The sequence below is a fragment of the Phyllostomus hastatus genome, unplaced genomic scaffold, assembly GCF_019186645.2.
Source record: "Phyllostomus hastatus isolate PE091 unplaced genomic scaffold, TTU_PhHast_1.1 phas_contig_150, whole genome shotgun sequence".
Lineage (NCBI taxonomy): Eukaryota > Metazoa > Chordata > Mammalia > Chiroptera > Phyllostomidae > Phyllostomus > Phyllostomus hastatus.
Genome location: NW_025333611.1, coordinates 27,729,941 through 27,848,543, shown reverse-complemented (window position 1 = coordinate 27,848,543; position 118,603 = coordinate 27,729,941). Strand labels below are relative to the sequence as shown.

At 45.0% G+C, this 118,603-nt stretch overlaps 1 protein-coding gene and 1 long non-coding RNA gene across 2 annotated transcripts; one reads left to right on the top strand and one right to left on the bottom strand.

Annotated features, from left to right (window-relative positions):
• The first annotated feature begins 1,779 nt into the window (after nucleotides 1–1,779).
• LOC123807220 lies at nucleotides 1,780–45,655 on the top strand. The gene is made up of 3 exons (XR_006783601.1): nucleotides 1,780–1,935; nucleotides 16,551–16,772; nucleotides 44,585–45,655. It is a non-coding gene; the product is annotated as an uncharacterized LOC123807220 (long non-coding RNA).
• A 14,288-nt stretch (nucleotides 45,656–59,943) lies between these two features.
• Nucleotides 59,944–113,692, bottom strand: PFDN1 (prefoldin subunit 1). Its single transcript, XM_045820867.1, has 4 exons — nucleotides 113,609–113,692; nucleotides 110,245–110,411; nucleotides 91,292–91,376; nucleotides 59,944–60,378 (listed from the first exon to the last, which is right to left on the bottom strand). The coding sequence occupies exons 1-4, from the start codon at nucleotides 113,639–113,641 to the stop codon at nucleotides 60,295–60,297; spliced, it is 369 nt and encodes a 122-aa protein (XP_045676823.1). The 5' UTR covers nucleotides 113,642–113,692; the 3' UTR covers nucleotides 59,944–60,294.
• Nucleotides 113,693–118,603: the final 4,911 nt, after the last annotated feature.

Sequence of the window (118,603 nt, the reverse complement as noted above, 5' to 3'; positions counted from 1 at the left end):
TGACTTTCCTTCCTCAGATGCTCATAGACAATGCTGCGCTCCCCTGCCAGCCTCTGAAGGACACTGCCTATTTCTTGGTCCGGAGGAGACAGAAATGTTAGCCTACAGCAGATTCTCCCCACCCGTTCCTCCTTCTCCACAGTCCTCACTTCTGTAAGCTCACAGCCCCCTTCCTTTATGGCTGTCAGCCACGCTTCCTAGGTCTCTCTGTACCGCACCATGCTCCCTTTCAGCAGCTCTTCCCCAAATTTCCAACTGCTTCTCCTTTCTCCCCATCCCTTCTCCCCTCTGCTCCCAGCACTTTTCCCTCAATTCTGACCCGCCTCTGCTCTCTGCCCTCCCTGATCTCCATTCAGAGTTCCCCTCCTCAGGGGTCTGGGTGCCCCTGCCCTGCTCCCACCATGTTCTTGACTGCTGATCTCTGCCCCGTGGGCCCTGGACTCATATTTTCAATCTCTTCTTCCCATTAGTACAACCCTTTTTGGCTACAGCCACGATTCTCTTGCACCTTTTACAACTCTCCCCCCTTTGTTTTCTTTAAAAAATATATAAAAGTAAAAAAGTGTTACTAAAACTATTAAGTAAATAATAAACAGGACAGTTGGTACTTGGATATGAGACACTACCCATAAACTCGTGATCTTCAAGGACAGTGTGTCAGTCATCCTGGCATTGCCCATTACCAGGCACCAAAAGGTTCTTACTAGAAGTTGATTATAAACAGCTTTTTGGTTTACAGTCCCATAGTCTGAGAGGGAAGGACAACATATATGACACCTCCATGGCGGTGCAGGGTGTAGAAGAGTCAAATATAAATGAAACTCAGGAAAAAGGGAAGAGATAAGCAGTGGTTTTCAAACTGGGACTTCTATGGGGTGTTCAATTTTTACTTAGAAGCTGATGGTTTATGTTCAGAAACCGGAAAGTCAGAGTCATATTCCATTGTCTGTATGTCCCACTTCATGGCACTTAGGTTGTTTCCGTATCTTGGCTATTGTAAATAATGCTGCAATGAACATGATGGTGCACATATCTTTTCAAATTCGTGGAGAGGCATAGACATACGTTTATAGCAAGCAAGGGGAGGAATTCGAATGAAAAATCAATTTCTAAAATGAAAAATAAAAAATCTTTTCACGAGGACTTGCAGGCTTGTCCTAGGCTTTGCTCTGGGAGTGTTTCAGTGATTTCTCTTTCTTTTGGAATCCGGGAAGGAGGAGGCCTTCAGAACTGGAGGGCTGGGCCAGGGCTCCAACCCCTCCTCTCCCCTCTCCTGAATGAATGAAGTATGATTACATTCTCCAGCAGAAGCTGCCTTATTTGCTGTGAGGTTTTATGAAGGAAAAGTTACAGAGAACAATGCAGGTACCAGCCTCAGCCCTAGTCCTCCCAGGTACAGCTCAGGAAGTAAACACCTGGCGCCTAGACAGTGCGAGGAGGAGCAACCCACAGTTAACCCTGTGTGCCACGCAGCCAGCCGGGAACCAGGGGAACACATGCCCTGCCTTCCGGGCACTTGCTCTAGCGGAGACGGTGTATCGTCTGGAGTCTTGGAGAACTGATACAATTTAAGGGGAGAGCCCTGTAGGCGCATCTGGCATCTAGCTCAGCTCAGAGGCTGGAACAGACAGGCCAGAGTCACATCTCCAGTCCCGGAGGCGCTGGTGACTGCGTTACATGGCCCTAGGCGACTGAAGGCCCGAGGCTAGGGGCGGAGCCCGAGCTGTGACACCGCCCTCTGCCTTGCCACGCCCCGCGCACGTTGCCAGGGTGATCAGGTGACTCGCAGCTCGCGGCTGTTGGGACTGCCGTGACGTCAGCCGCGCTGCGGCTTCTCACTCACTCAGAGGCAAGTGCTGAGCTATTTGTGCTGTCTTACCTAGTCCCGTCCGCTCCCGACTCAACCGGTGCCCAGCCCGTTGCTGGAGAGGTGAGGTGAGGCGGCCCCGGGCCCAGCTAACCTGAGATCACGGAGGGGTCGAGGCGCGGGCAGGGCCCTTCCAGGGTTGTTCGCGTCCCCGAGCTCCCCAGAGGGCTCCCCAAGAGCAGTGGGCACCGGGCGGGATGGGACGGCTCCCGCGGGGGCGCTCGCAGCCCCGGGAGAGGGGTGGGGATCCCGGAGAGCGGCAGCAGCCTGCCCGATGCCCATCTAGGTGTCTCCCTCACACACACACACCCTCACCCCGCTGGCAGTTCCTCCGGCTCCTGGCCGCTGGGCAGCTGGCGGAGGCTGGCTGGCGGGTGCGGGGAGCGCGGATCTGGCGCAGCCCGCCCGGCCTCTGGGCGGCGGACTAAGGGGCTCCTTGTTTTAGTGGTCTCGCGGTTCGAGGAGGCGACGGGCTAGGAGCGGCACTTGCCACACCCCGTCTCGGGGGACGTCTGCGAGATGCTTCTGCATCTCTTTGCCTTGGGCCGCGATTTCTGAGGCGCCGCGATTTCTGAGGCGACGCCAGGGACCTACTCGGTGCTTTAAGCTGGGCCTGCGGGGGGTGGGGGCGAGAGGCCGCTCCGAAGCCCGGCGGGTGGGAGCCGGGCCGATGGTGTCCCGACTGGGTGCTGCGGTGGAAAGGAATCCTGGCCGTTGAGACTGAGTAGACCTGTTGGGGGAGGTGAAATCTGAGCGGAGTCGGGTGGAGCGGGGACTGTTCTCCCAGCCGCCGTGGGGAATTGGAAGAGTAGAGCCGGGGAGAGAAGGAGACCTCCGCTGGAGACCGGAGTCCTGGCGCTGGAGGGAAAAGAGGCTTCTGTGACTGACAGTACTAGGGCTGTGGGGGGGGGAACAAGTTCGCAGAATTCGGTTAGGGCGGGTTAGGAAAACTCTGGAGTGCGCAGCTGAAGGTTTGCGTGCTGTGGGAGTCGTGGAGGCGTCGGCTGAATTGGGGTAGCAGGAGTCCCCGGGATGCGGAGACACTGAGGAGGCTGTTGTGACAGGGTGGGAAAGAGGTGACAACACCTGGAACTCCGGTGTGATGGGATTCTGCGAACCTTGTTTATGAAATACCTGTAACAGACGGATGGCGTGCAGGCAGCCAGGGGCTGCACACCCCAGTCATTGTTAGCTGATTAAAACAAAAATGCCTTCTTAGAAAGGAAGCACTAACTGCAGCTCATTTTCTTATCTCGTTTGGCCAGATTTAACAACTGCCTGCGAGCTTTGCACCCTTCTACAGGGTGGGGCAAAAGTAGGTTTCCAGTTGTTCGTATGGAAAATAGTACAATAAATAATAACCAAAGAGTAAATTGTGTTTCATGTACTCACAACTGGAAACCTACTTTTGCTCCAGCCTATATATGTCGGTAATTGGCTTGCCCTTCATCAGAGGTTCAAACTGTCTTACAAACACCTCTTGTCCCCTGGGTGAAACCCAAACCCCAAGTGACCGGTAGATTTAATGGGAGTGAGTTATTAAAGGATAACCAGTGCCCAAAACATGAATGTGGGCACCGGGGAAGCAGAAAGGAGTCCCCTGGTCTTTGTTCATTGTAGAACGAAGAGTTCCCCCTTTCTACCTTTTCCCTTCAGCTTGGGGGCTTCCCAGTCTCAGAATGCTTAAGTGTTAATTCTCCATTTTGTCCTACCTTCCCAAAACAGAAAATATTTTCATTACGAAAGAGGAATGATTTGGTGATTTATGGTTTTTCCCAGCTCTGGAACTTACTGGTTCTGTGACTCCAAAAAATGCACTGATGTCCATTTTATACTGAACCTTAGGAACTTCTGTTTCCTGGGAGGAAGTAAAATGGCTGAACTTTCCCACCTACTTGTTTTGTATTTGTTGGACTCCAGTAAACAGAGTTGAACCTCCAGGGATCTCTTACAGTAAAAGGCAGTTTAGGGAATTGCCGAGAACTTGGGAAGTGGCCGCAGCTGGTCTGTGTATAAATGTAGAGGCCTGCCCAGCGCTCGAGGGAGGGCACATCAGAGTGGTGGTGGCATTCGGGGAAAGCGGACTCCCAGTGAGCTTCCAGTCAGATCAGTGAAGTCATTCTCCGGAAAAGAAGTCTTCAGATAGGTCACCCGAACAATGTGTCTACCGTACATTACTACTTACCCAATGAGTCCCTGTCCCTGTCCACCCCTTGTTATAATAGTGATTTTTAAGGGGCTTTGCAGAATCGCTGGATATTAAATTTCTTGGCCATATATATGTTTTTTAAAATTGTTAACCATTTTCTAAATCTCTTCAGAAATATTTGAACCAGCCAACTAATCATGCTTCCTTTGGAAACAAACAGCCTGCCCTCCTCTTCCCAAAACACTGTGAAACTGTGTTTTCAGGGTGGTTAAGTAGGCCAAGAGTTTTAGGGAATTTTCCGTTTTCCTTCACTCCTGCCGCGGCTACAAGTTTTCCCAGTGATAGAGTTTAAGACTTTATTGTCAGGGAAAAAAATGTTAGTGTGTTTCCGTAAACAGGGCTCACTGGGGCTGGGGTTCTGTTGAGATACTGAAATGCCCTCCCTTAAGGGGAACTGGGTCCAGGGGAGAGGCAGGCCTGCACCTCTGCCACCCAAGGCCTTGGGCAGGGCCCTCCTTTCTTGGCACTGAAACACTCCTCGACCTTGAAATGGGATAATTAATGGTCAGTACTCCCTTCACAGAGGTACCGAGGAGAATTAATGAGAAGCTTATATAAAGTTTGAACTCATCCAAAGCAAATATTTTCATTCTGGATGAACGGTAAATCTTGGGTTGCAGTGAAATGGAAAGGAGCTGGGCATTCTAAATTTTTGTAAAAGCCTCCTTCAGACCCTAAGGCTTTTGTGTGTGTTGGGGGGGCGGGGTTTCCTGAGTACTTGGTCTTGGTTACCAATATGCCCAAGATCTGCAGGCCCGAGGGTAAGTGCGTGTTTGTATTTGACATGCAAATCAGTTCAGACTGTTCCCCACTCTATTTTAGAGTGCCTGGAGTAAATCAGTAACCTAGCAGGTGTCGGGGGCTTTAGACCCAACACCCTCTCAGCCCTAAAGGAATTTACTATTAAGCTCATCAAAGACAAGTTGGTAATAAAGCTCAATAAATTGGATGAGTGAAATGGTCATTTTTTAAAATTCCCCTGTCCTATGCCAGTCTGCCAGGCCTACTGCCAGCCACAGGAAATGCACGCACTGGCTGACGTTCCCAGGGACTGTACAGAACTGGTAATGTTCATCTCTTAGACTTTTGACATTTGTTGGCTAGGCATAATTCTCATTCGAGCAAACTTCTGACAGGAGAAGAAGTTTCCTATGTTTCTCAGACTGCTGTGTTCCAGGCTTTCAGGCTCCCCGTGCGTGGCCTGCACTGCTAATTGGCTTGGCTATAAAATGGGAGGCAGCAATTAAAACCCAGCAGTAGACAGAAGTGAGGGGATTGGGCAGGAGTTGACCCTTCAGCCAAAAAGGTTTACACCGCTTTGGGCACTTATAGTACAGAGGGCTCTTCAAAAGGAAGTGAGCTTGGAACTACTTCTTTTTTGAAGTTTGTAGGAGACATATGGAATATTCACACTGATTTAGGCTTCAAGTAAGGGGGGCAAATGGTTTGAATAGTTTTTGTGGTCAGCAAGCCAGTGTGGTATGACTTTGCTGAAAACAAGGGGTGCTATATATTTTTCTGAACCCTTTCAATTAAATAGTTGAAGGGAGCGTTGGCGGTCACGGTGGGAGGAGGGTTTAATTTACGGGCATTTACTCATTGAGGAGTAAGGCCTTATTCACAGGTGCCTATCATTAATTCTCTAACAATTGGTGCTAAAGAAGCATTAGTTAGTCCCAAGAGAATTAGTCTAGCAAATACCCCATTACTGAAAATTATCTGACCATGGGGTCAGTGTTCAAAGAAAGGCAGGGATGGGGAACAATTGAACTGCAAAGGTTTGGGGGGAGAAAAATCCCTTGGAGACTTCTGCCAAGTTAAATTTCTAATGCTGCCCTCACTACTTTACCAGTCAGCTTTCAGTGTCTTGGGCAGGGTCACTGGGGAGAGTAAGTGTGAAGAGGGGGACTTTTCCAGCAATGTGCCTAGCTCATGAGTCCCTTTCATTAGTCCTGCTACTTCCTGCTTTCCTGCTGCCTCGAACTTCCCGAGACCCTGCACTTCCCCCTCTGCCTCCATCCTCAGCCTTTCCTCCTCAACAACACTCTCTATAAGGCCAATGTGATTCTTCTGTCTCTGATCCAGTTTCTACATCCTTCTCGCTCTGCCGACTTTGAACTACATCTTGCTGATCTTTGGTATCTGGTGGCTGTGAAAGAAACTCCAGTGAGGGATGGTTGCACTCTGAAGCAAGGGGCTTGGGAATGGATGCTTTATCTGTTTTTATCTCACCTTATTTGTGTTCCCCCTGCGTGTTTTCTGTCTTTTCTCTGTGTGCCATCTGTCTTATATTTAACATTTTTCTTTAAATTGACTCACTTTTAAACATTTAAAAATTTATTTAAAAGGGAAAAAGTAGCATTGCCTTAAATCGAAACTACTCTCACCTTCCACAAATAGAAGGTATCATTATTAAAATTAAGTTGTTTGTCCTTGGTTCCCAAATCATGCCCCATGCACTACTTGGGAAAATACTGCCTTCAGCCAAAGATAGGACTCACTCAGTGACTTTTTTCAGAGGACAGGAGGCAGGTGGTAGGGAAGGTTTGGGGGTAGGCAGGACATTAGAGGGAGGCCCCTTAAGTCCCATCTTCTGAAACTCCATGTGGCTCTGTGAAGCTAGGAACACAGCAGAATGAAGAATCTGGGAGCTAAAAAGAAGTAAGTGCAGTCAGTGTGAAACCACTGCTGTTTTTACATGAAATCTGCCAAACGGAGGCCTGAGTGGCGGCGAGGCTGTGTGCTGTGTTACATTCTAGGCCCTTCACCAGGGTCTCGACTTCACTGGTGCTGCCGTATGTTGTTCCTTCTGTGTACAAATGCTCTTGGAAAACCCAGGTTTTAGTTCAGGGTGGATGCAGTTTTGTTTTTTTTTAACTCATCAATACCCCATACTTTGAGCCCCTTGCCTTCCACATACATAGTAGCTTTTTGGAGGTAGCACTAATGACAGAAACCTGAACATATCATCTGGTATTTGTGTTTTCTAATTTTCATTGTCCGTAATGCCTGTTTCTTTAAAAATCCTATGAAAATGAAGAGAAGGAAGGGCAGAGTGAGCTGCCCAGGGGTTGTCCATAGTCTCTTAGGATGCTGCACTTGGTAGACGCGGGTGGCACTTGCTGGTGTGAAGTGAATTTCACTCTTGACCATTAAGAGCCACCCTGCAGGGCCGGCTGAGCCGGCTGCTTCCTCCAAGGGTCAGGAGGGCACCCTTTAATGGCGGAGCAAAGCCGGGGCTGGCGTGGTATGCGACAAGAACCAGGAGTGCTTAGTTAAATTACCAGCACATTAAGCTGTAGGGGCCTCTTTCTGAGCCATCGAGATTTCAACTTCCCTACAAGGCCTAATCTAATGCTTTGGTGGGGGATGGGTGGGTTGGGGGGTGGGGTAGTCAGGCAGAGCCAGCCTTTCAGGGGCTGTGCTGGTGGGGGACCTGGACTGGGAAGTGGCCTTGTCAGGCTTGTTGGGAGAGATGCACCAGTCTCCTCTCTAATGTGTCCTCTCAACTTGGCAGGGGGCAGAGTTCATCCCTTTTCTCTCCCTCCGTGCTCTAACCTGTCCTTTCATTTCCCCAACCCACTCACTGTGTTAACAGCTTTCTTCCCTTTTCCCTGCCATTCTGTTCACCGATGCTTCCTCTATTGACCCTCCCTCTTGCTGGGCCTCATTTTCTTTCCATTGTCACTTTGAGGGCTAGCTATTTGAAGTTCCAGAGTTACAAGGCTGTCCTCTATGTCCCAGTGACTAGATGCAATTCAGATGTTCCCATCCAACCTTCGCCTGCCTGGACTGGCTTTCAGATAGCCTAGGTGGGGTTCTGACCAGAGTCCCTGACCTGAATCATTGGATGAAGTTGGAAGTGCCTCTCCCCCAGTGGGGCTCCCAGCAGTGTGGGAAGGGGGCTGTGGTCAGGATTTGCTGGCATTGTCAGCTGTCAGACTAGAGGCTGAGGTCCGCCCTCGGGGAGTCCTTCCAGAAACTGAAGGCAGAATCAGAATGGGGAGTCCTACCTGCAGGCAGGCCTCTGGTTTCTGCAGAGGACCAGACGTGACCAATAAAGGCTGCCAAAGGGGCCCTTGCTCCGGGTGGCCTAGAACCCCTGCGACTGTGTACAGCTGTGGATCCCGCCCTGCAGCTAGTCTCTTCAGGTGGCAACGGGAATGAACTGTGGTCTCCGTGACAGTTGGATGGTTGTTGGAAGCCTCTATAAGCATGGCTTTTCTGCTCGATGAGTTAAGAAATGGATTTTTTTTCTCCAAAAAGCCATGTGGCAGACTTTACCCAAAAATGATTAGTAAGGGTTTTATCATTTTCATTGTTAAATATGTATAGAAAATATAATGGGTTGACCAAGTCTGGTATGTTTTTCCATACGATGGCTCTAGTAGTGTGTAGTTGCCTTTAACTTCATTTGAAACAATTTTGTTAGTTTGTGTTGTGACACCTGTCAGTCATATCAGTGTGCATTTTTTTAAAAACTTATCAAAATTGGTGAATTTTTGTGCAGCCATTTTAATATTGAAGATGGAAAAAGATATGCAACATTTTCACGTTTATGCTTTATTATTTCAAGAAAGGTATAAACACAACTGAAATGCAAAAAAAGATTCATGCAGTGTATGGAGAAGGTGCTATGACTGATTAAATGTATCAAAAGTGATTTGTGAACTTTCTTGGTACTATTGACATTTGGCCAAATAATTCTTTCCTGTGGGGCTGTCTTATGCATTCCACCCACTAGAAGCCAATAACAGGAGATAGCCAACACATTCAAAATACCCAAATCAATAAAGCCATTGGTGAAGATGAAAAATGTGTCTTTTACTTGACAGAAAAAACCATACAGACTTTTTGGCCACCCCAGTCATTGTAGTTCATTCTTCTTAAGGGTCAAATACCAGCAGTTCCATGGTTTGGGAATTCCATGGCTCATTTAATCAGTCCTGTATTGATGGACCTCTGGGATGTTGTATAGTATATAAAAATATGTGTGTACATGTATGTTTTATATGTTATATGTAAGCAATATAGCTGCTATAAACAAATGCTACAATATGTGTGTGTGTGTGGTATTCAATTATATATATAAAATTAATTTTGTTTGTTTGTTTGCATCTCAGCAGTAGTATATCTCTGTAAGATAAACTCCTAAAGGTGAAATTGCTGGTTCAGAGACTAGAGTGTCTTTATTCATTTATTTGAGGTTTCACTTAAAAATGTGTCTTCGTTGAAGAACTTGTAAGAAAAAAAGGATGGACCCTCTATAAAAAGACCATAAATAGTGAAGTAACACTGCAGGCTATCTCTTTCCAGTATGTCCCCAAAAGAAAAACAACTTAGGAAACGGTAACAGCAAAATGTGTTAGAAATTGGCGAGCAAGTCATAAAAACAAAGGTCTTGTCCATGTTATGACAACTGTGAGGTCTCCTGGTGTTGCTCTGGTGTTGGGGCCATCGCCACCACATTATATGTAAGGAAATCCCGGCTGTTGCTCCAGAGCCCCCATGTAACATGGTCTGTGCCAGGGGCAGGTTCTTCCTGGGTGAAGGCCTGTGGTTCCGGAATGCCTGTTCTTGTGGCTTTGGGGTTCGGATTTGAAGCCGTTGCTTCTTATCTCTGCTCACCGTATGCTCGTGTGTGGGGGGTACAGCTTTCCCCGTTGGTGGCTTCATTCGGGCTCTGCTTGTACCTGAGTCTCAGTAAACTTGCATAACCCTCTGGACCGCCCCCACCCAAAGTGAATTTAGTTAGTCTATATAGGCAAACTGTCCTCACCCCTGAAGTTTGGAGAACTTCCATCTGCTACAACAGACAAATGGAAAAGACAATTTTATTCTTATTGGCAGTGCTGAAGGGGAAGAGCAAGCCAGCTAGAATTCTTTCTCTCATAGTCCCAGTACTTGGCCTGTCATGTAGTAGGTACTTATATTGACAAAAAAACAGTGTTAGGTCTGCCAGTAGTATCCACAAAGTAAACATAAATTACATGAATCTTTTTAAAAGATATAAAACTATAGAAAAGGAAGCCGCAGAGATCCTGAAATGATCCTATTCTTAGCAAGGCTGTGAGCTGACTCTTTGGCCTCTTTCCATACAATCTACTTCAGCCGCAATGAATTTGCTGTTCCTCAAACACATTCGGCGCTTTCTCACAGAGTGTCACCTCTGACCAGTGAGTGCGTGGTTAAGTTGCCATTGCTCATCACTTCCTCTCAGAAGCATTCTCTGACTTCCTTGACGTGTGGTCTCTCCTCTGAGCTCACAGTACCAAATGTTCCCACACTCTTGGCTTGGTTTCGTAATTGTTGACGTTAATGTCTCTCTCACTAGTCCGAGAAGAAACTGTGTCTTGCTTACCATTATCTTGGTGGTGCTGGGAACCGCTAGTGCTGGGTCCGCAGGTTTACAAAGACTGCAACCAGGAGACACAGAGCAGCACAAAACCAGTAATTCCAAAGCTTTTTTTAGCCCAACAAACCATACCCAAAATTACGGACATGAGAATCAAGGAAAATTGAGGGACCTCATATATAAAATAACCTATTTCAAAGATCCTGTTAAAAGACTAGCTAATCAGGGAGCTAAGAAATAAGACACAGAAGAGGTCTTTAGAATAAGATCTGTACTCTCATGTTTTTAAATTTTAACAACAATTTATAATCCTTCCCAAGAAGGATATATTAGGAGGGGAGGATAAGCACAACTTCTGGCTTTCACCATAAGATCATTTGCAAAGAGGGAGAGTCTACATGTAATCAAGAGAATTTTGGTTTTTGACCCCATGTGTGGTACTTAGCAAAGTGACTTCTCGGTTTGAAGCAGAAAGAAAACATTTAAATAACTTAGGGAGCTGAAGTGTCTTATGGAAAAGAATCATGATTACAAAAATCACTGTAAAAAGCAGTTAAACGCAGATAAAAAATAGGTTACCAACAAGGGGAAGATTAGTAATAGGAAGAGAATCAGGGTAGTATAGAAAGTCTACAGAGGCACTGTAGCCATTAAAAACAAAAGGTGGGGCAACATGAAAAGCACTAAGTAAACTTAATTTTTTTCTGACTACATATATATAGTAGGTTGCCTTAGTCAAACTTTCAGAAATACAAAAGAATATGAGTATAAATAAATAACAAATACCTATTATTCCAGCTAGATTTTTCCTTCTATCCAAATTTTGTCTGCTGTTACTGTACAACTTAGTGTGAAAATCTTAATGTACAACTCAGTGAGTTGGTAGCATTTACGTAAACGTGACTCAGCTCAAGACGTAGAACGTTTCCATGATCCCAGAAGGCTCTCCCTGTGCCTCTTCCAGTCAGTATTCATAGACTCATTTTGGCTGTTTTTGAACCTCATGTAAATGGAATCATACAGTGTGAAGTCTGTTGAGTCTGGCTTCTTTTGCTCATCTTTGTAGCATTCATCTACATTGTTGCATATGGTATTGTTTAGTTTAGTTTTGTTTTTTCACTACTGGGACATTTTCTGTTATAGAACTATACCCTAATCTATTGGTTCTGCCCTTGATGAACATATGGAGTTTTTAGTTTGGGGTTATTATAAATGAAACTGCTTTGAACATTGTCACACATATCTTTGGTGGATTTATGTACTCATTTTGGCTCATAAGGTAAATACTGGGTCATAAGGTAAATACTGCCAAAGTCATGAGTACCTTATCTACTTTCAAAAGCTTGATTGTTTTAGCTTTTATGTGTAGGTCTCTAATACAGTGTGGAGTATCAAGGTTCACTCTCCCACTCCCACAAGAATACTGTGTAGAGAGTTCAGAAAGAGTCTGGAGACTTTACTAGAAATAAATACTGAAGATTTATTCAAAGGTCAGGGTTTACAAGCTGGAGTCTCAGCTAGGCAGTACCCAGAGTGTTTTGAAGAAGAAAGAAGAGCTAAGCATTCTTTTTTTTTTAACAATTTTTAAAAAAGATTTTTTATTTATTTATTTTTAGAGAGGGAAGGAAGGGAGATAGAGAGAGAGAGAGAGAGAGAGAGAGAAACATCAATGTGTGGTTGCTGGGGGTCATGGCCTGCAACCCAGGCATGTACCCTGACTGGGAGTCGAACCTGTGACACTTTGGTTCACAGCCTGCGCTCAATCCATTGAGCTACGCCAGCCAGGGCTTGAGCTAAGCATTCTTATAGTAAAAAATAACATTCTTAAGAAGAATCAGTCCTGCCTTCTTAGCCTCTGGATGTGTCCAGGATGGTCATCGTCTCAAGGACTGTTGATCCAGATGATGGATGTCAGGTGGGCTGGGTGTGTGAACCTTCCTTCTGCAGCCCTTCAGTGCTTATCAGGGTTATCTGGAGGTTTGAGATACACACACACACACACAGACACACACATACATATGTGTGTATGTGTTTTAAAATTGGGATCATGCTGAATATGTAGCTTTGAAATTGTCTTACACTTAATATTATATAATGCTTCAAAACCAAATTTAAATGGCTGCAGATGAACTACTGTGTAGACGTACTATAGTTTATTTAACTCCTTCCTCTTGTTGGATATTAGGTTGTCATTTTTTCTCTTTCCTGTTTTGTTTTGCTCTATTTTGTATGTTGCAGGCTCTCCCCAAATGTCTAATGATCTTCTTTGTCCATTCATTTATATATGAGGTAATAAAAAGTCATTTAGAAGTTATGTGTGTATGGGCTTTGCTGTGGGGTGACTGGGTGTCATTTCTTGAAATCTCCTCAACTGTTAGATACATCAGTAATTTTTTTCCAGGGGAGAACTCTCCAGTGTGCTTGCTGCCTGCATGTTCAATACCAGGCTACCAGCTATCTTGTAATTTAAACATAATAACTTTGAAAATAGTGTTCTTTCCTACATTTCTACTTGGATGAGTTGTTTTATAGTGGTCTTATCTCCATGGACCACTTTCCAGAAGAACAGATTCTGCATTTCTCCTTGTGCTGTTGGGTATCTGCTGAGCCTGTGACTCTGAGCATGTCTTGAATGGGATGCTGGGATAGCAGTGGTCATTCAACATAATCTATTAATGGGTCTTGGCTGCTGCTCGACTTGAGCGTCCCTTCTGGAGCTCTGATTTGTCTTTAGTGCCACAATTTTCACTGTTTACATTTTGTTTGATCCTCATAGTAGGACTTTCATTTCTCCTGACAAATTTATAAGGGAAAACATTCATGTTACAAAGCTTAGTATCAAACCTTAAATTTAAAGCTCTTTGTGTTTTGGTTATGCTAAGTGGTTTGAGGACCGTGTTTTACATTGCTTTGCTCCTAACTCAAGCTTGGGAACAACGGATTCCTGCTGAGGGAAGTTCTGCTTTTCGAAAGGACTTTGATCTCAGCGCAGATGCTGTTTCTGTGACTTTGGCAGTTCTCTTTCTCTTACTGGCTTTGTTTGTTTGTCTGTTTGTTTGTTTAGAGGAAACCAAAAACAGATCCAGACTTTTATTCCTTTAACATGACTGTCTCTTAGAAACACAAGAACAGAATGCGGGTGGGGGTGCTGGGAAGCGGGAGAGTCATGGCTGCTGGAGCAGCTGCTTGGCTTCCATTCCCTAAAGTGCCTCTGTGAGTGGTGCATGGCGTGCCCCCACCACCCCAGACACGAAGGGATTCCTTGGGCAGAGAGAGAAAAGCACACACCAGAAACAAGGGGGAACATGACAGAGACGCAGGGAGGACACATACCTTGGGGAGTTCGGAGGGTGCCAGGGAGAGAACGACCTGGGATAATGCAGAATAGATGCAAATAGATGGACCAAGGAAAGCCATGAAATGTTGAGGTCTGAGGTTGTAATAGTTCTAGATGCTTTGTTTTTTCGCATTTTCACTGCTCATTGTTCTTAGAAAAACAGTGCCTTCCAAGAAATATAGTCCCAGTCTTTGCTAGAGTGAGGATAAATCATTACTACAGGGTCTTGTTGGACTAATCAAATTAAACTACGGTTTTGGAGAAATTAGGTCAGTCTGAAGGACCCCTTCCCCAGTACACACACTAATTTCAGGAAAGAGTAAGCTATGGCAACTGTGTTCTACTTCTGTGACTTAAAACACAGATAGTGAATGACCAGAGAGGGGTTAATGAAACTGATTTCTGTGTTAACCAGAGCTCACTTGGTTTTCTACAGGTTTACCAAAGCTTCTCGGAGGAGAGAGGAAATACAGAATAGGACAGCCATTATGTATGCCCAAATTCATGTGACAATTCCAGGATTAGTCACAGCGAGCCTCTGCATTAGGGCAAAGAGAAAAGCCATTGCAGGTCAGAGTGTGATGCCATGTCAGCACAGACCAAACCTTGAAGGGAAAGAATCCTAGTTCTTTTCTGAGTCCCCTTCAGACCCCTAGGAAAGTTAGGAGTCTCCAAAACGGGGTGCAGACTTCAGTTGGGGTCAGAATAGAGACTCTCAAGCCATTCTGATTCTATATTAAAAGTTTCAATTTATGATCACCTCCCTCAAATGGCATGCTCTCCACTCCCTCCTTCTACTGGATGTAATAAGCCCCTACTCCTAACCCAGCAGTCTGGTTACCACCTTTTCTAAAAATCACTGTCCTTGTTGTGTGTTTGTTTAGCCAGTTAGCCAAGAGGAGAGTATGAGCTGCGTTCATCTCTATACCCCCGCTGCTTAGCACAGGGTCGGGCCCAGCCAGTCCTGGGTGATGCATGCCTGGTTGAATGTCACTCAGAAGGGTGCATTAGCTTACCGTACTGGTTCCTAGGACTAGAAATTCTGCAGAGACAGCTTGATTCAGGGTGGGTTTCAGTCTGATTTCTGAGCTGTTATAAAGTCATCTGGAATCCCATTCCTTCCCTTCTTTCTGCTCTGCCTCCCTCAAGTGCCTACTTCATCTCAAGACTGGCTCCCTCGAGGGCGTGCGTTAGCCATCAGCGGGTTTTGTAGGGTGTGTCCTCGCTAAGCGTTGTGTGTGCCGGTTTTAAGGGGAAAGGAAAGTGGGAGTGTATTAGGGGAAGCCCCCATGCTTTAGCTAACCAGACCACTTCAGAACCAATCCCAGTGTCGTAATCCTGGATTCCTTTGACTCAATCTTGAAACAAAAGGGCAGCATGGATTGACTTAGGTTAGGTTGCACTCTCCCTGGAGTGGGTACAGAAGGAGCTCCCCTGAAGTTCTTGAACTGCAGGACGAACAGGCAGATACCTAACTGGAAATCTGACGACTGTTACAAAGGGGAATGGATATGGTGGTCGTGTGGGCAACCAGCAAAGTCTGCTGTCATTCTCATTCAGATTTTTCTGGGAACCCTTACTTAATGGCTATTCTGTTCTTCATATAGAGTCACTTATTAATTTATTGATTGCATGTTATGAAAAAGAATTAAGTAAAATTTAGTAAATACTAAGTATTTAGTAATAGTCAAAATAGTATATTTGGGGTATGAGACTCTTCCCTCTATTAACTTACTATTTCATTGCGGGTAGAAGACACAAAATTGGTAAAAGTTAAATAGCAATACAAGAAACGAGTAACAGTGCAAGGCGGCAAGATGACTGGTGTTGCACTGTTCGTCCAGCACATGGACTTTGCATCGCCCACTCATGCTTTTACTCTGGAAGGCATATGTCAGGCACTGTGCAGGTTACAGAGATGGTGGAAAAGAGATGCTGGCTCTTTAGACTTTTAAAGCCCAATCAAGAGAAAGCTTAATGGGCTTAGAGACTGGGATGCAATGGCCTTGCTCATAGATGCAAGCCACTAAGAACTGGAATCTGTAAACACAAACATGGGTTCCCCGTGAGCCCTCCAGACTCCTGAGAGCCGGTCAGGGGAGCCCCCCGGTCAGGGGAAGCATCAGCATCCTCTCTAGACAGCTCTGCCCTCTGTCCAGTGACAACTGAGCATGCTGCTCAGCTGCTCAGAGCTCTGGGTCTGCGGGAGCAGCTGGAGCACCCCAGTGCCCAGGGCAGTGGCAGCCCTTGCACTCTTTGGTCGGTCACTGCCAGCAGTGCTGCTTGTAGAAGACCTCATGTGGCCCAACCCGGTTTATTAGAGGATTGCTAGTGCTGGGTCAGCACCGCTGATCTGACTTGTAATTAGTGCTCTTAGACCTGGTGCCTTCTCCTAAGAACTATCCAGTCACATTTATGGACATTTCAGAGAATTCAGAAACAAAATAATATCCTATTCTTCATTCAAGACCATTATTGAGGGGCCTGCCTTGTGCCAGGCGCTATGCTAAGCTGTAGGGTCATAGTGATGATTCAGAATTGACTTGCTCCCTGCTGTCGCAGCCAGCAGTCTAGGGGGGAGGCAGACAAAGGCAAATAAACAGATACATAGGATATTTGCCTGCTGGAATGGTGAGAAGGAAACAGAGCAGGCAGAGCTGAAGATTTGCAAGAGGGTTGAAATACCTTTAAGGCATTTTGTAAATGATCTATTGGGTTGAAATTTTTTTCCCAATGACTTCTGCCAATTAAATGCAAATAACTTTTTTTGTTTGTCTCTTAGGTACATTCTGCAGATCCCTGATGAACCAAGGGAACCCACCACCGTACCCGGGCCCAGGCCCGACAGCCCCGTACCCACCTTATCCACAGCCACCAATGGGGCCTGAGGCCTATCCCCCAGGACCTATGGGAGGACCTTACCCACCTCCTCAGGGGTACCCCTACCAAGGGTACCCACAGTATGGCTGGCAAGGTGGACCTCAGGAGCCTCCTAAAACCACAGGTACTGTGGCGGGGTGTGTGTAGGTGCATATTTGGGTGCAAGAGCTCAGTCCCATGTCACCAAAGGAAATGTTTACCTGTTTTCTTTGGCAGAGAAGAAACTCTGGCCTTTGCGTGCCATGGTTGACGTTCTCAAAGCTTGGTGACTGCATAGGGTGGCTACTTATTCCTGAGAAGGACTTCTTTCTCAGGAAACCTGAGTCAGTTCTGCCTGCTTCCTTCTTTCTCTTGTTGCCTCTGGGGCTGATGACTTCCTGGCCGACACCTTTGCCGAGGGCACTTCCCGGAGCCCTGGTGGGGGAAAGTACCAGTTGGAGTCTTACTCTGGCCGTCCATTTTTTGTTTATCGATTTAGCCCATTGGGGTTATTTTATCAGCTTGTTGACCCTCAAGTCATCCTCTTGCCCCTGCTCTTGGGGGTTGGTTTCTTTTACTGATGTTTTCATAATTCTTTCTAACCTGCTGGCTGAGTATTCAGCTGGCGCATGAGTCCTTGTGTGCTGGAACAGTGCTACTCAAAGTTGGCTCTGCAGACTAGTGCCAGTCCGCGAACAGCTACTGGGCGATACGAAGATAAGTTCAGAAAGTGAGAGTAAACATTGAAAAACCTTTAGAACAATTTGATGGATATTTCTTTGACGTTCAAGCATTTTATCAAAAGCATCAGTCTGTGAAGGGTTGGAAAGGAAACATCTTGAGAAGCACTGTCCTAGGTGTCTCAGTGACTGCTGCAACTGTCGTAGCCTTTGGTTTGCGGAATAGTTGCTCTCTTAATTAGTTCTTTCAGAGTGCTTAATTCTTACTGAGTGCTTATTAGGTGCCACGTGGTCTCCTAAGAGCTTTATGTACATTAACATTTAATCCTTGCAACAATCCAATGAGGTTATTCCCATTTTACAGTGAAATAATTGATGCACAGAGCGGAGCATGATTTGCCCAAGGTCACCCGGCCAGAAGTGGCAGATCCCAGAATTGAATTCTGATAGCTTGGCTTAAAAATCTGTACCTGTAACTTCTTGTTGTGCTCTCGTCCCTCTCCTGTCCTTTCTGACACACACTCGTCTGAATTTAGGGCCTTAGGCTGTCTCAGAGATGTTCCAATAGCTTAACCCCTTACTAAACAAAAGTAGTAACAGAATCGATGGCTCATTTGATTCCAGCATTTGAGGATTCTCTAGAACGGGTGGGTGCCATGGAGGAAGAAGATGTTTAAGAGGGATTTCAATATGGAAAAGACAGTACTTGTGTAGTGTCGAATCAGAGGCTGTGTTAAGCTTGAATAGATTTGAATACCTTTTAAAGATTTGGTTTATCTTGAAGGAACACTTTTATAGCCCAAAATTCTGTTTCGCTATAAGTTTCAATGACACACGCTCGGGAGAGTGTGGGAAGTATAACCAGTGTGATCAGAGTAGCTACCATCCAGGTCTCTGACATCACAGGGAGGTTTCCTGAAAGTAAATATCAGTTTCTGGGTTTTCTGCTTCAAGACAAGGTAACCCTGGGATGAATGAAGGAAAGCAGACCAGAAAGACCACATAATGTGTGATTCCATTAATGTGAAATTCAGAAACAAGCCAAACTCATCAGCGGTAATGAAGATCAGAATAGTGTTTACCCCCGGCTACTGAGCAGGGGCTAGCGGTGGGGGGAGGTTGGTTATTGATTGGGAAGGGGCACAAGGAAACCTTCTGCGTATTAGGAATATACTTTCATCTGGGTGTAAACATTCTTCAAGCTGTACACTTACTATGCGTGCACTTTCCTGTATGTTATATGTCAATAAAAAAGTCATTCCAGCATTTGGGTTACCCAATAGACTCAGCCCAGCACCTGCCTGGGGTTATGTCTTTCTCCTGTAGCCCTCGGTCTATGGCGTGTAGGCCGTTTCCAGACCCGCACTGTTCGTACCGACTGAACTCACGTTTGGGATTCAGAACTTTATAGAGCTTGTCTAGAAACAGTGCTTCCTGGGCCTGGTGGACTTTGTCCCCTCGTGCGGAATACACAAACTTCATCTTTCTTTACCTTTGGTGTAATGTAAGTGTTATGTCAACCTTTTTGAGGAAATATTTTAATTCTTCTTAGGATTAAAAGGCAGTTTATCATTATTTTATAAATGCAGTTCAAAGCTGTTTAATGTCCATTCCTATCAGATTTTCTTTCTCTGTTATCAGCTTGTGAGTAGTTGACTGCCCTGACCCATTCTGCACCCAGACATGGCAGGTGATGCCAGATGGTCAAGTTCTTCTCTCACCTGGTGTCCAGGTTCTGTGAATGGGACCCTGTTGTCCCCTCACTAAGGGATGTACCATTTAGAGACCCATTTCATTCCTTGCTCTTTTATTGATTCTGGGATCCCCAGTCAAATTCATTCTTGGGGCTTGTATTCTGTGCCATGTCTCTGAGCTTTCTATAGAAATTTAAGGTGTTTTCTCCAACTGGATGATTTAGATTTATTTACTACTGCACATACCCTACCTCAAGCTGAAGTTCAAGTGTGTAGTCCATTCTGTTAACAGCTACCTAGGTGGAAGCAACTTCTTTGTCAAAGGAGGGAGGGTCTTCTTAGCTGTTCTAATTGGTGTCTGGTAATTAGTAAGGACTTACTTAATAAAGATGTGTTGAATAGATGGGTGGGTAAATGGGTAGATGGGTAGATGGCTAACCGAAGCAGAACCTTCTTTGGTAGTCTGTTTATCATTCAAAGTTCATTGTCCAGAAATTGTAGCTAAGGAAAACCTTTATCTTTCCTCAGTAAAACAGCTTTTTGGAAACTGTATAGTTGGAAGCATCAGGTGACTGTGGGAATAAGACTTTCCAGAGAGCAGTACGTCATGAGTTTTAATGATGACAACAGTAACAACTGTAACAACTAGGATTTCTTGAGCATGGTGTCTGGTATTAGCCTTATGTAATCTTCACAGCCACCCAGTAGCACCATCCCATGTTACACAGATGGAGTCTGAGGCTCAGGAGGTTGTAGTTCAGTTAGCTGTACTATGGGATATCACCCCAAAGCTCAGTGGCTTAAAACAACCATGATTTCTTATTTCTCATGATTCTGTGAGTTGGCTTCACGTGCTCTCTCCTGTGGTCACTTGTGTGACTTAATTCAGCTGTCAACTTGGCCGGGGTTGGAGCGTCCGAGATGTCCTCACCCACCGGACTGGGTCTTAGTTGGCTTCCCTGAGGCCTCCCTCTCCACATGGTCTCTCCGCTAGCTGGAGCTTCCTTACAGGACAGCCAGCTCCCACAGGGGTGAGAGTGGAAGCTGCCAGGCTTTTAATAGCTAGGCCCTGATCTGGCACAGCTCTCGTTACCCAGTACTCTGTTGTTCAAAGCAAGTCACAGGCTGGCCAGATTCAGTGGGAGGGGAAACAGGTCCCCTCCTATTCATCCCCTCACCCTTTTTAAAAATAACAACTGTATTGAGATATATAATTTATACGTCACATAAATTACCCGCCGACGTGTGTAATCCAGGGGTTTTTAGTATACTCACAGAGTTGTACAGCTGTCATCACTGTCTAGTTCTAGAACAGCTTCATAACAAACCCTTCGCAGTTACTCCCCATTCCCTTAACCCTCCCCCTTCATTAATCTACTCCTATGTAGATTTACCTGTTCTAGACATTTCTTATCAACGGGATCACATAATATATGTTTTTTTGACTAGCATCTTTCACTTAGTGTAATGCTTTTAAGGCTCACCCATGTTGTGGCACATGTCAGTACTTCATGCTTTTGTGCTGCCAAGTAATAGTTGACTGTATGGATGTACCACAGTTCCATTTATCCATTTATCAGCTGATGGATCTTTGAGTTTCTGCTCTTTTGTTATTATGAATAATGAATAATGGCCATTAAAAACAATCGTGTAAAATAACTCCCATCTAAGAGGATTGGCATGTGAACACCGGGAAAGGGGGATTGTTGATGACCATCTTGGCAGACAGTCCACAGCATTCCACTCTCTGCTCTCAACAGTTCACATCTCCTCCGTGTGCAAAATCTGTCTACTCCCCTCCAGTACCCCCAGATGTCTCATCCAATAACTACTTTGGCTTGAAATCTAGGATGGCATCATTTGAGTAGCCTGTGTGCCGATCAAGCCTCTGGCCCACCATGCGGCCCCCTTCACTCCCAACCCTCATTCCCACTCTGCCCCAACCCACACAGTCCCGGAGATCAGAAGAATATCACTTCCTCCACGAGGCTTTCCCTTGCGTGCTCCACATCTCCACTAGAAGTTACCACCCCTGTGTGCTTCAGCTGCACCCTATACAGCCTTCTTCCAAAGCACCTCCTCTCTCCGTTTTCAGTGAGTTTTTGTGTTCTGTCCAGTTCACCTCCTTAATGTCTGAATTCAGTCATCCTTGCTCTTGCTGTCTGAGTTTAAGTTTTCACCATTAGTTTTAGTCAAGACTTAAGGCTGCAACTGACAGAACCTCAGCCTTAAATATCAACCAACAACAGAGGATCCCACAGAGGCCTGAGAAAAGCCTCCAAAATGACAGACAGTAACAAAAACAGAGGAAAAGAGGGACTCCGAGGGAACAGAGATCATGCAAGGAGTGAAAACTCTGCTGCAAAAAAGAAAAAAAAAAAGCCCTCTAACATGCTTTGGCATAATATTTCTATTGAAATAAGAGTAGGGGTACTGTCTAAAAAGGAACTCAGGTAACAAAAGGACTTAGCCAAGAAGAATGTGAAACTGACCTCGGCCCAAGGATAGGTCCAGAAGACCCATCCAGACAATCACATCTTGCCCAACCAGAACTTAAGGCTTTCTGCCGCAGGTAGAACTTGACGTATGCTTTGGTTATCTACTGCTACATAAGAAACCACCTCAAGTCGTAGAGATTCTGTAATTTGGGTGGGGTTTGGCGGGAAAGCTTCATCCCTGCTCCCCAAGGCACATACGGGGGCTGGAACATAGACGATAACCAGCGTGCTGGGTTGAGTATGTGTACTTTCTACCCTCCAGTGAGGTGGGTTGGCTTTATAATTATATCATGTCCAACGCAACACAGAGGAAGATGCCGTGACGCTTCCGAAGGGAGGGGGAGGGAGCATGGCCGCAGTGTTACCGCTGTGAGGGGTCAGAAGAGACCCGGTCAGAGACGCTGTTAATCCTTTTTGTTCCAAACCAGTCTTGGGCTTCTCCCCTTGTACTGGCTTTGTCTGAGCCTCTTACTTCCCCTGGAGGTTTAATTTAAGTTCAACATATTCTGTCAATGGTTTCAGTGTTGGTGAAATCTTGTACTTTTTGGTTCATATAACAAGAAACTGTCCTTTCAAATCAAAAAGAGATGTCTGGCATCTCTTTCGCACCCACTGCGAATGGCCCTTTGGTGTGGCCAGCCAGGGCCTCCCCACAGCGCTACAGCCGTGGGTGGCTGGGCCCCTTCCATGTTAGAGTGCAACCATGGAAGCTGCCAGGCCTTTCTTTAAAAAATAATAAAAGAAACAAAAAACTTTTTGTTGAACTTCTAAGTTGGAAACGATTTCAGGCTTACAAAAGCATGGCAGAAATAGTACAAAGGACTCTGCATACCTTTCACCCAGATTTCCCCGAACCTTACATAACCACAATGTAATGATCTCCGGGCTTTCTCCCTGCCTGGTCTCAGAAGTCTTCGAACATCACCGCCACCACTCTGTTGTTGGCAAAGCAACTACAGGTTGACCTAACATGTATTCTAGGAGAGGGGAAATAGACATCACTCCTTGATGGGTCGGTGGCAAAGCCACATTACCAAATGGCATATGGGTTGGGAGATTTGGGGGAACACTACCACAAGTTCCTGTGGCGATAAGTGAAGTCCTGTTTGGTGAGGTAGAGATTTTTTAATTCTGTCGCCAAAATTAAAATGACTCCCACTCATGCCTTAAATCATCAGAAGTGGGAGAGTCCTCGGATGAGACCCAGGTTAATCACATGCCAAGCTCCTGGCAGACATCACTAATCAATCATGGCTCTTTCTGCTCAGCCCAAATGTGGCTCCAGCCACTATGAATAGGCATGAATTGTTAGGTAAGAGGAAACCATTTACTAGTCCTGCTAGGGTACCTCTTCTTTTTAGATATATTCAAAGTAAAGTCCAGAGAGGGTTAGTGACTTTTGGCATAAGTCCTGATTCCAAGCTAAATGCATTTTCCCTCACGATGCCTCCTGCTGTCATCCAGGACAGATCCCACAGCCATTATCAAACACCCACCAAAGGAAAATACCTTCTTTTCAGCCCATTCCCTCACCTGTCTCCCCCTTACCTCCCAACCCCCACAGAGCCCTGGTAATTACAGCAGGGCACCAGTTTCCTGATAAACAGGTAAGTGGAGTGCCGTTAATCTGCATGCAAACCCCCTTAACACTGGGGCCTGCCAGTCACTTAATCTCCCTGGTTTCTGAGTGCGCCTGCCTCCTCTTGCCTGCTTCGTGGAGTCAGTTCCTTCTCTCTTTTGTCTCTGCTTCCAGAGCACCCAAACCAGCACCGACACATGTACATGCTCAGTAACTACGTTGCAGGTGAAGGGAAACAGCACCATTGCAAAAGGTGGTTGTGACTGCACATTAGTTATCTGTCCCCTTTCCCTCTGAGACCCTTCCCTTACTATATGATTTCTTTGAGTCCAGATATTGGGGTCTTATAATATTCTTTGGGGTATTGATTTAAAATAAAATAAATTCTACTTCAACAGAGTCCTTGGGATGCCCACATGGAGATCAAAAACCCAATTGGCCTTCACTGGGGTTTCTATGCTTGTAGATTGGGAACTGAAAGTGACCCTACTATGGTTCTCTGTAATTTGAAGAAGCAAAAACAGAGCCTGCTCCAGGAGGTGCCCTGCCAGGTCGCTGGCCAACCAGTGAGCAGTTAGAAGTGGCCTCTCCTTTAGTCCACAGTCACAGATGGGAGAGCGGGGGCGGTAGGATGGCATGTGTCTTCCTCTGCACACTTCCTGGGAAGTGCACTGCTCTCACCAGTCAGCGCGAGCGTAGAAGGGGAAGGGATCTAACAGTCCGGTATCTCTGGCTAACTAGCTCGAGGTATGGAATTACAGCTTAGCTTGTTTGAACCTTTTATTCCTTTCTTCATCAGAAACTCTGATCAGGCATTTTTATTGCCCTGGGAAGCCTTTCTGGCATAAAGTCCAGCTCAGTACCTTCTCTCTTTGCCAGGTATCAGATGACAGAATGTCCCAGCAAGGACGCTGTGTGGTGCCACCAAAAGCCACATTGGCTTAGGAACCTAGGTATAGTTTCTCCAGTTCCCTGGGCTTCTGTTCCCTTATCTGTGAAACTGGGATTACAGGAATGTGGTGAAGAATAAAGGAATATGCTTGTATAGTTTGTGGCACCTTGAAGGACATTGAGGAAGTTAGTGCCCTCTCTCAGCCCACAAAAATTTTCTGAACTTTTGCTTGTGGGTGGGTGGAGGTGGAGAAGGCAGTGACTGAGGGTCATTCCTGACCCACCTTGAGAACTCCCACTGGGCTAAGGTGGCCCCAGAGTAATCTATCTCATCTGCAGTCAGAGCCACATGACTGGTCTCCCTCCTCTCACTCTTGCCCCCTGCTGTTTTCTACCCAGACCTGCTGACGGCTTCCCATGTCACTCTGAAAGCCAGAATTTTTACAGTAACTAGCATGGCCCTATATGGGGAGGCTGTCCCTGCATTACAGAACCCAAGTTCATGTGCCTGAGGCTTCAAAAGGCCAAGACTCAAAACGTCAGAGTTTGGAGTAAGAAAAAGCTTATTGATGGAGAAAGCACCAACTGAGAAGATGGGCGACTTAATTGTGCCTCAGATCCATCTTGCTTGCTGAACTAGATAAGGGTTTTTAAGGGATCGGGGGTCCACTATGCAGAAGTGTTTGGTGGGGCAAGTTTTCATTGGAGGACTCTGGCCCTTGGCCACCTGTGGTAAGGACATTAGTGCTGGGTCTTCCTGCACAGTGACCCTTCACTTCTAAAAGTGTTCCCGTGCTCAGATTTCATTTATGTTCTGGTCCTTCAGTTCCATGTATATATGTGGACAGGGCAGGCGGGGGGGCAGGGAATGGCGAGACTTTGGTTCCAGGTGCAACTGGAGGTCAAAGTTCTCTTCTCCACTTATGCTTCCGCTGCTTGACATGCTCTCTTGTGTCTGGAAAACAACTCAGTATCTTGTTAAACAGAGTAAGACCATTTTGAGCTATTTCTGCAGTTACCCTGCATGCTCTGCTCCATCTTCACGGGCCGCGCTGTTCGCTTCACCCGCCCCACTCCCACTGCTGCACCTTTGTATCTGCCATTCCCCTTCCCTCTGCCTTCCACGTGCCTCAGAAGTCTATGCAGCTTCTGTCCTCTCTTGGTTCTTGCTCAGCTGTCACCTGGTCAGAGAGGCCTTCCATGCACTTCCCCACTCCCCCCGCCCCATTTCATGGAACACCCCGACGTGGCTCTCTCTGGCCCTGTTCTTCCCACCTCTTTTCCCTTCCTAATCTATGGTTTGTGTGTCCCTCGGCTGCCTTTTTCCTTCCCCTGGAATATAAGCTTCTTGAAGGCAGGGACTTTTGTATGTTACTCCATTACTCAATTCCAAGTAGTCGTTGCATGGTTGAGGGTCCTCCTCCCCAGCACCCTCTGCCCGCACAGGTATCTTGGGAGGCATTCTCCTTCAGGCCTTACCCTTGGTTCCTTTTCCACCCCATCTCCCCTGCCAGAATCCTGGGAGTGGCTGAGAGGAGCTGCTGCTAACTGAGGTTTTGCTGAGTGTTCGGCCTGGTGCTGACCACCGTACATCCTTCCTCCTGTAACTGGCGTGGCAGCCTCTGGAGTGGGGCTTATCAAGAAGGGAGTTTGCCCAACGCCAGACAGTGGCAGATGGGCCTGGGCCACCATCTTTAAGACTTCAACCAGGCCTGTCAGAATTGAAAAACTTGTGTTTCGGACCCAGCAAGTGAGTCTGGACACAAACACTCCTTGCTGTGAGAAAAGAGAGACAGGTCCAGTGGCCACAAGGAAAGAAGTCTCCCGAGAGGGGGAACAGGAGATGAACGAGGAAGGAGAGTGAGATGGAGACAGTATGGTTCCCAGACCTAGCACAGCGGCTCGCAGGTAGTAGGGCTTCCAGGAAGATCTACCGAAAGAATAAACACCCAGGGCCTGTGCAGATAAATAAAGCACAGAACCTGGGGACACGTGGAAGAGGTAGTCTGCTCTAGCCTGAACTTGGCCCTTCAACTAGGAGAAGATGGGCTGCTTATGGGGTCCCCCCCCCCCCCGGGATTTGTGACTCTTAACAAGGGCTCTGACATCAGCTATTTCTCTCAGCCTTTCCCTACCCCAGAGAGACCTTCATGACTCAGTGAGCTTAGAGCTTGCAGATCCTTGCTGTGGAGGGGAAACTGTCCCTTCGTACTTTCTGCAGTGTTTCGTGGACCTCCATTTCATTGGAGGCTTTGCTACTGGCCTGGGTTCCTCTGTTACATGTCGGAGGTTTTGGTGGGAGCAATTTCTCACCTAACCCTTGGGCATGGCAGAGTAAAAACTGCATGTTAAGGCTTTAAACATTTCTTTTGCCTGCCATAATGGTTTTTTATTATTAGAATAAAGACCAACATTTCAGAAGGCTTTGAGGCCCTTCATGGTTTGCTCTGCTGCCAGATCCCATTTAGTTCCTCAGCCTCATCCAGCCTCTCCCCCTTTTGCAAATGGTATTTTCTCTGCACGGCTTGAAAATTTTTTTTTGCACTTCTCTTGGCTCAGTAGTAGTACCCCCTATTAATTCTTTCTATCTCACTCAGGTGTCACTTAAGTGACATCGAGTGGTACTTCCACACTGCAATCTGAGTCAGCGCTCCTGTCCTTCAGAGTGCTCTCTTGGTTTGTCATTTTACAGTCTTGGCTCTCACACAGAATTAAGGTCTTCCCTGCTATCTGAAAGCTCCTTGACAGCAAAGACCTGGTCTAATTTGACTGACCACTTGATTCTCTGGTAACTACTTGTTGAGTAATTAAAGATGAAGAGTTTAGAGATGTGCAAGGGAGAGAGAGGACAGGGTAAGATTCTGGAATAAGCTTTTTCAAGTTGTTAAACTCTGCTTAAATTTGCAGAAAACCCTGCACTATTTCTTCCCGCTCTTTCGTGTTACTCATTTGAGGAGGGAGGCGTCTGGGCTGGCGCACTGTCACAGTGCTGGCAGCCACAGATGCGTGAGTCACCAGGACCCATGTTACCAAACCACAGGGGTCTGTTTGCCCGTGCACGTCAAAGCCCAATGAGATGCAAACCTGAGTTCGCAGCAAAGTAGAGGTTTATTAGTTAAGGAAATGGTGCCAAGTCTGAAGACACAGATAAGCTAGTTAGTGCTCTAAAATCTGACTCCTGCACAGGGACAGATTATATGTGGGAGAAATGATTAATCATGGCGAATAAGGGAGTTGTGGTCGTGGGCTCTACTGATGGCCGGACTAGGGCAGGGGTAGGTGACCATTACACCAGGTCCTGATGCCAGCCCTGGTAGGAGTTCTGTCTAGTTTCATGAGGGTGTGGCCTCATTTCATGGGCAAGGGGCTTACACACAACTGAGGTCAAAATGTTATCTTTAGTTTGATGGAAATTCCATGTCTGGGGTCTATAGTAGATCTGAGTCTTTGTTTTTTTTTAAAGATTTTATTTATTTATTTTTAGAGAGAGAAGGGAGGGACAAAGAGAGAAACATCAATGTGCAGTTGCTGGGGGCCGTGGCCTGCAACCCAAGCATGTGCCCTGACTGGGAATCGAACCTGCGATACTTTGGTTTGAAGCCTGCGCTCAGTCCACTGAGCTACGCCAGCCAGGGCAAGTCTTTGTTTTTAAGACAGTTTGATGCCGACCAGAATCTAACGTCCCAGGGGCCTAATGATTAAAGAAGGGAGTAGATGGACAGAAATGAGACAGGGTCATGTTAGAGAGAGGGAGTTTCTGTGTGGTTACACCAAGAGATAAAGCTTCAGGTCACTCTTTCCTTCACTGACTGCTAGTCCTTACTTTCTCTGGTCCTGAAACATAGTAATAACGCTCATTGAAAAGAAAATTTAATTCCCTTCATAGTCCAAATACCCCATCATCTCAGATCATTTTTGTGTTCTTATTTCCATGCCCTTGTCAGAGGGGCCTGGCTGCAGTCGTGGTGTGGACACTATCACCTGTTCTGCCCCCCCGCCCCCCCCCACACTTTGCCATAAACAACTTCCCTAGACAATGGGTTCTCACCTGAAACACTAATGACATTTGGGCTAGCTAAATCTTTTTTGTTGGGGGAGGGGCTGTCCTGCGCACTCTGGGATGTTTTAGCAGCATCCCTAGCCTCTATCCACTAAATGCCAGTAGTATCTGGTCATGTGTGACTATCAAAAATGTCTCCAGCCCTGACTGGTGTGGCTCAGTTGGTTGGGCATCGTCCCATGAGGCGAAAGGCCGCTGGTTCGATTCCTGGTTACGGAGGCGCGTGTCTGGGTCACGCGCCTGGTTCGCAGTCCAGGAGCATGCCAGAGGCCACTGATCAGTGTTTCTCTCTCCCTCTTTCTCCTTCCCTTCCCCTCTCTCTAAGAATAAATAAATAAAATCTTTAAAAAAATGTTCCCAGACATGACCAGATGTCCCCTGGGGGCCCGAATCACCTTCCTTTGAGAACCACTGCTGTAGAGTCTTCATAATGAAAAATTTAAGCTGGCCATTGCTGTTGAGTCCAGGGGAGGGGAAGGTCTTCCTAATCGCCTTCATCAGCAGTTGAAAAATACATGACTCCTTCTGGTGGCCTGCCCAGGAAGCAGGCTCCGGGAACTTGGAACTATAAAGAGCCCCGTCTTAGCTCTCTGACTGGACAGGCTTTGTCTCTGAGCCTCTTTGCTGGGACTGTTGAATCTGGGTGTTTGATACCAATTCCTGGGTTAAAACCAGCAGAATAAGAAGAGTTTGAGGCCAGTGGTCCAAGTTTTGAACGTTTAATATTAACTTTTAACCACTAAATAGTTAATAAATACTAATGAAATCATTCTTATCAAGTAGGCACTGTGTGTTACGTGCTTTTATATCTTATCCACCCTCTGAGGTAGCTCTTTCCTTATCCTGGTCCTAGAGATAAAGAAACCAAAGCCGAGAAAGGCGAACTGGTTCGCATCCCACAGCCAGGAAGGGGCGGGGCTGAGACTCAGGCCCTCCAGTCCCACCCCAGAGCCTGTGCTTCCCAGCAGCTATCACTTACTGAGCTCCTATTCAGGGTGTGGCTTCAATTCTTGCAATAGTCCTTCAGGGTAAGTGGGATTATCCCAGATTTTATAGACGTGGGACCAGAGTCTTTGAGAAGCTACAATGTCTTGCCCATGTCCGCCCCCCCCCACCCCCCAGTGTCTGACGCAGGGCCCAACCCGCTTTTATGGGTCATGGGACCTCCCATGAATGAGCAAAAATATTCTATAGCTTCACCTTCCTTTTTCCCTTGGAATCACCACTCACTCATTGACAACTTGTTAAGTGCTGGTGAAGTGCCTTCTGCAATTTAGTGCCAGGCACTAAAGACATTGCCTTTTCTAATTAGACCTTATTCAGGTGCTCTGTGTACATGATCTCACGTAGTCTACACAGCAGTCCTGGCGGTTTCCCACCTTAGAGATGAGGAGACCGAGCTTCAGAGAGATGAATGAATTTGCTTAAAGTCAAGTAGTAGCTTGCTGAGCCATGAATTGAACCCAGGTCTGTCTGATCTCAAATCGTGTTCTTTTATGCTCTTTTGTATTCCACTAGGGAATAGCCTTAAAATACTTCAAAATTAGCAATGACGAGCATTGTTCACAGCAGTAAAGGAGGTGGCCTCTGTGAGCAAGACGAGTTCCCTCGGGACACTCGGCTGCAGCGCCCTTGCTTTTCACAAAAGCAGATGAGGCTGGTCTTCAGGGAGGGCACTGGGCCCTTAGCACCAGCTCTGACTCTCAGTCTGCACGCTTGTGACTTCAGGCTTTAATCTGACAGGTCTGCTCGAGCAAGCCCAGTGCTTTGATGGAGTCCCCCTGGAGACTGCACTGGGTCTCATGGCCCTGAGGGTCACAAGGACACTGGGGGACCGTGGGCTCCTAAAGACGGACTCCAGTTTTTCCATCTTCTCAGATAGAGACATGATCTGTTTTAGTCAAATACTTTATGCAAAACACTCTCTTTTGCTTTTCAAAAGCCTTGGCCTGCCCAGCACTCCGAGGTAATGGAGTATGAAAAAGCAACCACTCTCTGTGGATCCAGTTTACTCAGCTGGCCTGTGGGATTGGGCTGCGCAGTGCCTGCTGCTGCCTGCTGGCGGGGAGCAGGCTGGGCCGGCCAGACCCGGCCCGCCTGGGGAAACAGAAGGCATTCTAGGTCTTGCCCTACTCCCAGGCGAGTTGGCTTCATTGTTCTTAGGTTTTCTGATCTAATACTACCTTTACTCAGTCTCAAAACATGACAAACACATTCCCTGCACTTCTCATATAAGCTTTTAAAAGTGAGGTTGAAGTAAACAATGAGGAAATTGGTTTGGTGGACCAGAAAGAGAAGATTGCGTTGGGGAAAAGGCAGCTAGGGAAACTGGGGGTGCAGCTGGGCTAGAGCAGGTCAGTCTCCAGGACCGGAGCCAAGGCTGTGGTTTGGCCCCTCCCTGGGAGCGTGGGGTCACCTGGGGTGGCAGGGATCTTTCCTAGCGCTTACTTCAAGGAGGTGTTAGCTGTGCCGGAGGCCCAGCTCCGGGATCTGTGCACAGGTAGTGTGGCCCAGTGCCCACAGGCACCTGGCTCCTGCCTCCCAGTGGTCAGTGTGGTTAGCCACAGGGGGGATGGTCTTTATCCTGCTTACATCGTGGCTGCCAGAGCTGCAATGCTCTAAAAAGTGGGACATGCGAGACACAGGATGGCTGTAACTCAAATGCTAACAGTGAAGATGAGGAGGATTGGTGTCCATGTCACCAATGAGGGCTTAGCCCGGCAGGCGTAACCTGGGTGTGGTGACCAAGTCCAGCACGACTGGGGGCCAGGAGAGCGGCGTCTCCAAACCGCAACTTAGTGCCACTCTGTCTACCCCAACCTGCAACTCCTGGGTTACACCCGGGTTATCGCACACAGAAAACGGGGGGGCGGGAAGGCTCACTTTTCAAAGAACTTTTTAAATTACAGAAATATGTCTTCCTTATAGAAAGTAAATAAAACCCATAATTTTGCTACCAGAGATGGTTGTCAACATTTTGGTATAAATCTTTTGGCGTATGTTTAGTCTGTTTATGGTGCGTCCCCTTTCTGAAATTCAGCTAGTATGTGGATCTTTGTCAAGGGGACATATTTGCAGCTAATATCATGCTACATAAAAGTGTTGTCGAGTACTTTTTGTTTTATTCTTCATTTTAAATTCATCGTGCCTGGGTATCCTCAGCAGCATCTTGGCCGCAGAGAATTCACAATTCCTTACTAAGGAGCAGCACTCAGTATTCGCTGAGGTCTCCGTTTCAAATGCCAGTCTCAACACTGCAGGTCACGTGGGGTTCCCCTCCCGCCTCCGAGTCTAAATTATTCTTGTTTTTAAAAATCTCAGTACAGTGGGGAGCTCTACAATGCAGATTGCTTTTCCATTTAGCCCTTTATCTACTTTATAGAATAACAGCAACAGTAATAGCTATAAGTTATTGTGTTTACTTTGTGCCTGGCACTAAGCTAGTTGCTTTTTGAGGAGTTAATCCTGTAACAATCCCAAGCTGTAGACGAGTTAATCTTTTAATCTTTAAACAATTGCAAGAGGTCAGTGCCTTATTGTCTCCATTTTCCAGTGAGGAAGCAGAGCCAAGGGAAGCCGAGAGGTGAAGGAAATTGCATTTTACTCACTGTAAATGGACTGCGCCAGGTATAGCAGGGGTAACCCCTGAGCCCAGCAGCCCTGCGTCGGCAGGAGCTGGCCTGTGGGGGATACAGAGATGAAAGGGACCTGGCTTCCACCGGTTGAACTGAGCCAGGTGGGTGGGGTGGAAAGACCCTCAGGGACAGACCAGCAAGTGGATCGTGGCAGAGTCTGTGGCCTGCCCTGGTTTTTTCCTATTCCAGACTTGCCTCGGCTCCTCGAGGGAATGGCTCCTGCCTCCAGGGAATACTGACTTCCCTGTGGACTCTTGCTTGGGAAAGCCTTATCAGTGCGCAGCCAGGGAGGGAGCTTGCTGCTGTCAGTGCTGCAACCCTTGTAGTTTTGAGAGGTCAGTACTGCTCCCCTCCGCTTCCCACTGCTGGGCTCGCAGCGACCTCGTCCTCATTTGATCAAAGGTGTGTTAGGGGCCCAGGCTGATTGGAAAAGGTGGCACATTCCCCAGGGATGCCCTTACCCATCCTCAGTCTTTTAGACTTCAGAGGTTTCTGAAGCTGGAGAAGAGATTAGAGCCCTACGCTCACCCTCCACACACATGCACGCCCAAGTTCTTTTGCTAGGATTGTACCTGGGGTGTGTGCGGTGATGTCAGGAGCTTTCTCCTTGGGGTCCAGGGAACAGACCCTTTTCCCAGGGACACACCTGCTTGAAGACCATAAATTGGTAACAGCCTAGGAAGATTCTGATGCCTTTTCCTTAAGGGAAAAAATTTCCACTAGATTTTTTTGGTAGTGTCTTGGTTCCCTCTGAGCTTTTCCATTTACCCTTGAAATGAGTTCATCTGGTAGCCTGGGAGACCTTGTCAGCTGGAGCGTTTGAAGGAGACTGTACAAGATTATATTTGAGTTATTCTTAATAGGGTAAAAATGGGTTTTTGCTTTTGGGGGTATGTGTAGCATGGACAGTTTATGAAGGGTCAATATTCTCCCTCCCCCCCACCCCACAAAAAACCCTATCATTGTACCCATGGGCAGCTGCGGGTAACCACGAACTCCTGAAGTCTCCCAAGGGGCCCTTCTAGAGAAGGCACCTTTGACAGTGGGGCCTGCTCTCCCTGGCACAGCCAGGCTTGGGACCCTGGGCTCACTTTGTTCACTCAACGCTCTCCTAAGACCTCCTCCTAGTCAGATGGATCCCTTCTGGGATGAAGCCATGGCTCCAACACCTGGGACGGCCCTCAGCCTTTTCAGGAAGGTTCAGAATGAGCCAGGATCGCTTGAAGGGTTTCAACTGACAGAAGTAGGAGTGACTCCTTCCTTAAGAATTTAAGGTAGAACTTAGAGTCAAGATGGTGGCATAAGCAAACATGGCTCACCTCCTTGCACAACCACATCAAAATTACAACTAAAATATAGAGCAACCATCACTTAGAACAATCAGAAATCGAGTTGAATGGAAGTCTGACAACTATGGAAGTAAAGAAACAACATCCATCCAGATAGGTAGGAGAGGTACAGATGCAGAACAGGCTGGTCCCTCACCCATGTGTGGTGGATAAAAATTCAGGAGGGATATCTTTGTATTGAGGAGTCCCAGCCCCACACCAGGCCCCTCAGTGCAGGGTTTCAGAGTCAGGAAGATAAGTCCCCACAACTTCTGGCTACAAAACCTAGCAGGTATTGAGTCGGTAGAGGAAACTTCTGGAGCCCCAGGCAGTTCCTCTTAAAGAACCCACACATAGACTCACCTAATCATACTCACTCCCTCTGAGCTCCAGCACTGGGGTGACCGTTTGAAGGACACCAGTGGCATACTGGAAGAGGCTGAGGTGTCTGGCATCAGGGCAAGCACAGGCCAATGTCCCTTTTCTGAGTCCTCCCCCCATAGAGCCACAGAGCCAGTGGGCTGGTGCCGTATCTGAGACCCCGTCAACCTGGCAAACACTGTTTGACTCACCTTGGAAATCTCCAGAAACTCCGCCACACTCAACTCTGGTCTCAGCTCATGCTGCACAACTTCCTAAATCCTATCAAATAAGTAACAGCTGGCCTCAGTGAGCCCCAGGCCCGCACTAGCAGCAGCCAGCCTAGATTCACAGTTTGGCTTTGCCTGGGAAGCTCCAAGCCCAACATGAGTAGCAGCCACCTCAGATTACTTTATAGCTCAGGTAGGGTGCCCCAGGCAAAATACAGGTGGGGGCTGAGCTTAGCCTGCACCACCAGGCCAAACCCCTGGGCCAACACACCCAGGGGAGAGGTACAGATCACCTTGGAGCATCACCACCCTGCCCTGCACAGCTGATCCTCCATGGAGCATGGAGATTGGTGGTCAGTCATCATAGCCAATCCTTGCCCCTGACTGGCCTTGGTAAAATCCCTGCCATTAATCTGCCAACAGCAACCAAGGCTCAATGACAAGAGGAGGGTATATTCAGCCCACAGAAAGGGCACACCTCGAGTACCCAGCTTGGGTCATAGGGCAGGCTGTGCCACTGGACCCTCAAGGACACCTACTACATTAGACCACACTACCAAGACAGGGAGTTACAGCAGCTCTACCTAATATGTGGAAACAAACACAGGGAGGCTGCCAAGATGAGGAGACAAAGAAACATGGCCCAAATGAAAGAATAGAACAAAACTCCAGACAAAGAACTAAACAAAATGGAAATAAGCAATCTATCAGATTCAGAGTTCAAAACCCTGGTTATAAGGATGCTCAAGGAACTCAGTGAGGACCTCAGCAGCATAAAAAAGATCCAGTCAGAAACAAAGGACACATTAATTGAAATAAAGAACATTTTACAGGAAAACAACAGTAGAGTAGATGAAACTGAGAATCAAATCAACGATTTGGAACATAAGGAAGCAAAAAACAACCAAGCAGAACAAGAAGAAAAAATCCCAAAAGATGAGGGTAGTACAAGCAGCCTCTGGGACAACTTCAAGTGTTCCAACATTTGCATCATAGGAGTGCCAGAAGGAGAAGAGAAAGAGCAAGAAATTGGAAATCTATTTGAAAAAATAATGAAAGAAAGCTTCCCTAATTTGGTGAAGGAAATAGACATGCAAGTCCAGGAAGCACAGAGAGTCCCAAACAAGGTGGATGCAAAGAAGCCCACTCCAAGACACATCATAATGAAAATGCCAAAGGTTAAAGATAAAGAGAGAATCTTAAAAGCATGTTTTTTGGACTATAAGATGCACCCCCTTCCCATTTGGGAGGAGTAGGGTGGTTAATGCTGCTATTGAGTTCTGTTTACATTTACATTGGTGAAATATTATGTTATTTATGTTATTAAATATTTAACCACATCTTTTTGCTTCAAAATTTTTCCCTATTTTTCTCCTCTAAAACCTAGGTGTGTCTTATGGTCCGAAAAATACGGTACCTACAGGGGAATTCCCATAAGACTGTCAGCTGATTTCTCAAAAGAAGCTTTGCAGGCTAGAAGAGATTGACAAGGAACATTCAAGTCATGAAAAGCTGGGACCTACAGCCAAGATTGCTCTACCCAGCAAAGCTATCATTTAGAATCGAAGGGCAGAGCTTCCCAGACAAGGAAAAAACTAAAGAAGTTCATCATCACCAAACCATTATTATATGAAATGTTAAAGGGACTTATTTGAGAAAAAGAAGATCAAGACTCTAAACAATAAAATGGCAAAAATATATATCAACAATTGAATCTAAAAACAAACTAAGCAAACAAGAACAGAGACTGAATTGTGGACACAGAGTGTTTTGATGGTTGCCAGATGTGAGGGGCGTGTGGGGGAGTAGGTGAAGAGGTGAGGGGATTAAGAAGCACAAATAGGTAGTTACAGAATAGCCATGGGGATGTAAAGTACAGTAGAGGAAATGGAGTAGCCAAAGAACTTATATGCATGACCCATGGACATGAAGAATGGTGTGGGGATTGCCTGAGGTAGTGGGGGTGCTGGGTGGAGGGGGGCAAAAGGGGAAAAATCAGGACAATTATAATAGCATAGTCAATAAAATGTAATTAAAATTTTTTTAATTAACAAAGATACATAAGAACTTAAAGCTGACTGGGTCTTCATATTTTCAATTAGTAATGCTTCAGAAAATAGTCAGCTAAGACCATATCTGCAGCCTACTTTCAAGACAGACTAGAAACAGCTTTTTCAACTGAAGTAAAAGTTCAAGAGAGATTATTCATTCACTTGCCACTCATTCATTCATTGTTAATTCATTCACTAATGTCTCCTATGCGCCAGGCCTACTAAGTGTGCCCTGTGTGAGGCTGGGGCATAGAGTGGTGAGTGACATTGGGGTCTTCAGCAGTTTCATCCAGGTAGAATCAGGAACTAAGGGTCACCAGTGTCCATCTCAGGTCCAAAGGAACTCCTGAACAGGACCATTGCCCTGTTCAAGCGTGGGAGAAGGGTGATGAGGAGGGGGGTTGGCGGAAAGATTCTGGTGGTGGCCAGCTGCAGTCTGCTGATGCGGAGGGCGTGGGCGGTTAGGGTGGCTGCGTGGCTGTGAACTTTGTTCGGCGGCAGTGCCTCTGCTTCCGGGGTTATTGCCCGGCAGCCTGGCGTCCACACGGAGTTGGGCTCAGGCAGCACTTAGGGGAAATAGATACCTCTTTTACCCCATTTCTGTGGCTCTTGTTCAGTCTTTAAAAAGACCTCAATTCAGTGTGCGAAATGAAAAACTGTCTGTACTTCTACCAGCTTTAAGTAATACCCATGTTGCTTCCAGGTGTTCCAGCAATTAGGGAGGCCTGCCTTTTGTGCTTTAGGTCTCTGTCTGGGGAGTAACAGGAGCAGCTAGAATATACCGAGTACCTGCTGTCTAGTAGTCGCAGGCCTTTGTGGGCTAGCTCATTAAGTCCCTGAAGAACCCAACGAGGGAATAGATGCTATTATCGTCTCCATTTGACAGGTGAGGCAAGTGAAGCCAGCAGAGGGGTGCCTATCCAACCCCAGAGCCACCTTTCCCCATCTCTACAGTCTTCCGTGGTGAGCTGCGAAACCCAAGAGGTTGGGGTCTGCTTGTGCTGCAGTCCGGGGAGGGGCACTTCACTACCGATGACAGCTGAGCTGCAAGAGCGTGCCCTAGCTTGCGCATGCCTGGTGTCCAGAGTTTGCCGAGAGTCCCTCTGTTCTCCAAACTTGTGCTATAAATAAACCACCACTCTGCAGCTGAACCCTGCACAGTGCATGGGACGCAATGAGATGCCTTCCATTATTTCTGGCTTACCGGAGGCTCCCTGCGTACCCACTGCACCCACACAGCTACCACCCCGTAGTGTCCTGCCATAGGGTTTTCATCGCAGGGATTAGCCCATCTCTTCCTGCTTCGGGTGGTTGGCTGCTCATGACGTTGGAGACCTTCTTTCATCGATCTTCAGTGACAAACTGGCTATAACTGGCAGAGTTGACTGTGAAAGGAGCTGCTTCCCTGAACTTGGCTCTGCCTACCAGACTAGCAGAGTTCTAGTCACAGCCCTACAGAACAGGGCAGCCCTCTGTCTCCCTTTCTCCACTGGGGACATCTCTGGCCTCACGTTTGCCAAATGACACATCCCAATGGATGAGGTGGTGATTTTCAGGACCCTTTGTTACTGACTTTCAGGTGGCCGTCTGCTTGAAGCACTCAGCAGGGCCGAGGCCGCCCCATTCTTCCCACAACTGTAAGGACAACCTTTGTTGCTCTGAAGTGGGGGGCATTGTGCCTCGGGGAGTCGAGGGTAGTAGGGGTGGAGACAGGCCTTCGGTACTGAGAGTGGTCGCCCTGCCCCAGGCCTGATGTAGAACATACGTGTAACAGGTCTGCAAACCGAGGTGCATTCAGATGAACACACAACTATTTTTACCATTGCAAAATTGAGCCTGACAGTGGAAGAAGAAAACAACTGGGGTGTTTTGCATGAATATATCTGCTAGAACTGTTAATCAGTAACGCAGGAATCTGGTACTTGTTGAAGCCAGTTGTGGTCTGTATACCTAAGATAACAACACGGTCTGTGTTCAGTAAAAACAATATGGCAATATTTGCCTTGTTAAAAAGCGCAGTGAGCGCTGTTTGAACGAGCCTCCCGCGCCCGGCACTCAGTGTGAGTCAGACTCATGTTGCCGATAACCGGGCAGCTGTGCCCGTCTGCACCTGGGTCCTGAGTGGCAGAACCCAGCAGCTTCCTCCTTGGTGATCTCTGCCCATTTGGGCAGGTTCCAAAGCGCCAGCTCCCCTCAAAGTGACCTCTTCATTTTTCCCCCTGTAATTTCGTATCTGAAAACCAAGAAAATAATAGTTTTTCTCATTTCTACTTAGCCCCCACAATCATGGCAGTTGTCTTCTATTCACGGGCCACTGACGTTAGAAATTTGTGGTTTCTGAGTCTGTGTCTGCTCTACTCTTGCCGTTTATCTCTTTACTGTGTTTCTGTGATTCCAAGAATCTTTCTTGCTGCTCAGCAGGGTATGAAATAACAGATCACGCGTTAATCACCATCACCGCTGTTCACTCCTTGGGGCAAGGGAGTCAGGCCGTGAGGACTCTGTCCGTCAGGAATAGCCAGGGCCACTCTCAAATGATGTCCACTCCCTGGTGAGCCACTCACTAGCCGTCTTCTCCTCACATTTTCTTGTATTTGCACAGGGGAGAGAAAGGAGGGCGGGGTGGTAATATGACATCCCTCTCTCCTTAGCTCCTTGAAAGGATCTTCCCGATTGTTAATACAGTTCTCTTTACTATCGGTCCCATCCAGTGCGGCACGTCACTGTGCACTTCCTCGGCAGGTCTTTGGCTGCTCTTTCCGAGTGGTCCGTGGGCTGCCTGAGTCCAGGAAGACGCCTCTTATTCCTGCAATCGCCTGCAGGGTTGGCTGTGTCAGGAAAACGAGAAGCGAGCACAGGAAGGGGGAGAGAGGCTGAGCGAGGTGTCAGCGACAACAGCTGCTTTCTCATTCTGTACATCCTCTGCTTGTGAGAGGCGGTCTGGAAGGGTCTTCAGGCAGGAGTGCAGGTGGGCACACAGGCAGGCAGAGTGGATTTTTGGACGACTAGGATGTACCTCGAGCTGGCTGAGCTCAGCCTGGCCCCAGGAGAGTGCAGGATCAGTTCACGCGACCAAACCGCGGAGATCTGAAACTGCTGCCCAACAGAACATCCCCGAGCCACCAGCAACCAGGGTTTTGCCTGCTGTGAGGTTCAGCTCTGGGGTCTCCCTCATCCCCCATCCCCCACCAAGGGTGCTGAGGCCCCTGGAATCCTCAGGAGTAAGCAGAGGAAACAATGTGGGGTTTTGAGTGTGTGGTACAATATTGTTAACACAAAAGTTGTCATTGTAACAATTTTTAAATATACAGTTAAGTGGCATTAAGCACATTCATATTGTCATGCACCTATCACATTAATCTTCCCAATTAAAACTCCATACCCATTAAAGATAACGCCCCTTCAAACTCCTGGCCAGCCGTACTTTCTGTCTCCGAATCAGACTGCCCGGGGCACCTCACGTAAGTGGAGTCATACAGCACTTGTCCTCCTGCGTCTGGCTGAGTTCACTCAGCATTGTCTCCTGAAGGTTTACCCACACTGGAGCTTGGGGCAGAATTTACAAGGCTGAATACTGTCCCATTGTATGGACAGACCACATTTTGTCTATCCATCCATTGGGGGACACCAGGTTGTCACCCCCTCTTGGCCATTGTGAATATGCCATGAATGTGGAGGCTATGATCAAATACCCATTCGAGTCCCTGCTTTCAATTTCTGTGGGTGTTTTAAACCCAGGAGCAAGGTGTCTTTGAAGGTCAGTTTCTGATGAATCACTCTTCCTCACTGAGGGTAGAATTGCACATCAAAAGTCAGCCTTACTTACCATCTAATTTTAGACTCCAGCGTAACTACCGCCGGTCACTGGTAACATCATGTTGCATTTTGATACTTGATAGGCTTCCACGTTAGAATTCCAGTTGTAAATACTAGCTGTTATTGACAACACGCGGTTGTGATTGTGGGGAGACCCTTGTCACTCGGAGGTGGGCACGGCATCAGGCAGTGCAGCTTGCTATAACTGGCTTACTCTGGGGGGTGCAGGCCCTTGCTGACTTTGTCCTCCTGACCCAATTGGGTTGACCTTTTGGCCTTGTCCCCAGACCAGGCTCCATCTTGGGACCTGAAACCCTGAGCCCACTGACAACCGAGGCCACTTGTCTTGAGCTCACAGCAGCTTTGTGCCGGCACGGAAATATCCTCCACGTCTGCTGTTCCTTATAATCTGTTTCCATCCATCTGGTTCTTACACGACATTTGGCATGATTAGAATTATATGTGACTTTTTTTTTCCTACAGAAAGTAAGATCTTTATCTGAAGTACCTTGGTGTTTGGAGCCATCACAAGGTCTGGTTTTCCCTGCATCAGCTCAGAGCCAGCCTTGGGCCCTCAGGAGCTGGTGAGGTGCACACACCTGGGGAACACTGGGCTTTTGATGGATTCAGCTGTCCCGCCAGGGGTCTCTCTACCTCCAGAAAAGACCTCCTTGGGCCGGTGCCCCTCTGTATTTGCCTGGCCAGTCAGGAAGTGGAGATGGCTGGTTGTGAAATTCTTGAGGGTTACGTGGTTATTCTTTGTGTTAATTTCTTATTAGAAATTCTCCAAACCCCCAGAGGAGCCAACTCCAGTCTCTTCTGCGTAGCCAAGGCCACTAAGAACAGTCACCAGTGCCCCAGTAGAATCTGAGCTTCTGATATGCTGAGGACCCAGACTGTGGGCCCCACAACCCTTGTGAGTGGGCCAGAGACCCTGTCACTGTCCGCTGTAGCTACCTCTCCCTGGCTGGAGGCTTTTGGTGCTGCGTGTTGACTGCCACCGTATGTGTGTTCCTAGTTCCTGTCCCCCTCGCACTGTCCTCCCTGTGCCTTGGACCTTGAGGGGCAGCTCATGGAGAAGACATATACCCAGCACTAGGGGAACTCCTAATCTAGTTAGGACAATTAGAAACCCTGATGATAGCTCTGGCTGGTGTGGCTCAGTGGATTGAGCACCAGCCTGCAAACCTAAAGGTTGCGGGTTCGATTCCCAGTCAGGACATATCATTGGGGGTGTATGAGAGGCAACCGATTGATGTATCTCTTGCATACTGATGTTTCTCTCCCTTTCTCCCTTCTCTCCCCTCTATCTAAAAGTAAATAATTAAAATCTTAAAAAGAAAAGAAAACCCTGATGATAAACCAGCCATTTCTGAGACAGACCTATTTTCCTGTTCTGTTCCAGTGGCACAAGAATGCAAACCGTGCTGGCATGCAAAGGGGAAGTGTCCCGTTCTTACCCCCAAGCTCTGTTGCGGGCTCTATAACACGTACTGTTCTGCAGCGCCCCCCCTCTTCATCTGGAGACGTCCCTTCTGCCCATTTCGGTCTCAGTGCTGCATCCTTCTTAAGGACTGTTGACATTTCTAAGGCCGTTTGCAAAAGATTGTGGCGGTAGTGCGGTAGCAGCGCTTCAGAGTCAGAAACGCCGAGCTGGGCTGGACTCAGGAAGGCCTCTCGGAGGGGATGCAGGAGCCTGTAGGTGGCGGGTACTACCCAGCCTGGTGATGCGGAGGAAGAGGAGGAAGAAGATGTCCTCTACTAGTTGTTTCTTCCTCTCTCCTCAGGCTGACTGTTGTCTGCTCCCACTGCTCGGGCACACGGCTGTAGGGGCCGGGAGGGGAGAGGATAGGATCGAACAATATCCGTTGCCAACTCGTTCTCATTTCGTTGGAGCCTCACTGCAGGCACGACCATCAACCCCACTTTTTGCAAGTTGACACTGGGGCTCAGAGGGGCGAAGGGGAGGGCCCATGCTGGGGCAAGCCGAAATGGAAAACCCAGACCAGGAAGGGAGGGAGGAAGCAGTGCGGGTGTGCCTGAGCTGGGGGTGCGTGGAGAAGGCAGCGGGGCGTGCTCGGCCCTGTGGCCGCAGTTCCCGTCCCCGATGGCTGCCTCATTTGGGTTTGTTGTTGACGCTGGAGGACGAAGGGAGGAGTCTGCCAGACGGCAGATCAGGTGCTTCTCAGAGGATCAGAAAGATCCGGGCGCCGTGTGGAAAAGCCTTTCACAGGGTAACCCAACCTCAAGCGAGGTTTCTGCCCTAACCCTGGGAGGGGCCAACTGATGAATGAGGCAGCTATTCCTGGAGCTGGCAGGGAGGCAAGGGGCCACTCTTCTGCCCTGGGGCCCGCAAGCCATTCCTCTGGTAGGGGGAGACGGCAGATGTCGTTCGGGGGTGCACACCCAGATTCTGGGAGGCGGGCTGGTGGCCCAGCTCACAGGTGGCAGTGTCTGTACGGGAAAGCTACAAAGTGGCAGATGGCGAGGCAGGTTTCCTGCCGTGGTGAGTGGCCACAGGGCCCAGGGACCCAGGCCTTCAGTGGGTGGGACAGGTTGTCACTGGCCTGGGCCTGGTGGCCAGGATGCAGGTCTGTCTGTGGGCTTGGGTCACAGCCCCTGTGTTGCTGTCCCATTTGTTCCCATGCTAGCCAGGTCCCTCTCCTGTCCCAATATCAGTATCTTAGCTCCCTGTCTCCTGCCCTGGGAAGCCGCTCTGTCCTGAGCCCTGTCTGAACTTCCCAGTCATACTTCTCAAAGATGTGACCATGTCTCCCCAACCCCAAACATGGGTTCTGATGCCACGTGGTGGGTTGAGGCCCAGCGCCAGGTGACAAGGACTGTGTATGTGTGTGCATGAATTGGGGTGAGCGCAGGACCTGGAGCTCCTGGCAGCCCCCCTCCAGCGTTCCTATGCTCTCCTGGTGCTGGGGGCCTGGCTCTGTTCACTCGCTCCCTTAGGCTGGCCCTCTCTTGCCTCCTCCGTACAGTGAGGGCTTGCGGGCCCTGTGCTCCCAGAGCAGCCTAGACTGTGCCTCCCCACCTCCTGTTCATTTTTGAGGCTACTCCCCAGAGTCCGGGTGAGCCCTCCTTCTCTCTGCCTATCTCAGTCTAGGAGCAGCAGGCAGCTGCTTGGGCTGAGGAAGCTTTGATCCCATGTCCCAGCGATCCAGGGTGGTGTCGGAGGGCCCCAAAGGCAGAGCAGAAATGGGGAGGGGATACTTCCAGGGCAAAGCCGACAGTGAGCCCCGGTGGTGTCCCTGGTGCTAAGAGAAGGCCAAGGGGTGGGGCGGGCACTACTCTCAGGGCCAGATGAGTAGTCAGTGAAGTTCCTGACACGGGCACCACTGAGGTGAGAGGCTGGCAGGCTGGCAGAGGGGGCAGCGGCAGCGTGGGGCTCTATGCATAGAGAGGCCCTGCTGAGGGGGAGAGAGGAGAAGCGGGTGATGTGCGCTGTCCCGGTGAGCAGATGGGAACCTGCTGGTGAGGGAGCTGAAGGTGGTCCCTGGAAGACCATCGAGTTCTCAGGGGCTTGCAGAGGCAGAGACTGGCTGTGCCTGCTCCCCTGGTGCCCTCTTTCTCCAGCGCCGGGCTCAGGTGGGCTCCTGCCTACCTGCTCAAACCCAAACCCAAACCCAAAGGGCAGGAAGCGGCTGGGGTAGTTTGGTAGATTCTCAAATGCCGCCAGCTGGTGTTGCCGGGAGGGGGACATGCGAAAGAAACCCTGGCAGGGGGCTGTTTGGGACCTGGCATGGGGGGCTGTTTCTGCCTCCTGGGCTCAGCCTTAGGAACTGTACCAGTGCAGGGGGCGCCGGTCTCTGAGCGGAGGGAGGAGTGCCATGTGATACATCTGCTGCTCCCCAGCGCTTGCCCAGGGTTGAAAGTCAGGAAGGCCTGAGGGGAGGTGTCAGGACTGCATTGAAGGCACATCTGATAGGCGGGACTCCGGGTCACAGGGGCCAGATCAGGCTATGAGAGGAGCAAGAATAACTGGGAGCACAGGTTGGGTGGAGTCCGGCTGAGGGCGTTGTCTAGGTAACAGTGACATGGAGAAGGCAGTCGGAATGAGGCCAGTGTCACCAGGGAGCCAAAGTGGGGCGGCACCAGCTGCCCCCGAAGCCCTGCTGGTAGGAGCCCGAAGAGGTCCAACGTGTGCTAGGAGCGGGCAGGCCCTCCCTCCTGCCAACAGGACCCTGGCAGCGACAGTAGAGGAGTGGCTTTGAGGGTGGCTCTACAATCAGACAAGCCTGCATTTGAGAAAAATGTAGAATGCAAAGCAAAAGCCTCTACCCCTCCTCTAACTTTCTTGTATTTTCAGAAACTTGTGTGTGCATATGTGTGTGTATGTCCTTTTCACTGTACAAGTAAAACACACTGCTACTGTATCTGTTGCTTTTCTATCTTGCTTATCTTACTGGCAACACGGAAGAACCACCTAGTTCTTTTTAATGGCTGTTTAGTATCCTGTGACGTAGTGTGCACTGATGTAGCCAATCAGCCTCCAGCTGGCAGACTTGAGGTTATTGCTACTTTGGGGTTATTTCGATACAGCAGCAATCACAGTGTCCATCTGTCTTCGAACACCGGCCGGATTATTTTTGCAGAAAAACCCTAGATACAGATTTTCTGGGCCAGACCTGTATGTACCCCCCACTGCAAGGCTCTTTCAAAGGGGCTCTAACAGTGCACACTCGTGCAGACGGTGTTGAGGGTTACAAGTGGCGATAGTAACGCAGCGCTGTTGTGAGGATTAAATGAGGTGCTGTATAAAGCTTTCAGCCAGTGCCTGCCACGGAGCGCTGCAGGCCGGGCTCCCTGCAACCTGGATCACTGGTCGAGCATCAAGAAAGGTGCTGGTTTGGGTTCCAGTCACCTCGGGGAAAGGGAGACAATGGTCTGACAGCTGCTGAGCAGATGTCCCCTTCATTCACACACTCAAGAAAACGTGTGCAGACTCGGTGTGCAAATGGACCAGTGAACCAGGTAGGCGTGGAGCAGCCGCCTGGCGAGGGGAGACGGCCAACGCGTCTCCAAGACCGTGTGCTAGCTGCCGTGAGCACGCGATGCTGCCGCTCATATTCCCCGCTGACCCGGTCTCTCTCTCCCCCGACCGCCCCGCCCCTCCCCTGCCCCAGTGTATGTGACGGAACAGGAAAGGAAGACGGAGGACACCGCGTGCCAGGCGGCCTTGGCTGCGTGCTGGGCTGCGCTCTGCTGCTGCTGCCTCCTGGAGAACCTGGACTGAGGAGCCGGGACCGCGGGCTCCCCGGCGCGGCGCGCTGCCTCCTGCCACGGGGATAAACGACTAGCGCTGCACGGTGTCCATGTGTCCATTCTTTCTCTGAAAATTACCTATCTGCAGACTTTCACATTTTAGCACTTTAGACGGGTGTGAAATGGTATCTCACTATTCCGCTTTACCTTCCTTCATTATTAGTGATCTTGAACATAAAAATACAGAATTTTGGTAATTTGCTTTTATAGATTTTGTGAATAGCTTTTATATATATATTTTAGCTCATTTTTTCTAATTGTCTTTTCTTACTGACTTGTAAGGAGTCTTTAAGTATTTCCTCATACTAACATTTGTCACTTTTATAGGTTTGCATATATCTTCTCCCTATCTCTCTCTTAACCTTTCTTATAGTGTATTTTCTAGTATGAAAGTTTTTTAATGTCTTGCTTGTCAATCTTTCCCACATGCTTTGTGTATTTTACTCTTTGAAAAATAAATTTCTATTCTAAGACCATAAAGATAAGCCTATATTTTTTTCTGAGGATTTTTCACCTAGAATCTTTAGTCCACCTAAATTTATTTTTGATCATGGTACAGGTTCCGGGTTTCTTTCCCCACTTTTGAGAGTTCCAACACCACGTACTGGCCAGGTCATCTTTTACCCGCTGCTTTGAAGAGAGATTCGTCACACTCCAAGTCCCCGTGTACGGCTGGGCTGGAATCAGAAGCCGGGCGTGCTGAGCATCTTCCTCAGCCCCAGGCACGCCCATTTTCCTTCCTCAGAATGTTCTTAGCTAGATTCTGTGGGAAACCCCCAAGCTGGGCTTTACCTGGGGTGATGTGATTTATAGAGTGACTGGGGAAGAGCTGGCTTGTTCACAGGGTTTTCTTCCTGTCGTGAACGTGTTGTCTCTCCACTTATTTCTGTCTTTTATGTCCTTCAATAAAGTCATGTAATTTTCTTCATAAAGCTTTTGCATATCCTTCGTTGGTTTTGATTGGATTTCTTCTGAGGTACATTATAGTTTTAATGCAACTGTGAATCGTGTTTTTTTTAATGCAACTGTGAATGGTACACTTTTGGTGAAAATAATTTCTTCACTCCAGTGGGTCACAGAGGAGAAAATTCTAACCCAGTTTTAGGACAGCATTGCCTTGGAGCCCTTTGAACTGGGAGGAGCAGCTCTGCGATGTGCCCCTTGCACTCTCCCGGGGAGGCCCCCTCAGTCCACAAGGACCCACGTGCGCTCAGTCAACACGGAACAGCTGCAGTGTTGGGTGACGGACCACACGGGAGAGACCCCACTCCTGCCCTCACGGGGCTGACACTGTGGGGAGAGAACAAGACACTAAATGATCCCAGTGGTGATAACTGACAGTCTAGTTTCCTGTGGAGAAAAAATACCTGTTTTATGAAAACATAAAAGGGGTGCCATCCTGCACAGTCTGGGAGGGATCTGAAAGACGAACAAGTGTCAACAGGCAAAATGGCTGTGGGAAGAGCAGGTGCAGAGGCCCGATGGCGGGAGAGAGCACGGATCCCGTGAGAAACCAGGATCGGTGTGGCAGAGAGCAAGTCGATGTTGGGGAACAGAGGAGAAACAGGCAGGAGCGAGACACGAGATCATAGCCCCAGTCAGCGATTTGGTTTTTACCCCGTGGTGGGAAGCAATGAAGGTTTCAAGGAAACAGATGACATGATCAAATTTGCATTTTAAGAGATCCCTTTGGCTAGCACGCAAGAGAATGGTTTGGAAGGGGCTCAAGCTCACGTGGCGAGAGGCTGGAGAGGCACGAAAGTGTTTGCGGTATCTGGAAGTAGAATCAACAGAACTTGGTAAAGGACTGGATATAGGGACTGAAGAAGGGAGAGTCAGGGATGAGTCCTGGGCTTTTAACTGGAAATTGATGCCTAGGAGCAGCGTTTGTGGAGGATGGGAACAAGGAAAATGGACCATGTTTGGTTTGGGGGGAAAAAAATCAAGGTGAGCTGTGAACTTGTTGGACTGCGGTGTCAAGGTGGCTGAGACATTCAAGTGGGGCGTCGAGTAGGCAGTTGTATGGACACCTGGGGCTTGGAGCAGAGGTCGGGCTGGGGATGAACATGTGGGACACATCGGCTTCTTGGTGGCAACTGCAGCTGGGGCGGTGAATGAAGTCAAGCTGGGTAGGAATAGGAGGGCGGTGTGGGGCCGAGCTTTAAGGAAAACTGAGGTGGACCCGTAGATGATGAACCTGCGAAGAAGTCAGAATAGAAAACCAGCGGAATGGGGTGGCCTGGAAATGGAGAGAATTTGTGTTAGGAAGGAGTAATCAGTAGCATCAAATGTTGCTGGGAGGTCAGGTAAGAACTCAGAAATGTCTACTGGACTTAGCCACACTTATCCATGGGCGGCGGACCTCTCTCCGGTTCCTGCTCTGTGAAGGACACCGACAGAGGGAAGACAGGACTGCTAGGACCAGAGACAGGGCTCCTCAGGCCGGAAGGGGCAGACACTGTCGGCATGAAGAGACGAGCTCAGAGGTACAAAGAACCAGCTGGTCATGAAGGCTTGAAACGCCTGCTAAAGAGGGAGCGAAGCATGCGACAGGTTCCAGAAAGGCCAGACACCAAGTGAGGGAGTCGGGCTAACGTCACTCAGTGTAGAACCAGATAGAGAAGACACTGCCCCTCGAGCAGAGCGTGTCCCCTGTGGTGGCTGTTGGAGGGTCCAGCAGGTCGGTAACCAGCACATGACCGCCCGTGCTCTGCAGAGGCCCTGCCCAACAGCAACGGTGTGGATCTGCTTCCCGGCTACCTTTCAGACTTACCGATGGTCTTCCAGCTTTTCTGGTATGTTTCCAAAAGAAACTTTACACACAACTCCAGTATGGGAAACAGATACTATGGAATTGCAGTTGAAGTGAGGAAGGACCACCCCCTCCCTTTTTCTGGAACCCCAGGGACCTGAGGAATGCATTCAAAGGCCTTTGGTCTTTCCAGATTTTCCAGTACATTTGGCCAAGCCCAGAGATTTGGCTGGATGGGTTTTGCCCCAAAATGTCCTGGGATACTGCCCCCCACCCGCCCCGTCTCTCTCTCTCTCATACACACACACACACACACACAGAATGCTCATGTATTCTGTTAAGATTTGGAGAGTACTTTATTGCTGGGTTATTTCCACTTTTTGGCGATTATAAACTTACATGCAGGTTTTTCTATGAACGTAAGTTTCATCTCCAAGGGGAATGGACCCAAGAGTGAAATTTCTGGATATGACTGTTTAAGAAACTGCTACTGATTTCCGGAGTGGCTGTACCATTTGTATGCTCATCAGTAATGAATGAGTTTCAGCTGCTCTGTTATCCTCACCGGTACCTGATACTGCATTTTTTCATTTTAGCCATTCTCATGGGTGTAATAGTGGTATCTCACGTGGTTTTCATTTGAATTTTAAATGCCTGATGATTTCATATATTTATTTGCCCTCCTTACACACTCTTTGGTGAAGTGTCTGTTAAATCTTTGGCCCACTTTAAATTGAGTTGTTCCCTTACTGTGGAGTTTGGTTTTTGTTTTTAAGATTTTACTTATTTATTTTTAGAGACGGGAAGAGAGAGAGGGAAACATCGACTTGAGAAAGGTTGATCGGTTGCCTCTCGTGCATGCCCCAGCTGGGCACCAAACCTGCACCCCAGGCGTGTGCCCGGACTGGGAATCAAACCGGCGAGCTTTCACTTTGCAGGACAACAACCAACTGAGTCACGTTGGTCTGGGCTCTTACTGTGTAGTGTTAGGTCTTTAATATTCTAGATTCAAACCCTTTGTTGGAAACTATCTCCTTCACAGTGCCTTCCACAGAGCCAAAGTTTTAAATTTTGATTAAGTCTAATTTATCCTGGTTTTTTTTTCTTTCTTTCTTTCCTAGAGCATGCTTTTGTATCAGGTCTGAGAACTCTGCCTAATCCCAGGTCATGAAGATTCTCTTCTATGTTTTCTTTTGAAAGTTTTATGTTTTACATTTAAATCTGTGATATACTTTGGGTTAATTTGTACATAAAATGTGAGGTTTAAGATGGTTGAGATTTTGTAGTTTTTTTGCATGCATGCCAATTTTTTCAACATTTGTTTGAAAAGACTATCCTTTCTCCATCGAATTGCTTTTGCATGTTTCCAGCCATCAGCTGATCATCTTCACATGGGTCCAGTGTCCTCTCTGTTCCATTTCTTTGGTCTGTGTGCCCTCCCCTCTGCCAGCACCGCAGCTGTCTTGACTGCGGTGGCTCTGTATTAAATCTTCCTTAAAAGAAGGTAGAGAGATTCCTCCAACTTTATTCTTTTTCAGAATTGTTTACTCTAGTTCTCTTGCCTTTTCATAAATTTTATCTACAAAAACACTGCTGGGACTTTTATTAGAATTGGATTAAACCCATTGATTGTTACGGGGCCAATGGGTATTGCAGTGGGATTGCTCGCTCGCTCTTGTGCCATAACCTTTAACAGTGTGAGGCAGCCTGCTCCTTCCTTCCTCTGCTGTGTCATGATTATTCCAGAGTTCAAGTGCTAGCTTATGACTGATTACATTGGTGTCTTTTGAAGTTTGGCAGTAAATGAGGTGTGGCTACGTCGCACTGGGTAGGAAAAGCCATGAAAAGATGACTAGAATGATGAGGGGCTTGCGGGCCAGGCCATGCTCTGGGCCTGGTAATCCACCAGCCTTGGTTTCCATGAGTCTCACTTCTGAGCAGGTCGTGAGTGGGATTGTGGTGGTTTCCAGCCACAAGCAGATTCTCCCTGCTTTGGGGCCAGAACTCCCCGGCCTCAGGATGCAGAGCTGTCGTGCTCTGCGCACAATCAGTTTTCCCCCTCTGGATTTCCTTAATTTCTTCTGTCTGGCACAGCAGCCCCATTCATACTTATTTCTCCAAAAACTGCATTAGAAATACACTCATAATATAATGAATTGCTTCCACCCTTCTGCTACAATAATGTCACCCATGACGTCAGGACTTCTCATACTTGTGGGCCCCACGCCCCACCTGTGGTCTTCCCAGGGGCTCTAACCCAGCTCACACCCGGCTTTTCTCGTCTGCCTGGGGCCATGGAGCCGACTTCTAGCGGAGCAGTGGGGTGGTGCCTGGGGATCCTGCTGCTCGGTAATATGCCTGCCCATTACCGCCCCCGCCCCCCGCCCTGTCTCTAGGCTGACTACAGGGTAAAAGAAAAGCTGCTTTCTACTCTCCAAACTAAACCAGAAACAGGGAATCTTCTAAGGTGTCTCTTCCCCTCTAGGTGCAAAGTCTTGTGCAACAGAAATGGGGCTGTCACCCTAGTAAGCCATTCGAGGTTGTCTTTTAGTGGCTTCTCTCCCCAGTATGGGGCTCTTGGTTATCTTCACAGATTTACAAAAAAACTAAAATTATCTGTGAGTCTTTCATTTTTTAAACTCATCTGGAGAGATCTCACCCCCACCCCCACGCCGTTCAACCCGCCCCTCAGCTTGTGGCCCACCCGGGGCTGGGCGGGCCGCACGCCCTCTGCGGCCCAGGTGCGTGCTGCCGGGCCAGCAGTCACAGGTGTAGGCACTGCTCCTGGAGCCCTGGCACCGCGGATCTTTAGTCCTAAGACATGCACAGTGGGACGGGCACCAAATTCTGAAGGATAACATTTGAAACGTACTGCACGATCTCACTAAGAATATCCCCCCCATAATGCAACTTTGTCCTTTGTAAACTGAGATCTTTCTGACTTAATACCTTTGTCTTCATCAATTTTTCCTGTGTTGTATAAGGCAGTCGTTTCCACGACTGTCTTTCCTTCCTATAGAGAAAGTAGAGGCTGCAAAAGGTCAAGTGCAATGAAGAGGTCACTCAGCCATGAAGAAGAGAGCCAAGCCCTCAGCTTGGGTCTGCCCAATTCCCAAGCTGGGGGCAGGGATGTGAGCCCTGGACTGGCCTCTTCCTTTGTTGGTCCTGGTGTGTGTGCCGGGGCTGTGGGGAGGGGTGCTCATCTTCTGTTGTTCAGGTGGGGTGAGTTCCACTTTCTCACTTGTGGGATAGCATGGGCTTACTGGAAAGCATCCTTGGTCAGCTCCCAGCACTGCGCTGAGCATCACTGAGGACAGCCTGCGCGTCCCCCCGCACACGCCCTGTCCCGGCTCCTCGGCAGCCGGCTTGTCTTGTGCAGCATCTCCGCTTGGGAGGTGAGAGGGTGGGAGGAGGAGGGGGATGGTCTTTATTTTAATAAAGACCATCCCCCTCCATGATTCTGTGATCATGGGCAGAAAACATTGTCAGCTCCTTTATCCCATTTCTGCATTTTCTTTTCCTAGGCCAAAAACAGGCTGGAGAGAGAGCTGCCTCTTCCAAGACACTCTCTTGTCCCCAGAAAATTCAGCTCCTTCCCTGAGAGTCAGTTCACAAGGCCACCAGTCCTAATGAAATTTTTGAGATGCAGTTGTGGGCTGGTCACACACAATTGGTTTATTGTCTTTATTTTGCGTAAGAAGCACCTTACTCTTCAGGTTTTAGTCTTTTAAATATGTGCACCCCTTCTAAGTTGACCATTCTTTTTCATGTCCTGTTTCACACCTGGTTCTGCCTGCGGACCTTAGTGCCTACACTGTCTTAATGAGGGTCACGCTCATCACACCGAAGCAGAAGCTCGAGTCCACGTGTGAGGGTTTCCTTACTGCCCTCATCTAAGGAAACGGGATGTTTCTAAACAGTCCACCCTCTCCAGTCTCTGAGGGGTCTCCACAGATGCAGTTGTGTGTGTTCTGCCTCCCTAGCCCCCCAGTACACACAGCCTCTCCCCACCCAGGGGGCCGTGGTGGTTCTTTCTTTTTTCCATGGATGGCTCGTCCTCTGCTTTTACCATCCCGTGATGATGTGGGGCCGCACGTACCAATCCGACCTGAATGTGGACTGGCTGGAGGCCCTCTCCACACAGACCCAGAATGAGAAGTTTTGGTGGTTTCTCTGCAGGATGTCATCACACTGTGGTTCCCAGTTATTAAGTCCTCCCTTCTCCACTCTAAGCCAGGTCCTGGGCCAAGCACTTTACATCGGCTTCTTTTTATCATTAAACCTAAGTTCGTAGGCACCGCTTTTCCCATTTTGAAAGTGAGAAGACTGTGGCACAGGGAAGCTGTGCCCTGTGCAGAGTCAGATAGCCTGGTGGTGACAGAGTCAGGACTGGAACTTGGGCAGCACCCCTCCAGAGCCCACATATTTACATACTGCCCCCAAACAGCAAAGCAACCCAAGGAGTGCATGGCCAAGGAAAAGTCAGAAGTACACCTCTTGGGGGGGACCGGCCAGCCACCTGTCCTCCCCTGACCCCCAGGGGGTGTCTTGTTCTGGGCCAGCACACCCCCTCACCTTCCCAGAGTGGCTGCCAGGGAGGGACCTGAAATTCATTCCACCTCCCAGGTGGCTCCGAGGTAACGGGCCCTGACTCTCTTGGGGACCTACTCTGGAGCACGGCGAGGACTGGATCTTGCCGCCCAGCACAGGAAGAGAGGCCCTTTGCCCTTCTGTCTGCAGCCACATTTCAGGTCACTTGCAGCCAGGCCGCTGTCTGGTCTGAAATGAACCCAGTCTTGGTGTGCAGAGGGCACTGGGCCAGGAGGCAGAAGGGCTGGGTGACAGGCCTTCCAGGACCTGTCATTGATCACGACACAACCTCAGTCAGTTTCTTCCCTTTGAGCTCAGCATCCTCTTCTTAGTAAAAAAAGGACCTGCTGTCGTGATCCCCCTAGGCAGTGCCATCTGCAGTTCTACCCCCTAAGACACCTGTTGTCCCAGGACCTACAACCAACCCTGTCCCAGCAGGTCCAGCCCAAGGACAGGGCCACAGGAGGTGAGGGCAGTGTGGCCCTGCTCATCCGACGGGCACAATGTCAGCGTGTGTAACTGGCCTTGCTGTGTGTGAGAAACTTTGTCGGGTCTGCTCTTCACGGGACGGACTGGGGCGCACGGGGCTGGAGTGCAAGCTGGCCCCGCAACGGGGCAGGGTTGGGGGCCAGGTCCTGCCCCTCCTCTGGACGCTCTGGGTGAGACAGGCCTGGGTGCGCTAGACTCTGGTCTGGGCTGGGGTGCCTGCTTGGTTTTGTGTAGCAACTGTGTCCCTCGTAGGATGGTGACAGCTGCATTTCTGGAGATGCCAGAACAGGGACCTACACACAGGTCGGCAAGCTCTCACCGTTCCAAACCAATGGAAAAGTGACGGTGGGCTGAATGATCAGCAGAGGGGCAGTCACTGACGTCCTGAGTGGGAGGTGAATTGGTTAGCTCCCGGACTGACCTATCCTTGGAGTGGGTATCTTGGGACACTGAAACTGACAGAGCGACAGACTTGGGAGACACGGCCTCACCTGACTCAGCTTCACACAACAATGAGGCCAGAGCTGAAGCTGCGGGAATATGAGGAACAGAGCAGGCAGAGGCCCAGGCGGCCGGGGAGGGCCCCACGCTTAGCAGCCAAGAGCAGCTGCTGCTGCAGAGCCTGGGCCCAGGACGTGCCAGTGCTGCCGGCCCCATACCCTGCCTCCCTGTGGAGGAAGAGGGAAGTAGAGGATACTCCTGACCTCTCCTCTCCTTAACCTTCAGCCTCCAGTGAAAACTACACACCCCTGATCGCCCCTGCTACTCCTAGCCACCCTCTTCCCCATCCCTCTCCCCCTCGGCTTGCTCACCTGGTGCTCATGGGCTTGCTCAGGTGACACAGTGGCACTGCCTTTGGGGCAGCTTTTCTCGCCAGTGCAGCCCCCTGTGCTGAGTAGTAGTAAGTGATCCCACTACACATGTACGTTCAGGGAACGTGGAAGTGAATCCTCAGCAATCTGTGTGCTCTCCCCTGTACACCTACGTGGAAGGGACGGGATCCATCTACGGCTGCCTCAAGATTTCACTTGTTCCTAAGATGCTGACAGCCTTTTCCCTCCCTCCCTGCCTCTGTCTGAGCAGCAGGGGGCGCTGTGCCGGCGTCCTGATACTGCTAGAAATTCTGGCTCACAGTCTTCCATTCGCGAAGACACTCAAGGGGGGTTGAGGGCGGCTGCGGGGGAGCACAGGCTACAGGCCTCCTGCCTCCGGCAGAGCTCGTTTCCACTGGGGGCGCTTGTTGGGAGGGGCCATGGCTGTGGCCGTCTTAACAGTAGAGGAGCAGCCCTGGGTGCCAACACTGGTCTGGACCTCGAGAGGCCCAGGTGCAGCCTCCTAGTTCCTGGAGCAAGAAGGCCCGATATCAGAACTCCACGGGAGATCCCAGCCCCTTTGTCTGCTTCTCCTCATTAGCCTTCCAGAGCTGTGACTACGCACAGATGCTCTCACAAACGGATGGGCCTAGAAAGGCTCCGTTACCCCCAGCACTTGATTAATCATTTAAAATGTCTGTGCTGAGCAAGTAAAGGTTTCAGATTCCAGGAAGAGGCTGACTGAGGAGTCCTCAGCTGAAAAGGCCTCTGCTCACATTTCTTGCAAGTCATCTCTGCCCTGGCCCGTGTGGCCTGGGACTCCCCTCGCCTGCCCGCTGCCTGCCCAGAGCCAGGTTTTGTGAATGGCGCCCCTGCAGCTGCACAATGCAGTAGTCCTAGAACTCGGGGATGCTGGCTGATGTGTCTGTTGGGCTAGCTTATAGTGGGCTGGTGGCCCTAGAGGACAGGTTGGTGACCTCACAGAAGACCCCAGGTCTTGGTGGTCAGGCAGTTGGGCACAGGAGGCTGTATGCCCCCTTCCACCTTCCACCTATCTACTCTGCTTCCAGCCAGAGGCAAGCGGGCAGGTGGGCATTCCGACAGAAGCTGCTCAGCTCCTCCCAGAGCTGCCGTGCACCCAAGACTTGCCTGGGCCTTTCTGACCTAGTCTGGGCCTCTGGGTCACAACTCGCTGCTCCTACACCCCCTCCCCGCATTTCCTCCATCCTTCTTCCTCTGCCCCCCACTCCCACCCCTCACCCCGTTCTGCTTGCTTTCACACGGCAGAGTTCTGAGTGCCCCTTTGCAGGCCCCACCCGGAGCTGGGGCTGAGAACACTGAGGGTTGTTCCCGAAGACTCCTGGGCAAGAGAGACAAGCCAGTGAAGGCTTCCCCTGGACCTGATCTCCAACCCAACTGTAGCTTTCTGGGAAGAGAGAGACCCGTCAGTCCCTTCTTGCCTGGGGCAAGGGCACAGGCTTCTGGCACTGGTGGAATAGGGTGGTCTTGGCTACTGAGACACCAGACAGCTAATGGGTTAGCGTTTTGGCTGATGTGTATCTAAACCAGTTGGCCCTGCTAGGCCCTGCCTGTCCCCAAGCTGGCCACAGGGGGGCACTTGATCTCCAAGGAGCTCCAGCTGAGCCCCTGCAGGCACCAGAACCTCTCCCCCGACGTGACCGCCTAGAAGGGTAGTGCCAGCTCCCACCCTCACCGCCCACTGCTCTTTGAACCCTCCCCTTTTCCTTTTTAAAACCTTTTATTCTGAAATAACTTTAGACTTACATGAGTTGCAGAGATGGTAGTCTCTGTATACTGTTCACTGTATGAGCTTCTGTATGAGCTTCCTCATAATGGTTAACGTCTTACATAACCATGGCTCTGCCCCTTTTATGTCCTTCTTGCCTGAAGAGGCAAGGAACCCCCCGCGGTCTGGGTGGGGAACACCTGCACTGCAGTCAGCTCCTGCTGGGTAAGCAGGCCTGCTAGTGCAGCTTCAGTGCACATGGGTCCCCTGGCGTCAAGTCCTTGGGGAGGGCGTCGTGGCCCAGGGCCCAGGCAGCAGGCGCTGCACGCTGACTGGCCGGCCAGGCGGTGCTCGAGCTCCTGTCAGGCAGATTCACCCACTGGGTGTCCCGGGGCAGACCTGGCCCTGCAACTCGGTGCAGCCATCACCTTCCAGGGGCGCGGTACCTCAGACCCCCCAGGTCGGGAAGGCATGGGGGAAGTCAGCTGTAAAGTACGCCGAGTCTGAGCCCCACGGTGGGTGCTGTGAGGAACGGTGAGGCCCTCCTCTGAGTCACTCTAACCTCCAGACCGGCCCTCCCCCCATACTCTCCCACCATCCCACCACCTCATCTTCCTGACAGTTTGGGGCAGAGGTTCTGTCCTCGCCTAATGGAAAGGAAAAAGTTCTAAGGGATCTAGAAGACCAGGAAATGAGTGATTCAGGTTTGTGAAGTGCGTACAACCAACCACCCTATCAAGGCTGACACAGCCCTCTGAAGTCCTCTGCTCTATAACCAGACGGATCATTTCTAATCTTTGTGGGCCTTGTCTGGGAGTAATGAACTCAAAGTACCCACCGCCCAGGGTTCGGACTACGTCACGTGAGATGCGCCCCAGGAAGGACAAACTGAACCAAAGGGAACAGTAACAGGGAGTGAGACTGGGACGTCTGAGTTTCTCTAAGCTGCCTGAGGTTCAGTGGTTCTAAGGGGAGAAAGATCTGGGAGAAGGGGAAGTGGATGTGTCCCGATTCCTGTGCCACGGGGCTGGGCAGACTGAGTGGCACTGTGCACGGAAGGCCCTCCCACATGTCCTGACACACTAGTGAACCCCGCGGTCCGTGGTAGCCGAAGGGAAACTCACAAGGGCCTCTCACAGGGCAACCTAATCTGGGGCTGATCTCAGGCCTGGATCGAGCAGGCTCCATCCGTCCGGAGCTGCAGGGGGGACTTTCTGTATGGCAGGAGCAGCGGAGCCGGCCCTCTGGCAGGGAGAATACAGGAAGGGGTTATTCAAGGGGTTCCTCAGCCCACTGTGTCCTCGGCTTCCCTGTCCAGAGCTGCCCATCCTGGATCGGGGGAGGCTGGGGACCTGGGCTTGTCATCTTGGCAGATGGCGCCCTGCCTGGAGCTCTCCTGCTGCAGTGACCCCAGGGTCTGGAGCGCCCGGGCCATCAGTGGGTAGGGTGGGCTCCGGCTGGTGTGAGAGAGGACCGTCCCGGAGCCCATTCACTCCTGGTCCCTTTTCTGTCTCAGCTGGGCCTGGACCCAGGTCCTACTCCTAACCTCTGTAAGCCTAGAGCTCCTTACCTGTGAAATAGGAATGACGGTAACAACTATCCCAAGGTACTGTTAGGACTGAATCAGGCGACGTGCTTATCAGGCCTCGGAATGAACAGGTTGCCTTCTCTCTGACTAGGCTTTCCTGGTGGGGGCTCTCGTCTCCCGGACCCAGAACAAGTCTGCCCGTGTTGCTGTGCGGAGCCACATGAAAGTGACCGAGACACTGTGTGTGCCCAGAGAGAGGGGAAAGGGAGGCCCCTGTGGGGAGCAGCTGATACAGTGGGAGAACTTGGGAAAGCTCACTACTAACCTGGCATATTCTAGCTACTATAGCAGGCTCCTGAGAGAGGAAGTTACCAACAGAGGAGGTGTAAAAATAGACATGCAAAAACAGAACTGAAACAGGATTGCCAAAAGACTGATTTAATTTGTAAGAGTCATGTATACATGAACTTTCAGAAAGTTTAAAACCCTACTGCCTATAACTGAGTTTGATGATGGTGGTGGTTTTGAGATTTTCTTGAAAGTGGCCACAGACTCTGAGGCCAAGGCTGACCATCAGCCATTTTAAGGATGTCATCAGGGGGAGAGAGCCTGGTGTTGGCTGCGAGTGAGCTGACCAGTAAAGCGTGGTCAGGGTCCCTCCTGAGCTGTGGACTTGGTGTGCGCTCAGATCTGTGATGGGGCACGAGGTCCTGGCAGGGCTCAGGCCCCCAGCCCCATCCTGAGGGAGAGGAGGAGTGCCGGGCTCCGGCCACCCTCCCCCTCCGCCAGGGTTTCATCCCCGCCCGCCACTGCTGGGTGAGAGCTTAGGGCAGGGGCATCCAACTCATTTTCACCGGGGGCCACATCAGCCTCAGGGTTGCCTTCAAAGGGCCGAAATAATTTTAGGAGTGTATAAATGTAACTGTTCCTTAACTGTTAAGGAGTTGAAATTACATTCAGCTTAGGAGGTGGGGCACATTTTGATACTGTGCATTGCCCAGGTATAAAAAACTAAGATTCTTGGTTATTCTTTTAGGGAATAAAACTCCCTTTTAGGAGATTCTGGTTACTCTCACTGTTGGGAGAGAGCCTGGCTGTACGTGAAGAAACGTCCCCCAGCCCTCTATAGGCTGCAGGACAGAATCTGGCTCAGTTTATAAACCGAGGTGGGTCAGCCCTCGCCAGCCAGACAGCAATGGACATTTCTTATCTCAACTCCGGCTGACTTGGTGTGAGGCAGCCGTATGGGTTCCGCAGTGCTTGTCCCTGTGGGGATAAGTGTCCTGAGAAGGAGGAGGGAGAGCAGCTGAGGAGCTCAGCCTCCCTTCTTCCCCTCATCATTCACAACGGTGTAAGCGGAAAGGCACCAGGCCTGCGCAGTGGCTTTCTGTGCCACTGGCCCGAGAGGCATGGGCTCTGAGGGGTGCAGGGTCTGTGCCAGGTCGGTTCTCACCCTCCCCTCTCCCCGCTCCAGTGTACGTGGTGGAAGACCAAAGAAGGGATGACCTGGGCCCCTCCACCTGCCTCACCGCCTGCTGGACTGCTCTCTGTTGTTGCTGTCTCTGGGACATGCTCACCTGACCGGCCCGGCCCAGCCGTCCTGCCAGCTCTGCAGCCACCGCCAACAGGCGTGCCTGCCTCCATCTCCTCTGATTGCTGAAATAAATGACTAGCTCTGCACAGACACTTCTACCTTCGACACAGTGGGATTCTAGATTAGCAGGGGTTGCTGCTGTTTAATTCAGTGACTTGATCTTTCTAATGTTCAAAATCCATTTCCTGTTGGCCTTTCACAAATGTGCTAAATGACCTTCCATTGTTTTTGTTTTTGGCCAAAGGCTTAGTTGTGAAATATATATATATACATAATTTTTAAATTATACATTCAAGATAGTGGCATAATGTAACATACTACTGAATGATTTCTCTGCTAACACCCTCTATGTTTCAATAAATTTGTCTAAACCTCAACTGTCTGTGTTACTGCAGATAAAATTTAAGCCCTGCTCGTGGCCACCCTCCAGTGTGCACCTTTTCATTCTGGCTGCTGTAAGATAGGGTGGGTGTCATTAGGAAAGCAGGTCCTGAGGCTGGGTGGCCGTCAGCCAGGTCACGGGGCTCTGGCCAAGCTGGCATGCTCTCCCTAGTCCCACTCAAAGATGGGCTCGCCGGTGAGCCAGCCATGGCCGCTTTTACCCAGAGCCTAGGAAAAGGCCTCTTCCCAACTGGGCTGTGCCTGCCGGGAAGGAGAGCAGGAGCCCACAGTCAGGGTGCAGGCTAGACCCAAAGCTGTGCCCTCCCAACACACAGCCACCCCGAGGGGGGATGGAGAGGAGAGAGAGAAGGGCTGTCATAATTCAAACCAGCCAGGCCACCCATCTCTGCTTTGGCCACAGGGTGGCGCTGAGCTGCCGAAGCAGCGAGTCAGTTTCCCTCAGTGGGCCTGCCCCCCCAACCCCAAGAGGCTGCAGGTGACAGCTCCCTGCCTACCTCCCCTCTGAGCAGTGATGTGCTTATAAATATTTTAACTACCAGATCTCTCTTAAAGAACAAACACACAAAAAGCCATGAGTTTTCAGCACCACCTGATGTGCATGGAGTGAATGGTCCCACCACAGCTGATTTCAAGCTACCACGTCCGGATCGTAGGGGTGGAAAGAGAAGTGCAGGAGCGCCCTGCTGCACAGCAGCGGTTCCCCCACCCAGCTGCAACAGATTGCTAACCTCGAAAACAGATCACGGGCAGACTCAGTTCTTAGGAAGGGATATGTTCTGAATACTTACTACCCTTGGTCTTTAATCATTATAAATTACGTAATTTAATTTTTAACAATGGCTGTGTTTAACAAATGGCTTGCAACAAAATTCCTAAAAATTGAGTAACTCCCCCGAGCCCATGGAAGCCAGCTCAAGACACCACTGCCCCCAAGCCTCTAGGCAGCCTCAGGATTGTAGCATCCACCTATGACCCTGACCAAAGGGAGAGTCTTAGAGGTGCTGCTGGTTTATTACTAGATTTTCTTTCAAATGTTTGGGAGGAAGCAGAAAAGGAATCTTTAGGCAAGCTGCCACCAAGGAACTGCTGTCCTGCTCACTTAAATTCAGCTATGCTCTGGTCTCCTTTTTCTCAGATCTGCGCATTCCAGGGCGTTCTCTCGAATGATCAGAGGGAAGCAGCAGCGGGGAAGGCTCTGATGCAGAAGGGTCAGGGTCACAGCCCCAGAGAGGGACAGGGAGGAGCGGAGGGAGAGGTAGTCTCTGCCTCTCTGTTCTCACCCGTCAGCTCAAGAAAAGACTTAGCAGAGTGGCACAGATGCCTTTTATTGGTCTGACCAGCATGACTCGCAGGGGATGTGGGCAGAGCACCCCTGTCTGTCCTGGCTCCCATCTTCTCTCTCCTGGGAGTTTATGACTCGCCCCCCACAGAGAGAGGAGTGTCACAGGCAGGGGCGGCAGGCAGAGCTGGGGTCAAAACCGTGGGGTTGGGATTTGACAGGGGCGCAGGGTGATGCAGAAAACACAGGGTTACCAACCATCCAGATAAAATGTCCATCAGGGTAAAGCAGAGGCCATTTTCCTCCCTGCATGAGCCCCTTGTCCTTGCCAGGAATGGGAGGGAGGGGTCAGTAGGAGAAGTGCCCCCTAGAGGATTCCTACTGTGCCCTTCGGGCCATCAGCATCTCCCGGATGTTGTCCTCAGCTTCCTTCACGCTGCGCTCCAGGTAGGATTTTTTCTGCTGCAATATGAGAGAGAAACAAAGGTCAGGGTGAATGGGTTGGGTTGGCAGATGCAACTTTTATGCCCAATGGTCACAGCTTCTCCTCTGTGACCAGTGACTTCCAGGAGCATATTGTTGACTGGGAGCCAGGCCCGCACACCTGCCCAAAGTGCTCCCCCGACCCCTGGTCCACGAGGAGGAGGTCGCCTGGCACAGAAAGCAGAGTGCTGTGGAAGGCAGCAGCTCTCTTCCCCCAGAAGGGAGCAGGCTCTAAACACAGGCGTCTGGGTTCATGAAGTTACACCAGACAAAGGCCAGGAAATTCCAGGACAGAGCTCCGGCCCCACAGCAGACTGTCTCAAGGTTTTCCACGTTCCCAGCCAGGCCCTGCAGCCGCCACTGCTGCAGAACGGAGGGTGTACCCCCTGCTCTGTCCAGCAAGACGACAGGGTCTGAGTCCTAAAAAGCCGTATCACACATCTCACCAGGGCAGATGAGTCACGATGAAATCTGCTTTTCTAATGAAACTGCCGCCTGCTGGGAATCCAGGACAATGACACACCAAGTAACACGGGCCTTTAGGAAGTTCACCTCCTACCCCATCTGGGTACTAAATTAAAATCTCAACTTAGACAAAGAACTTCACTTTTAGGAGTCACATCTGGACTAGTATTACAAAAGATTAGTCAAAGGAAATGATGTCTGTGCATTATTTGCCCTGTGGTTACCCCAGAAGTATGGTGGCTTCACCACTGGAACCTGCCCTGAGGACATAGTTGTGGCTGCATTCCCTCTTAACAGACATGAAATGAAGGCTTCCTTTTTGAGGAATACTCAAAATAACCCCCTCCAAGGATGTGTGTGACTGAGCCACACCGGGGCAAGCAGAGCAGAGCCCTGGCCCAGGCAGCCCAGACACAGCCAGTGCCTTTGTCTCAAACCTTCCCCTTCATGCACGCAGCTGCGGCCTCATGCCCCACCCCCACCCCCCGCCCAGTGCTCGGGAGACCCAGGGCAACCAGGGCGAGGCTAGGGCAGAGGACAGGCGAGCAGCCCGGTCTGCCAGGCCCTGCAGGAAAATCTGAATGAAGGCCTCTGTTGCTCGAAGCCTACACCACTAAACCTCTCTGCATATCCCTGCCTCTTAACTTCTCCGTGCTCTGCCCAGACACCTAATAAATGAGACATCTAGAGACGCTTTCCTGTAGGTGCCTAATGCTGTGGCATCCACAAATTGTTATCAGTTTTTGTGTGAAACTAATTCCTGTTTGTCTTCTCCTTCAAATTTCCTGAAGACAAGAAAGAGTCATATCTCTTACCCATCTCCCATCTGCCCAATCGGCACACAATCCCTAACACACAGGAGCCCCACAGAAACAGTGACTGTAATCTGACGGTCACGAACGCGTGCTGTTGCTAAAGGAGTCTGTCTAATCACATCGCTGAACCCGACAGAGCCCTACCACTGTGGTGTCAGAGTGGGAACTTAAACTTCCTTCGATGAGCCACCCTGAGTTAGAGAGAGAGAAATCTAGTAACTCCTGACACACCACTGAAGAATGTACATGGACCGGGTGTCGCACAGAAGGGGAGCAGCAGCTAGACAGTGACTGCCATGTAGCCTCCGGCCCCGTGGGAGTCTAAGGAAAAGGCTGGCGGGGCAGACGGCTGCACCCTGCAGCGGTCAGTCATCTCGGGGTTCAGGGCCCAGGTGTGCACGTTCCATCGCCGCCAACTTGCCGCCCCAACTGGCAAAACCACAAACTTGAAACATTAGCAAGAGATTTTCTACCTACTGCCCAGGCCTCTGGACAGTCAAACTCATCAATTCAGATCAAAATCAAAGTAGTTCTTATCTTTAAAAGCCTTTACAAGGTCTATTCCTTCTGTCTTCCACTTCCAGTTACATGATTTTTCATGATTTTACCACTAAATATCCTATGTGTTCAAGTTTCAAAAATGAACTTGTCTGTTTTTAAATCTTTGGTTTAACTAAACGTGCCAAACATTAAAAATAACTTTTTTCATCCCAACAGGTGGAGCATCCCTAGCACAGAGGGACCTGCTTTCTAGCCGTAATGTGACAGGTCTTGTCTCATTCTCAAGCATGTCTAAACTCCAGAAACCCTCATAATCAAACCCAGACCAAAACCATGTCTCATACAGAGGTATGTTGATGTCCTGGCCCCTTTCACAGTGAATGTAACCTAATTTGGAAATAGGGTCTTTGAAGATGTAACCAAGTTAAGATGAGGTCATACTGGATTAGGCTGGGCCCTAAATCCAGTAATCAGTGTCCTTATAAGAAGGCCACATGAAGACAGAGGGACACCCAGACCCACAGGGAGAATGCCATTCATCATACTTCGGAGGCAGAGAGTGGAGGGCTGCACTGATGAGCCAAGGGAGGCCAAGGACGGTCAGCAACCACCAGAAGCTCGGAAGAGGAAGGACGGATTCTTCTGCAGGCCTTCGGAGGGAGCAGGGCCCTGCAACACTGGTTTTGGACTTCTGGCCTCCAGAACTGTGCGAGAATACATTTCTGTTGCCTTAAACCGCCCAATTTATGGTAATTAGCCATGCAGCCCTAGGAAGCCAACACAGTGCCCGAAATGAGGGACGCCCCCGGAGACAGAATCTACCCCCAGGCTCTTCTGGACACACAGCGCCCGACCACACTGAACTGCACAGGCATGGGTAAGGATCCGTACCTCCCCCCCAACACTGTGGCAGAGTAAACCCAAGAGAACCCAGGCTGCCAGAGAATGGAGAAAATTAAGGAATCAATGATTACGTCAAACTTTTTTCTCTTTAGATCTCCACAGCTTCCTCCTAAAACTACTTAGTCAAACCAGAAACTGCGTGGACTTCAGCCTTCCCCATTTCTGTAAATGACAACTCCGTTCTTGCAATTGCTCAAAACAAAAACAGAACAGTCATCTTAGACTGTTCTGTCATTTCTGACATCCAATCAACCAACAAATCCTGTTAACACTATGTCGAAACCTATCCAGAATCTCACCTTAATGAGCAGCCTTGTAGGTGGTCTCCTCTCTTCTACCCTTGACCACCCTGCCTTCAGTTTCTTCTCCAGTCATCTGTGGAGTCATCTTTTAACACTTAAAACCCACCAATGGGTTTTACTCAAAAGTAAAGGGCAAAGCCACATAGCCTTGTTCTCAGCTGATTCCCCGACCTCCCCGCCCACAACTCCCTCCCCCTCACCCAGCTCCAGCCACAGTGGCCAGCTGTCCCCGCAGGTGCCCTCTGGCCCTCTCTGAGTAGGAACTCGCTTCCCCAAAGAGCCGCGTGACCGTCACTTCCTTCAGGCCTTCCAGTGCCACCTTATGGGAAAGACCTTGATTACGTGCAGCTCCGAACTCCGTTCTCATCCTGACTTGCCCCCACAGCTCCCACCACCAGGAGCAGTCTGTCTGCCTGCCCTCCCTTACGAGAAAAGGCGATGAGGGCAGGACTTTGTTCTGTTTGCTGACACAGTCCCAATGTCTCGAAGAATGAGTGGTACATACTAGGAATGCACAATACCTGTTGAGTGTGTTTATTATGGGAAATGATGCCTCACTGATTTACCTGTATGCACACTGCTCCTTTTTAGTTCTCCCTGCCGACTGGAATGACCAAGGAACACCCACCAAAGGAAGCGAAGGCAAAAACTGACCGTTCTCCTTCACGGCAGTTTGCAGTTTTGGGCAACGGGTTCTAACCTCTGCCTCTGGATATCCGTAGGTCTAAAACATCAGTGCCTTACTGCCGCAAACAGAACAGGCCCTACGCCTTATCAGGCCAGCCTGTGAAACTGGACCATGAACCATCCCAATTCCCCACATGCTGAAGGGGGAAATCCCTGAGGAACTGTGCAGTGAGAGGGCTGCTGTGAGGGACCAGGGGCTATGCCGCACGATGTCTGGGAGGCATTTTAAACCCAAACCCCCACCACGAGTCCTGGGAAGGCATTTGCTGGCCTCGCTACAGCATTTTTCTGTCTTGCTGAGCTATCTCCTTCAGAACACTTTCCCGAGGAAATTCTCTAATGGCACCAAACCACAAATCTCTGGGTGCAGCGACATTCTTGTGGGGCCTTGTCCCAATGCGAAATTCGGAGATTTCCTGTGGGGCCCAGTGTGGCGGGGAAATGAAATTGTTGGGCTCATTGCTCATCAGCCTGAGGTTCTTCTTCCTGGGAGTCAGACCGAGGGGCTGGTGTTTCATTCTCATCCTCTCACGGAATGAAGAGGCCCAAGTCCCTGGAACTTGCATGACATGACTCAATCCCTCAAATAGATTCCTGAGGTCATTCATCTTGTGATGCTATCTCTTAGACTTTTTTCCTTAGAAAGTTTGTCCTCTCTTTCTCTAAATTAACATTTTTCCTGCTTGTCACGTCTTGGGGTACAGAAAAGAGTTTTCCCCTTCCTCCTCTTTTTCTCTATTTGTAAAATGAGGACTTGGACAATACCAGTGTCCCTACTCCTCCATTTTTTCTTTTGTCAAAGAATTCTTTCTTGAAATGACCTCTTGTCTTAAAGACAAAATAAGACACGTATAGTGGAACTCGGGGAAGGGGGGGACATGGTGGAAAAAAGCAGACCTCTGGCTTGGCCCCCGCCCCCAATCCAGGCTGCAGGGGCAGCAGACCCAGGGGTCTTGGTTTCCTTTGCCCCTGACGTTCTGTGAGGTCTGTGCTCAGACACCCTCTATCTGAGCTCCAGGTTTCAGACCCTGAGTTTGACCTACCCTGGCTACTCCTTTCTTCCTTTGCTGAATCCCCAGCTTCTGTAGACAACTGCCAACTTCAAGCTCTACTACTATTAATTTTAACACCTAAAGCAAAGGCTACCCTCTCACTGTCTCTCCCAAGACTTCCAAATTAAAGACCCAAGGGCCTCTGATTCTCGTGTCGTCTCAGTTTGCAGAACTGTACAATGGTCAGAGGGTGCCAGTGCCAACAGCGGGCGGGGAAGCTTAGCAAGAGGCCAAGAATTCACTGAGGGCTGAGGAGGCACACCTTGGCAGACAAGGGGTGAAACGTGAAGAAGGCCGGAAAACAAGAGCAGGGAGAGAGAAAAAGAAAGGTAACAAGGAGCCACAGAGAAGTCACAAAGGGAAACGAGACCGAGTCGGGCCGACATGCAGCAAGCAGGAGCTGTGCGGAGCTCTGGAAGTGCAAGGGCTGCGATGGCCCGAATGGGCAAGGAACACTCACCAGAAGCAGGCCAGGCCAGACCTGAGCGGGACTGGAAAGCTAAGAGACCACTGACCCAGGCACACATGTCCACTTAACCATTAAGGACGCAGCTAGGCTATGAGGTATATCTTCTGAACTATATATGACTAGAAAACAAGCTCACGGAAAGAGAAAGTAATTTTAAGCAGGGAGCAGGAGAACAGAGAGAAATCTAAGAAGGAGTTATTGTCTCTGCAACTTTTAGAAACTGCTTTCAGCACTGGGTGGTTTGGCTCAGTGGTCTGAGTGCAGGCCTGCTAACAGAGGGGTCGCCGGTTTGATTCCCAGTCTGGGCACATGCCTGGGTTGCAAGCCAAGTCCCCAGCAGGGGGTGCTTGAGACGCAACCATACATTGATGTTTCCCTCTCTTTCCCCCTCCCCCTCTCTCTAAAAATAAATAAAATCTTTAAAGAAAAGAAACTGCTCTCAGAATATCTTTAAGTGGCTCCTCTGCTGAAAAACAAGGGTAAAGACCCGGTTCGGCCGGCTGACCCTGTTTTTCCCGAGGTGTTCTTTATCTGCTGAGACCCTGACACCAGCACTGTCCAGGGTCAGATGCCCAAGTGATAAGACGCTCAATCTGGCATGAAACCTTTACACTACTCAAGCACCTCACAGCAGAGACACACTGGTGGGGGAAATTCTTATTTCCTCTAAACCACAGTGCTCGGCCCCTTAGTCCCTCTGGGGTTTAGGTGATCTCTTCCTACTGTTGCTCTCCCTAACGCATCTGCTTCACTGAAGTCCCAGAGGCAGCCCAGCCCATCAGGCAACCCAGAGAAGAAAGCAGAAAGCAAGCTCCGAAGTAAGTGGAAAGCCAGGAGGGGCGCCTGCTCTGAAGCACATGGCACTGACAAGGCTTCATTCACAGAATCATGACTTTTGTGGGCACCAGGCCTAAAAGAGATGAGACAAGCCAGTAAATCATGGTAAGCGGTAACAGCTGAGGTAGGCAAGGACGTGTGGCTCAGAGATTAGGAGAAGAAGGAACCTGACCACTACCGTAAGTATCTAAAGCAATGGCTCTTAAAGTGAGATCCCTGGAAATTTCTGCAGTGTCAGCAACACCTGAGAACTTACTAGAAATGCACATTCTTGGGCCCCAATTCAGACCCACTGATCCAGAAATTCTAGGAGCAGAGCCCAGCAATCTGTGTTCACAGCCCTCCAGGTGATCCTGAGGCACACTGAAGTCTGAGAACCACTCTTCAAGAGTGGAGGTCAGCGAAGTTTTTCTCTGAAGGACCAGGCCGTAAATATCCCTGGCTTTGTGGTGTCCTCTCTGTCGCAACTACTCAGCTCTGCTGTTGGAGCAGCCACAGGCGATGCGCAAACAAAGGCGGCGTACGTGCATGCAGACAGCTGTGCTCTAAAAACAGGCGGCAAGCCAGATCTGGGCATCAGGCTACAGTTTGCAAATCTCTGTTCTTAAAAAGGAGGGACTTTTGAAAAGCAGAACCGAGTCCTGCAGTTAGAGATTTCAGAGACTTTTAATTTTCATTGAGAGCTAAATTTCCATCCATCCCTTCTTCCATTATTGCCTTCAGCCAAATGCCAGACCATCTCTCCTCCTCTTCCCCCCAAACACCCTGGTCCTTAGTTTGTGGCATCATGTTCTACCAAGGTCTTCTCCCAGCTTCCCAGCTGCACCCTCACCAGTATCCCTGGGGACTGTCCCTCACTCACCGAGGGCTCCCTGTCTTCCTTCCCGCCACTGCTGCACCACCCAAGGCAATTCCAACAGGAATGTGAATGGACCATCATCCATGGCCTCCTCGTCCCTCACAAACTTTACTCCACCACCTCAGGGACCCGGCCCATGGTCAGACCCTAGAGATCTTGTCAACACCAGCAGCTGCACCACTGCCACCGCTACAGAGTTCTTCAGATCACTTCCGTCTGGTAACTCTCCAGCACCTCTTCAGCCTCATCACTCGGTGTGTCGTGGGGTTGAAGTTTTCCATTACGTTTTTCATTATCCATTATGCTCCTGTGGCCGTTCCCCCTCCCACCCTGTTTAGCTTCCACAGTCCATCACTGATGTATATTCCCCCTTGTACACCCCTCTTCTCCTCTGCCCCTCTCTCCTGCTTCACTTGCCTGACTAAATGCCGACCCCAGTTAAACCCAACCACCTACCTGCTCCATACTTGCACCCGAACAGCTGCATGTGGCTGGAAAAAAACACTTAACTGTACTGAGCGATTCCCTGTAACTCAGGACCACGAAACTCAAATGGGCACTCAACACTGTTTGGAAATTTTTCAGACCTTGTCCTCAAATCCCCCATACTCTCTCCCCTCGCTCTCCCAGGTCCCTGAGAAAATACACTCGATCTGATGAGAATACCCTCTTCTTCCCACTACCAGAACCATCCCCCAACCTCCACGCACACGCAGACTCCCTTCCTTCCCTACTGTTAAAGTGGAGGGAGTGTCCCTGCTTTTAGCAAAACGCAGCCCTTCCCCCTGGGTGCTGTCCACCTCCATGTGCCTTCTCAAAATTCCACTCCCACATTATCCTTTCTCTTCCTTCTTAATCTTCAATTTCTCTGTAACATCCTTCTCGGTGAGGCAAATCTTTTTTTTTTCTTTAATCTTTCTTGACTTTACATTCCCCTGTAGGTACTGCCCCCTTCCTCTCCTCTCCTTCTTAATAAAACTTCTCGAACCACTCGTTTTCAGTAGCTGCCCGCACTTCCTTACTCCCGTTTGCTCCTCAGCCCTCTCCAGTCCGAGCATCTGCTCTGTTCAGCTGGTTGTGCCCGGCTCACTGATGAGCTCCGTGTGGCTCGAAGCAGCGGTTATTTCTCTGTCCTCTCCTTACTCAACCCATTCTTACTCATCAACAGCATTCAACACAATTCTTAAAATACTTCCTTCTCTTAGCCCTGATGATACCACACTCCTGTTTTCCTCCCACATCATGGCTACCCACCTTCTAAGTTCTCTTTTGCTGCCTTCTCCTCTCAGCTCAACTTCAAAATGCTGGCATTTCCCAGGAAGCTGTCCTGGAACTTTTCTCCCCATCCACCCTTTCTCTTAGAGACTCTCATCTAGTCTCACAGCTTAAACATTAATTTAAGTGACCCCCAAATTTCTATCTCCAACCCTGACCTTCCCCTGAATTCCAGATTTATACATCCAATTGCTTACAAAACGTATCCTTTTGGATGTCAAACCCAAACGTACATGTCTAAAACAGATACACCTGACTTACAATCCCCTCATCCCCTCCCAGTCTTCTCTGTCTCAGTGAATAAAACCATCCAATTGCTCAACTTAAAAACCACAGAAACAAACAAACAAACAAAAACAGAAGCCATCCCCGATGGTTTTCTTCTCTTTATCTCTACATGTGTTACGTGCCCTTGTGTCGGCTCTGACTCCTGGCTACTGTAGGAACGAGTGACGTCCACGACGCACTGTCTCAACAGCCCTGCCCTGCTCCTGTATGCAGACTCACGCCTATGGCTTCTTTAATGGAGTCAGTCCATTTCATACGTGGTCTTCCTCTTTTCCTGCTGCTTTCTGTTTTTTTCCCAGCATTACTGTCTTTTCCAAAGAACTCTGCTTCAAGTAGAACAGCTTCAGTTTTATCTTTTTTTTGGGGGGGGCCTTCAGCAACGTTTCAGGCTTAATTAGCTCTAGAACTCACCTGCTCGTCTTTCAGGCAGTTCAGAGCATCTGCAGAGCTCTCCTTCACCCCGTATCTCTAATGAATCATTTTTTTCCTATCAGCCTTCTTCCCTGTCCAACTTTTGTATCCATACATAGTAACTGGGAACACAAGGGTGCTGGTGACCTTAGCCTTGGTTTCTAAGGACACATCTTTGCTATTGATGATCTTTCCTAATTCTCCCATTGCTGCCCTTCTGAGTCTCAGCCTTCTCTTGACTTCCTGGCTGCATGCAGTCTCCATTTGAACTGATGACTGAACCAAGGGAAATAAAACCTTCAACAATTTTGGTATCTTCACTGTCTGGGTTAAAGCTGTATTTCTTCTGTACATGATTTTTGTCTTCTTGATGTTCAAACGCAGTCCTGCTTTTGGTGCTTTCTTCTTTCATTTTTATCAGAAGTCCTTTCAAATCACTGCTACTTTCTGCCAGTAAGATGATGTCATCTGTATATCTTAAGCTATGGATATTTCTTCCACCAATTTTCACCCCTCCTTCCTGAGTCTAGCCCAGCTTTTTCATATTCTGTGTACCAATTAAACAAATCTGTGTGATTAAACAAATCTGTATATGGTTGATATACAAATTAAATCAAGCCCCACATTCCCCATTCAATGCATCAGCAACCCTTAACTGACTTCCAAATATACTCCTAAATCATATTCTTTCCATCCAGCTCCGCAGCTCCCATCCTAGTCCCAGCCTCCAGCGGCCTCGCCTGAACATTTGTCATGAATTTTTAGCATGTGAATCAAGTTACTTTCTGCTCAAAACCCTTAAGGTCTTCTTATGACAATCAGAATAAAATCCAAACTCTTTAAACTGGGTAATAAGGCCCTGCAAGATCTGGTCCCTGCCAAGCACTCCAGTCTTATTATCTCTCTTCCCTCCCTTCACTGTTTAAACAACTCCATCAAAATTATTCCAACCTTAAGGTACCATCTGTACTTCCACCTGGAATGTTCTCCCTCTAGATACTTTTAAGTGGCTTACTGCTTCTCTGCATTCAGATCTTAGCTGAAATTTTATATTTCCAAAGAGGATTTCCCTGATTACTCAATTAAAAGGAATAACTCCCTAAAACATCACCTTTGCTACATGATATTTTCTTGCTTATATATTATCTGAATCTGAATGCAAGCTCCATAAAGCATGAATCTTGTTGGAAATGATTAATGCTTCATCCCCAGCACCAAGAACCAACACATAATTCACTTACCCAACATTGACTGTGCACTAGGATTAGAGCAGTAAGCCACCCACACCCTGTTCACACATGGACATTTAACTACCACTGTAAGAGGGTTCCGAGGGAAAAGCACAGTGTCTAATGGAGGAAACACCTGGTATAATCAAGAAAACCGCAGAAGCACTTTGAACTCGCTCTGAAGGATAAGCAGGAATGAACTAAGTGGAGGGGTTAGAGTTGGGGAGCGAGCAATTCCAGGCAAATGGACGAGTAGCATGTGCAGAGGACAAGTGGAGCACGGCACATCTGGGAACTGAATGACAGTCAGTGAGACTAAAGGAGAGAGAGAATATGAACATATGAGAATGAAAGAATATAGAAGGATGAGGCTGGTGAGATCGTGTCAGGTCATGCAGGATCTTACAGCATACTAAAAATTTAATTTTTACCTTGAAGATAATGGAACACCACCAGGTTTTATGCAGGAGTGACAAAAGTCAAACTTCCACTGAATACAAAATATCACACTCTGGCTACAACACAGAGAATGAGTTAGAACAGCGCTTCCCACAGAACACCCAATGCTAACATAGGTGCCCAAGATACTGACTTCCGCTCCTAGAGTGGCCGGGGCGGGGGTGGAGGTGGCGCGGTGCAGGGTAGCCGGAGCCCCTGGGCAGCTGTCTCCAACCTTGAGCACCCTTTGTCCACACTTACCCCAATGAGTCATGCAAATATTACTTCCTGGGTGCTGTGATATAAAAAAGGTTAGGAAGCACTGAACTAGAGAATGTAAGTATGAATGTTAAGAAACCTAAGGAGGCCATTGCAATAGTCTTGGAAAGAGATAATAGTATTTACTGGTGGCAATGGAGATAGAGAAGAACAGACAGATTTAAGAAATATTCATGAGAAAAATCAACAAGAGGACTTCCTCACCAAGTACTTTACTCTAACCTTCATTAGCTATCAGAAATTGGGGGTGGGGGGCCAAGAATAACTCCTAAAAGGATCAGGTTTGAAAAGGAACATTATGAATTTAGTTTTTTATACATTTTGAACTTAAGGTACTGGTAAGACATCCAAGTGAAATGTGAGAAGAAAACTAGATTGGATCTGAAGTTCCTAAGATATGATTTTGCACACAGGTAGTACTTAAAGCCATGAGAAGGCTGAAATACCAGAGAAAAAAGCACAATAAGAGAATTTACTTAGCCTTACAGAAAGTCAGCATTTAGTAAGACTGAAAAGATGAGGAGGGACCAGCAAACAACACTAAACCAGAGGGAAACTGCCGGAAACCAAGAGAAGAGCAGTTCAGGAAAAACGATGCAATCACTGGAAATCACTGATGTGTTCAAACAGAAACAGCGACCACATCTCAGAGACAGCTGGGGGCACGGGAGGGGACAGGGCGCTGTATCAAGCGGCCTCCCTACAGTTCGTTGAGACCTGACCCAAAAACTCCATGAAGGAATATTACTTGATATTTTTAATTGTCACAGATTAGCCCCAAGAGCACAAGTACTCCAGTGTCAGGACAAATAATTTTGCTACCTTCAATGAGACCCTGAGCTTTGCATAGGTCCAACACAAAAGTTGTGAAGTGTCAGAATAATAAATCCCAGGGAAATGATTAGAATGGCTGAAATGCTTCATTCAGGAAATAAAGGAGCAAAGAGAATATCCTTCAGAGACCACTAAATGCCAGAGCTATGAATTGTGTGCAGTATAAACACTAATAGTGTAATAAACATGACAAGTATTTGTCTGTTTCATGAGCTGGGTTGAAAGAGATCAGGGAAAGGATGCAGACACTACTACCCAGTATCACAGCCCTGGGTGCTCCGATTCCTTTCTAAAACAAAATAAACAAACAAAAAACTCTAAAACTTACAGCCCAGAAAGAATACTTTCCTAAGTTCCAACACATGTGAAAAATAGATATACACAGTCCATAATAAAGAAATCTCATGAAAACAAATTTTACAAAATCAAGAAGTTTCCCAATATACGTTGTTTTACTTTGCTTCTCCAGGATCAGAAAGCCAAGGCAGCAAGGACTATTAAAACTCTACTAGCCTCCAAATTTTACGGCTATAGTTTGTCTTTAGCTTGCCTTAGCCCTACAAGTGCAAGAGGATCAACTCCACAGTATTTACTGTGGAGTTTGGCCTGTAGACATGGTAAAGGGGAAGGTGAATAAGGGTGTGCCTTCTGAGTGAGGAAGTAAGGGCAACACCTTGCATTCTTGGACATGGAGGAGTAACTGACTCAACTGTGGGGGCAAGGCCAGCACACAGGTATGGCAGCAAAAGCATGAAGTCAGTCTGATCCTATACTCCGTCCAAGCAAGTCAAGAATTTCTATTTTCTTACAACTCAACACAAAAAGATACGCAACCCAATTTAAAAATTAGCAAAGGGCCCTGGCTGGTGTGGCTCAGTGGACTGTGTGCCAGCCTATGAACCAAAGGGTCACTGGTTCGATCCTGTCAGGGCACATGCCTGGGTTGTGGGCCAGGTCCCTAGTAGGGGGCATATGAAAGGCAACCACATACTGATGTTTCTCTCCCCCTCTTTCTCCCTCCCTTCCTCTCTCTCTGAACATAACTAAATAAAATCTTTTTTTAAAAACCAGCAAAGGACTTGCATAAACATTTCTCCAAATAAGATACATTAATGGCCAACAGCACATGAAAAGATGTTCAACCTCAACAGTCATTAGGGAAATGCAAACAAAAACAACAAGATACTACTTTAAACCTATTACAATGGCTATAATAAAAAATAGAAAATAAGCGTTAGCAAAGACGTGGAGAAATTAGAACCCTCCAATATTACTGGTGGGAATGTAAAATGATGCAGCTGCTGTGGAAAACAGTTTGGCAGTTACTCAAGAAGTTGAAAGATAAAATTACCACATGACCCACCAACTCCACTTCTACATATATATATCCAAGAGAAATGAAGACAGGTGTTCAAACACAAACTCGCGAATGCGCAGAGCAGGGTTACTCATCATAGCCAAAATGCAGAAACAACCCAAACGTTCATCAACTGATGAGCAAGTAGACACGATGTGGTATGTCCATATGATGCACTCTTACTCCACTATAGAAAGGGGTGAAGTACTGATACGTGCCATACAGTATGACACAGATGGACCGTGAAAACATTAAGCTAAGTGAAAGAAGCCAGACACAAAAGCCACATACTGTATGATCCATTTATATGAACATCTAGAATAGGCAAATCTGCAGAGACACAAAACAGATGAATGGTTGCTGGTGCTAGCAGGAAAGAGAAAAGGACCGTCTAGTGGGTAAGAGGTTTCTTTGGAGGTGATAAAAATGTTGTAGAATCAGACATGGTGATGGTTGCACAACATTGTGAATTTTACCTCATCTAAAAAGAAAGAATAATTCCTGGTTTTCTCAAAATGCTGCAACACAAAGGAGAAAAATAGGGCACAAGTCCATGTTTTAAAAACAGGCACAGCAAGACAGGTTCCTCATGGGTTACTTTCACAGCGAATCTGTCTTCACTCCACCTAAACAAGTAACAGTAACACACAAACTGGCCAAGGTGAAGAAAACGACAGAATTAGTTTCTGAAAATTAACTTTAGTGTTATCAGCAGAAGCACTAAACATTCAGATTAATCAGTTAATAAGGCACTCTGGGAGCGCCAACGGACAAATAAGGGTAAGGAAACGTCTATGTGATCACAGTATTACTTTCCAATCGAGTAATATATTTATACAGCTAAAAAAATACAGATACGGCAACTGGAAACCCATAAAAGGGCCTGGAGACAGTGAAAATAAGCCAGATCTCAAAGCTACCGTGGGCACAATGACTCATCGGCACCTCCTGTGCTGATCTGTACAGGTCAGCAAAGGGCAGAACTGGAGAGCGACAAATACACTCCGATATCAAAGGGCTATTTATAAAGCTATCAAAACACCTCCCTTTCTTTTCATTAAGAAAGAGAAAAGGAATACACATAGTTATACCTGTGAGTACCACCAAGAAATTGCTGCTAACTCTAAGCTAAACCTCTAAGTCAGATAAGCAACCCAAGGTCTTTGCTCACACCACTCTGAGTGTTCAGAGGGGCACTGAGAGGTCAGGTCACATCACCCAGTGACATTTCTCCATCCGGGGTGATGCAGGGCTCATATCATGATGAAATCACTCTATAGACCAGACGTCACAGCCGCCACTTGTCCCTAACTCCACACCCACCCAAGTTGCCATGGAGCTGGTACAAACAGAATAAAGGTTAATATGCTATTGGCTCTGATCTAAGTAGCTGACATAACACCAATTAAGTTTATGACACTGGAGTAATAACAGAGCACTTGGCACACTTCTCCTTGCAAACATGATTCAAGGCATGGTTTTCATTTTGCCCTTTCTTCAATTTCCAGATGCTGGGCCACTCAGAAGAAGCCACTTATAGTCTCTTTCCTCAAAGAGCTGGTGTTCAAAGGAGCTTATCATTTTATAAGAAAAGGACCAGTAGCCCTGGCTGGTGTGGCTCAGTAGACTGAGTGCAGGCCTGCAAACCAAAGGGCTGCCGGTTCTATTCCCAGTCGGGGCACATGCATGGGTTGCAGGCCAGGTCCCCAGTGGGGGAATGTGAGAGGCAGCCACACATTGATGTTTCTTTCCCTCTCTTCCTCCTTCTCTTCCCTTCTCTCTAAAAATAAATAAATAGAATCTTAAAAAAAAGAAAAGAAAGAAAAGGACCAGTAAAATTAGAAGGCCCAGCTACTGAAAGTATTCAACTGTGGCCTAGGAATCCCTGTTTCTTTCAGAGTAAAAGACAATGACATATAGTGGTTGGGATCTCGAGTCTGGACTCCTGGATTCCCACTCTGCTCTCCCTTTCCTTCCCTCACTAATTACAGTTCTGGTTCTGCGAAGCACACATGTGATCTCCATGTCTAAAACACGGGCAGAGGTCACCAAGTCTGAGATGACTTCACTACGGAATCCACAGCTACTAGGAACTCAGAGCGACAGATATCACTAACCTGCTGGCACTGGCATCCTCAAGCCCACTGACTAGCCCTACCAACGGCCACCTTCACGCAACATGTGGAAGGAGCCATCGGGTCCTTCTGCCACCCTTACATGGTGTAGACTGAAGCTATCAACAATGGGTCCTTTGAGTAAAATACAGAAAGTTAAATGTTCTTCTAGAACACCCTACAGCAATTAAATGAGTGTACTATATATTACCCCACTTTGCCCACCATTGTACAGTCACTCGCTGAAAAGAAGGTGCCGTGAAACATGGGACGGAAAGCTGTGTACAAACACCTGTGAGCGGTTACTTCTGATGAACGGCAATGAGACTGAGGCGGATTTGGGGGAGACGTAACAAAGGAGACCTCAATTTCATTAGTATTGTTTTATTTTTGTACAAAACAAGCCAAAAAGAGAGTAAATATTATAAAATGATGACTTGTTATCTGGATGGTAATTTACACAGGTAACTATATAACTTGTTAAATTAGTGTGACTTGTAACAGTTACAAATGTGTTAAATTAGCTGTGTACATGTGTATATATCTACTTTTTCAAATTAAATAAAAAGTACTAGGTGGCAATATGCTCAATCAATAAACAGCTACTGAGCATCCACCACATGCAAATAACAAAACCCTGCACTTACCAAGTTTTTACCTTGTGCCAGGCACGGCTCTGAGTGATTTATGTGCATTAGGTTACAAGGTGGGTGGGTAGTTTCTGTAAGGGAGAAAGGCTTATCCTCCTCACCCCAGTTTTAAGGAGCTATAGTCCTGGCCTCCTCAATCTTCTCTCAGGAAAGCTTGTGGCTTTTCTGATTAGTGTGTCTGGGGAAAGGACTGAGGCTCAGCTCCTTCCTGGCCACCAGGATCTGCCTTGCTTGCAGAAGGAACACATTTTCCTCATGAGTTTGACAGACAGGTTCTGCCTGCCTCTGCGGAGAGAGACCTGTGACTGTCCTGCACTTCTAGAGATCTGCTGGGTAAGTTCATCAAATGTGTATGCCTGATTCAGGACAGTGTTAGAACCATTATTACTGCTGCATAACTGAAGCCCCATCCTTCAACCCAATCTTTATCTGTCATAAAGGTAAAATATACAAAAATGTTTATATCAATCTGCCTTTCAGTTGGTTCCACATGTAGGCAGGAGACAAAGGGGTTACTTATTGTCCCTCTCCATCAACACTATTGTTGTTGTTTTACAGAATGGGATATTTAGGCTGAGAGATACTAAGTAGTTTACCCAAGTGGAAGTAAGTGACAGAGCCAGAGTTGAAATTCATATTCATTTGATTCTGGAATTCATATTTGCTTTTTAAAAATTAAATTTATTATATGAAATTCATTAATAAGATCATACAGGTTTCAAGTGTGCATTTCTACGCTACAGGAGCTGTATAATGGACCATGTGCCCACCACCCAAAGTCGACTCATCTTCTAGCACCAGGTACTTGGCCCCCTTTACCCTTTACTACCCCCAGCCCGTTCCCTCTGGTGACCACCACACTGTTGTCTGTCTATGAGTTTCAGTTTCACATCCCACATAGGAGTGAAATCATATGGTTCTTAGCTTTTTCTGACTGACTTATTTCACTTAGCATAATATCCTCAAGGTCCATCCACACTGTTGCAAATGGCGAACAGATACAAAAAGATGCTCAACTTCACTAGCTATTAGGGAAACGCAAATCAAAACTACAATGAGATACCACCTCTCACCTGTTAGTACAGCTATTACCAAGACAAGTAATAACAAGTGTCAGAGAGGTTGTGGAAAAGAGGAACCCTCATTCACTACTGGTGGGACTGTAAACTGGTGCAGCCACTATGGAAAACAGTACGGAGGCTCCTCAAAAAATTAAGAATAGAATTACCATATGATCCAGCAACCCCTCTTCTGGGTATCTACCCCTGAAATTTGAAAACATTTATTCACAAAGATATATGTACCCTTATGTTCACTGCAGCATTATTTGCAGTGGCCAAGACACAGAAACAGCCGATGTGTCCTTCAATAGACTGGATAAAGACGTATATGAATACAATCAGCCATAAGAAAGATGAAATACTGCCAGAAGTCATATTCTTAATTATTATGTCAAGGAATTACACTATGCATATCAGAGCAAAGAAAGGCAGTACCAAATACTTATCATTAAGACAAATTCAAAAAATATTCCAAAGGCTGAAACTTTTACTTGTATACACTGAAAGAGAAGAGGAAAATGCCAGTGTGTGACTGCGTACAGGGAACAGTGAAGGGATTAGTTATGACAAAATCCCTTCAGGGAACTTTTAATCTTCAAAACCAGTCCGCATGTTTGCTTTCACCCACGTAAGTACCCACTTCCCTCAATTCTTACTCAAATTACTACAGACACATGGTAGTTTCCTGTCTCCTGTGCTGTAAATGAACAGTGTTCACATACTCCCTGCAGTATGGTCTCAAAGACAGAGCCCTCAGCTCTGAGTCTAACTTGATGTCAGCCTCTGCCGTCCCCCCCAAGGGAACAAACCTGTCCCCCTCAGCAGAGCAGGCCTGGCCAGCTCCAGATCAGTGCTAGCCAAGGGAGGGCCACAAGCATTTGCAACTCAGGTCTAACTAGCTGGCAGCACCTGCTGCCACAAAACCAGGGCCTGAACAGCCCCCTAACCACGGAGCCCCCTGACCATCTGATCCCTTCAGCTGGGCCCCTTCCCAGCACGGGCCTGCCCATGTGGGTCTTCACTCAGTTCTCTGGACCCACTGCACTCTCCACACCCCTATCAAGGGCTTTACATCCTGCTGCAGTGGCCTTGGACTTGGTTCATGAACCCTGTCCATCCCTTCTATAGCTAACTTTTCTCCTTAGTTGACCTAACCCAGTTCTATGACTTTCACTTTGCCAAAACAAAGTTTCAATTTGCTTTTAAAATTGCTTTTGAAACTTGAAAATTGACCAGGAAACACTGATCTGTGAATTATCAACTACACGCCTGTGCCCCAACATGTGGATCTCTGTGGAGCCCAGCGCACACAGACTGCTGTGTGAAACCACTCGGACTGAATAGCACTGGCACTGAGAGTAACTACTTGCCCCGAAACAAGCAGCACTTACAAACAGTGAGCAGAAACAATGCTGATTTCATCCAGTTTAGCCTTAACTCCTTTCCCTTAGACCTTTCCATCCTCATTTCTCATTCCAACCCTCCATTCCACCACCCCACTTCCAGACTTTTGTCCACACTGTTTGCTGATCTGATGCCCTCTCCTCCGCCCGAGCCCTATCCAGCAAAATTCTGACCTTACAGGCCCAGGTGTAATGCCTCCTCTCCCGAGAACTCATTCTTGATCTCTGACGGGAGAATGAGAAAGGAGGTATGACTCCTTAATCAAGGTCCAAAATGTTGAGTCCTCTCTTTCAACCCTACACCCAATCTTCTTGGCTTTACCTTAAAACATACCCAGCGTCTGACCACCTCCACTGTCACCACCCTCATCCAAGTCAGCATGAATCTCTCACTTGGATAATGCAACAGCCTCCTAGCAGGTCTCCTTGCTTCCACCCTTGCCCCCTATAAGCTATTCTTAACACAGCAGCCAGACTGGTCCTTTTAAAACGTAAATCAGATCATGTAACTCCTCTGGTTCAAATGTTCCCAATTTCAGAGCATAAGCCAGAGTCTTTCATATGGCCTACAAGACCCTATAGAATCATTACCCCGATACTGCTCTGATTTCATCTCCTACTATTCTCTACCGAGCTCTCTTAGCTCCAGCTGAACTGGCCTCCCTGCTGTTCTCCCAACATTTCAGTTGTGCTTCCACCGCCAGGTTTTTATACTTGCTGTTCCCTCTACTTGGAACCCTCCTCTCTCAAATGTACACATAGCTTGCTCTTCAGGCCTCTGCTCAAATGTTACCTTGTCAGTAAAACCTTCCCTGTCAATGCTATATAAAAATTCTTATACATTCCCATCATCCTCTGTCTTCTTACTCTGTGTTGGGTTTTTGTTGTTGTTGTTGTTTCAGCATTCATCAATTACAATATTTGGTATTATCTGCCCCCCCCCATCTTCCAGAATATAAGTTCCATGTCATCAGGGCTTTCGCTTATTTTATCTTCACTGACTTATTATAACAGTACATGGCATATGGTAAGTACAATAAACTGCAAATTCCTTACTGTACAAGATTAAAGAACAAAAAGCCTCCAAATTAGACATAATCCCAAAGCAATCTGTGTAATCAAGACAACAACAAACATTCAATAATGCTTCTTAAAAATATGCACACCTTACCCCTGACCTATCTAACAATCATCGTTGGCCAAACTCTTATGGCACGAATCTTAGAATTGTTTTGTCCCTGCAACAGAATGAAAAATCCATTGTAAAAGTTCAGCCTCCAACATTGAAAGCATCAATTCTTAAAAATTTAGACAATCAATACTTTACAATTCAGTTCAAAACTTGATCCAGTCTAGGCTTCAACTACAGCACCAGAAACTCTTTCCTCCTCTTATGTTTCCAACACCACCCATCTTTGGTTCCCCTCTCAGGCCCAAAGAGAGAAGATAAGAGTCTGCATTAATGAAGGCTTTGAATTTGAACTCCAAACACAGTCCAGTCCCTGAGTGGAAACTGTGTTTTTCTTCACAAATTTCTAGAGCCAATTAAACCTGACCAGAAATGATATGTCTTTCGCTACTTGTAAAGATTTAAAGGGCCACCACATATGTCATTCTGCCTGATTCACAGAAGCTTGTCTCATCCACAGGGCAGACACAGCCTTGAACACGGCTGTTCTAAGTTATACATTTGAGACCTTTCAGTTCAGTCAGAATGATTATTTCACTCAATCAGAGAGTAAGACTGGTAACTTAAGAAATGCCTAAAAGCAAACATTCCCAAAGCCTGCAGTGTTCACGTGATCAGATCCCAGAGCTTTGGGTAAATATCTGTATCCTCACTAACATGGGCTTTCCCAAGATGACTCCATTCCCCTAAGAATCTCTAATAAAAACATGTTCCCCCCCTTTGGTATTAAAATATTCACGCTCCGACCAAAAAGAAAACGAAAAAAAAAAAAAACAACTGCATAAAGGAAAGGATTTCAGCTAGGACATCAGATACAGAAAAATCAACATGCAACTTCAGAGTATAAAAATCAATAAGCCCTGAGGTCAGTCAACAAAGAATGGAGAAAATGAGAAATCTAATGGCAAATTTGCTCCTAGTTTTCACACATCCCACCACTGATAAATTCACAGCAGGGGAGAGAAAAGGCATTTACAGCATTCCTTCAGTGATCTTCAATGGCTCTATGAACAAGTACTAGATGGATAGCTCTGCTTTACAGAAAGTTATTTCCATTACGAGGAAGACTTTAAGGCACACAGAGGTCGAGAGACAAATCTAAGCAGAGCTTTACGCTGGCGACGTGCGTTAAAATGACATGCAGGTATACTGAAGTCACATGCACGGTCAATTCTGTCCAACGACCTGAGTCCCTCTGAACACTGAGCTAGGGGAGAGTACTAGTTAGAAAGATTTCTTTATTCTCAAACTAACTCCCCCATTTCTAACCATCATCCTCTCCCTCACAGGCTAACTACACACTTCTATTGTCAAAGCCACACTGAAACGTGGGCAAAAGACCACAAAATTGCCTGGCTCATCTCTAACACAACCTCTGATCAGAGCATGCTCCTTGAGCCCCACTTCTGGCTCCAAAGCATAAGTGGATGTGAGGACATGAGCCCTATGGGGTTGGGAAAAGGGAGAGCTCAAACAATGTTCTTGTCAGCACTTTAAACAAAAAATCCATTCAATAAGAATGGCACTATGTTCCTTTTGCCCTTTCTCCCTAGGAACTAAATTAAACAGATTACAGACAGTGGCAAGAGCTAGCCTTAGAACAGCCTCCCCCTTATTTGTTATTTTTAGAAATTTAGTCGACAACGCCTGACAACTAAACATGCCTAGAATAGCTAAAGGGAGGGGGGATTATCAGATACTACCAGCAAAAAAACACTAGTCATCACTTCCTCCAACCCTAAGAAAGAATCATTTTCCATGTCTTTATGGCATCACACAGAGTTTGAGCTTTTAGAGTCTCATATAAAAACAAAGTACGCACAAAACATCATGGAAACTGATAATGCTTCCTGACTGGAGTACTGTTCCACCCTCACATGTGTTTTCTTAAAAACAAACACAGAATAAAATGAACTCAACTGCTTTGCACAAAAGTTAGGAGTACAATGCATGGTGTGTCCATTTTGGAAAAATTTCTCACAAGATAATTATGTACCCAAAGAATGGCTTCGTGAATAGTGATGGAATTCAAATATTTTTATTATGCTGACGACAACTGAGAGACTTATTTGAAAGCAAGACAAAGTGAGGTGGGAGAAACTAATCATGATTAGCAAGACACTATAACTGAAATGATGTAGTGAAAATTCAGAGAAATGCATAAAATGGTAAACTCAAAATAAGAAAGCCCTAAGTAATATAACTATGTGCATCAACAAATTAAAATTCATAAAAATATGCCCTGGCTGGGTGGCTCAGTTGGTTGGAGCCTCATCCTATACACCAAAAGGTTGCAGGTTTGATCTCCAGTAAGGGCACAGACCTAGGTTGTGGGTTCAGTTCCTGGCTGGGGTGTGTATGAGAGGCAACTGATGGATGTCTCTCTCACAAAGATCTCTCTCTCCCCACACCCCCACCATCCCTTCCTCTCTTGGGGAAAAAAAAATCAATAAACATATCCTTCAGTGAAGATTAAAATTTTTAAAAAATAAAATTCATGAAAGTACATTTTATAAAACTTAGTAAGATACCACTTATAAAAATGTCCATGTATATTCAAGGAATTTAATAATTTATCAACATTTTCTGCCAATATTCTAAGTATCATGTATTTATAAAAGAGTACAGGATAAAGCACAAGTGACTATAATAATATCTTCCTAGATATGTTATTTTAACTTATGTATGTGGAGTCAATAAGCTATTACACAACTCTATCCAAATTGTCTCTAAAACAGGTGATGCCCAATATAAACTACCTGTAAGCCATCACATGCACATCTCTGAGATTTCAGTAATTTACGCAACTACTACAAAGATATCAAAGGAGATGCTGTCACCTCGAATCACATTTTAGCTGGCAAAGCTGTGGGGGGTATTTATTTTATTTTAGCTTCTAAAATAGATCCCGATTAACTTTTTTAATTAAGGTAATTATTGGATATGAAAGAAAACTGGTTTTTTGTTTTGTTTTGTCTCCCTCCATCTTTTAATGTGAAGGGGCATTTTTGCTCCTAAAGTGGCAATTCATAAAAGACAAGAGGTTATAGTGATAAACTTAATAGAAGTGACCCTAGATACATTCTAATCCAACCCTGTTGTTTTTGCAAATAACGACACTGAGGCTCAGAGCAGAGCAAGGGCTAGAATCCAGAACTCCTAACATAACAGAAAGTATTTAAATAGGAATTTAGGGTAATGAATGCCCTGCTTTAAATCTAGTAGACTTGGAGATCTCTATTTACCGTTCAAACACCAGTTTGGATCTTGTTCTCCTGAGCTAACATGCACAGTGTGCTCATTAATACAGGTGTAGCCTCATCTGCACTGAGTATTAACAACTGACTCCTGGCCAGTATCACCTCAGGTTAGAGGAGACCTGTGATTTACTGCTCAGGGTAGAGCTGGAAGATCTCGGGTAAAGTATACTGATTAACTTCATCTCACCATTTAGTTACAAGAGCAGAGAGGCATGCAATAATCTAAAAGAAAATTCAAAGTCTAACTCATCAAAAGCAATTATTCTCTAACAGGCTAAAAATGACCAGAGGAACTCGCAAGCATGGAAGAAAGGGGCTAAGGACAAATATTTATGGTAAGAGACAGAAAAGTGCAGACCATATAAAGCATACAGTAATGAACGCTGAGGTCAACGACCCTCGGAAGCATTCAAAGGACAGTCCGGCATGGGTACAGACACCTGTCCCAAGGAAGGGGATCAAGGATCCCTGGGCTGTATCCTGGAAGAAAAGACTAACCACATCAGGATGCAAAAGGCTGAGCTCTGGGCTAATTGGAATGTAAATTCTTCATAAATGAAGGTGCACATGAGCGAGCACGTCAAACCAAAGCAGTATGTGTATAAAATATCTGTAATATATATTTTACAGAGAAATAAAAAAGTCTGTCTAGGCAGTAGGGCAAACATATTTGAAATGTTTACATCTGAGTTCTAGAACACCAGACCTGAAATATTTCTATTTAGGAAATTAAACATATCACAAAAAGTTCACATTTGGGCAAATATTCTCCCTTGGATCGTAACACAGAGACACTGACCACGGTATTGATACAGGGGTGGGCAAAAGTAGTGAGTACGCCAGACAGTTTATTCTTGTATTATTATTTATTAATCACTGTATTATTTATTTGTATTACAACTGTAAACCCACTCTGCCCACCCAGCATAACCAGTGAAGAACACTCAACTAGAAAGAGCGCACGGGTAAGCTTCTTCGGACTCGCCTGTTCTTCACTGAAGGCGGCGGAGGACTACACAGCTACGCTACACCCTGAGACACCAGGACATGGAGAATATATATAGTTCACTATAAACTCTACAGTTTCCAACCATCGGGCTCATTTAGACTTAAGTCTTAAATAACTAAAAACTATTTTTAACAAACATCCATTTTTATAAATGTTGAGAATGCAAATGAACTCTATAAAGAGATGAGTATTCATATCTGAAATCCAATGTGTGGGACAATAAGTGAAAACTTCAACTGAGACTCCCCAAGTCAGAAAAAGAAAAACAAAAAACAGACTACTAACTTGTAGTTTTTGAAATTAAAAAAAAAAAAACAAAGAAAAAAAACACTCAATGGTACCCAGCTATCTAGCTACCGCTGAAGGTGGAAATTATTGGGCTAATTTTCCACGCAGAGACACTGAATACATACGGTACTTCTCTCCAGGACTCAGACTTTCCTGGGTTGAGGTGGGACGATGTCTCTGAAAAAATTAGCTCTCCTCAGCAAGAATCGAAGAGGCTAACTGTGCAAACATTCTATGAGAACACCTTGACTTAGTAAGAGTAAAAACAGCCTGTCTGGAAAGGTAAATCAAGGTACAGCACCACATTAGCAATGCAAATGAGCAAAGCACACTTGGCAGTAACACAGATGTCCTTCACAAACACAAAAGCAGCAAGGCAAAAAACAGATATAGTGATTTTGTTCATGTAAAGTTTAAAAACAGGCAAGATTACGTTACACGGTCTTGGGGATACAGATAGATAGTAAACTATCTATAAAACTATATTTTTAAAGAAGGAAATAAATAATTATCACAGAGGTTGGAGCAGGAGTTGGGAGGGGAACAGGCAGGACAGCATTGTGATCTCGGAGGGAGGGTTGAGAAGGGGCTCTTGGGTCCTGCCAGTTTTTCATTCTGTGGCCTGGATGACTGTCACAGGGGTTTGCTCTGTGATTGATTAAGCTATGCGAGAGGTCTGTCCAGAAGGTACCCAGCAACGTAATATGAAAAATAAAGACATTTATTGAGAAGATATAAGATACAAGAAACATCAATAAATAGGACAATGACGCCTCAGTCCCCTTCAAAATAGGCACCTTGGGACCTCACACAGGTCTCCCAATCACCATCAGCTGCCCCATCACATTTTCCTAAACCTCACTGACGGTCTGAAATCTCTTCCCTTTCAAAGGTGATTTTTAGTTTGGGGAAAAGCCAGAAGTTGCAGGGCGCCAAATCTGGGCTGTAGTAGGACTGAGTCACCTGGGTGATTTGATGTTTCATCAAAGAACTCCGCACGAGATGTGATAAATGAGCAGGCGCGTTGTCATGATGAAACTGCCAGTCACCAGTGCCCATAGCTGCAGCCCTCTGAATCATCCAAACAGTTTCCGTGAAGGAATGTTCAAGCTTAACACAAAATCTGATGCACATTTGTCGTTCTACTCGCTTAGTCATTTTGAATGTGATGGCCACACAGTACACACGTTCACTCAACAATGTCTACAGCCCCCACTGACGAGTACAATAAAGTCTTCATTGTTCACACATGTGCATTCCAGTCCACTCTCCTTAACTGCCAGGTTACATCAATGACAAGCAAGCTGTTCCCATTATTTTAACAATGGCTGGACTTTTTCTAGACAGACCTCATAAGTACTTTAATATATATTTCTATACTTCCATAAATGCTATACTTCACTACAAAATAAATAAATGACTGACATTTTAATGGATTCTAAACTTTGAGCTATGCTAGCAGTTGAACTATTAGGTGTGATTCTTGTTTAATATGTAAAAAGCATTCTATTCACTGGCTCTGTTCTCACCTGCTCTTCTCTCTTCATTGAAAACACAGACAAGAATCAGTGTCTATCATATCGTAATGTCTACTTAACCTCCCCTCCAAGGAGGCTCCCATCCTATACAAAATAGCACCGGCTCTAAAATGAAGTACTTGGGCAAAAACTGGACATCCATCCAAGTGCCAACCAGTCACCACCCATGCTATGGAAAAAGTGATCCTGGACAGGCAGAGTAAAATCTCCTCAATCATGAGAACTCCTCCAAAACATTTTCTCATCAGAATCTCAGAACTCAGCCAACTGCAGAGTGTCACAGGCACCTCCTGCCCAGCTCTGTTGCCACTATTCTTCCTACTTGTTTTAGGAACCACTGTCTAACCAAAGCTGTCATCTTTGTGAAAGAGTCAAGACTTTTACACAGCTTTTTAAATTTTACTTGTATCATGGGTGGGAGAGCTATTTCACAACCCTGGGCTTGTAACATTCTGCGTCAGAAGTGGCATTACGTAGGCCACAATATCCTCAGTTTCCTTATTCTTATTTATATTCTGTCATTGCTGAGCTAACTAGAGGGGTAAAAGGGGTGGTACCCATGTCAGAGACAGAGGGGAAGGAAAGTGGCCAACCAGTACATGCGTGTGCCTCAAATACAACTCGGGCTTTAGACTGAAGGCAGACGAGCCTAAAGCAGTACCTGTTTGGCCTGACCTGGAACAAGGGAGAGAATCTAAGAGTATGATGGTCAAAATGTATTCATTTCATCGCTGAAAACTCAGTTATCTCAAGGATTCCAGATAGTTGAGACTCATAAGGCAAGGGGTCAGAAGTCAAGTCCTAGCCCATCCGAATGCTGAATCTAAGTTTTCCTAACTGCAAAAGAAGTTCACGAGTAATTATTTCCTTATTACCTCCAAAAAGTGAGCAAAAATACTTCTCACTCTATATATCTCCTCAATCTATCAATAGGTTTTAACTCAACTTTAAGTAAAACTGAATTTTCTCAAAAAAAAGAAAAAAGACTTCTTTCTCTTTGTAGCATACTGTACATTTCAATAAGAAAATCATTTTTACAAAGAGATGTAAAACTCGGGGTCATAATTCCAAATTCCAATTAATTCATGTCATTTTTAAAAATTATGCTTTGTACTTTTCTAATGACAACATCTACTGTATTGTATATTATACATTCAGCCATCTTCTTTAAAAAGTTACATTATTATTTTTATTTTAATTAAAAAAAATTTTTTAATCCTTACCCAAGGATATTTTTTATTGATTTGAGAGAGGAACATCAATTGGTCGCCTCTCATCTGCACCAGACTGGAGACTGAACCCACAACCTAGGCATGTACCCTGACAGGGAATTGAACCTGTGACCTTTTGGTGTACAGGATGATGCTCCAACCAACTCAGCCACCAGCCAGGACTCAACATTGTTAAAAATAGAAAATTCCGTCAATGACATAAAGAACATGGTTACTCTATTGTACTAAAGTCACCATTTTATAGTTTCTCCTGACTAGAATCTGCATCATTGAGCTACTAATCAATCACCTTTAGGATGAAATGGTGATATTCCCTCCCAAAATCTGATCTACCATTCTTATAAAAGAAAGATAAAAATCTACATCACATTACTATATTGTGAACCTGTTATGAAAACAGTTCCTGAACAGTCCCACTCAAATGATTAAAGTCTGAAGAATAACCCAACATAGGGGGCATTAAAATGTAAATATGGAGTTTTAAGAAGAAAAACAGTAAGACTATCTTTTCAAGGTTAAAACAGTACCTGTCTTTACCTTTCTAGTAAGTAACAGAACTCCCTATCAAGGATACGCGAGGACACGGTTATAGCACCCCCACCTCTGCTCCATTAAGAAGAAAGGGCCAGCAGGTGAGGCCACCAAGTTGGTTGAAAATGTAGGCACAGCCTAACAGAGTTATCAAAAGCTGAAATTCTAGGTAAGCTTTGCACTCATAAATAAAGACCTGGGGGTGGGGGTGGAATCTGGAGAGGGCAAACATAAAGAAACAGTCAGAACAGAGGTGAATAAAAGGGAGTCTATGCAATACTAAAGAAAATGGGCTCTCAAATTAAAGAACCTGAATCAGACCAGCAGCAGGTCACAGAAAAGGTTTATTCTTAGTGTCATCTATACAGACTGTTGGTACACACACAGCAGGCCATATTAAGTGCTTTGATTAGAAACTGGACCTGTGGACCCAGACCAAAAACTACCTTACTCCTTCTGTGATGAAATACACGCTAAATAGAAACAACCTGACGCTTGTCTGCAGGGTTATGTATAGGTTGTGCCTCCCTCATTTAATTGTAGGGAACCTGAGGGCAGAAATTAATGCTGCTAATGATAATTAAGAAGGATTAAGATAATCATGTTAGACTGGCAAGAAATAATAGGGCCCAGAAGAAGAAACTACGTATTTGAAAGGAGGGGCAACAATTGGGAGCCTTGGGAAAACCTAGAGCTCTGAATCAGTATCTAGTTTTGCAAGTAATAGGAAACCGTATTTGCAATTGCTTTGACTAGTGATAGCTCATATGCCCAAATTCCCACACTGTCCTATGGAACTAAGGAGAACAAGAAAAAAGCACCTAATTTAAGACTGAGGAGTCAGGAAAAGGTTCTCAAGAAAAACAGCCCTAAACTAAGATGCTAAGGATTAATAGATGGAGCTGGTAAGGGCCAGAGGAAGAAGTTCTCTGTTAGAGGGAACTACAGTATTTTGCCGTGTATAATGTACTCCTATGTATAAAGTGCATCATTATTTTTCCCTCAAAAATGTGGGCAAAAAAGTACGTATTATACATGGAAAAATATGGTATTTTACAAAGACCAGGAAAAACAAAGAAAGCACAGTGAGTTCTAAAAACAGAATATTCCTCCATGGCTGAAGCAAACAGTGTAAGAGAAGGCACAAAGCATGAAAGAAAAAGAGAGAACATTAAAAATAGCCAGAGAGAAAAACAACAAAGAGACACTCAGACTGACAGGTGACTTCTCAATCACAACAATGGAAGCCAGAAGTCAGTGAAATGTTGTCTTTAAAAAAGCTGAGAAATTCTTAAACATATAAAGCAAAATGAAACATGTCCTCTGAATTGTGTGTACAGTGATGACGAGCACTTAAGCACCCAGTTGTAGTCTCTAAACATCATTGCCCACTAATCGGAATGACTAATGAGAAATTGATAAACAGCATCACAGAGGGAGATTTGCTACATCTCTCAATAACTAACCAAATAAGCAGAAAAAACCAGGAAGGAAATCCGAACACTACAATTAACAATGTTTGTGTGTATGAGTGTGCATGTGGGTGTACACACTCATGCATTTCAGGCTGAAGTAACAAAGCTACACAGGTATGGAAGTGGGAAAGTACAGGATTGCTCCAGGGAAAGCAAGAGTCTGTGGCAGCTGATACTATTAACAATACAGGTGAGAGTTGTATTGGCGAGTGTACTAAATGCAGGGGTAGGAATCATACAATAATTGAATGCTGAGGTAATGAAGAACCTACAATGGTAGAAGAAATGTAAAGTGAGAAATTAAAATATAAACTAGAGTTATACACTAAAGTGGAAATACAAATTATCAAGTGATGAAAAACAGTATATACACAATAATTACTATTTTTTAAAAGTGTGTGTGTGTGCCTGTGTGTGTGTATGTGTGTGTGTGTGAATACATGAATGTGTTTATGACACAAAGTTTGGCCACTGCAGAGGTGACAACATGGGGATGGGCAGGGAAGAGGGGAAAGTTGGATTTTCATTTTATCATGTTTTACTTTTTTACTGTTCTTCTTTTTTATAATGTATTATATTGCTTTTATAATATAAATAACAGTGAAATGAAAGATTAAAAAGATAAAAAAATACCTTCCTAAGGTGGAGGCTAGAGTTTAACTGCTAGTTTTTTACAGCTCTAATCAGCATTTCAAACAGTTACCAACAAGCCAGCCAATCTACTTCTATTACCTGACAGATATCAGGATACTTAGCCAGTGTGTGAGACTATATGAAAGGAAACTTTTAGAAAATAAATTTCCTAATATTCATCAGAACTGAATAACATGCTATAATCATCATGTGGCAATTTTACCTTAATAATTTTTAAAAGTATAAATGTTAACACATATTTGTTACAATTTATCCAACACTGAGATTATAAGAGAATTATATACAAATTACTTTGCATCTTGCTACTTATTCATCAGAACAATTTTTCAGTACATTTACCTTAATATATGCAAAATCACACTGAAACAGTTGTGCCTGGAGTAAAGACACTTCCGTTTGGAAACACTAGAGAATAAAAATCTCAGTCTAGAACAGCTAGGCTGACAAAAACGGTACAATAGGACAACAACCACCTGGTGGCTGCAGGACAACAGTTTTTCTGTGTGTCTGCTTATCTGTTTTGTTTTTATAATACATCTTTCTGAACTATAAGTCTATTAGCACGTTTGTTTAAACTATCATCAGTAGTCAAACAAGAATAAGCCTAAGTAACCTAAGGCACTCCATGCTCACCCGGGCCATGCCAAGCCAGTGCTCGGAGAAACCCCCAGAAGGCGCAGCGGGTGCCTCGCCGATCCAGCAGAGGGCTGAGTCAGACTCTGAACCGCCGCCTCAAGCAGCACTCACACAAATTAGATAAAGTGACCTATGAAGTCACTGTGCCCACCCCATCTCAGGAAATCTTGGTCCCAAGAAATTCTAACCAGTTTTTTGTCCAGACATACTTTTACTATACACAAAATGCACTTCACCAAAGCCCAAGAAGAGTATCTCATCAAAAGTCTTCATGTATAAGGATATTTTAATAATAAACTCCAACTTTCCACAGATTTACTAAGTTACCCTTACCTATAATATTTTTCTCTATCTAAAAATAGTAGCAAGTTGTTTTCCTCACTGGAACACCATCCTTCAGTTAATTAATTACAGGTTAGGACTGGGTCCTGGTCTAGACCCAAGCTTTGTTACAGGAACTACAATGTGTGAATGACGAACACATCAAGGTCCTTTACCGAGTGTTATCATTACCGGAGTTCATGCCCTACCACCACAATACCTAGTGTTTAAATATTTGTTGTGTTTTACTTTTGTTTTTTTAAAAACAGATATGTTCATTCAAAGGCAAGAGAGAAAATACACTCAGGATAAGAGCATCCTATCTTCTTCAAAATTCCCTATAGTTGAGATTTTTTTATTGTCTTATACACCGTCATTAATATGACTGCTTCATAGCTCTAACCACAGTTAGAAAAAATTGGAAGTAATAACAGCATGACTTTAGCAGGCAATTTAATATGACACAATGAGATAATTACTTTTTCCCCTAAAAGTTGACTACTTACTGTCAATATTCACTCAAAACTTACTTCCAATTCTTTAATTTTTTCTTCTGCTATTTTCTGTTTCTCTAACAGCTGATTGTGAATTACCTCCTTGGACTGAAGAATAAACCTAAAAAACACAAAAAAGCTGAAGATTAAGCCACGCAACCATCTTATTCATCAAAATCAACAGCTATATACCACCAATACTAAATTAAGAAAGCAAAAGAATAATCTCCCAATTCAGGACTAATTATATGTATTGTTATGTTAATATGACAAATTCCAGAAATCACCACAGGTTTAAGCCTTCTTGGCTTAGAAAGCTTAAAAGCTTAAAAGTAAATGTTCCCTTAACTAAGAAGGAAATCAGGCTTCAAGTAAATTCACAAATAAAAGGAAAAAACATAAAGGGATAAAAACTTAATAGAGGTTAAGAGAAAAGTTAACAATAAAAATCCCCTGTAATTTTTATTTTTCCAGCTATCTGTATCAACTTTTATATAGATATTTTTAAACAGTATTTATAAATTAAAGCTCTCCCTCCAGTGTTCTTTCTTTCTTTACTTATATATTTATTTTTTGTAGCAGCAGTAACTCATGACCTTTTAAAGTCACAATCAACTACTGTGTTAGGATCAATGCATTAGTGTTTATATGAGTTTCTAACACAAAAAGCGTTGTATAAAGCCTAGTATCTTTTATTATTATTTCCAGAGTGTGTAATACCTCTGAAAAGCTCAAAATGTACAAGTGGAAAATTTAAACGTTTTCCATTTTATAGTCAGGCATATTATTTACAATTGATGAGGGTGGAAATATGAGGAAGCTTTAAAAATTAACACAATCTGTTTTGGGACTTACATCAGTAATTCGTGCTGTAGGGAAAGGAAGAATAAAATTTTTTATAGCCTCCAGTAAGTGAACTGGAATATTTCCCCTCTACTGGAACCAAGGGAGAACCTCAACTACTCAAACCTCTTTCAGGACTGTCCAACTAGGCTGTAACAGATTTTGATTAAAGATTACAATTAATTAAACAGATTGTTTCTTCTCTTTGTACATAATTTAGATTCTAACAAAGAACTAAACACCATCTCTTAACAAACAGCCAAACAAGAAAAGTAAATCAAGGTGTCAACATGCAGTTTCCTCTACCAACCTTGTACAAACAAGTCTCAGCAGGTTCTTAGCAAGAGGGCATGTTATTTTAGATGAAAGACAAGCAGAAACAGACCAAAAAGGGCAACTCTTACTTTGCCTAGACACCTGGGAGGGAACTGCTTTCCCCCCACTTCTTCATGAATACACCTTGGCACAAGTATTAACACAGTCTCTTTCACTCCACTAATTATAAGCCTGTGTCCTTATGTGGACAGTCCAGATAATTTAACTCATCATCCTAGTCTTCAGTCATAACTTGATCCTTTGCAAAAATCTTACTCATATATTCATGCAAAACAAGAATTACTCTATAACCCTTTGTCCAAATGTTATTATTAGTCCAAGAGACAGGTGCTATTTTAATAAGATTATGTTATATAGAATACTTTTCTCAGAAATAATTGCAGACTTATGATGGTTTAACTTACAATTTTTTGAACTTACAATGGTATGAAAACAATACACATAATAAATTACATGAGATATTCAACACTTTACTATAAAATAGGCTCTGTTAAATGACTTTGCCCAAATGTAGGCCAATGTAAGTGTTGTAAGCACATTTAAGGTGGGCAAGGCTAAGCTAAGACGTTTAGTAGGTTAGATGTATTAAATGCATTTTAACTTATGATATTTTCAACTTTCAGTGGGTTTATCAGCACATAACCCTATCTCAAGCAGAAGAGCACCTGCATGTGGTGAAGGATCCCAGGAGAGGAGCTGTTTGGCACTGTACTCAGTCTCAGTGATGCCATGTAAAAAGTATAAATCTAGGCCCAAGAGTCACCAAATTATGTCATTCCATGAACAATATTTCTAAGAAAGTCTTTCAGCCATGGAAATCATATTCAGAGTAAAATATACATTTTTAAATAGCACTGATTGCTGCCCAGTGAGTAGTATCCTCAAATTCTTTATTAGTGTCTGGGAAATTTTCAAAGCTAAGATTAGAGGTCAAGTCATTACTTATGTGGCCTTTAAAAATAAAGTATCTGTACAGATACTAAATCCCTTGAGCAGAAAATAAAATTACTAGAAAGCAAGAACACACAACAACAAAACATGTTTTTCCATGGCCACACACCCGCAAGGTGCCCACACTGGACTGTGCCAACCTCAAAGGCCAAGAGAGATGCCACCACAGCTAGCCAACCTACCATAAGCCTAAGGACATCTGAGCCATGAGAGTTTTAAACAAGGATAAGTACTGAGTAAACTCAAGTGCCTACCTTAATGACATTTACACAGTCAAAATTCAAGCAAAAAAGTTATGGGAAATTTGGTTTAGTCCTCAAATTTAAAAATGTCAAACACACATGGTATGGAGATTGGAAAGGGCCCCAAGAAACATTTGGATTTCTGGAAAAAGTCTTTAGAAAATACCTTATCAATTGTTAACAAGGCACTGAATTACCAGATGCTATTTTGAAGATAAAGGATATATCATGACAATGTAATTATGGGGCACACATCATACATAAATACTATGTACACAGTTTCTAAAAGCAGAAGACCTCACAGAGATCCTGCCTGATCATTTATGGAAGGCCAAATAGCAGATAACAAATTCTGGAGTTCAGAATGTGCCACAAAGGAAAAAGGAACCATGAATAGGGAAGTTATTTTTACATAACAAATGATAGGCACAGAATGTGCTTACAATACTCAGGATGACATAATCTAGACTAGAGTCACTGTTTTGTAAAGGGCCTCTCGACACTGGAAATCAATGCCATGTGGCCCTGCACTGTCGACTCTCAAGGGCCTGAAGCCTGCTGTTTCATTTCCTCATTTATTTGCAATTATGCCATCCAAAAAACACACAATTGTATGATGGTCTTTGGCTGTGCTCTGAATTGTCCTGCAGACTGGAAAATGACTTCCACTTTGTTCATATACCCAAAATACAATCCAGGATCAGTGTCAATGATGTCTTTTGGGTACCCTTCCAAAGTATGGTCACCTGGACATACACATTCAGAGACAATAACATGCTTATGATAATGCATTCTGTTTGGGTGGGAAATTTTTAAAGCACATCTGAAAACATACTCTAATGGCATTTGGGGCATCCACAAATTAAATGGCACAGGAAACGCTGAAGAAGAATGAACTTATCTTGCTTCTTTGCCTCACCCCACTGGTGATGAAAACTACTTGCATGTGTGCACAAAGATATATGTTCAAAAAAATATTTTACTTCATAATTTTTTTAAGGAAAGGAAGGAAAGAAGGTAGGAAGGAATGAAGCGAGGGAGGGAGGGAGGGAGGAACCTAAATCCTTTAGTAAGGAAGCGATGAACAAATTATGCTACATCCATACTGGAGGATGCTGAATACACAGAGACTTCTCTTTATGGCATAATGCAGAGGAGATACCATGAACACTCTTCCTGGTTAAAAACAAAGCCAAAAAGTCCCATTTTAAAACACTCTGCTGAGCAAACATTGATGAAAAGTAGTAAAATCAGGAATTCTGGAAGGTAAGAAAGCAATAAATTCCCTTTCTTTAAAAACCCCTGAGAGCCCTGGCTGATGTGGCTCAGTGCACTGAGTGTCGGCCTGTGAACCAAAGGATTGCCACTCAATTCCCAGTCAGGGCACGTGGCTGGGTTGTGGGCCAGGTCCCCAGTAGGGGGTGTGCAAGAAGCAACCACACATTGATATTTCTTTCCCTCTCTTCCTCTCTCTAAAAATAAATAAAAATCTAAACAACAACAACAACAAAAACCTTAGAGTTTCTGCTGAATTCTAGAGAACTTAATTATGCACACTGACACAGAAACAGAAGATAAAATCTAGGGTCTATCCAAACTCAAGATGGTACTAGGAGAATTCCTGATTTAAGCCAGCTCCCCAAAGGATTCCATCTACATTCTAAGAGTGAAGAATAAATAAACTTACCTCTCATCAAAGTAAAATAGAAGAAATTTGTCTATCAATACCTCAGTAATGAAAAAACAAAAATGTTCCCAAGAATGTATAAGAGTAAATTGGCCTTCTCATAGGTTGTGGTTCAAATTCAACCTAATACATGGGCCAGAAAACCTCAAGCACAGAATATAAATACAATGTTCCCAATAGGAGGGTGGCAAAGTTCAAGTAAACTTGAAGATGGATTAATAAAAATTAAACTAGCCCTGGCTGGTGTAGCTCAGTGGATTGAGCACAGGCCTTCAAACCAAAGGATTGCTGGTTCGATTCCCAGTCAGGGCACATGCCTGGGTTGCAGGCCAGTTCCCCCCACTCCCAGTAGGGGGCACACAAGAGGCAACCACACATTGATGTTTCTCTCCCTCTCTTTCTCCTTCCCTTCCCCTCTCTCTATAAATACATAAATAAAATCTTAAAAAAAAAATAAATGAAAAACAAAGAGCAAAAAAGATGTGAAACACAATAAACAAAAAAGGAACATAGTACACAAGACCTAAGAGACAATAAGGAGCAGTCTAACGTATGTGTATTAAGACCCAGAAGAAAGGATAGAACAAGAGATTTTTCTAAAACAAATTTTTAAAAACCACAATTTAAAGACACTCAGAGAAACCCAAGCAAAATAAAAACAGCAACAAAAAACTAGAAGCAGCATAATCAAACTACTGAAAACCAAAGATAATCTTGAAGGCAGCCACAGAAAGATACATTACAAAAAACAAAGAGTTACAGCAAACATCTTATCACAAACTATGCAAGGCAGAAGATGATGAAATGACATTTTGAACAAAGCCAAAAAAAACCCAAGCTACTAACCCAGCATTACATACACAGTGAAAATAACTTTCAAAAAATAAAGGGTAAATTCAAACAAACAAAAGCTGAGAAAGTTGATTCTGGCAAATGAACACAATGAGAATGTTAGGGGTAGTACTTTCAGTAGAAGTATGACAGCACATGGCAACTTACAAGGAAATAAAAAGCACTGGAGACTTCAGTCAGGAAGGCGGCATAGGTAAACATGGCTGGCCTCCTTGCACACCATATCAAAATTAAAATTAAAATGTAGAACAACCATCATTCAGAACAGTCAGAAATCAAATTGAATGGAAGTCTGACAACTACAGAATTAAAGAAACCACATCCATCCAGACTGGTAGGAGGGGTGGAGATGCAGACAGGCTGGTCCCACATCCACATGTGGTGGATAATTCAGGTGGGATATCTTGGGAGCAAGGAGTCCCAGCCCTACACCCGGCCCTCCAACTCAGGGTTCCAGTGCCAGGAAGGTTAGTCCCCATAACTTCTGGCTGCAAACACCAGTGGGGATTGAGTTGGTGGAAGAAACTCTGGAATCCCAAGCAATTCCCCTAAAAGAACTCACACATGAACTTTTTTTACTCAGACTCACTCCTTCTGAGCTCCAGGGTAGCAGCTTGAAAAGCACCAGTGGCATACAGGGAAGAACTGAAGTGTCTGGCAACAACACAGGACTGGGAAACAGCTTTCTCTCAGACAGAAAGGTGGGCAGAGGCATTGTCTGTTTTCTCAGACCTTCCCCTGCAGAGCCATAGAGCCAGCCGTTGCCACATCTGAGAATCCATCAACCTAGCTAACACTGTTTGCCTCGTGCTGGAGATTCCAAAACTCCTCCTACCCAACTTACAGGCCCTACCAAACTGTTAACCATGACTTTTCCAGGCTGGTCTTGGCTCATGCTTAACTTCCAAAATCTTCTCAAACAAGCAACGGCTGGACTCAGTAGCCACCACCCCACCCCCCATACCTCTTGCCAAGTGGCCCCAGGCCCAGCACGAGCAGCAGCCACCTTAGATTCATAGCATGGCTTCACCGGGGAATCTCCAAGTCCAACACAAGTAGCAGCTACCTCAGATTGCTTTATAGTTCATGCAGGGTCCAACAACAAAAGAAGTCCAAAGTTAGCAGAAGGAAGGAAATAACAAAGATTAGAGCAGAAATAAATCAAATAGAGACTAAAAAGAATTAGAAGATATCAGTAAAACTAAGAGCTGGATTTTTTTGAAAAGGTAAACAAAATTGGCAATCCTTTGACTAGACTAACCAAGAAAAAAGAAAGGCTAAAATCAATGAAATCGAAAATGAAAGGGAGATATTATAGCTGATGTCACAGAAATACAAAGGATAGTAAGAAACTTCTATGAACTACTATACACGAACAAATTGGACAACCTAAAACAATGGATAAATCTCTAGAAACACACAACCTACCAAGACTGAACAATGAAGAAAAAAATATATGAACAGACCAATGACTAGTAAGGAAACCGAATCACTAATCAAAAACCTCCCAACAAACAACAGTCCAGGAACAGACGGTTTCACTGGTGAATTGTACCAATATTTAAAGAATTAATACCAATCCTTCTCAACTCTTCTGAAAAACAGAAGAGGAGGGAACTCATCTAAACTCATTTAAGAGGCCAGCATCACCCTGATACCAAAACTAGAGGAGGATGCCACAAGAAAAAAAATTACAGACCAATATCCTTGATGATACACAAAAAAATTTTTGTACCCTGGCTGGTGTGACTCGGTGGATTGGGTGTTGGCCTGCCAACCAAAGGATCACTGGTTTGATTCCCAAATCAGGGCACATGCCTGGGTTGCAGGCCAGATCCCCAGTGGGGGCATGTGAGAGGCAACCAGACATTGATGTTTCTCTCCCTCTCTTTCTCCCTTCCCCTCTCTAAAAATAAATAAATAAAATCTAAAAAAAAATTGCATTTCTATACACTAGTAAAAAACTTTAAGAAAATTTATTTCAATCCCATTTATAATTATATCAAAAAGAATAAAATACCTAGAATACATTTAACCAAGGAGGTGAAACACCTGTACCATGAATACTGTAGGGTGCTAATGAAAGAAACTGAAGATACAAATGGGAAAATATTCTGTGCTCATGGATTAGAAGAATATTGTTAACTTGTCCATACCTCCCAAAGCAATCTACAGATTCAAGGCAATCCCTATCAAAATTCTAATGGCATTTTTCACAGACAATGCCAACAATCCTAATATCCTAATGGAACAATCCTAAAATTTGTATAGCATCACAAAAGACCTGTATTGTATATCTGAAAGTTGCTAAGAAAGTAAATCTTAAAAGTTCTCATTACAATAAAAAAATGTGTAACTATATGTGGTCAATGATCTTAACCAGTCCCATCGTGGTCATCACTTTGCAATATATGCAAACATCAAATCCTTATGTTGTGCCCTGGCTGGTGTGGTTCAGTGGGTTGAGTGCCAGCCTGCAAACCAAAAGGTCAACTGTTCTCAGTCAGGGCACCTGCCTAGGTCTTGGACCAGGCCCTCTGTTGGGGGCAGGCAAGAGGCAGCCAATTGATATTGCTCTCACACCTTGCTGTTTCTCTCCCTTTTTCTCTCCTGTCCCCACTCTCTAAAAAATAAATAAAATATTTTTAAAAAATAAATCTACCTAATGTAATCCTTATGTTGTACATGTAAATCTATGTTAATTATACCTCAATTTTAAAAGGAAATAAATACAATACCACTCTGGGCATTTTAAAAAATGGTTAAGGTCTCACCAGACATAAATAAATATGAAAATGTGACCAAGAGCCAAGCCAAGAGGAAATTCAGTCAATAGAAATAGACTCAGAAAGGAGAGAAAAATGCCGATAAAAGCCTAGCTGATAAAAGCCTTAAAAATGCTGTTATAAAGGTGATCAAGAATTAAAGGAAGACATGACTTAAACAGAAAAATTAAAGATACAAAAAAGCATCAAGTGATACTTCTGGTGACCAAAAATACAGTATTTAAAGTTAAATATTTCACTGGATAAGCTTTATAGCAAATTAGGTACTACAGTAGAAAACAATAAACCCAAAGATGAAGCAATCACCAAAATCCAGTGGGAGTGTAGGGGACAAAAGAAATGAGCTATCAAACCATGAAAGACATGGAAACACTTAAATGCTTAGGCTAAGTAAAAACAGCCAGCATGAAAATGCTGTATACTGGAGGAGTCCAATTACGACACTCTGGAAAAGCCAGAACTATAGAAACAGTGAAAACATCAGCGGTTACCAGGGGTGTGGGGAGGGAGGGAAGGATAAATAGGTGGAGCACAAGGTATTTTGGGGACAGTGAAACTATTCTATGTGATACTGTAATGGCAGATACATGTTACATTTGTCAAAATCCATAGAACTATACAAGACAGAGTGAATCCTAATGTAAACTATGAACCTCAGTTAATCATAATTAATAGGCATGTATCAATATGTCTTTATCAATTATAACAAATTTACCACACAAATGCAACATTTTAATAGAGGAAACTGTGGGGTGGGAGGAAGGCAATACAAACTGGGGGGTGAGAGCTCTCTGTGCTTCATGCTCAATTTTTCTGTCAAGATAAAACCGCTCTAAAAAATAAAGTCTGTTAATTTAAAAAACAAGCAAACAAAAGAATGGGGACATGTTAAATAAAAGGTCACAGGAGACAACCTGAAAGAGCCAACGGCCCAAGGGGAATTGTTTGAACAATAAAATAATGCAGTAATTTAGACTGTAACCCAAAAATACAGCACCCAGACCTGCTGTATCTCAGCCAACAGACATCTATATTACTCAGTATGTGCAAATCTCACTCTGAGGAATGCTGCTACATGCATGTTCCCCTCATCAGCTACCACTTTCACAAACCCATCCTGTCCTTCCTCTTCCAGGGCCTCTATTGCAAACATAATGCAAGGCTCTCAGCTAAGCTATCTCTACCCCAAGTCCCTACAAAAACTCATTTCTTTCTAAGGCTTCAACTTGGCCAATAAACCTCAAAATACCACCAACTCCTATTACCTGTACTGTGTCTGCATCATCTAATGGTCATTTCTGCTTATATGTCCCACGTCTCCTCAAATGCAGCAGGTCCCAAATTTAACTCATTTTATCTACCCATACCAACATACTAGTCTCCCCATCTCAGCTTCCGCTTCTATCAATGTTGCCACTTGCCCACTCACCCAAGTCCCAAGCCTCTAGGTACCCTCCTCATCCCCTATATTCCCAATTCATCACTGACTCATGCTTTCTTTCATACTGACCGTCGTCCTCTCCATCCCACTTGTTACGTTCATTTATGCCCTTTTCCCAGACTCCTGAACTGCTCTGATGGCTTCCTACCTGCACTCCCTCATTAAACTCTCCCTAATTCATCCTCGGTATATTACCAACAGTTTTCGTGTACCTAGCTCTCAACTGTTGGTCACTGTATTGATTGTTGTTGATCATCGCAGGCACTAATGGTTGGCAACCCCACACCCACTCTCCTTGTTAACAGAGCCCCAGTTTTGTTTGGATGCCCTCCACTTTCCCAAGTGACTTGGGGAAGTGAGTCCTGAAGTAAATCTTGCCTGGTCATTCCCAATCATGGCACTCCCATCCCCTATGACATAAGCCCAAGGAAGTGGCTCAGCTCCTGTCATGAAATGTGAGGGGTAGCCCTTTTGAAGACTTCTGGGAAGCACCCTTTGACCCTAACGAAGATGACACAGAAAACACGGTACTTCCTAATTCTGGGTGCCGGCACGTCTAAGTGAAACCCCTGGAACTGCTTCACCCAACCTGAAGGTGAAGCCGGCAAGCAGAGGGGAGAGGGCAGAGGCAAGAGCACTGGAGTAAACGGAGCTGAAGGCCGTGTACAGTCCCTGCGGAGGCCTGACACACACGACATGGATCCATCATGCTTAACGGAAGAAGCCAAACAAAGGGGCACATACTGAGATGATTCCATTTATATATAGTCCATATGAAGTTCTAAAATAGGCTAAATTGCCCTGGCTGGCGTATCTCAGTGGATGGAGCGCGGGCTGGGAACCAAAGTGTCCCAGGTTCGATTCCCAGCCAGGGTACATTCCTGGGTTGCAGGCCATAACCCCCAGCAACCGCACATTGATGTTTCTCTCTCACTCTATCTCCCTCCCTTCCCTCTCTAAAAAATAAATTTAAAAAATAAATAAATAAATAAATAAATAAATAAAATAGGCTAAATTAATCAACAGTGACAGAAATCAGATTATCAGTTGCTTAGAACAGGACGTGAGGGAGAGAGAATTGACTTGGAAGAAGCAAGGAAGTTTTTAGGGTAATGAAAATGTATGATATTGTTACACTTGTCCAATCCATCCAACTGTGCTCTTAAAATGAGTACATTTTACTGTATATAAGTTATATCACAATAAAGTTGATTTAAGGAGATAATTAATACTACAGTACCCAAATGATTTTAAGTGTTATGGAGAAAGTAAGCCAAAAAATTAAAAATAAAAGAGAGAGAGACAGAGTAAAGGAGGTGAAGAGTTGGAGGGAAGTATGTGCACAATTTTAAGCGGGACAGTCACGAGAGGCCTCGGTGCCTCTTTAGCAACGACCGGAAGGGAGAGAAGTCGTAGGCCAGGCAGACATCTGGAAGAAGGCTTCAGAGAGAGGCCAGGAACTACAATACAAAAGCCTTTGTCTTTCCACTGATAAAACATTGATCTGACTTGTGTTTGAAAATCACTCTGGCTGCTCAGCTGAGACGAGCTATAAAGTGGTTAAGGATGGAAGCAGGGAGCCCAGCTGGGAGGCAAGTGCAATAATCCAATGACAGTTTAGACCAGGGTGGTGGTAAGTAGAAGTGTTCAGGTTCTGGATTACATTTAAAGAGAGTCTTTGCTAACAGACTGAATTTGAAAGAGAGGAATCAAAGATGAGTCCGAGATTTGGAAGAACTGGAAAGCCTTTACTGAAATGAGGAAGACTGAAGGAAGAACTGGCTTATTTGTAAACGTGACAATTTTATTTCAGTCAAGTTAATTTTAAGACACCTGTTAGAGCAGCAAATGGAAATGTAAAGCAGGCAGGTGGACATGTAAGTGTGTAGTTCCAGGAAGGGGTCTAAGCTGAAGACAAAAATCTAGGAGTTGTCAGTACATAAAGATAAAGGCATTTAAAAAGATGAGCCTGGATGAGATCACTAACAGACTAAGTACAGGCAGAAGAGGGAAAAAAAAAAAAAAAATCCAAAGGCTGAGCCCAAAGTCAACCTAATATTTGGAAATGGGAAAGAAAAGGAGGCAATAAAGGAAACCGAGTGGGAATGGCCAGTGAAACGGAAGGAAAACCAAAAGGTGGTAGGTATCCTGGAAGCCAAGGGAAGAAGTGCTTCAAGAAGGAAAGAAAGATCAGCTGGACTAAATGCGGCTGAGAGGACTCAGGCTCACTGTCATTATCAGAGAATCACAGTCCCTTCAGGAACCTAATGCCATGTCGACATTCTCTGTTCTAGATGCGTAACTCACACACTCCTGGGTTCAATCTGCACCAATTAAAAATCACTGTGTATTTTTAAATAAAACTGTTACTCCTAAAATGGAAGCAGTAGTATGTTAATCTATTTTAAACATCATGCTTATTTTTGGTCACTATTTGGTATTCTAAGTATTCTGGTAAATAGTCACCTCTGATGTTTACCACTTTTACTCTGGCCTCATCAAACCCCAAGCATTTCCACATCTAAGCATGAACCTGTGCTACAACTTTTTCCAAGACTGGTCTTTATTTCATTAGTAGGTTAAAATGTAACACTGAATAAAATATAACCCTTGGAGTGTAAAAACAAAATTACTACTCAATGAGTATTGAAGGACACAAACAGAACAGAACACTCTGGGTACAAATGCAGAAAGTCACAGAGAAACAGAAATATATTTTGGCACAAATGCAAAAGAGTCAGACACACACATACAGGATGCATACTGTGATCCAAATCTTTTTACCCTGAGCCAAACAATGTAAAAGGCTCAGCTTAGGGCAGTCATGTTCTTATCTATTTAAAGATACACTTTTAATACTGGGCTCCTGCTGCTGTGCAAATTTTGATACAAGAACATTTCAAGTCCTCTTTCAAAGCCAAAGGAATAGTGTCTTCCACATAACCTAGTCCATTCCAAGGTAATTGATTTTCCTCAGAACAGGAGTTAATAATGAGAGCTCCTGGCCAGGACAATGAGATACCCTCCCAGGCATGTCAGTTCAAACTTAAATTCCAAAAACAAATTGAGCATGCATTCTTCACAAAGCCACAGGCGCTAATGGTGCATGCAACACACCGCGATCCTAATAATTCCACCTGGACAAAGAATATAGGTAGTTCACAGCAATTCCCTGTATAATAATAAAAGAATACTAAAATAAGTCATTACCAAGTATGTGTTCATTTTTATGGACTGACTTGTACCTTCTAGATCAAAATATTTTCTCTGAGCTTTCTGGCTGCTTCATTAGCAGATATATCCCCTGACATGACCACTTTGGTCCTCTCTCAAACATGTTAGATAGCAAGTTCTTCCTAAATCTGCCACTATAAGTAGCAGCTAAAATCAGAAGATTTTGTGGTACAGCTTAAAATTTATTGTTTTTCATCGAGAGTTAACTCCGTTACAGCACATAATTCCCCAAGGACAAAATAACAAAGTCCAAGAGTATTACTACCTTTATTTTCATTTACACAGAGACAACACCGTAATGATACTTTTCATTCTTTCCTGTTAACTATATTGATTCTTGCTCATCACCAATGGGAATACACTGTAGTGTCCTCTTGTGTTGTTGAATAACTGCTACTTTCATGCAACAAAAGCAGATTTCATTTAATTCTCTTTCAGCTAAAGAAAAAGTAAAGGTCAGGCCCTGTGATGTCAGGAAAAGCAGAAGCAAATCCAAGTAACTAAACAAATCAATTACATTTACCTTCACAGAAACACCAGTTCAGGCCTAAAACACCAGTATCCCTAAAAGGACACATTATATAAAAATTTTTAGCATGTAACACCCCAAGTGTAACAACCTTCTTTGTCCTTTTGTACAAAAGACTTCTTCTAATTAGCACAACCTTTTTGAAATTAATTTCCTGTGTTTCAGAGATTGTCTGGATCCTGGAGGACATGGGCGGGGAAGAAGGGAAAGAATTATTAAAAGTACTCTTCTGCAAAAGAAACATGGCTATGTAATCCCTACGCAAATGTTTGTTAACTTTCCTTGGCACAAAAACAGTGATGTCATTCTACACAGCAGTACAGCAGTTATAATGAATATCAAGTTTTTAAATCACTGACAACTTTAGGAAATTAAGAATATTACTCAAACATCTTCTCTCCCTAGAGTACCACATCTGTGGAAGAGCAGAGTGTGCCCATCTGGGGTTATATACATACTCGACATCAACAAAACTGAAGTCATTTTTCCTTGCACAACAGGAAAGGCTGTGTTTTTTTTTTCCCCTTAGAATTCTGAGCAATGAAAGCCACGACTTTAAATGGCTCTGTATAAAAACTCATGAAGGGTGGGTCGTAGTCTGTTAGTAAAAGCAGCTCAACATCAAGAAAGTCTCTTCCTTTAAAATAAAATCTAAATGATAACTAAAAAATTCCTTTTTACTTTAGAAAATTATTTTCTTTGCTTATTTTCTCTACCCTAACATACAGGTTAACATCTTTAAAGAGAGCATAAAAGAAGCTTATAAACTTAAATTTGCAATGTGCTCTCACATCAAAAGTAATTTGCACATTATTTTTTTCTCCTATAGTAAGCACTAAAAATATCCAAACTTGATTCCAGTGAGAACAATATAAACTATATTTACTATAATATCAACAATATTTACTACACCATGGTTTGTACTTTATTTCCTAACCTATTAGGAATAAGATGTAGTGCAACTATTTCTTCAGCTTTAAAATTACCTTAAATTGACTCTCCAGCTACATGAAATTAAAAAACAGTTGTAAAACTTGAGGCAGCATGACTATATCCCTCTCTATTAATATTTAACATAACTAAACTTAGAGAAACTGCAAAATTTTCACCCTGACTTTACCAAATGTCACGATTCAAATTACAGGCCAACATCCAAACTTACAATTAAAATGACTACAAACCAGCATAACATCTTAAATAAAGGGCAGTGCAACCACGCTGAAGCAGTCGTGCATGGTCAGTTCAGATTTCTGCATCCTAATTAGGTGAAAAATTATTCAACTGTTAATTTTCTTCTTAATTTACCACCTATCAGGAATAACAGACCTGCTGTTTTCACTTTCTACCTGTGCCACATTTATCTTAAGTCTTACATTTCTGGATCTTTTAACCATTAGAGATCAACCATCAAATTACTTCAACAAGTAGAAATAGCAACACCGCTCCCAAACAGCAATTTCTGCATTGCTAGACACTTATCTAGTTGGTAGATTTATACCATTGTTCATTCTTAGTTCCATAAATGTAAAAAAATATCCACAGAATGGTAGCATACCTCTAAATTAGTTTAAATATGGTACAAAGTTATTTTTGGTTAGGTTCAAGTTTTAAAAAGGCACTAATCATTCTTCTCAAAGGCTAATCTACTCAAGTTCCTTCCATATTAAGAAAATAAAAGGCTTAATTTGTCTCTTTTGGAATGGAGAAATGTTATTTATGTAATGCTCAACTGAAAGGATGTTAGAACAATAGACCTGACATCAAATCAGGGTCAGGATCATACCTATTGTTAATAAAAATAAGTTTGACATTTATCGGAATGATGGTCCTTTCAAACACTACCATGGCTAAATGTCAGTCATGTGTACTTTTGAAACATACTTCTTTCTTTTTTTAAATACTCTACTTCTATGCAAAGTAAAAAGGAAGGAAACCACTATATACAATTATAAACTGGTTCTTATTCCAGAAAAAAAGAGACAAGAAACATCCATGCAATATTTATTTAAGATCTAGTATTTATTTGATCCTCTCCTTGCATGCTAGAAAGATGCAAAGACAAACACTTCCAACTATTCAGACAGATCATTCCACAGTTGTAACTTTCATCATAGTTCTCAAAGCAGTATGGTGAGGTCAGCTCACAAACAGCTTAAGGAGTAAAACTAGAAATTGGTGGTAGTAGTATCAGGCTACATAACAGCCTCTCCAAAGAATATGAAGTAACAGAACTAAAATGTGCTGGCCACATGCCAAGAGACTGGATGGAATATAGCTTTGAGCAACAACTACTCAGAGCTTACAGTATATAGCAATTCATCATCTCTCGCCCTGCAGCTTCATTTGCCTTGTTTTAAGCCCAAAGTAGCCATATTTAAGAGGTATTTAACACTACCAAATTCTCCATGTTTGTGAACTGAAATGCATCTGGGCTTGCAATGATCTGGTAAACTAAATACATAGCCTAAAAAGAAAAATCTGATTTTCATGCTATGTGAAGACGAGGAAGGTGAAATAGATACAATTATACTGACATTACTCTGCACAGACTAGCCTTTTTCTCCAAGGGTTATCATACTGTCCTCAGCTTAATTTTAAAGGCTTGGAATATCTGTGCAACTCGCCGGTATTTAGAATTAGTCAATCTTCTCCACAAACTTAATAAAGAATTAATTCTGTCAGATCAAATGACATAATTTTGGTCAGAAACAATTCCTTTGACTTTTATCAAAATATGTTACTTTTATAATTTCACCTTTATCAAATCATAATATTAAAACAGAATAATAAACTAATTCTTAAGTCTCTGACACTTTCTAAACATATTTCCTTTCTAAAGAACCAAAAGAAAATGCAGTTATTTTAGGCAAAAGAATCATTATTTAATTCAAACCAACACACATTTAGCATCTATTCTGTGCCAGACATTATTAGTGAGAACTGAAGAAACAGGAATAAATATGTATGTATACTGGTCTCCCAGAGCTGCCAGTCTAGCTGGGGAGACTGACCCACTTAAAAATCAACCAGTCAGCCAATCTCTCTGTCTGTGTGCATGTGTGTTTTACTAGCCACAGGAACAAAAGTCCTGGTACCACCCCAGAAATGTGACTAGGTTTGCTAGCGAGGAAAAATCTTCAGACAATATGAGCTACTTCTTGAAAGATGAGAATTTCACGAGGGAAAGTCAAAGATCTCAGGCCACAAAGGACAGAATGAGCAAAAAGCATGAAAGCACAAAACACGGCACATGTGAGAAAGCCCACATGGCAAGGGTGGCAATAACAATCTCTGGCACGTGTGTTACTTCATGACAGACATCACTAATCAATTAAAGCATGTTTAAAGTCCACATAAGACTCAAACTCTTTCCCAACAAATAACCCAAAACCAATGGTAGGAAGTAAGTCCATGAGATGTCCTGAGTCTGGGAACAGAAAGTGGTAGGACTTAGGAACTAAGGACAAACTATGAATAACTGTGAAAGCTAGACTAGTAAGTTTAAATTTTATCCTGCAGACAACAAAGGATGAACAAAGGATTTTATGAAAAAGATTGGGGTGATCAACTCTGGCAGGCGTATGAAGAATGCATTTGGGCGGAGAGAATAAAAGCAGGAAGAACAGTTAAGATGCTATTGCAACTCTTGCAACAGTCCAGGCAAGACATAATAATGAGGCCTGAATTGCAGTGATGGCATCAATCTGCTGCAGGTTCCAAAACAAAAATGGAGTGTTTTGGATTTTATAATCCATGGTTTTAAAACATCCATTTGAGAAAATTTAGTATTCTAATTAGGATTCCCAAATAATACTGAAAAAGGAAAAGGTAAGACAACATAAAGATTGAATTTAAGACATGAATCACAATGATACTCAAGATTACCCAAGACTACAAATTCAGAAATAGACATTTCAGGTTTAGCACCAAGAAAGAGAACATCCTCATGACCAGACTGATACTCAGCAAGTCTTTTCTTCCCGAGGGCACTAATACTCTAGCCAAGCGACAAACACTATTCACCTTACATGCCCCTACGATGCAGGGTCAAGTGCACACTCCCACTGAGATGCAGAAAGCACAAAAGTCAAATTTAAAACCAAAGTTTGAACCCATATTGGAGTTCTGCTTTATCCAAACACTTAACCTGTACATTTCAAAAAAAAAACCAACATAAATATGAGATCTTCACTGTTAACTAATTCATATTCCAGCCTTTAGATTCTAAAACTCTGTGTGGAATGCAACCTATCTTAGCACTTTAGTCAGTATGCAGTAAAACCAGCACTCCTATCACTTCTGCAGAATGTTTTAAAAAATGAAATTATTCTAATTAAAAATAAAAACTTTATTGTAGCTCAAAAGGCCAAAGATAGTGAAAGAGTTTTTCTATTTTGGAAAAAGATTCTTTAGCTGTTGCAAACAGGCTAATGTAGTAATGTGAAATCCAAGTACAACATGTTAACAAGCATGCTAGAAAAGCTAGCATTACTGTTTTAAGACCTAAGGATATTCACATTAAGGATAAAATTATCCTGTCATGAATGCCAACAATGCACTTCATAGCTACACAGACACATATTCAAGAGTTCTACTTTGTTTATCCCAATTACAATATTTTATGTCCCACTAACAAACTCTCCAATTGGGATTCTCTTCCTCTTAAAACAAGCTAAAATGAAAACTATGAACTCTGCAGACAAAATTTATTTGTGGTATACTGTTTATCCTGAGAAAGCAAATCTGATTAACAGTTTCTCATAATCTATCTCTTTTCCAGAAAGATATGGATTGGCTAGTCAGGAGCAGGGTCTACTTCTCATGATGTCATTCCACAGCCATTACTAAATGTTACACATGTTACACTTTCTTCAAAGCAATCACAAAACAAGTCATCCCAAACCTAAGGTCAAATTCCATTCCAACTAAAAACTCGCCCAACTTGAAGTAATGGTCCACTTACTAAGTAATAGTCAAAGACCAAATTCCAGAAGAACCTTCCTCCTGTACCCCCATCCCCCAAAATCAGCCTTCTTTTAGCTCACTGTAATGGAATGTGTGACCTGTAGTTAAGGGCTTTTCCATTCCTTCCATACTGCTCAGAGAACATGAAGCAGATCTGTTCTCTCTCATAAAGGTTAATACATGTTTTAAAAGAAAAAAGTGAAGTGTTAGTATATGTTAATCACATAATAACAATTAGAACAAATAAAAGGTAAACTGGTTCTCTAGATTTCTCATTATGACAGAATGAGTGTATTTAAATGACAACTGAGTATTTTTATTTTAGGGCACTAGTCAGACATCTAAAAGATTTATGACTGTATGACTCCTAATAAATTAGGTAGGGAAGGGTAGGTTAAAACTACAACTATTTAAATAAATCTTCACACACAAAATTACTATGAATATCTTTTCATGGCAAATCATATTTTTATCATTAAAGTTACACACTTTTAAGTATCTAAGTGTAGAGAGAAGAGGGAAATATTTAAGAAATGTACTTCAGCAGCTCTCCCTCCTGGGAGCAAATGCATCCTTTCCTCCTCCCTCTTCTCTTCTCCCCTAAGGGCATTACTTTCCATTTCTCTCTCCTAAGCTCCATGGGGCCTTTTTTTTTTTTTTTTTTTTGCTTCTATATCTTATTTCCTGAGCCCATTTATTTGATTTTAGAGAGAAGGGAGAAAGAAACATTGATTTGTTGTTCCACTTATTTATGCATTAATTGCTTGATTCTTTATGTGCCCTGACCAGGGATCAAACCTACAACCCTGGCGTATCAGCACGATATGCTGACCAACTGAGCTACCCAGCCAGGTCTCTGAGCCCATTTCTTCAACAACTCATTTCTTCTACCTCTGTGACTTTCTAAATAAACTTTCTTTTACAGTTAAAAAAATAATAATTTAAATTAAACACATCTATCTGGGACTTGGTTTCTCATTTTTAAAACAAGAAGGTATCTGACTAGATGACCTTTAAAGCTACTGTGATACTTTAACCCAAATTTTAAAATGAACAAATTCTATGATTTAATTCAGACAAAACATCTCCCAAGATAACCCCCTTAAGGATATGTTTTACTTACATTCTTCCTACACCTTCATACATGTTAGTCTCGTCTACCAAAGTCATAATCTCTGTATCTGTAAGATGGGCATGCTTTTTCGTTCTGTTTAGCTGTTCAATCTGTATGTCTGCAAGCTTCACCTTTTGTTGAGTGTCAATAACTTTGGCTTGAAGCTCTGTGAAGGCCTAATAAAAACAAGTCCTTAGTTTAGTAGGTGAAATATTTTATAGGAAACATTTAAGTCAAATCTAGATATATTAAAATAAAGCATGCTAACCAGAGACAAAGCTGTGAAATTTACTAAAGCGAACATCAATAAAAGTTAGTATAATTGTAATTGATCAAGCCACTAGGCCAAATACTGAATTTATTCTGTCCTCAGAAGACATAATCTATTTGAAGAAGCAGAAACAAATGCACATTAAATAATAGCCATATCAAGTAGCAGGTATGCAAGGAGTAATAAAAGTAATAAATGCAGCAGTCAGAGGATGAAACAGAGATCCAAAACAAGAACCATAAATGGAACTCTCTACATATATATCACTCACTAGGTTTCCAAGAGCTTTCCCACATTTGTTTCATATATTAATATAGGAATATTAATATGAGAGCACCGAGGGATATAATAAATCTCACTCCTCTCAAATCCTATGAGTTAGGGTGGCAGTTTCCTCATAAGTTTATAAATTGAGTAAGTAAATGTATTCAAGAAATGTAAGTGCATTGATGTAACCTGGTAGCCAAGAGGAGTGGACTGGAATGCATGTTCCTGAACAATGACCTCACTGTACTAGTCAGTGGAGAAAGTAGACACCGCTGAGTGAGAATGTGTATTGTGTGGCTGTCGCATTCAAAAGGACTGAATAAGTAGAGCAACAAATCTGCATCAAAATTTTGTATTAAGCTTGAAAATCCCCACAGAAGTTATTCAGATGATTCAGAATGCCACGGCTGTGGGCAACTGATAATTGGCAGTTTCATCACGACAACGCACCAAGTCATGCATCACATCTCATGCAGAGTGTTTTGGTGAAACATAAATTCACCCAGGTGACTCAATCCCCTTATAGCCCAGATTTGGTGCTTGTGACTTCTGGCTTTTCCCAAAACTAAAACCACCTTTGAAAGGGAATAGATTTCAGACCAATGATGAGATTCAGGAAAATGTGATGGGGCAGTTGGTGATTCCAACAAAGGATTTTGCAGAGTGTTTTTAACAGTGGAAGAGATGCTGGGAGAACTATGGGATGTCCAAAGGTGCCTACTTTGAAGGGGACTGAGGTGTCATTGTCCTATGTACAATGTTTCTTGTATCTTGTATCTTCTTCAATAAATGTTTCTATTTTTCATATTAAAAAAGAAAGAAAGAAATGTAAGTGGCTTGCACAGGGCTGAACAACCACCAGTGGAAAGGCAGGTATTCATATCTACTTCTGAAACCCTAGTTCAAGAATCTTTCTAGTCTGTTGTCTACAGTAATATCCAGAATATAAATATTTTTAGGAGAAAGACCAAAAAAGAGAAAATTTCATAAGCACTGGTAGAAGAATTACATTATAATCTTCTATGCACATACGAAGCCAAATTTGACCACCAAGTACACTGAACTCAAAGATAAACACAGTTTTTTGGATACTCTTGTTGAAATGTCTCGAATGACTTCCACATGCTGTCAAATGTATGCCTCAATAACAACATTTGTGACTGCAATACTACTTATCTTTTATTCTGACTTCGTTCTCACCTACGAGTAAGGTTTCAAAAGATTTATTTTGGGGGAGGGGAGGGGCCTGAAATTTTCAATTTGTCTCCAGGTAATAAACAAATGAATTAGAAGATAAAAATCTTTAAACGATTTTCTTTAGTTCATTTAATTGGTTGTCAGAGCTATCCAATTTAAGGCTGAAATAATTTTCTTAATTTGCACTCATTTCCCACAGGTTTCTTAGCAACAAATTCAAACACTGGGAGGTGTGTCCATTCACAGATGTACTCTATTGTTAGCTCTTTCACTAAACCCTGACTTAAATTTGAACTTTTAACAGGATTAAAAAGGAAGCCAAACCTTTAGCCCTGCCTGATGTGACTCATTGGGTTGAGCCCCAGCCTTTGAACCAAAGAATCACTGGTTTGATTCCCAGTCAGGGCACATGCCTGGGTTATGGGCCAGGTCCCCAGTAGGGGGTGTATGAGAGGCAACCACACATTGATGTTTCTCTTCCTCTCTTTCTGCCTCACTACCTCTCTGTTGAAAAATAAATAAAATCTTCTTTTTTAAAGCTAAAATTTTAGAATAAGCATTCTTAAAATGAATTTTGTTTTGTTCAGTACACATTTTACTAAGGAAGCTAGTGTAATTGTTAACACTGAGATACTACAGTATGAGAGAAGACCAGGTAAGGGCCAAATTTACAAGTTGCAAAACAGGAATGACAAAAAGTGAGACACACACAAAAATCCTCACAGCAGTAACAGCTTCATTTATCAGGATGAACAGCTATTTCAGCTGTCCCATTGCTTTCATACAGATTGACTGGAAGGTGGTCTTAAGTAAAATCCGCTCTTCTCAAGAACCTAAACTACTAATGACCGTAACCTTTGATTCTTTCCTGGAACTGTTTCCTTTTCTAGAAAAGTATGGACTTAAAGTAGATGAAGCCCAATTCCCACCCCTAACCCCACCCCCCCACCCCAAAATATGGGTTGGGGTCGGTAGTGGTACTCTGTGGTAGTGAAACGTTTCTGAGTAAAAATACATTTATAGGCAATCGAAGAGAGAAACCCAATTTCTTCTGACATCAATTTTATTTGCAAAACTTTAGGGACTTGTTTCTTTCCTAGACAAGTCCTCCAAAAACGGTGGGGGGTGGGGAGCCAAAGTCCTGAGATGAGCACTGCTATTAATTTATCAGGCTCTGAACTGTAGTGAGACTTTTCGAGGTTTAGGAACAAATAAGTGGCTTAAAAGCACAGGTCGGACTTGTAGTTTTTCAAAGCAAATGGGTATTACAGATGCCTGAGCTGGGGCAAGCCGTCCTAAGGTGGTCCAATTTGAGACGCTCACTTCAGGCCTTACTATGGAAGTGAAGATTCCAAGCACAACAAAACGGCTCTGGAGCTCGGAATAAGGGGACAGGTCAGATGTCGGTGCACCAGACTTAACCAAGCCCAGCTCAACCAGCTCTTCACCAGCTAAAACTGCTGGCCCCCCACTCTAACCTAAGGAGACCCAGTCCCGCCTTACGACTCTAGGAAATCATTCCCCAGTTCCCTGAAACCGCTTTCCTTCCGCAAGACTCCAGCCTCCTTCATAATCTTGTTCACAGTCCCCTTAGCTACCAAAGAGGAGCCTTCCGCTAGTTTCAAAACCCTCTTTTACCTTTTTCAACTCCAGATCCACGGGCGCCGCCATCTTGGCTCACTCTCTGAGCCTGCGCGCTGGACCAAGGCCGGAAAGAGTGTGGGGGAAGGGCTCGCCTTGGATGTTTGATTAGTCCCTCCTTCTTCTGCGCCTGCGCGCGAGTGCCTAGTCAGGGTTCTTTCCTTCTTCTGAGCTAGTAACTTTTAAAAAAATATATTTTATTTAATCTTTAGTATATTTTTTCCATTACCGTTAGTCCACTTATACTTCCCTCCCCCAGCAATCACCACACTATTGTTGGTGTTGAGTCCTTTTTCCTTTTTCCTCAATCCCTCCACCTCCTCACCTTCCCCTCTCTAGCTGTCTTCCGTTCTCCATATGAGTCTGTCTCTATGTTTTGCTTATTATTTCAGTTTGTTCATTATATTCCACATGAGTGAAATCATATCACATTTGTCTTTCTCTGGCTTGCTCATTTCACTTAGCATAATGTTTTCCATACTGTGCAAAGAGTAAAATTGTCTTCTTTTTTATGGCCAAGCAGTACTCCATTGTATAAATGTCCCACGGTTGTTTTATCCACTCATCTATTGATGGACTCCTGGACTGCTTCCATATGTTGATGATTGTAAAAAGCGCTGCAATGAACACAGGGGTGCTTATGTTCTTTCAAATTAGTGTTTCAGGTTTCTTCTGATGTATTTCCAGAAGTGGGATCACTAGGTCAAAAGGCAGATTCATTTTAAATTTTTTGAGGTATCTCCACACTGCTTTCCACAGTGGCTACACCAGGTTGCATTCCCACCAACAGTGCAGAAAGGTTCCCCTTTCTCCACATCCTCACCAGCACTTGTTGTTTGTTGATTTATTGATGATAGCCATTCTGAAAGGTGTGAAATGGTATCTCATTATGGTTTTAATTTGCATTTCTCTGGTGAATAGTGACCTTGAGCATCTTTTCATATGTCTATTGGCCATCTGAATGTCTTTTTTGGAGAAGTGTCTATTCAGGTCCTTTAGCCATTTTTTAATTGTGTCATTCACTGCTTGGGGTATTGAGTTTTGTAAGTACTTTATAAATTTTGGATATTAGCCCTTTATCAGATGTATCAGTGAATATGATCTCCCATTCTATAGGTTATCTTTTTATTTTGTTGATGATTTTCTTTGCTGTGCCTAGGATAGTAACTCTTGAAATATTCTGGATTCCCATCTATCAGGCCTTGCTGGCTTCTCCACATCCTTTCAGACAAATACAACATGCATATTTCTTGTACAGTTTTAAGCACTTTCTCAAATAGCTTAGTTGTTCTGTTAAATTGAGATGTATGTAGACAAGGTCAAAACCTCTTCCATCATTCAGCTGGTCCCCATGCTGTCAGAGATAAGGGAAAAAATCAGCCTGAGCCTCAGGCATGCCAGTACAAAGAAGACCAGAATGCTACGGAAGTGCTCTTCCAAAAAAAATTATTTCTTCTGAATTCTCCTCAAAGACTGTTTTGACACAGTGGTTCTCAAGAGAGTCCAAACAAATTTTTAAAAAATACTATTAATAAGGCTCTCTGGTCTTCACCCCAAATTTATGAGAATCTTTGAGATTGGGGCTCAGAAATTTGCACTTTTGCAAACAATCCTTATGACCTGATGTAATTCGTCTCCAGACTACATTTTGAGAATTTGCTGTAAAAGACCTAGCATTTAAACCAGAAGAATGGATATAAATTGGACTATTGAAAACGGGGAAAAAATGGATGTTTACCTACTTGAAAAACTTAGAGGGGAAAGGGCAGGAATTTGGAACCAACTATATCTGAATTGAAGTTCAGCCTACCTTGAGCCTAAGTCTGTCTGGTTCCATTTACTAGCTGTATGTGGCAACAGGGTTTGTCTCCTCTTTTGAGAATAACAATATTGACCTAACAGAGTTATTGTGAGAAATAAATAAGATCAGGATGAAAAGCTCCAACCATAGCACCATGCACAAAGTAGGTTCCCAATAAATAGTTGTAGTTAAGTTGATGTAATTAATATTATCATGTTTGTCTTCAAGGTCCAGCAAACAGGTCACCTCTCCATTATATCTTTTATTTTTACAACACTCATTGCACAGATCAAAAATAACCTCTCCTCTAAACTCTCCTCAAGACTACATCTGTTTGTCTCTCAAGGCACAGGACACTTTCTACTTAAAAAAATTTTTTTTTCATTTAGACGTAAAGTCTTGAAATCAAGAACTATAGAATAATGGTCCTCTCAGCACTTCTACCCAGAACACCCATCACAGCAAAATGAATACAAATTAAACAATGAATGAGAATGAATTCTTTAAAAGGAAATCTGCCATCACTCTAATTTCAGAAAGAAAAAAAAGGCGTAATTCTACTCTGGGATCTTCTTAGAACTTCATTATAGATGACTAGTAAATAATGACTAAGCATTAAAATTCAAAGAAAGTCTCAGATACTTTTATGTACATTACCTCATGAGATTTTGAAATACTCTTCATAGAGATTTGTATAATATAGAAATCAAGAGCATGGGCTAAGGTGTCAGACAACGTGGGTTCAAGTATTACCTGCACAACCTAACAGCAATGTGACTTTAGGCAAGAGTCCTCTCTCACTTTCTTTTGTTCTTTCTTGATAAAGTAAATCTTCAGTAGATTCCTTCAGGAAGAGTCTTTGAGGGGTAAACTCTCTTAGTCTTTGTGTTATGGGTTGAATTGTGTCCCCGCCCCCCCCAAAAAAGGTGCACTGAAGTCCTACACCCAGTGCCTCCAAATGACATCAATTTGGAAATCAAATCTTTACAGAGGCAATCATTTTTTTAAAGATGTTATTTCTTTATTTCTAGACAGAGGGGAAGAGAGGAAGAGAAATGTCAATGTGTGGTTGCCTCTCACGCTCCCCTTACTGGGGACCTGGCCTACAACCCAGGCATGTGCCCAAATTGGGAATTGAACCGGCAACACCTTTTTTCACAGGCCAGTGCTAGCCAGGGCCAGAGGTAATCATTTTCAAATTAGATCTTTGGAGTGGGTCTTAATCCAGTACGTCTTAGTCCTTCAGGCTGCTGTAACAAAATATCACAGACTGGGTGGCGTATAAATCACAAACATTTATTTCTCACAGTTCTGAAGACTGGAAGTCGGAGATCAGGGTACCAGCATGCTTAAGGGAGGGCCCGCTTCTGCGTTGCCAACTGCTGACCTCTCACTGCATCCTCACTTGGTGTAAAAAGCGAGGGATATCTGTGGGGTCTCTTTTATAAGATCCAGCAACCCCACTTCTTGGTGTATAACCAAAAGAATTGAAAGCAGGGATGCAAACAGATGTTTATATAGCTATGTTCATTGCAGCATATTCATAATACTCAAAATATGGAAACAATTCCACCTGCTCTTTCCTTTTGCATAATGATATATAATGATACAATCTTGCCTAATAATGAACATAATTAGAACATAATGAACATAATTTAAAAAATTTTTTACAATGTCTTATCACCTAAGGATTTTTGGTTGTGAATTCTCCCATTGGGAGCATCTGCTAGTCTTTCTTATGACAGTTGATTTTCTCATATGACTCAAGTTTTTTACTAAGAACCTATCTTCAGTGCCTAGCATGTCCCGGACTGTGGAAACATCCTTAAGCGTAGCTTCACATTCACTTCATCCAAAGCCCAATGAGATTCATGGTTCCAGACCAGTTCCTGTGTTAATTCTTGATACCACATGAGTGAAGCAAATCTGGGGAAAAATAAAACTCTCTCTGAACATAAAGTTGGCAGAATATGATATACATTAATGGACTGAAAGTCACTGTATTACTTTCCCATATCTCATTTTCATGTGGGTCTTCAATGTAAAGGTATTCCCTTTCTCTCTCGAGAGCTTCTAAAATGGCAAGGAGAGACTGTCTGTGAAAGGCCTAAGGACACTGCAGGACTCAGGAACTTGCCTAGAGAATAACCAGATGGGCTCGTTTCTATTCTCTTCATAGGAAAAAAACAAACCAGACTTCACACTGAAGGCTTCACTAGTACAAGAATATAATACCTCTGAGGTTTGATCAGTTGGGGAAATTAGGTGATATCCTATTATCCCCCAGCTCTGCTTTATCTGTGCGTGACACACTCATCTATTCCTTCAACAAATATTCTTTGGACATCTGTTAGGCTTTGACCTAGACCCTTGGGATAACAGTAGCAAGAGACAAACTCCCTGAGCTCATGGAGCACATATTCCATTGGGGAAAGACAAACAATAAACATGTAAATAAATAATTTTAGATATTAATATAGTTATTAAGGAAGGAAATAGCAGTGTGGTTAGAGGTTGACTGGTGGAGGCCACTTAGGTGTGGGAAACTCTCTGGAAGGAGATGAGATGAAAATGAGCCAGCCATGCACAGAGCTGGGGAAGAGCATCCCAGGCAGAAGGGATAGCAAGAGCAAAGGATTTAAGATGGGAACAGGCTTGACATATTTGAAGAGCAAAAAGAAGAGACTGGTTGGGGAGAGTGATAGGAGGGACACCGGAGCTGGACAGGAGCCAGACCATGAAAAGCCTTGTGAGCTACAGTCGGGGGTTAGAATGTTGTTTTTGAGTGTGATCTGAAGCCACCAAATAACTTCAAGAAGGGGATTGAAGTTATATGGAAATTGATGATCCCATTTTTAAAAGATCAGTGTGGGTTCTAGGTGGAAAATGGATGAGAGGTAGCAAGAGGGGAAGCAAAGAGACCAGTTAAGACTATTGCAGTGCTATGAGAGAGATGGTGGTGGTATAGGTGAAGATGATAGCAATGCAGAAAAGGAGAGGTAGATGCACTCAGGTAGAGGTTACTGAACTTGATGAAGGAAGTGATTGGGAGCAGGGGGCTGGCAATGTAAGAAGAGAAATCAAAGATCGTTCCTAATCTCCAAAGAATTATGCTGAGTGAAAGAAGCCAGAATAAAAGAGTAACATGCTATATTATTCTATGTATATAAAATTCTAGAAAATGAGAACAG

Excerpts from the sequence above, each read along its gene's own strand:
- PFDN1 (XM_045820867.1), bottom strand. The coding sequence starts at position 113,641 with ATGGCGGCGCCCGTGGATCTGGAGTTGAAAAAG. Across the intron at positions 110,412-113,608 it reads TGGATCTGGAGTTGAAAAAG|GCCTTCACAGAGCTTCAAGC; the intron begins GTAAAAGAGGGT and ends TGTTTTTATTAG. Across the intron at positions 91,377-110,244 it reads TATGAAGGTGTAGGAAGAAT|GTTTATTCTTCAGTCCAAGG; the intron begins GTAAGTAAAACA and ends TGTGTTTTTTAG.